This window comes from Salmo salar, chromosome ssa16, assembly GCF_905237065.1.
Source record: "Salmo salar chromosome ssa16, Ssal_v3.1, whole genome shotgun sequence".
Classification (NCBI taxonomy): Eukaryota; Metazoa; Chordata; class Actinopteri; order Salmoniformes; family Salmonidae; genus Salmo; species Salmo salar.
The window spans coordinates 63,717,328-63,827,653 of record NC_059457.1 but is presented as its reverse complement, the minus strand read 5'-3'; the positions used below and the strand labels follow the sequence as shown (position 1 = coordinate 63,827,653).

General features: G+C 43.1%; 2 protein-coding genes across 12 annotated transcripts; one reads left to right on the top strand and one right to left on the bottom strand.

Moving 5' to 3' along the window:
• Window positions 1-28,366: 28,366 nt before the first annotated feature.
• Window positions 28,367-35,087, bottom strand: LOC100196748 (quinone oxidoreductase-like protein 1). Of its 2 annotated transcripts, XM_014150142.2 has the most exons (13): window positions 34,726-35,087; window positions 34,528-34,605; window positions 34,165-34,237; window positions 33,985-34,029; window positions 33,714-33,782; window positions 33,440-33,573; window positions 33,143-33,254; window positions 32,746-32,766; window positions 32,526-32,624; window positions 32,182-32,294; window positions 30,082-30,187; window positions 29,855-29,900; window positions 28,367-29,245 (listed from the first exon to the last, which is right to left on the bottom strand). In XM_014150142.2, exons 1-13 carry the CDS (start codon window positions 34,789-34,791, stop codon window positions 29,146-29,148), a joined length of 1,062 nt encoding a protein of 353 aa, XP_014005617.1. In that variant the 5' UTR covers window positions 34,792-35,087; the 3' UTR covers window positions 28,367-29,145. The 2 variants fall into 2 exon arrangements, with proteins under 2 accessions (XP_014005617.1, XP_014005618.1); XM_014150143.2 differs by lacking the exon at window positions 32,746-32,766 and having other exon boundaries at window positions 34,726-35,086.
• Window positions 35,088-35,301: 214 nt separating this feature from the next.
• Window positions 35,302-102,908, top strand: LOC106574310 (intersectin-1). Of its 10 annotated transcripts, XM_045697564.1 has the most exons (40): window positions 35,302-35,470; window positions 57,009-57,120; window positions 61,286-61,355; window positions 62,112-62,207; window positions 62,875-62,938; window positions 63,283-63,437; window positions 64,110-64,271; window positions 64,499-64,574; window positions 67,588-67,700; window positions 67,796-67,859; window positions 68,211-68,348; window positions 68,712-68,824; window positions 69,231-69,493; window positions 69,884-70,033; window positions 70,144-70,284; window positions 75,709-75,796; window positions 76,603-76,742; window positions 81,810-81,931; window positions 82,096-82,298; window positions 82,701-82,825; window positions 83,009-83,023; window positions 84,006-84,334; window positions 84,506-84,680; window positions 85,350-85,555; window positions 86,158-86,240; window positions 86,746-86,912; window positions 87,324-87,491; window positions 87,830-88,028; window positions 88,697-88,891; window positions 92,433-92,554; window positions 92,701-92,807; window positions 93,112-93,295; window positions 93,701-93,799; window positions 95,981-96,148; window positions 96,379-96,591; window positions 97,902-98,023; window positions 98,136-98,218; window positions 99,310-99,393; window positions 99,931-100,104; window positions 100,357-102,908. In XM_045697564.1, the coding sequence occupies exons 3-40, from the start codon at window positions 61,328-61,330 to the stop codon at window positions 100,503-100,505; spliced, it is 5,283 nt and encodes a 1,760-aa protein (XP_045553520.1). In that variant the 5' UTR covers window positions 35,302-35,470; window positions 57,009-57,120; window positions 61,286-61,327; the 3' UTR covers window positions 100,506-102,908. The 10 variants fall into 10 exon arrangements, with proteins under 10 accessions (XP_045553520.1, XP_014005609.1, XP_014005613.1 ...); XM_014150134.2 differs by lacking the exon at window positions 57,009-57,120 and having other exon boundaries at window positions 82,704-82,825; XM_014150138.2 differs by lacking the exon at window positions 57,009-57,120 and having other exon boundaries at window positions 87,830-87,953.
• The last annotated feature ends 7,418 nt before the right edge of the window (window positions 102,909-110,326 follow it).

The following is a 110,326-nucleotide window of genomic DNA, read 5'->3' as shown; positions in this document are numbered from 1 at the left end:
AAATAATTACAATTTAGCATTAACACTGGAGTGATAGATGTGCAAATGATGATGTGCAAGTAGAGATATTGGGGTGCAAAAGAGCAAGAGGATAAATAACAATATATTTTTACCTTTATTTAACTAGGAAAATCAGTTAAGACCAAGTTATTATTTTCAATGACAGCCTAGGAACAGCGGGTTAACTACCTTGTTCAGGGGTAGAACGACAGATTTGTACTTTGTCTGCTTGGGGATTCAATCTTGCAACCTTGTGGTTGCTAGTCCAATGCTCTAACCGCTAGGCTACCTGCCGTCCCATGTGGGAATTAAGTAGTTGGGTGCGCTATTTACAGATTGGATGATTTTTGCAATTCGTTCCAGTCATTGACAGCAGAGAACTAGAAGGAAAGGCGGCCAAAGGAAGTGTTGGCTTTGGGGATGACCAGTGAAATATACCTGCTGGAGCATATGCTACGGGTGGATGTTGCTATGGTGACCAGTGAGCTGAGATAAGGCAGGGCTTTACTTAGCAAAGACTTATAGATGACCTGGAGCCAGTGGGTTTGCGCCGAATATGTAGTGAGGCCCAGCCAACGAGAGCATAAAGATCGCAATGGTGGGTAGTATATGGGGCCTTGGTGACAAAACAGATGGCACTGTGATAGACTACATCCAGTTTGCTGAGCAAAGTGTTGGAGGCTATTTTGTAAATTACATTGCCGAAGTCATGGATCAGTAAGATGGTCAGTTTTACGAAGGTATGTTTGGCAGCATGAGTGAAGGAGGCATTGTTGCAAAATAGGAAGCCGATTCTAGATGTAATTTTGGATTGGAGATGCTTAATGTGAGTCTGGAAGGAGAGTTTACAGTCTAACCAGACACCCAGGTATTTGTAGTTCTCAGTCAGAACCGTCCAGAGTAGTGATGCTAGTCGGGCAGGCGGGTGTGTGCGGGCAGCGATCGGTTGAAGAGCATGCACTCGGTTTTACTAGCATTTAAAAGCGGTTGGAGGCCACGGAAGGAGTGTTGTATGGCGTTGAAGCTCGTTTGGAGGTTTGTTAGCACAGTGTCCAAAGAAGGGCCAGATGTATACAGAATGTTGTCGTCTGCGTAGAGGTGGATCATAGAATCACCAGCAGCAAGAGCGACATCATTGATATATACAGAGAAAAGAGTCGGCCCGAGAATTGAACCTTGTGGCACCCCCATAGAGACTGCCAGAGGCCCTCCGATTTGACACACTGAACTCTATCTGAGAAATAGTTGGTGAACCAGGCGAGGCAGTCATTTAAGAATGCGGTGATTGACAGAGTCAAAAGCCTTGGCCAGGTCGATGAAGACGGCTGCACAGTACTGTCTTTTATCGATGGCGGTTATGATATCGTTTAGGACCTTGAGCGTGGCTGAGGTGCACCCATGACCAAATGTTCGGTGATCTGTTTGTTCACTTGGCTTTCGAAGATTTTAGAAAGGCAGGGCAGGATGGATATAGGTCTATAACAATTTGGGTCTAGAGTGTTTCCCCCTTTAAAGAGGGAGATGACCGCGGTAGCTTTCCAATCTTTGAGGATCTCAGACGATACGAAAGAGAGGTTGAACAGGCTAGTAATAGGGGTTGCAACAATTTCGGTGGATAATTTTAGAACGAGTGTCCAGATTGTCTAGCCGAGCAGATTTGTATGGATCCAGATATTGCAGCTCTTTCAGAACATCAGCTGTCTGGATTTGGGTGAAGGAGAAGCAGGGGGGGGGGGGCTTGGGCAAGTCGCTGCAGGGGGTGCTGAGCTGTTGGCCGGGGTAGGGGTAGCCAGGTGGAAAGCATGGCCAGCCGTAGAAAAACATACAATGAGACAAATCACAGTCCTATTGATTATTGTGGATTTATCAGTGGTGACAGTGTTTCCTAGCCTCAGTGCAGTGGGCAGCTGGGAGGAGGTGCTCTTATTCTCCATGGACTTTACAGTGTCCCAAACAGGATGCAAATTTCTGTTTGAAAAATCTGGCCTTAGCTTTCCTAACTGACTGAGTATATACTGGTTCCTGACTTCCCTGAAAGTTGCATATCGCGAGGGCTATTCAATGCTAATGCAGAATGCCACAGGATGTTTTTGTGCTGGTCAGTCAAGTCTGGGGTGAACCAAGGGCTATATCTGTTCTTAGTTCTACATTTTTTTGAACGGGGCATGCTTATTTAAGATGGTGAGGAAAGCACTTTTAAAGAGCAACCAGGCATCCTCTACTGACAGGTTGAGGTCAATATCCTTCCAGGATACCTGGGCCAGGTCGATTAGAAAGGCCTGCATGCTGAAGTGTTTTAGGGAGCGTTTGACAGTGATGAGGGGTGGTCGTTTGACCGTGGACCCATTACGCACGTAGGCAATGAGGCAGTGATCGCTGAGATCCTGGTTGAAGACAGCAGAGGTGTATCAAATAGGGTGCCCATGGTTACGGATTTAGGGTTGTACCTGGTAGGTTCCTTGATAATTTGTGTGAGATTGACGGCATCTAGCTTAGATTGTAGGACGGCATGTTAAGCATGTCCCAGTTTAGGTCACCTAACAGTACGAACTATGAAAGATAGATGGGGGGCAATCAATTCACATATGGTGTCCAAGGCACAGCTGGGGGCTGAAGGGAGTCTATAACAAGCGGCAACGGTGAGAGACTTGTTTCTGGAAAGTTGCATTTTTAAAAGTAGAAGCTTGAATTGTTTGGGCACAGACCTGGGTATTTGTATTTATTTTTTACCTTTATATTTAACTAGGCAAGTCAGTTAAGAGCAAATTCTTATTTACAATGACGGCCTAGGAACAGTGGGTTAACTGCTGACAAAACTGTGCAGGCTATCTCTGCAGTAGATTGCAACTCCGCCCCCTTTGGCAGTTCTATCTTGTTGGAAAATGTTATAGTTAGGGATGGAAATTTCAGGCCTTCCTAAGCCAGGATTCAGACACGGCTAGGACATCTGGGTTGGCGGAGTGTGCTAAAGCAGTGAATAAAACAAACTTAGGGAGGAGGCTTCTAATGTTAACATGCATGAGACTAAGGCTTTTACGGTTACAGAAGTCAACAAATGAGAGCGCCTGGGAAATGGGAGTGGTGCAGGGCCTGTGTTAACCTCTACATCACCAGAGGAACAGAGGAGGAGGAGGATAAGGGTACGGCTAATCTATAGCCATGAAATGCTTTGAAAGGCTGGTCATGGCTCACGTCAACACCATCGTCCCAGACACCCTGGACCGCCCCAACAGACGCAATCTCTATTGCACTCCACACTGCCCTGACCCACATGGACAAAAGGAATACCAATGTAAGAATGCTGTTCATTGACTACAGCTCAGAATTCAACACCATAGTCCCCTCCAAGCTCATCACCAAGCTCAGAACCCTGGGACTAAACATAACCCCCTACAACTGGATCCTGGACTTCCTGGCGGGTCACCCCTAGGCGGTGAGGGTAGGCAACAACAAATCCACCACGCTGACCATCAACACGGGGGGTTGGGATTGGCTTTACTGGCTGCATCACCGCTTGGTACGGCAAGGGCAAGGCACCCGACCACAAGGCGCTACAGAGGGTGGTAAGGACCGCCCAGTACACCACTGGGGCCGAGCTCCCTGCCATCCAGGACCTCTACACCAGGCGGTGTGTCAAAGGAAGGCCCAAAGAGTTGTCAAAACTCCAGCCACCCAAGCCATAGACTGTTCTCTCTGCTAATGCTTCTTAACAGCTTCTACCCCCAAGCCATAAGACTCCTGAACAGCTAATCAAATGGCTACCGGGACTATTTGCATTGTCCCCTCCACCCCCATGTTTACGTTGCTGCTACTTTGTTTATTATCCATGCATAGTCTCTTTTCCTCTACCTACATGTACATATTACCTCAATTACCTCAACTAACAAGCAGTATCAGTGCACCAAGTCTGGAACCAACAGGACCCTAAACAGCTTCTACCCCCAAGCCATGACTGCTAAACAAGACTGTTAAATAGCAGATCAAATGGCTACCTGGACTACCTGTATTGATTCTTTTTTGCACTAACTCTCTTGTACTGACTCTATGCATACACACTGGACCCTTCCCATACACTCACACATACTTACACTGACACCACAACACACACACACACATTCACACACAGACACTCACACACACACACTTTCACACTTACCACATACGCTGCTGCTATTGTCTATTATCAATTTTTTTTGCCTAGTCACGTTACCCCTACCTGTATGTACATAGCTACCTCAATTACCTCGTACCCCTGCACATCGACTCGGTAATCTTTATTGTTATTCGTTATTCACTGTGTATTAATTCCTCATGTCACTATTTCATCACTCCTTTCCGAAGGAGGGTTTTGACTAAAAACCTCAACATCAGAAGAGGAATGGGAAACTGTATGCTGTCACTAACATGCCTACATCTATGAACAAATAACAGTAAATGGTATTGACAATGTCTGAGTGATGTATTTGGTACTAGATATCTCCAATACAGAATCTGAATGAGTAGCTGGGTAAGCAAAGGGTTAAATATACCAGCAACTGACCCAAAATGGGGAGGGAGGTGGGGGCGGGGCAAGGGGACAGTATTCCATTGAGAATTGGTGGTATTGCAATGCCTGAGATTGGGTTGAACCAATTTGAGCTGTATCGTGGGGGTGCTCCTCCCTCAAGCCTGTGCTGCTTCTTCCTCTCCTCATTCCTGTAACTGAGAACTGCACAAAAACCTACAATTATAATGTGTATGTTGAGGTATCATTTTAACAAACCACTAACTGTTTTTATAACACCTGTGTGAGTGCTGGGGAAATATTGTGTCCCTCTATGAAGGAAGGGGGAGGGGTAGGCTCAATAAAGAAAATGGTAGAAGATCACTGTCACATTGAATGTTTGTTATTTTCAATAAACATGTACTGTATGTGACTCAATGTTTTGTGTAGATAAAAATATGTAATGTTGTGCTACTGTTAACTAGAACATTATGCAGTGACCTGGTAATTGTATGCACGTGAGAAAATCTAATGTGTATTCATTGCACATTAGTTTGAGGTGGGAGGAGTCTTTCACCTAGGATTACACATTAATGGTCTGTACAGAGTAGTAGGAATACCCATTGGATTCACTACTACTCCTGTGTTCATCATACCTGCTACTAATAGGACTGTGATTTGTCTCATTGTATGTTTTTTCCCTTTGGTGAGGGCTGAAAACTGATGTAACATGAGATAGCTCCATCCATGTCCAGTCAAACATATCCCTTAATCACAGTCAATGGCATCGTGTATATTGTTTTTAGGACACTGGAGACTAAATTCAATATATTTGAATGAATTATGTATAAAAAAACTAAACAAAATATTGTTCTATTTTTGTCCTACAAATGATCAAAATGGTAAGGCATGTGGTCGGAGATTAAACTGGTATGACGCAGCAGCGTAGTCAGAAATTCGTTGGTGGGTGTCCTGCAGATTTTTTTTGAGGGGAGGGAGACAACTAACTTCCTGCAATTCTACACATTTTGCCATGGGGCAAAGAAAATCATGTGCAGTTTTATAGGTAATCTCATGCTATTCCAAACATTTTGCCATGAGCCTGAGAGAGAATGATGCTGTTTTAAAGCAAATTTCCCGCAATTGTACACATTTTGCCATGGGGCAGAGAGGAAAATGTGCAGAGGAGATGGCAGAGATGGCTGCCATTTTACGGGCTCCTAACCAATTGTGCTATTGTGTGTGTTTTTTCGCGTTATTTGTAATTTATTATGTACATAATATTTCTGCCACTGTCTCTTATGACCAAAAAGAGCTTCCGGATATCAGGACAGCGATTACTCACCTCATACTGGACAAATCATTTTTCTTTAACGAGTTGGACGCGAAGGATTTACTTCAGACACCCGACAAAGCCCAAATCCCCGTCATTCGCATGAAGAAGAGACAAAGATATCGGTGACGTAGGTCGGGTGCCTTGTAAGGATCCGACGGCGAGTGGGTAATCTGCCTATACCGTCAGTCCTATTAGCCAACGTGCAATCATTGGATAATAAAATGGATGAATTCCGATCAAGACTATGCTACCAACGGGACATTAAAAACAGTAATATCTTATGTTTCACAGAGTTGTGGCTGAACGACGACATGGATAACATACAGCTGGCTGGGTTTTCGGTGCATCGGCAAGACAGAACAGCTGCCTCCGGCAAGACAAGGGGTGACAGTCTGTCTCTATTTGCAAATAACAGCTGATGCACAAAATCTAATATTAAGGAAGTCTCAAGGTTTTGCTCGCATGAAGTAGAGTATCTCATGGTAAACTGTAGACCACACTATTTACCAAGAGAGTTTTCATCTATATTAGCTGTAACTGTCTATTTACTACCACAAACCGATGCTGGCACTAAGACCACACTCAACGAGTTGGATAAGGCCATAAGCAAACAAGACAATGCTCATCCAGAGGCGGCGCTTCCAGTGGCCGGGGACTTTAATGCAGGGAAACTTAAATCTGTTTTACCTCATTTCTACACGGCATTTTACATGTGCAACCAGAGGGAAAAAACCTCTAGACCACATTAACTCCACACACAGAGACGTGTACAAAGCTCTCCATTGCCCTCCATTTGGCAAATCTGACCATAACTCTATCCTCCTGATTCTTGCTTACAAGCAAAAACTAAAGCAGGAACTACCAGGGACCCTTCTCAATATGGAAGTGGTCAGATGACGCAGATGCTAAGCTACAGGACTGTTTTGCTAGCACAGACTGGAATATGTTCCAGTATTCTTCCAATGGCATTGAGAAGTACATCATATCAGTCACTGGCTTCATCAATAAGTGCATCGTCATCCCCACAGTGGCCGTCCGTACATACCCCAACCAGAAGCAATGGATTACAGGAAACATCTGCACTGAGCTAAAGGGTAGAGCTGCCGCTTTCAAGCAGCGGGACTCTAATCCGGAATCTTAAAAGAAATCCCGCTAAGCCCTCAGATGAACCATCAAACAGGCAAAGCATCAATACAGGACTAAGATTGAATCATACTACACCGGCTCTGACGCTCGTCGGATGTGGCAGGGCTTGCAAACTATTACGGACTGCAAAGGGAAGCACAGACACAAGCTGCCCAGTGACACGAGCATACCAGATGAGCTAAATGACTTATATGCTCGCTTCGAGGCAAGCAACAGGGGGAAGCATGCATGAGAGCATCTGCTGTTCCGGACAACTGTGTGATCATGCTCTCCATAGCCGATGTGAGTAACACCTTTAAGCAGGTTAATATTCCTTAGTTCGCAGGGCCAGACGGATTACCAGGACGTGTACTCCAAGCATGAGCTGATCAACTGGCAAGTGTCTTCACTGACATTTTCAACCTGTCCCTGACTGAGTCTGTAATACTAACATGTTTCAAGCAGACCACCATAGTCCCTGTGCCCAAGAAAACCAAGGTAACCTGCCTAAATTGTGTTGTTGTATGTGTCGAACTGCTTTGCTTTATCTTGGCCAGGTCGCAGTTGCAAATGAGAACTTGTTCTCAACTAGCCTACCTGGTTAAATAAAGGTGAAATACATTTTAAAAATAAAATAAAAATGACTACCAATCCGTAGCACTCACATCTGTAGCCATGAAGTGCATTGAAAGGTTGGTCATGGCTCACATCAACACCACTATCCCAGAAACCCTAGACCCACTCCAATTCACATACCGCCCCAACAGATCCACAGATGATGCAATCTCTATTGTACTCCACACTGTCCTTTCCCACCTGGACAAAAGAAACACCTACGTGAGAATTCTATTCATTGACTACAGCTCAGCGTTCAACACCATAGTGCCCTCAAAGCTCATCACTAAGCTAAGGACCCTGGGAGTAAACACATTACATTTACATTTTAGTCATTTAGCAGACGCTCTTATCCAGAGCAACTTACAGTAGTGAATGCATACATTTTACAAAAAAAATTCTCCGTACTGGTCCCCCATGGGAATCGAACCCACAACCCTGGCGTTGCAAACACCATGCTCTACCAATTGAGCCACACGGGACCACACCTCCCTCTGCAACTGGATCCTGGATTTCCTGACGGCCACCCCCAGGTGGTAAGGTTAGGTAACAACACATCTGCCACGCTGATCCTCAGCACGGGGGCCCTCAGGGATGCATGCTCAGTCCCCTCCTGTACTCCCTGTTCACCCATGACTGTATGGCCAAGCACGAGTCCAACACCATCATTAAGTTTGCTGACGACACAACAGTGTCTGATCACCAACAACAGTGAGACAGCCTATAGGGAGGAGGTCAGAGACCTGGCAGTGTGGTGCCAGGATAACAACCTCTCCCTCAACCAGCTCAAGACAAAGGATATGATTGTGGACTACAGGAAAAGGAGGACCGAGCACGCCCCCATTCTCATCGACAGGGCTGTAGTGGAGCAAGTTGAGAGCTTTAAGTTCCTTGGTGTCCACATCACCAACGAACTATCATGGTCCAAACACACCAAAACAGTTGTGAAGAGGGCACGACAATGCCTATTCCCCCTCAGGAGACTGAAAAGATTTGGCATGGGTCCTCAGATGCCCAAAAAGTTCTACAGCTGCACCATCGAGAACATCCTGACTGGTTGCATCACCGCCTGGTATGGCAACTACACTAGCGGTTCTGGGGGGGACCGGGGGGGCCAGTGCCCCTGTGACAACAATTTTGGACCCCCTTGTCGCACCCCTAAATGTGGAGTATGAAATAATTTTGACATAACAAATTTTTGCTATCGTTCTTTTTTTACATCCGTTATTAGACAGTGGCAACGATGATGATTATGAACATGGTCTTTTGCCTGCTAATGCCTGCAATGCAGTGAAGAAAATGATATGACAACAATAACGCCTAATGTAACTGGCCCCTCTAACAGTACAACTGGCCCCAGCTTGGCCCCCCCAGTTGAAATGGTCTAGAACCGCCACTGGGCAACTGCTCAGCCTCCGACCGCAAGGCACTACAGAGGGTAGTGCGTACGACCCAGTACATCACTGGGGCCAAGCTTCCTGCCATCCAGGACCTCTACACCAGGCAGTGACAGAGGAAGGCCCTAAAAATTGCCAACGACTCCAGCCACCCTAGCCATAGACTGTACTCCCTGCTAATGCTTCTTAACAGCTTCTACCCCCAAGCCATAAACAGCTGAACAGCTAATCAAATGGCTACCGGGACTATTTGCAATGTCCCCTCCACCCCCATGTTTACGCTGCTGCCACTCTCTGTTTATTATCCATGCATAGTCTCTTTTCCTCTACCTACATGTACATATTACCTCAATTACCTTGACTAACCTGTGCCCCCATACATTAACTCTGTACCGGTACCCCCTGTATATAGCCTCACTACTGTTATTTTATTGTTGCTCTTTAATTATTTATTTGATTTATTTTAGTAAATACTTTCTTAACACATATTTTTCTTAAAACTACATTGTTGGTTAAGGGCTTGTAAGTAAGCATTTCACTGTAAGGTCACATTCGGCGCATGTGACAAATAACATTTGATTTGATTTGAATACCTTTATATCCATGGTATCTCGAAGGCACACTCTTATTATTGACCTGGGTCACATTCATTAGGCACAAAATGGTAAACGTTTTTTAAAACGGTTTGCACCGGAAAACTGCTAAAGTGTTTCTTATTGGATAAGTTCAGGTTGTCCTTAGCTGTCTCAGTACGTTTTCTTCCGTTTGTGCCCTGCTGGTACCAAAACACTCACATGTCATATAATTAGCATTGCATGTCATAAAATCCTTGACAGATAGAACTCAATGTGTATCTACTGATGGTGTTAAATTATGTTTCCTGGAAATTACGAAAGGTGTCCCGCAGGGGTTGATTCTGGGTCCTGTACTTTTTACTATTTACATGATCAATATCAACTTGTCTATAAAAAACTATAACCTGCACTTGTATGCCGATGATACTGTTGTGTATGCTATTGCCCCCACGGTTGACCAGGCTCTGGTTGTATTCATTGTACAGAACAACTTTATTGACCTGAAATTAGTATTGAATGCAGGTAAAACTAAGTATATGTTGTTCTCTAGAGCGCATAAAACTAACTATGATGATTTAAGCATACAGTGCCTTTGGAAAGTATTCAGACCCCTTGACTTTATCCCACATTTTGTTACGTTCCAGCCTTATTCTAAAATGTATGAAATAAAACATTTTCCTCAGCAATCTACACACAATACCCCATAATGACAAAGTGAAAACAGGTTTTTAGAAATGTTTGCAAATGTATTACAAATAAAAAACAGAAATACCTTATTTACATAAGTATTCAGACCCTTTGCTATGAGACTTGAAATTGAGCTCAGGTGAATCCTGTTTCCATTGATCATCCTTGAGATGCTTCTACAACTTCATTGGAGTCCACCTGTGGTAAATTCAATTGATCAGACATGATTTGGAAAGGCACACACCTGTCTATATAAGGTCCCACAGTTGACAGTGCATGTCAGAGCAAAAACCAAGCCATGAGGTTGAAGTAATTGTCCGTAGAGCTCTGAGACAGGATTGTGCTGAGGCACAGATCTGGGGAACAGTGGCCCCTGTCATGCTTAAATGGAAGAAGTTTGGAACCACCAAGACTCTTCCTAGAGCTGGCCGCCCGGCCAAACTGAGCAATCAGGGGAGAAGGGCCTTGGGTCAGGGAGGTGACCAAGAACCCGATGTTCACTCTGACAGAGCTCTAGGCCTTTATGGTAGAGCCAATCCTCAGTGAAAGGCACATGACAGCCCACTTGGAGTTTGCCAAAAGGAACCTAAAGACTCTCAGATCATGAGAAACAAGATTCTCTGGTCTGATGAAACCAAGATTGAACTCTTTGGCCTGAATGCCAAGCATCACATCTGGAGGAAACCTGGCACCATCCCTATGGTTGAAGCAGCATCATGCTGTGGGGATGTTTCTCAGCGGCAGGGACTGAGAGACTAGTCAGGAACGAGGAAAAGATGAACGGAGCAAAGTATAGAGAGATCCTTGATGAAAACCTGCTCCAGAGCGCTCAGGACCTCAGACTGGGGTGAAGGTTTACCTTCCAACAGGACAACAACCCTAAGCACACAGACAAGACAACGCAGGAGTGGCTTCGGGAAAAGTCTCTGAATGTTCGAGTGGCCCAGCCAGATCCCGGACTTGAACCCAATCGATCTCTGGAGAGACCTGAAAATAGCTGTGCAGCGACGCTACCCATCCAACCTGACAGAGCTTGAGAGGAATGAGAGAAACTCCCCCACAGGTGTGCCAAGCTTGCAGTGTCATACCCAATAAGACTTGAGGCTGTAAACGCTGCCAAAGTACTGAGTAAAGTTATGTAAATGAAATATTTCCATTATTTATTTATTTTAAACCTGAAAACCCATTTTTGCTTTGTCATTATGGCGTATTGAGTGTAAATTGATAAGCAAAAACATTCTTATATTGGTTAAAATAATTTAACAAAATGTGGAAAAAGTCAAGGGGTCTGAATATTTTCCGAATGCACTGTATCTAGTTTGGATGTCCATATTGATCGTGTCCCTGCTTACAAATATCTGGATAGATGAAAAGCTGTCTTTTATAAAGCATATTGATGAGTTAGTAAAGAAGCAGAAAAAAAAATGGGCTTCTTCTATAGAAATAGGTCATGCCTCTCGCTAAATAGTAGAAAGCAGATTATTCAGTCGACGTTCCTATCGGTCCTAGACTATGGCGACATCATCTATATGAATGCAGCTGCCACTTCATTAAAGCCGTTAGATGAAGTTGATCATAGCGCACTGCGCTTTATTACAGGCGACAATTTTAGTACTCATCACTGTTTTCTCTACCAGAAAGTTGGTTGGCCCTCTTTGATGTCATGTTGGTTGATACATTGATAATTTTCCATTTATAAAGCCCTTTTACAAAAAGTCCCACTGTACCTAACATCTTTACTAAACTTTAGACATATGAGTTACCACACCCGGTCTCAGGAATGGTTAACTCTGGAAATTCCTTTGGTCTCTACGGAGTTCAGCTTTTAGTTTTCTTGCACCTTATTTGTGGGGGAAAAAAATAATTAGATGCTCTGGTGCCTTTAGGGCAATTCAAAAGGCGGGGTGAGGACCTTATTACTGATGAACGTGTTTGTTTTTTATGACCATGTTTTTTTTTCTACTTGCATTTTGTATTTATATTGATGAGTGTATTTTCACTAATTTATGTAACTCAGGGCTCATCTGTAAAATAGACCTTGGTTTCAGTATGACTCCCTGATAAAAAATAAAGGTTAACTAAATAAAATAGCCTCCTGAGTGGCGCAGTGGTCTAAGGCACTGCAGTGCTAGCTGTGCCACTAGAGATCCTCGGTTTGAGTCCAGGCTCTGTCGCAGCTGTCCGCGACCGGGAGACCCATGGGGCGGTGCATAATTGGCTCAGTGTCGTCTGGGTTTGGGGAGGCTTTGGCCGACAGGGATGTTCTTGTCCCATCAAGCTATAGCGACTCCTGTGGTGGGCCAGGCGCAATGCACGATAGACAGGTGTACTGTGTTTCTCCGACACATTGTTGCGGCTGGCTTCCGGGTTAAGCGGGCATTGTGTCATCTTGGCTGGGATGTGTTTCGGAGGACTCTCGACCTTCGTCTCTCCCGAGTCCGTACGGGAGTTGCAGCGATGGGACCAGACTGTAACTATCAATTGGGGAGAAAGAAAATATACAAATCCTCCCTCCAGTTTAAGATCAGTATGGCTCTCAACTGGTCTCATAAATAAAAAAATCAAGCGTTGAATATTGTCTTCTACCTGTACTGGTAGTCTCATACTGTTACCCTCTCATGGGCGCAGACCAGCACCACAATAAACATTTGTGGATCTGTCCTTAAAGATGAAATCTGAACATACACACCAATGCATAGTGCATACATCTATTTGTTTTTTTATTAAGCCTCTCTCTTGGCCATGTTTCCCTTGTAAAATAGGTATTATGACTTCAATTGGACTTCCTGAATAAATAAATGTTAAATAAAAAGAATAGATAAATTAAAAAACACCACCATACAGCCCCAAATTTGATTTCATTGTAAAGAAAAAGATAACTCCCGCGCACACAATATTACCTATGCATGTTGTTTATTGTGTCAGCACAAGTATAATATCATGTGTGCGGGAGTTACATATCTGTCAGCCGGCTGCAGCAGAGACAGCCGGGGCGTCAATTGAAACCCTACGCACGCATTGGTGCTACGTTCAGAGGCGGGCGGTGACCCCGAGTGAATAAAAATCAGGTCAGATTGGCAGAAAATGCTGGTTATGTCATTCAACTGTCTCCAGAGCGATTTAATAATGTGCTGTCTGGAGACAGGGGACGGAGCGTGCACGGGCAAGGTCAGTGATGTACTTGCGAGACTGAACAGGGGACATAAGAAATGATTGCGAATGAGCTTCAATCCACCATCATTGTATCTCTATTATTTTCTCTATGGACTGGTGAGGATTATATAAATGCATATATACATATTCTTCTACCCTCACCTCAGTTTCTCTTTTTTCCTGGATACCTGTACCCCACTACATAGGGATGTCAGAATGTGACATTTTCTTGGTAGCGCAATATCTAGGCTATACTGGATCTGTGAACATGCCTACACATACTATTTCAGAAAAGCATCACCTCTGATGTGACCAGTTAGTGCCTAATCGTCACTCTCAGCTCTAAAGAACAAATTCCATCTCCACCAACAGCAGGTCCTCTCATAGAATATCTATTTCAGTCTATTTTTACGGGTTCTCTCCCCAATCAGTGCAGTTGTTTGCTATGCAGTGGTCTAACATTTCAAGGTTTCGAACTGACACTGGATGTTATGCAACGCCTGCTCTCGGGGACTCTCTAACATAAGCAGAAGAGACAGGAATAGAGCAGAAACTGGCAGGGAGGCAGAGCAGCAGCCTGTTGTCTACCCATTACAGAGCAGGCACAGCCACTGTCCAGCCACTGGCTAGCTGATCAGCCACCCAGCTGGCTTTTGCCCAACATGGCCCCCGACATGGCTGAGATGGATAGATAGGGGATGTCTGATTGCCGTTGAGTACATGGGAATAACCAAGGAAAAGGATTTTATTTGTCAAGAGACCACGGGACTGATTGAGCACAGTTAAAGCAGACAGGCAGCTATGGGATTGACAAAGTCCAATTTGACTTAGCCTGGAAACAATGGGGAAATGGTTACAACAGGCAAACACAAACATTTATATTTATTATTATTCACAAACATTTACAATGGCAGGGCAGGTAACTGCCATAAATCATAGAACATAAGCAGAAGATCAAGGGACTAATTCCAATTTCAACATACAGCTGTCCTTATTACCCCAGCCTAGTATTTTCAGATCTAGAGAGAATATGGATCACAGATTTTCTTGTCTGAAACAGCTTGGGGTTAGGTCAACATTTTACTATTAAACCATCATTCTGCCTCTAACAAAATATGTTCATGTTTATACTCGTTGAAGTTACACTTCGCAAAGGAAGAAAGAAAATATATGTTTGGAAAGTGTCAACTAAGAACAGGGATGGACTGTTTCCTCACACTGAAATTGAATTGCAAAAGGCAATGTCATAAAGACCTATTTACATAGATTTTACAAAACCTCTGCTTCACTTTTCTCCATAGATAGAATACATCTACAGTATGTATGTGCTTGACAGTGCACAAGCTGTCATTCTGCCGCTGAAGCTCAATTCCTTTGACAGCAAGGTACAAATGCATCAATTGCTTTAGGCGAGGAAGCCATCATGTGGATATTTCATGTACTGATGATTTATCAATGAGCACCTAAGCATAAGCATGACACAATTCCCCAAGTTGACAACTACTGCTATAGGCCTAGCTGCCCCCCCTTCTTTCTTTGGCATTCTATTAAAATATTCAAATGAACAGGACCGACAGACATTGATGCGGCTGGGGTGTTTTGGGAAAATGGTGGAAGCGGATGTTCTGTTTGAATCGGATGACGTGTCGAGTGGAGACGAGAGTGAGAAGAATTGGATTACAGTGGAGAATGCAGAAGGAAATAAAATAAGTAAAGTGGTAACGGAATCTAGTAAATCCAAACCTAGTTCTGATTCTTTTTTGGTTGGAATAAGGGTTTTGGATTGATGTTGTTACCTGGGAGATTCGTTTGATGTATCTATTAAAATTGTGGATCCATTGGATGAGGTGGTGTCAATGAGAATAACGAGAAGTGGGCTTATTTAGTTTCTTTGTGTTTCTATGGAACAGAAGGAGCGTGCTTTGCGCCTCAAGAAGATGTCGGATTGGAATGTGTTGTGTGTGGATCTTTGAAGCAGGGCGCCTATCAAGGGTGTTATCTCTGGGCCTCTATAAGTAAATGCAAAGGATATACACTACCGTTCAAAAGTTTGGAGTCACTTAGAAATGTCCTTGTTTTTGAAAGTTTATCATTTTAAAAGGCTAATTGATCATTAGAAAACCCTTTTGCAATTATGTTAGCACAGCTAAAAACTGTTGTTCTGATTAAAGAAGCAATAAAACTGGCCTTCTTTAGACTAGTTGAGTATCTGGGGCATCAGCATTTGTGGGTTTCGATTACAGGCTCAAAATGGCCAGAAACAAAGAACTTTCTTCTGAAACTCGTCAATCTATTCTTGTTCTGAGAAATTAAGGCTATTCCATGCAAGAAATTGCCAAGAAACTGAAAATCTCGTTCAACGCTGTGTACTACTCCCTTCCCAGAACAGCTTAAACTGGCTCTAAGCAGAATAGAAAGAGGAGTGGGAGGCCCCGGTGCACAACTGAGCAAGAGGACAGGTATATTAGAGTGTCTAGTTTAAGAAACAGATGCCTCACAAGTCCTCAACTGGCAGCTTCATTAAATAGTACCCACAAAACACCAGTCTCAACGTCAACAGTGAAGAGGCAACTCCGGGATGCTGGCCTTCTAGGCAGAGTTGCAAGTAAAAAGCCATATCTCAGATTGGCCAATAAAAAGAAAAGATTAAAATGGGCAAAAGAACACAGACACTGGACAGAGGAAGATTGGAAAAAAGTGTTATGGACAGACAAATCTAAATTTGAGGTGTTCGCATCACAAAGAAGAACATTCGTGAAAATGAAAAGATGCTGGAGGAGTGCTTGACGCCATCTGTCAAGCATGGTGGAGGCAATGTGATGGTCTGGGGGTGCTTTGGTGGTGGTAAAGTGGGAGATTTGTACAGGGTAAAAGGGATCTCGAAGAAGGAAGGCTATCACTCCCTTTTGCAACGCCATGCCATACCCTGTGGATAGCGCTTAATTGGAGCCAATTTCCTCTTACAATAGGACAATGACCCAAAGCACAGCTCCAAACTATGCAAGACCTATATAGAGAAGAAGCAGTCAGCTGGTATTCTATCTATAATGGAGTGGCCAGCACAGTCACCAGATCTCAACCCTATTGAGCTGTTGTGGGAGCAGCTTGACCGTATGGTACATAAGAAGGGTGGCAGGTAGCCTAGTGGTTAGAGCATTGGGCCAATAATCGAAAGGTTGATGAATTGAATCCCTGAGCTGACAAGGTAAAAAAAATCTGTCATTCTGCCCCTGAACAAGGCAGTTAAGCCACTGTTCCCCGGTAGGCCGTCATTGTAAATAAGAATGTGTTCTTAACTGACTTGCGTAGTTAAATAAAGGTTACGCAAGAAGTGCCCATCAAACCAATCCATCGTGTTTGAGGTGCTTTAGGAAGCATGGGGTGGAATCCCTTCAGATTACCTCAACAAATTGACAACTAGAATGCCAAAGGTCTGCAAGGCTGTAATTGCTGCAAATGGAAGATTATTTGACAAAACCAAAGTTTGAAGGACACAATTATTATTTCAATTAAAAATCATTATTTATAACCTTGTCAATGCCTTGAATATATTTCCTCTTCATTTTGCAAATAATTTCATGTATGTTTTCATGGAAAACAAGACATTTATAAGTGACCCCAAACTTTTGAACGGTAGTGTTTGTACACAGAAACTCAAATGCACGCACGCGCGCACACACACACACACACCGGTTTGTCAGTAGCTTAATCTTTTTAGTGAGCTGTGTTTGTGTGAGTCTTTGATACTTCTGTCTTGTGTAGGACTCTGACAGTAATCCGTTTAGTGGGTTAGGTTTGAGTATCTCATGATAGGCATGGCCTGCAGTGACACGTGGTGAGGTCAGTGGCTGGGTAGGCACTGGCTATTATCAAAGCACAAATTAACCTTGATGAAGGCCAAGTTCACAATACAACAGATACTGTAGCTTCAACAACCAGGGTGACATAGGCCAGGGTTTGTGAAACTCGGTCCTGGGGCCCCCCTCTGGGTGCACATGTAGTTTTTTTGTCCTAGCACTATACAGCTGATTTCAAATATTCAAAGCTTGATGATGAGTTGGTTATTTGAATCTGCTGTGTAGTGCTAGGGCAAAAACCAAATGTGCACCCAGGTGGGGGGGATGGGGGGTTGGAGCAGGACTGAGTTTGGGAAACCCTGACATGCGCTATTAACTGAAATCGAGAAACAATTTGATGTAGCCATCCACAATTTGAACCTATAGGTGGCACTAAAGACCAATATATGGACACATTTGTAATGTCAGTGACCTCCTGGTGCCAGAGCACAGCTTGTGATCAATCACAATTCATGGCATTGTCTGGAGAAATGGCCATACCACAAGAACTGAGGAGTTTTTCAGGATAAAATAAACAGAATGGAGCTCAGCACAGGCAAAATCCTAGAGGAAAAACCTGGTTCAGTCAGTCCAGAGACTGGAAAACTAATTCACATTTCAGCAAGACAATGACCTTAACACAAGACAGAATCTACACTGCTGTTGCTTACCAAGAAGACAGTGAAAGCTCCTGAGTGGCCTAGTTTCAGTTTTGACTTAACTCTGCTTGAAAATCTATGGCGGGACTTGAAAATGGCAGTCTAGCAATGATCAACAACCAAACTGTCAGAGCTTGAATAATTTTGAAAAGGTTAATGGGCAAATATTGCACATTCCAAGTGTGCAAAGCTCTTAGGAGCCGATCCCGATTTAGGAATTTATGCCTTTCCTACACACTTCTCGGTATTTGGTATTCAGACTTGCCTTATTCAGTCATGTAATGCGCTCTACAGGTGTGGCTACCTTGCGCACTCTGAATACATTTCATTCAACCACTGAAAACCCTCCCACTTTCTGGAAAACAGATTTTCCTGTTGAGTTTTCATTCATTGGGGTTTTCAGTACATTTATCTGAAGCCATCCCTTTAAATACGGTGCACTTTTAATGATAATTTGTCGACAGACTCAATAGAATACATTGCAAGAACGGGTTCAGAATATGGGAATCAATAGAGCCCCACAGTGGCGGTGTCATAATACCAATAAAACCTAGCGGTCAAACAGGGAAATGGCTCAAATAATTGTTCCACCATTCATTTTTCCCATTGGGGACGTTTTGATAACCATGTAAATCTCTCGGACAAGGTGACTTTTATCAATATATTCGGCTCTATTTACTCTCAGATTCAAAAATGCTTATTTGCATCAAAGTAGACATCATGCAAAACTACAAATCCCTGCATGTCATCTCTAGCTGACACCTTTGCTAACAGGTATTGTGTCAATTTAAAACGTACACAAGACAGTTCACAGAATTTTCCATTTAAAGAAATGTAACCAATTTATTAATTCCTACATTTAGCTAACATTAGATAGTTAATCCAGAGATTCTTATCTTTGCCTCGATTCAGCCATCTCGTCCAGATCATGGCATTTGTAGTCCTTTATGATACCCACATTAGGAGCTAATCAGCATTTCATTTTCGGGGGGGTTAAATACAGGTGAATATTTTGATAAAAGTCACCTCGAATGGAACCATTTCCCTGTTTGACCTCTAGGTTTTATGGGTATTATGACTCATACTGTGGTACTCTAACAAAGAAACCAATCTATGCATTTTCATCTGTTTCAGCACCAACTGGTAAATGTAAAAATACTCTGATCTTGTAGAATATTTAGGGACATTTTAAGGTTAGGAAAGTATGTATGAAGCATTAATAATGTAATGAATGAAACATGCTGGAAGCAGGTTTCGAACTCTCTACCTTCTTGGCCGAAGTCCAGCGCGCTATCGACAGTGCCGCTAAACCATGCTCAGGGTCATTACACCACTTCCTCCTTTCAAAGAGCGCGTCCTTGCGATAGCTTGCGACTCAACGTCCTATATGAACGCGCTCACCGGCCAAGCACGCGCACTGTCGTGGATGCAAGGTCCGATCACTTTTGACATCAATGTAATGAAACAGCAGGGAGCAGGTCTCGAGCCGTCGACGTTCTGGCCCGAAGTCCAGCACGCTATCGACTGTGCCGCAAACGCATGCTCGTACGACAGAGTTGATATCCGCGCTTATAAACCCAGGGTCGTTACGATAATAAATAAAAAATACAGTGGTTTGATTAATCCGGAAAATGTTTATATTAAAGTTAAATCCATTAAATATTGGAAGGTGGAAAAAAGTGTACAATAGGGGTTGAACAATAATCCCACAAATCTACCTTAATTCTCACTGATCATGTACGACAATAGTCCAGTCGCCTTGAACCGTGCATCAGGCTCCCGGTTTAACCTGCTACGTGAGTTCCATAATGATTCAAATAGGCTACATGCCCTAAATTATTGCACAACGTTAGATTTATATAATCCACTAATTCTAGCGACACTCAGGAACATTTACAAGGAAGTGACAGGGGAAAGAAAGGTAAACGGAATGGAATGATGCGAAAATAAATGCATCTGGGTATTACTGACGGTGGCTCCCGACAGTGGATAATATTTATTAACATGATACACATTTTAAAATAAAACGGAGAAAAGCCCGGGTATTTAATCAAAATATTCTAAAGCGCATACATCAAGTTGTCAGGTTCAGCCCTACAGAAGCCTATAGCTAATTTCATCCAAGCAAATTAGGAGGGCACACAATTAGAAATCGGAATAATGGCACAGCTATTTATATCCTATTTCACTGTGGAAAAGGGGCCGCAATACATGTCATGTTGATATGATTTTCAGTTTGCTTCCATATGGCTGGTTTCACATTCGTCTCCAGGGATCATCGGTCACAGTCTATCTGTAGACACACCTCCGCTACGCCTTCATTCATTTGAACTCCATCCCAAAACGCTTAAAATCAATGTCAGAATAGCATAGAGAAAAAAGTGCATAACCCGGGTCGGAATCTGAGCCTTACCCAAAATGACTCACAGCTGTAATTGCTGCCAAAGGTGTTTCTAACATGTACTGACTGACTTAGGTGGGAGAATACTTATCTAATGTAGATGTGTTGTTAGTGGTTAATTAATTAATGTTATTGTTTATATGTTTTATTCTTCCACTTTGACATTAGTATTTTGTGTAGATTGACAAAAAATGGCAAATCAAATCCATTTCAATCTCACTGTGTAACACAATCAAATGTGAAGAAATCCAAGGGGGTGATACTTATGAAATGCACTGTAGCCTATTAAATGTCATGTCCAAATCATCTTATACAATTTTAAACCGTAGACAATAACCCAGTTCTTGTTTGTCTACTTCCAAGGTATTCATCGACATTTCCATAACAACAATTATCAGTGGAGTCCAGTGGAGGCTGCTGAGGGGAGGACAGCTCATTATAATGGCTGGAATGGAGTGCATGGAATGTTATCAAACACACGGAAGCCACCATACCATTCCATTCATTCAGGTCCATCCATTACTTTGAGCCTTCCTCCCCTCAGAAGCCTCCACTGTTGGAGTCCGTCTGTGTGAGATTACTAGATGAGTTGACCAGAGCACCATATGAATGAATATACGTAGACCTACCATTGCCATCATCTTTGGGCGTTTCTGTCATTTTCTCCTTTTATTCAAGGCTCAAAACTACTACACTGAACAAGAAAATCCCAACATTTTTCAGATGCACAAAAAGGCTATTTCTCTCAAACCTTGTGCACAAATATGTTTACATCCCTGTTAGTGAGCATTTCTCATTTGCCAAGATAATCCATCCAACTGACAGGTGTGGCATATCAAGAAGCTGATTAAACAGCATGATCATTACACAGGTGTTCCTTGTGCCGGGGACAATAAAAGGCCACTCTAAAATGTGCAGTTTTGTCACATAACATAATGCTACAGATGTCTCAAGTTTTGAGGGAGCATGCAATTGGCATGCTGACTGCAGGAATGTCCGCCGGAGCTGTTAGAGAATTGAATTGAATTCTCTACCATAAGCAGCCTCTGTCGTTTTAGAGAATTTGGCAGTATGTCCAACTGGCCTCACAACCGCAGACCAAGTGTATGGCGTCGTGTGGGCGAGTGGTTAGCTGATGTCAGCGTTGTGAACAGAGTGCCCCATGGTGGCAGTTAGGTTATGGTATGGGCAAGCATAAGCTAGGGACATCGAACACTATTGCATTTTCTCAATGGCAATTTGAATTCACAGAGATACTGTGACGAGAACCTGAGGCCCATTGTCGTGCCATTCATCCTCTGCCATCACCTCATGTTTCAGCATGATAATGCACAGCCCCATGTCGCAAGGATCTGTACACAATTGCTGGAAGCTGAAAAGGTCCGTTCTTCCATGGCCTGCATATTCAGACATGTCACCCCATTGAGCTTGTTTGGGATGCTCTGGGTCGACGTATACGACAGCGTGTTCCAGTTCCCGCCAATACCCAGCAACTTCGCACAGCCATTGAAGAGGAGTGGGTCACAATTCCACAGGCGACAATCAACAGCCTGATCAACTCTATGCGAAGGAGATGTCGCGCTGCATGAGGCAAATGGTGGTCACACCAGATACTGATTGGTTTTCTGATCCACGCCCCTACCTATTTTTTTTAAGGTATGTGACCAACAGATTCCCAGTCATGTGAAATCCATAGATTAGGGCCTAATTAATTTATTTCAATTGATTGATTTCCTTATAAACTCAGCAAAAAAAGAAACGTCCTCTCACAGTCAACTGAATTTTATTTTCAGAAAACTTAACATGTGTAAATATTTGTATGAACATAAGATTCAACAACTGAGACATAAACTGAAAAAGTATCTCAGACATGTGACTAACAGAAATTGAATAATGTGTCCCTGAACAGCTGCATTAAGTACTGCAGTGCATCTCCTCCTCATGGACTGCACCAGATTTGACAGTTCTTGCTGTGAGATGTTACCCCATTCTTCCACCAAGGCACCTGCAAATTCCCGGACATTTCTGGGGGGAATGGCCCTAGCCGTCACCCTCCGATCCAACAGGTCCCAGACGTGCTCAATGGGATTGGAATCCAAGCTCTTCGCTGGCCATGGCAGAACACTGACATTCCTGTCTTGCAGGAAATCACGCACAGAACGAGCAGTATGGCTAGTGGCATTGTCATGCTGGAAGGTCAAGTCAGGATGAGCCTACGGGAAGGGTACCACATGAGGGAGGAGGATGTCTTCCCTGTAACGCACAGCATTGAGATTGCCTGCAATGACAACAAGCTCAGTCCGATGATGCTGTGACACACCGCCCCAGACCATGACGGACCCTTCACCCGCTTCAGAGTACAGGCCTCAGTGTAACGCTCATTCCTTCGACGATAAACGCGAATCCAACCATCACCCCTGGTGAGACAAAACCGCGATACGTCAGTGAAGAGCACTTTTTGCCAGTCCTGTCTGGTCCAGCGACGGTGGGTTTGTGCCCATAGGTGACGTTGTTGCCGGTGATGTCTGGTGAGGACCTGCCTTACAACAGGCCTACAAGCCCTCAGTCCAACCTCTCTCAGCCTATTGCGTACAGTCTGAGCACTGATGGAGGGATTGTGCGTTCCTGGTGTAACTCTGGCAGTTGTTGTTGCCATCCTGTACCTGTCCCGCAGGTGTGATGTTTGGATGTACCAATCCTGTGCAGGTGTTGTTACACGTGGTCTGCCACTCCGAAGACGGTCAGCTGTCCGTCCTGTCTCCCTGTAGCGCTGTCTTAGGCGTCTCACAGTACGGACATTGCAATTTATTGCCCTGGCCACATCTGCAATCCTCATGCCTCCTTGCAGTATGCCTAAGGCACGTTCACACAGATGAGCAGGGACCCTGGGCATCTTTCTTTTGGTGTTTTTCAGAGTCAGTAGAAAGGCCTCTTTAGTGTCCTAAGTTTTCATAACTGTGACCTTAATTGCCTACCGTCTGTAAGCTGTTAGTGTCTTAACGACCGTTCCACAGGTGCATGTTCATTAATTGTTTATGGTTCATTGAATAAGCATGGGAAACAGTATTTAAACCCTTTACAGTGCAGATCTGTGAAGTTATTTTGATTTTTACGAATTATCTTTGAAAGACAGGGTCCTGAAAAAGGGACGGTTCTTTTTTTTTGCTGAGTTTATGAACTGTAACTCGGTCAAAAAAAATAGTTTTTTATATTTTTGTTCACTATAGTTACCGGACGCTACCTTCACAGGTCAGAACTATCTGTCTGGTGACAGTTCAAATTGAAAGTATCAGAGTGAAGTATCAAAATGTACTATGTCCTCAGGTAAAGTCGAGCTTCAGCCATGTGAGCAGGTGCTATGAGATCCGTAGCATCTAAGGCTGCAAGAGATTCCATCAGGCTTTTATCTGTTATGGTCCCCATGACAACCAACGTCTCCTGTTAGAGTATGGGTTTGTTGCTCCTGGAAACCCTCAGTGTGGTGTATGTGGACCACGGTAAGGAGGGCTAGCTTAGTGGAATAAAACAGTACACTAACCTCAGTTCTTTTCAGCAACGATTACAAGTTCATGGTCTCAATCCTAATGATTTCTGCACTTCATTGACATCAATGCATGATGTATGTAAAAGTTAGAGCTCGCACCTCAATTTAGTTTGGCCTTATGTTTTCTTTAATATTTAGTATGCATTTATTACGCTGTCCCTATCCCAATTTCCAACCAATAGAGCCAATTGACTTAGTTTTTTGGGTTGTTCATGTGTTTCAGGTATCCTTCAACAGTGCATCTGTATAACAGACATAAATCAGCTGGCACAGAAGCTACTCTTCCTGAAGAAAAATGACATTTTAGCATAAGTGTTAGCAGCATCATAACTTACTGCTCTCTCGGACAGATGCCAGTATTTACACTACCATGAGTTCACTTGCGCTTTCTCTCTCTCTCTCTCTCTAAAACAGAAACTTGACCCTTAGTTTGGATGGGCCCTCCTGGAGACTGATGACCGCCCTCAGACTGCTGTCACTTAAGACAGAACAATAGTAAGAAATATTATCTTTCAGTTTTATAACACAATCAACAGCAGCTGCAAAACATTCTTGAAGGGGAAATCTGCAGTTCAAATAATAACAAAGTGGTCACGCCCCCACCACTGTTTAGGTAAACAGCTGAGGGGTGTAGCTGGAGAAATCTATCCACTCTCAAATATGATCCAAGAATTGACCATCCATGATATTAAAATCATGTTTTGAGGCTATAGTGTTTTACAATTACATTGTTTACAAACAGTGGATTAAGAAAACAAGCTCATATTTAGTTCTGATAGGTTACGACCATTGAATTAAGCCCATGAGGCATTTATAAATTCTATTATTTTAGAATCAATGGGTATACACAGCATGTGGACACCTGCTCGTCGAACATCTCATTCCAAAATCACATGCGTTAATATGGAGTTGGTCCCCCCTTTGCTGCTATAACAGCCTCCACTCTTCTGGGAAGGCTTTCCACTAGATGTTGGAACATTGCTGCGAGGACTGGCTTCCATTCAGCCACGAGCATTAGTGAGGTCGGGCACTGATGTTGGGCGATTAGGCCTGGCTCGCAGTTAGAATTATTAATCATCCCAAAGGTGTTCGATGGGGTTGAGCTCAGGACTCTGTGCAGGCCAGTCAAGTTCTTCCACACCAATCTCGACACACCATTTCTGTATGGACCTCGCTTTGTGCATGGGGGCATTGTCATGCTGAAACAGAAAAGGGCCTTCCCCAAAAACTGTTGAGACAAAGTTGGAATCACAGAATCGTTTAGAAGGTCATTGTTAATAGTTTCCTTTACTGGAACTAAGGGGCTTAGCCCGAACCATGAAAACAGCCCCAATTGGCACTATGCATTCGGGCAGGTAGCGTTCTCTTGGCATCTGCCAAATCCAGATTTGTCTGTTGGACTGCCAGATGGTGAAGCGTGATTCATCACTCCAGACCATGTTTCCACTGTCCAGAATCCAATGGTGGCGAGCTTCACAATACCAGCACTTACAGTTGACCGGGGGCAGCTCTAACAGGGCAGAAATTTGACGAACTAACTTGTTGGAAAGGTGGCATCCTATGACGGTGCCACATTGTAAGTCACTGAGCTCTTCAGTATGGGCCATTCTACTGACAATGTTTGTCTATGGTGATTGTATGGCTGTGTGCTAACTTTTATACACTTGTCAGCAACAGGTGTGGCTGAAATGGCCGAATCCACTAATTTGGACATGTAGTGTATTTAAATGTAAGTCCCAAAATGTGCGTACCAATCGCAGATCAAGATTGCTTAAAATTGGAATGATTTTGACGTGTGTGAATGTCTTTCAGCCCTTTCTGTAAGAGTGTCCTCTTGGGGGCAGTGGTGAGCCAGGACCGAGAGGAGTGGATTGTTGATGCAGCCCTTAGGCTTTGTCACTACTTGATGGTTGACAACACTAAAGCTCTGGACAAGGTACTGTAGGAAAGAGACCTGAACTTTAAATCCAAAATAGAAAAAGCCAAAAGCAAATCCATAGACGCTCAAAACATGTAATGAAAAAGTATGGGGGTGTGACTTAAGCCAAGAGATGTCAGTCTCTAATGGCAGGAAAAATGGTCCTCAGGGTGATAGGATTACCAAGAACTTGAGGTCATATATAATGGAAGGAACAGTTGGAAACTCTGTCAGCCTTAACAAAAAGGCACTATGTATAGTGCCGATCACCTGAAAGTCTGAAAGTATACAAGACTAGAGAAGGACAAAAACTCATGAAGACAGAGGTGAGATATAGGAAAGTCAGAGACAAGCAAAAAACTGAATTCAGGAGCAGAGAAGGACAAAGAAATGAATGAACACAGACAAATCGAGAGCAGGAAAGAGACAAAAGCACAAAGAGCGAAGCAGAAAAGCTAAGAAAGTCATGGAGACAAAGTACCGTAGTTGTGAGTTGCACTTGATACCCATGGCTATAATTGGGTTAATTGGGTTCAGTTATTCTCCATTGGCCACTTTAACTGATGCTTGCACCTACAGATGTAGAGTGGAGCAAGGTTATGTAGGTTTTTGCTGATGAGCCGATTCTAGGATCTGACAATGAGTTTGTTTTGAAATTGTGCGTTGAGGCTTTATCCTCCTTGTTTTCCCAGATATCACAACTAACCGAGAGGGCAGACATGTCTCTCTAGGAGCAGCTAGCTGTGGTGGAATGTCTACGACGAAAGGAGCAAGGAATTCTGGGTCTTAACCAGGAAATGTTGCAGAGTCTTCAGAAACAATTGTTGCCAAGCAGACAGAACAGCACAGAACTTAGTATGATGATCTAGAACCAGTCACTTTATCTATCACAGGCTATGCTTCTATCAGGAGACAACCATGTGTTTCATTATCAGTGCAATGGACGTGGCCCATCAAAATGACACTGTCACTAGTTATGTTTCCATTAACTTGTCCAGTGATTGAATTTTTTTGTTGTCAACATTTTGCATAGAAAATAGATGCGACAATTGCCTGCTAGGGTGTGTTTCCATTTACCTATTTTGTCAATTAAAGACAGCTGGATGTAATGACATCACATCTAAAAAACTATTTACAACAACAAAAATAATCACAAACCTAGTGTAGAATAAAAACGTAATGGTTCAAGTGTTTCCATTACCCATTTAGGCAAACTGCGCACTAATAAATTGGCAACAGCCTATATGCCCTCCCACCTTTCTGTTTGTCTCAGGTAGCCTGCATGGATAGAACGTAATAATCAGGGGGCACAATGTTTTTGCTTTTTATCCAGTTGGATAAACAGCCTACCGCTCGGAGGCATCCGCATGGTCCTAAAGCACACCTTTGCATCACATTCCAATTATAAAACGGGTGGACAAAAATGCAAATTGCGCCCCTGGCAACAATTGACTAATATTTTCCATATTCTAATAATTATCATGTGCCAACATATAGCTACAGTGCATGCCCATGGGCGCTAGATCCATCAGCTGCCTAAGCTAGTCTGTGCCATGTTGAATCTTGCACTCACACCTGTAGATCTGAAGAAATTGGAAGGTGAAACTTGCATCCAGCCAACCAGAAAAGCAAGGGGAAGCATTCTTGAAAGTCTGGACAATTCTTGTGCAATTTTTAGAGTTGGAAAATTGTTCTTTTGTAAGCAGTAAACATTTAATATTAAATGTAGAGTGGCGCTTATAGTTGACATCACATGCCCCACGTACCTTCAAAAGTATTCGGCAATGTTATTTGAAAAACAGTTAATGTCAATTTGTCGCAACAAAGAAAGTTCGATTTTTTTTTGTCCATCTTTAGAAAATGTGTCGTTTTCATTACAATTCGCAATGATTTTTTTGCGACATTGACCCAGGTTTATTCAACAAAAGCAATGGAAACATGTATTGATAGATCAACGACAACAGGGGTGCGCTAAGTTCACTTGAACGTTTGCTACATTGCGGAACAGTTTGTACTGAATTACATTTTCCCAAAGCTTTTCTGTATGTTCTTGAACACTTTGAAGTGGATTTGCCATGGTGTGGGTTGAAGCAATGAGTGACGTATTTAAAGGACAGCGGTGCATTTTGAACCCACAACCAAATCCCTCCATGTTTTTTTCCAACTGGTCGTTCAGTACAGCACGGTTTCTGTTCAGTTACATTATGTACTGAACGTAGCCCTGTTAACTCTGGTCAATCACAGTGAGGGTTACCTGAGGACAGTGTGACCGGAAGGACAAACTATTTGGAAGCGACTCGTCTCTCAACACTTCTGATATGCCCTCAGAGAGCGGTACAGGTGGACAATGGTATCTCTCCAATCCCGGAAAGCCTCCACTAACAGGACATTGCTGTTTCCCCACCTTAGATTAATCATTTAGTGAGAATTTCTCTGGTCACAAATGACACATGAAAAGCACAGTTGCAGTTTATGTAGAATTCAAGCTGGGTCATGTTCAGTAAGGCACCAAACTGAAAACTTTTTTCAAACAGAAGGTTCTACAGATGTCTGTGGCGAAATGATTTGCTACGGTGTGTCCTACTAAACATGCCACTGATGTGTTGCTCTGTTGGAGGCTGTAAAAAATGACAATGATTGAGGATTAACCACAAAGGTTTTTAATAAAAAGACAAGCCTCAATGTGCTGAATGTAATTACACTAAGCAGAGCAAACATTAGATATCCATCTAATTTGATATGTTTTGATCAACTCAGAAACTGGCACATATTTACATTGTATTGGGATGACTGGCAAGTACTTTACACCACCAATGAAGTTGTACTTTAAAGTATTCTTACATAAGTCGTTTTTTAGGGTATCTGTATTTTACAATTACTTCACTACATTCCTATAGAAAATATTGTACTTTTTATTCCATACATTTCCCCTTCCAACCAAAAAAACTCATTACATTTTGAACGCTGAGCAGGACAGGAGAAAAAAAGTGAAATTCACACACTTATCAAGAGAACACGTGGTCATCCCTACTGCCTATGCTCTGGCGGACTCACTAAACACATGTATCTTTTGTAAATAATGTCTGGGTGTTGGAGTGTCCCCCTGGCTATCCTTAGGAATTTGAAATTATTTATACTTTTACTTTTGATACTTAAGTATATTTTAGCAATTACATTTACTTTTGATAATTAAATACATTTAAAACCCAAATACTTTTAGATTTTTACTCAAGTAGAATTTTACTGGGTGACTTTTACATGAGTAACTTTCTATTAAGGTATCTATACTATTACTCAAGTATGACAATTGGGTACTTTTTCCACCACTGCTGGCCACAAATACATAGAAAATATGAGAGGCAGAATTTGGGAGCCTGTCTTTGACAAGGGGAATGCTGGACCAGTGTCTGTCCGCCTCAGAGTTGAATAACCAACCTCTTCCGGACTTGATTCTTTTGCACCATCTCCATGGAAACTGTGGCATCATACAAAGGCACCGGGTCCTCTAGCTGGGGCCTGCACAAGACAGAGGACAAAGTGAGCACTGTCCACCAGGATAAACAAACTCATAACATACCAATATCAAATGTACAGTATAACCATGCTTATTCAAACATATTTTGGAAAACTTTCTTTTCACCCCTCTTTCGTGATATCCAAATTGATAGTGACAGTCTTGTCCCATTGCTGCAACTCATACAGACTCGGGAGAGGCGAAGGTCGAGAGCCATGTGTCCTCCGAAACACGACCCTGCCAAGCCGCACTGCTTCTTGACACACTGCTCGCTTAACCTGGAAGCCAGCTGCATCAATGTGTCGGAGAAAACACCGAAGCCAGCATGCATGAGCCAAGCCCACCATAAGGAGTAGATAGAGCGCGATGGGTCAAGGACATCCCGGCCGGCCAAACCTTCCCTTAACCCGGACGACGCTGGGCCAATTGTGCGCCGCCTCGTGGGTCTCCCGGTCGCGGCCGGCTGCGACACAGCCTGGGATCGAACCCGGTCTGTAGTGACGCCTCAAGCACTGCGATGCAGTGCCTTAGACCGCTGTGCCACTCGGGAGGCCTTTGCTTATTCACACTTGCACTGCACATGCACACTCATTATTGCAGTTCTGCTGTACCTTAAGGTCCCAGTGGAAAGCTTCTCCACTATATCCTTCATGATGTCTGAAAAGGAGCATGTAAGGTTAACATATAACACAATAGCAATTATATTATCCATGCTCAACCCTTTATATCAGATTTTCATTTTAATATGTTTGCTTCATCTCAATGAATTATAGTTAGATTTTAAATTCCTGCCCCCTCCAGAGGCTGACCCAGAGGGGCTGGGTAAGCTAAAGGATACGGAGGTACCTCCCCTGGCGGGCACTGGATGCCCCCCACACCTCCTCGTTGAGGAAGGACAGGGAGGCGGCCTTCAGGAAGAGGCTGCGGCTATCTGGAGGGTCCAGCTGAGAAACAGAAGAGAGACGAGCTCAGATTAAACTCCAAACAAAAGACGTTGTGTACAAAACTTGAGCAAATCCACTTGAAGGTCAATGGGAAGACTGCGTTAATTCAGTTGAAGTTTACATACACTTAGGTTGGAGTCATTAAAAAAAATGTCTTGTTAACAAACTAAAGTTTTGGCAAGTCGGCTAAGGACATCTACTTTGTAAATGACAAGTAATTTTTCCAACAATTGTTTACAGACAGATTATTTAACTTATAATTCACTGTATCACAATTCCAGTGGGTCAGAAGTTTACATACACTAAGTTGACTGTGCCTTTAAACAGCTTGGAAAATTCCAGAAAATGATGTCATGGCTTTAGAAGCTTTTAATAGGCTAATTGACATCATTTGAGTCATTTGGAGGTGTACCTGTGGATGTTTTTCAAGGCCTACATTCAAACTCAGCGCGTCTTTGCTCGACATCATGGGAATCTCAAAAGAAACAACCAAGACCTCAGAAAAAAAATGTGTAGACCTCCACAAGTCTGGTTCATCCTTGGGAGCAATCTCCAAATGCTTGAAGGTACCACGTTCATCTGTACAAACAATAATACGCAAGTATAAACACCATTGGACCACGCAGCCGTCATACCGCTCAGGAAGGAGACGTGTCCTGTCTCCTGGAGATTAACGTACTTTGGTGCAAAAACTGCAAATCAATCCCAGAACGACAGCAAAGGACCTTGTGAAGATGCTGGAAGAAGCAGGTACGAAAGTATCTATATCCACAGTAAAACGAGCCCTATATCGACATAACCTGAAAGGCCGCTCAGCAAGGAAGAAGCCACTGCTCCAAAACTGCCATAAAAAAAGCCAGACTACGGTTTGAAACTGCACATGGGGACAAAGATTGTACTTTTTGGAGAAATGTCCTCTGGTCTAATGAAACAAAAATAGAACTGTTTGGCCATAATGACCATTATGTTTGGAGGAAAAAGGGGGAGGCTTGCAAGCCGAAGAACACCATCCCAACCGTGAAGCACGGGGGTGGCAGCATCATGTTGTGGGGGTGCTTTGCTGTAGGAGGGACTGGTGCACTTCACAAAATAGATGGCATCATGGAGGAAGAAAAATTATGTGGATATATTGAAGCAACATCAAAACATCAGTCAGGAAGTTAAAGCTTGGTCGCAAATGGGTCTTCCAAATGGACAATGACCCCAAGCATACTTCCAAAGTTGTGGCAAAATGACTTAAGGACAAGAAAGTCAAGGTATTGGAGTGGCCATCACAAAGCCCTGACATCAATCCTATAGAACATTTGTGGGCAGAACTACAAAAAACGTGTGCGAGCAAGAGGCCTACAAACCTGAGTCAGTTACACCAGCTCTGTCAGGAGGAAAGGGCCAAAATTCACTTATTGTGGGAAGCTTGTGGAAGGCTACCCGAAATATTTGACCCAAGTTAAACAATTTAAAGGCAATGCTACCAAATACTAATTGAATGCATGTAAACTTCTGACCCACTGGGAATGTGATGAAAGAAATAAAAGCTGAAATAAATAATTCTCTCTACTATTATTCTGACATTTCACAATCTTAAAATAAAGTGGTGATCCTAACTGACCTAAGACAGGAAATTTTTACTAGGATTAAATGTCAGGAATTGTGAAAAACTGAGTTTAAATGTATTTGGCTAAGGTGTGTATGTATGTAAACTTCCGACTTCAACTGTACACATTATTACAGGAAACACCATTAACCCAGATCTCTTCACTCCTCCCAACATAACATTGGCAGTGTTCATGGTCTGTTTTTTGCAGTATGTTTAACTTCTCAAAAAGCACACATTAATAAGCTTGTAACAAACAAACAATATTTCAATCACCCATTGTATGTATGAGTGTGACAAGTAGTGATGAATAAATCTTATATGACGACTAGTGGAACTGAACTGCCAAATGGCTGCTCTAATCCAACACGAATGGATGGAATACTTGACTGCAGTCTACCTGCAGGTTTTGCTCAGTTGTAACCCAGTGACCTCCGACCCCGAGCAGGGTGATGATGTCATGCTTGTAGGGCAGAAGACACCTGGCCTCTGGCTCCTCCTCATGCAATCTCACTGGAGGAACAACATCACCACAATAACTTTGAAGGACACCTCTTAAGCTTGTGTCAGGGGTATAAAAACAACAGGGCACAACACTGACTCCATTTTCCTTCTATTCCTGTTACAAACCTTTACCGTTGTGTTAAAATACAAAATCACAGAAGCACACACTCACAGCACTACAATTCATGTTTGAGAAAGCTAGCTAGCATAATGGATAACAACCACCTACTGGCTTCTTACCTCCAGAGTCAATGACAATGTCCACCCCTAGACCGCCCGTCTCTTCCAAACAGGAATCCACCAGGTCCACCTTGGCATCCCACACACCTATCACTCTGGCTAGACACAGGACAGGGAAAACCCTTATGAAGGCCACAAGCCAAACAGTGTTCCAACAATAAAGAAGCATTTTTGGTACTCCATTTCCATTGACCTCCAAGGGGACACCCACAAAACTTACCTACAAGAGACTCTCGCACCCCTAGAATGCGTGATTTGAGTCAAAGAGTGACAGGGGTAAGAGTGGTAAGAGCGGAGAATGAGACAGAGGAAACAGAGAGCATAGACTAGGATTAAATACTACGGGCCAGTTTCCCAGAGAATTTAAATCTAGCATGCTTTTCAGTCCGGGACTCTGCTTAACCTGTGTCTGAGGAACTGGTCCTGTGTGTTGCTGTCAGAACTTTACTACTGTATTTTTCATGATGAGAGTGGTTTAGGCAACTGATAATAACGCTGTCTCTTCACAGCCATTATTACCCGGCTGCATCAATTTACAATCCTCAACTTCCAACACCTTCTCTACTGTGACACCACTACTATATTTACACACACGTTGGCCCCCTCCCTGTTCTCACCGACGCTGGGCCGAAGCTGCTCCAGGAACTTCTGGTCCTCGGAGGACAGAGCTGACGCCAGTACTTTAACCCCATGGGAGTGGGCTAGCTGGATGGCCAGAACTCCAAAGGGCTGAAAGGCATAAACACAGCCAAAATAGCAGTTAGTAGTCTTGTTCTCTTAAAGAGAAATTGTGTGCTACTATTAAGATTCTTTGCTACCATCTTCTTGTGATGTCCAATTATGGATTTCTACAGTGCCATTGAATGCTCAGATGAGGGGCCACTAATCAGTGGCCACTATGGGGAAATACCTACACTGGCTCCATCCAGCACCAGCAGTGTGTTCCCGGATGCCATACGGGCTAGGGTATGGAGGGCTGTATAGGCCCGGAGTCCATCCCGAATGGCCCCTGCCACCTCCACCCATCTCAACTTCTCTGGCTTCTGAACTGGTGAACGAACACAAAAGTCACTAATTTATTGCATAAGAAACAATTACTTAATTTGTACCAAGAAATCACTTTATACCAACAAGTGCTAATAGATGCACTCTTGCGTAACATTTGGATTTTGGATGTGTGCAACATACCAAGATGATTCTCGTTGATGATGACGGTATCGCACAAACCAGACATCGCTGTATCCAAGGGCAGAATTCCTGTCATGCGCAAGAAGGGAAAAGCAAAGCCCAGATAAATACACCATGGTCATATCCAAAAATTATAAATGGGAAGGGTCTTTCAATAGATTATCGGGAACATTGCCGTTGACAATGTCAAAATCATCAAAATAAGGGGATGTTTTGAAGGTCTAGGATTTATCCTTATGTAGCGGGTTCAGATCCCACCTGTAACATTTACCTACAACTTCATCATCAGGTTGGAAAAAGGTCACCTTAGGCCCAACTGAAGACAGAACAAAAATGTTGCAAACGATTAAAGGTTTGTTCCAAAAATATAGTACATTGTGAAATGAATGTACTAAACATCAACGTGATAAACAAGGTCAATTACAATCCATGAAGTGGATATCCTGTTTACCTTGGAGGACAATCCCAACAATCTCCCTCCCTACTGGCACCAGGTCCTTTTGGAACTTTAGATCCTCATGGAGCTAACCAGAGGAGAGAGGGTAAGGAAATGTGACAAGTAGCCCATACAGCCATACATGATGTGTGGCCATGTAAGGTAGGCCTGTCCTACAGCAACCCTGACCAAAAGCAACACATACTTTGGTCCCCAAATTATTTATACTAATAAAACTGGTCTGATACTTATTTTAAGCAGCATATTGAAAGTGACAACAGTAAGTCTTGTCCATTATGACTGAGACAGTAGAGCTATTCCTAGGTCTTTATAGTCAACATTGACAATACAATGAGTATAACACACATTTACACTTACTTTTAAATCCAGTGGACTAAGGGCACATGCCTTCACTTGCACTTTGACCTGGTTGCTACCGAGGGCACTGGGTACATTCTGTGACAAGTTGAAAAGACAATCAGTGAGTTTGTCAGACAGCCAACTATGAGCATTCCTGCTAAAAGCGTTGGCATGCTAGACTAAAGCGATAGCTACATTATTATGCTGGACACTCACCGTTTCCTGGATGACAAATTTCGCCTCTGCAGCGGTTTCACCCACTTTACAGTAAAGCCCTTTCATGGTGGAAAAACTGTCAATATGCAGGTGCAATTCACGTGCAATTAGAGCAACTGACGTCAGTTGGCAATGCTTTGTTTAACTGTGCATTGAAAGTAAAAACTGTTAAGTCATGTCAATGAGTATGCAGATATCTTACAAAACAAATACATGTCATATTGGACATATGATATTAACTAACGGTCTTCGGTTTAAAGAAAATGGGCAGAAAAATAGCTAACGTCGGCTAACTACGTGCATCAACAAATATTTGTATGGTTTCCTTTAAATCCTCCATACGCCCAAAAATGTTGATACCGCGAGATTGGTTTAGGATGCCCTTTCGATTTTTGTTTTATCGCATTCACAGAATTCATTGTCAATCAATGATTATAGTCCAATGGGCCACTTCCATCAAATTTTTCCTATATGTGATTAGTACAATTTTACGTCGATCATATTATCTCGATGGCTGATTGGCTCGATATTGCAGATGCTCAGAAAACTCAACATCTCGCGGTAGTACCCCATTTTCCAATTTGCGTAGCCTTACGGCGGGCCCTTGGTGGAAGGGAATTTGCAATTACAGGGGAAATATCTCGCTAAATCGATCATTGCAGGGGAATTCATTCAATTTTATCTTATAAGTAACACACAGTTCCTTAGCATATCAATTATTTAAGAATGGAAAACGAACGATGAGGTAAGAAAAATATGTTAATCAATCAGTAAAAATGTGGAAGAATTGCTGGCTAGCCTAGCTCGCGCAAGCTGGTAACAGTGGCTGGTAGGGGGCAGACAAGACGGTCGGTAGGAAATCGCTGCACTGCACTTATCAGCCCATTTCGTGTTATTAGCTAGCTAACCAGTCATATGCCATTGTATGCATTTTAGTGGATGATATTTCCAAGGTTCATTATTTTAGCCAACCAAGTTAATTTGTGTTGAATGTGATGTTAAGTAAGCTATCTAACGTTAGTTAGCAATTATTGACATTTTTTTTATTTCACCTTTATTTAACCAGGTAGGCAAATTGAGAACAAGTTCTCATTTACAACTGCGACCTGGCCAAGCTAAAGCAAAGCAGTTCGACACATACAACAACACAGAGTTACACATGGAGTAAAACAAACAGTCAATAATACAGTAGAAAAATAAGTCTATATACAATGTGAGCAAATGAGGTGAGAAGGGAGGTAAAGGCAATAAATAGTAAATACAATATTGCAAGTAAAACACTGGAATGGTAGATTTGCAGTGGATGAATGTGCAAAGTAGAAATACTGGGGCGCAGAGGAGCAAAATAAATAAATGAATAAATACAGTAGGGGAAGAGGTAGTTGTTTTTGGCTAATTGTAGATGGACTATGTACAGGTGCAGTAATCTGTGAGCTGCTCTGACAGTTGGTGCTTAAAGCTAGAGAGGGAGATAAGTGTTTCCAGTTTCAGAGATTTTTGTAGATCGTTCCAGTCATTGGCAGCAGAGAACTGGAAGGAGAGGTGGCCAAAGGAGGAATTGGCTTTGGGGGTGACCAGTGAGATATACATGCTGGAGCGCGTGCTACGGGTGGGTGCTGCTATGGTGACCAGCGAGCTGAGATAAGGGGGGACTTTACCTAGTAGGGTCTTGTAGATGACCTGGAGCCAGTGGGTTTGGTGACGAGTATGAAGAGAGGGCCAGCCAATGAGAGAGTACAAGTCGCAGTGGTGGGTAGTATATGGGGCTTTGGTGACAAAATGGATGGCACTGTGATAGACTGCATCCAATTTATTGAGTAGGGTATTGGAGGCTATTTTGTAAATGACATCGCCGAAGTCGAGGTTCGGTAGGATGGTCAGTTTTACGAGGGTATGTTTGGCAGCATGAGTGAAGGATGCTTTGTTGCGAAATAGGAAGCCAATTCTAGATTTAACTTTGGATTGGAGATGTTTGATCTGAGTCTGGAAGGAGAGCTTACAGTCCAGCCAGACACCTAGGTATTTGTAGTTGTCCACATATTCTAAGTCAGAACCGTCCAGAGTGGTGATACTGGACGGGCGGGCAGGTGCAGGCAGCGATCGGTTGAAGAGCATGCATTTAGTTTTACTTGTATTTAAGAGCAGTTGGAGGCCACGGAAGGAGAGTTGTATGGCATTGAAACTCGTCTGGAGGGTTGTTAACACAGTGTCCAAAGAAGGGCCAGCAGTATACAGAATAGTGTCGTCTGCGTAGAGATCAGAGAATCACCAGCAGCAAGAGCGACATCATTGATGTATACAGAGAAGAGAGTCGGCCCAAGAATTGAACCCTGTGGCACCCCCATAGAGACTGCCAGAGGCCCGGACAACAGGCCCTCCGATTTGACACACTGAACTCTATCAGAGAAGTAGTTGGTGAACCAGGTGATGCAATCATTTGAGAAACCAAGGCTGTTGAGTCTGCTGATGAGGATGTGGTGATTGACGGAGTCGAAATCCTTGGCCAGGTCAATGAATACGGCTGCACAGTATTGTTTCTTATCGATGGCGGTTAAGATATCGTTTAGGACCTTGAGCGTTTAGGACCAGATTGCATAGCGGAGAAGGTACGGTGGGATTCGAAATGGTCGGTAATCTGTTTGTTAACTTGGCTTTCGAAGACCTTAGAAAGGCAAGGTAGGATAGATATAGGTCTGTAGCAGTTTGGGTCACATTAACGTTAGTTAGTGTTAAAGTTACGACAGTTCGTTTCTGGTAACAGAACAAAATAGTCAGCACATAGTAACTTCTGATTTAGCTGTACTTTAATTAATGCAAACGCGTGTGTGGTATATGTGTGGTTCGTATATATACGGTCTCGCTGTTTTACCTCGCAGGGCAAAACAGAGAAGAGAGCGACACATCCTATTGTTCTCTTTTATACTGACAGAGATAGTTCCCGCTCAATGCTGGCCTGTCAGAGGGAGGAGGAGCGTGGTTTAAACTTGCTCCTCCTAACGTCGGCGTGCAGGCTGATCCCAGCGTCGTGACGCACTTCCTGTTGCCGGTTGTAGTTCTTCTTGTCTTAAACTACGGGTAGATCACCTGTTGATGTACTTAATATTGTAGCATAGCTTCCCCGGAATATTATAAAGGTTATGCATACAAATAGCCAGTTCAACCCTAACATTAGCAACTAACGTTAGTCGGATTAATCAGACTGTAATGCACAATTAATTGCTCACGTTAAATTATCTACAGGCTGAAACGTTTGTGTGCAAAATCGGGTAAGTGTTCCTTACAAGACAGAATGTTGAATATTTCAACTTACTCTACCGGTTGTCTGTGTGGTTTGTCTTTCACTTCAGCTGCTCTTAATTTGAGACAAAATATCCACAAGAAAGTATTGTTTACCCGACTAGAGAGCAGGTAGGTAGTTACATATGTTATTATATTGTTGGGTTCGGCACCGAGGTAATAAAGGTAGTTTTATTGGATATTATCTCGTCAATAGATATTGAACCAAGCATTCAGAATATAACATTTTCATTGTTGTGGCATGCATGGCTCAATAGCTATTGATGAGAGAGAACTGAATATCTAATGTAAAACTAATTTTATCTAGGTGCCTAACTGAACCATATACCTACCTGCTGCTAAAAAGTAGGATAAACAATACTTTCCTTTGGATATTGTGTGTCAAATTTTGAGCATCTGAAGGACAAACTGCACAGAGTAAGTTTCAACGCAATTTATTTGCAACATTCTGGCTTGTAAGGAACATTTACAAGATTTTTCACACAAATGTGCCAGGCTGTATATACCCATTAATTATGTATTACAGCCTGACTAATCAGACTAGCTAGCAACCAATCATGTAAGCCAACGGCTAGCAGACTGACTAGCTTGCTAACGACGGTCCATTGACAGTTAACCTGTTAGGGCGGAACGCCTCACCAATATCCAATGGTATAGCGTGGCGCGAAATACAAATACCTCAAAAATGCTATAACTTCAATTTCTCAAACATATGACTATTTTACACCATTTTAAAGACAAGACTCTCCTTTATCTAACCACATTGTCCGATTTCAAAAAGGCTTTACAGCGAAATCAAAAGATTAGATTATGTCAGGAGAGTACCCTCCCAAAAATAATCACACAGCCATTTTCAAAGCAAGCATATATGTCACCAAAACCACAGCTAAATGCAGCACTAACCTTTGATGATCTTCATCAGATGACACTCCTATGACATTATGTCATACAATACATTTATGTTTTGTTCAATCAAGTTCATATTTATATCAAAAACCATCTTTTTACATTAGCATGTGATGTTCAGAACTAGCATACCCACCGCAAAATTCCGGTGAATTTACTAAATTACTCACGATAAACGTTGACAAAAAACATAACAATTATTTTAAGAATTATAGATACAGAACTCCTTTATGCAATCGCGGTGTCAGATTTTAAAATAGCTTTTCGGTGAAAGCACATTTTGCAATATTCTGAGTACATAGCCCGGCCATCATGGCTAGCTAATTTGACACCCACCAAGTTTGGCCCTCACCAAACTCAGATTTACTATAAGAAAAATTGGATTACCTTTGCTGTTCTTCGTCAGAATGCACTCCCAGGACTTCTACTTCAACAACAAATGTTGCTTTGGTTCGAAATAATCCATAGTTATATTGAAATAGCTCCGTTTTGTTCGTGCGTTGAGGTCACTATCCGAAGGGTGACGCGCGGGCGCATTTCGTGACAAAAAATGTCAAAATATTCCATTACCGTACTTCGAAGCATGTCAAACGCTGTTTAAAATACATTTTTATGCTAATTTTCTCGTACAATTGCGATAATATTCCAACCGGGCGACGTTGTATTCATTCAAACACTGAAAGAAAAACATGTAGTCGTCTCGTGCACGCGGACTCCAGTGTCATTGTTCTCAGCAGGACCACTCACAAAAACTCCTGCTGTTTTTCGCACAGAGATTGGAGAGCTCTCATTCCACTTTCTGGTGCCTTCTGAGAGCCAATGAAAGCCTTAGAAAATGTCACGTTTCAGCAGAGATGCTGTATTTTTGATAGAGATGCCCTAGAAGGAGAACAAATTGTCAGACAGGGCACTTCCTGTATAGAATCTTCTCAGGTTTTGGCCTGCCATATCAGTTACTCACAGACACCATTCAAACAGTTTTAGAAACTTTAGAGTGTTTTCTATCCAAATCTACTAATTATATGCATATTCTAGTTTCTGGGCAGGAGTAGTAAAAAGATTAAATCGGGTACGTTTTTTATCCGGCCGTGAAAATACTGCCCCCTATCCCAAACAGGTTAACTGGCCAGTTAGCTTGCTACCTAGGTATGCTTTAATTTTAATATTTTGCTTCGCTTCAATAGGAATGTCATGGCCATAGCTTTCTATTTGCAATAGAAAAGGCGGCTTTGGACCTAGCCATATCTAACTTGCTAGTTAGCTATTGCCAAAAGCTGGGTTGTGCCCTTGCCCTGACATCATTAGTCTTGCACAGGTTGGATTATTTTGCATCTTTTGTTTAGCTAATAAAATTAATATCCCTCAAAAAACGTGTCTACTCTAGGATATTTCTGTCTGACATCTCGCCATGCCACTAGCATGCATTTGTGTGTGTGTTTTTGTCAGAGGGAGACCTGCAGAGAAAGAGAGAGCGAGTGGTTTTTAACAGCCATGTTTGGCATTGCCTCACACACACACACCCAGTAGCCCAACCTAAACCAAGCTCCACTGTCTGACTCTAGAAGCAATGCCAGCTTGGCTGTCAAGAAAGATCATATAAATTATTAATGTGCATTGAACTTTATTGCTGTCAATGACACCCTACCCCAAGTTATCTTGATTTGAGGGGCATGAAGGAAGTGACATGCTTTGATTTTGTAATATGATTTTGGTCACAAGGCCATAGCATAGAGTGCCTTTTGCCTCCACAGTTTCACTTTCCAGTGCTATAGCCTGCTGAGTTTTGGCTGACTTGTAGGAGACCCACTGTGCTGCTCTGGCGCCAATGATCAGTGTTAGCATGCTAATTCAGTTATTTGGTTTTCTGGTTTGGCGTCTTAGCAGCAAAGGCTGGGGGAACTGCTTTGCTGGACTTGCATCTCCCTCTCAAATGGGGCTTTGGATTTTTCTCTGTTTATCAGCTTTATTCAATATCATAGAGTACGGCTGGGCGGTATACTGTATTTTACTATATACCGGTATTGATGCATGGACCATTTGGGGTTTTTACTTTACCTTCTATAACGGTATTTGAATGTTTGATTTGTTAAATGGGATATGCCTTGTGCAACATCCATTTTTGTAGTTTAAACCATTACGACGGTAGGCCGTCATTGTAAATAAGAATTTGTTCTTAACTGACTTGCCTAGTTAAATAAAATAAAAATAAAAAACTTGGGTCATCCCTCTCCGCACTCTCCATTCTGCTTTCCACACAGACCTATCCCCACCCGATGTTGTTTTCACTTTCCTTAATATAAATCCACAAGCGTTATAAAATGACACTATTAGTTTCTTTTTCTTACATCTGCAAACACCTAGTTTGTTTTTCCTTAGCATGTTTAGCTAAATCTTGTTAGCCGCTAATGCTAATCACTAGTTAGCTGGCTGGCTAGCTAGCTATTAAATGTACTGAGTCAGAGCAAACGTAGCTAGCTATACAGCCTGATACCAGTGATGGTGTAGGCCTAAATCAGCATGTTGTTTGTGCAACAGTATCTTCTAAATGAAAGAGGAATAGGAGAAGCATGAATATGTTGCCAACATAAAGAAACATTTAATGTAGCCAAAGATTATAGGGTCTCCTAGGAAACACTGACCAACACTTTGGTTCCTACCCTGTCACAATAACTCCTCCCTGACATTTTCATTTGTTGTCATATCAAACAACGCTGTATTTAAAGTGCCCACTAAAATTTATATTCCACGGGAGGACGGCTCATAATAATGTCTGGGATGGAATATAATGGCTGGAATGGCGTGGTATCAAACATGTTTGATATCATTCTATTTACTCCATTGCAGCCATTATTATGAGTTGTCTTCCCCTCAGCAGCCTCCACTGTTATATTCTAAATATAGAATAAACATTCTGTTTCCATGATTCCAAATGTTCACCCAAGTGTGTTGGATCTAAATCGCAAGTCAAAACACAATTGCAACATTTGGTGAAAAATAAGTTCTAGATTTTTTTGCCCATATTGTGCAGCCATGTGTGGAAATGCAGAAAATGATTAAAGTGCAGTACATATTTTGGTTGAATTGAATAGTATAAAACATTCAGAATGGAGAGACCCATTGAAATCACTTAGAATGTATGCTGCCACCCGAGGGGCACGTACTACTCATAAAACACATTTCTAAGCATAAAATACTGTCATACCGAGAGAGAAAAAACTGATATGATAATTTGGCCATATCGCCGAGCCCTACTATAGAGTCATGGCAAGAAAACAGAAAATTGCGCTGGCTGTTAAGAAATGCAGTCTTGTTGATGGTAGGTAGATTCACAATACACACAGTATAAGGCTTGGCTTTTGAATTGGGAATTTTCCCCTAAGGCCTGAACATGGTGTGGTTATTGCAGAGGGAATTCCAGACTTTTCATAGCGCAGGGAAAACGGCCCACCAAACCTCCTAATCGTTTCTGCGTTTTTACATTAACCTTTGACTGAGCTGATCTGCATCGGGGCTTATGTGCTGACTGATAGGCAGCGGGCTTGTGTTGTGTGTGTGTGTGTGTGTGCGCATGCATGTGAGGAGAGAGCTTTGGCTGCACAGTTGCAGATACTGCAGCGCTCCTATCTATCGCCCCTGGGTTGCTCAGCTACAAGGCAACCTTGACTTGACATTGGCTGGAGTATGGCATTTCAGGTCCTCGATAGGAAACTGTCACATTAAATCTACCCACCAGCAATCCACACAGTCAACTGCAGTGCATTCATTTTCAGCATATTTAATTATACTGCCAAAACAACATGATATAGGTTACAGCTAGATATGTTTCAAAGAAGCAGGTGTCCTGGCGTGCACCATAGAGGCTGTTGCTAGTTGAGGTCGACCGATTATGATTTTTCAACGCCGATACCTATTATTGGAGGGCCAAAAAAAGCGGATACTGATTAATCGGCCGATTTGTATTTATTTATTTGTAATAATGACTATTACAACAATACTGAATGAACACTTATTTTAACTTAATATAATACATCAATAAAATCAATTTAGCCTCAAATAAATAATGAAACGTTCAATTTGGTTTAAATAATGCAAAAACAAAGTGTTGGAGAAGAAAGTAAAAGTGCAATATGTGCCATGTAAAAAAGCTAACGTTTAAGTTCCTTGCTCAGAACATGAGAACATATGAAAGCTGGTGGTTCCTTTTAACATGAGTCTTCAATATTCCCAGGTAAGAAGTTTTAGGTTGTAGTTATTATAGGAATTATAGGACTATTTCTCTCTATACCATTTGTATTTCATATACCTTTTACTATTGGATGTTCTTATAGGGACTTTAGTATTGCCAGTGTTACAGTATAGCTTCCGTCCCTCTCCTCGCCCCTACCTGGGCTCGAACCAGGAACACATCGACAACAGCCACCCTCGAAGCATCGTTAACCATCGCTCCACAAAAGCCGCGGCCCTTGCAAAGCAAGGAGAACAACTACTTCAAGGTCTCAGAGCGAGTGACGTCACCGATTTGAAAGGCTATTAGCGAGCACCCCGCTAACTAGCTAGCCATTTCACATCGGTTACACCAGCCTAATCTCGGGAGTTGATAGGCTTGAAGTCATAAACAGCTCAATGCTTGAAGCACAGCGAAGAGCTGCTGGCAAATGCACAAAAGTGCTGCTTGAATGAATGCTTACGAGCTTGCTGCTGCCTACCATCGCTCAGTCAGACTGCTCTATTAAATATCAAATCATAGACTTAATTATAACATAACACACAGAAATACAAGCCTTTGGTCATTAATATGGTCGAATCCGGAAACTATCATTTCGAAAACAAAACGTTTATTCTTTCAGTGAAATACGGAACCGTTCCGTATTTTATCTAACGGGTGGCATCCCTAAGTCTAAATATTCCTGTTACATTGTACAACCTTCAATGTTATGTCATAATTATGTACAATTCTGGCAAATTAATTACGGTCTTTGTTAGGAATAAATGGTCTTCACACAGTTCGCAATGAGCCAGGTGGCCCAAACTGCTGCATATACCCTGACTGCTTGCACGGAACGCAAGAGAAGTGACACAATTTCCCTAGTTAAAAGAAATTCATGTTAGCAGGCAATATTAACTAAATATGCAGGTTTGAAAATATATACTTGTGTATTGATTTTAAAGAAAGGCATTGATGCTTATGGTTAGGTACACATTGGCGCAACGACAGTGCTTTTTTTTGCGAATGCGCTTGTTAAATCATCACCCGTTTGGTGAAGTAGGCTGTGATTCGATGATAAATTAACAGGCACCGCATCCATTTATATGCAACGCAGGACACGCTAGATAAACTAGTAATATCATCAACCATGTGTAGTTAACTAGTGATTATGTTAAGATTGATAGTTTTTTCTAAGATAAGTTTAATGCTAGCTAGCAACTTACCTTGGCTTCTTGCTGCCCTCGCGTAACAGGTAGTCAGCCTGCCATGCAGGCTCCTCGTGGAGTGCAATGTAAGGCAGGTGGTTAGAGCATTGGACTAGTAACCGGAAGGTTGCAAGATCGAATCCCCGAGCTGACAAGGTAAAAATCTGGCGTTGTGCCCCTGAACAAGGCAGTTAACCCACTGTTCCTAGGCCGTCATTGAAAATAAGAATGTGTTCTTAACTGACTTGCCTAGTTAAATAAAGGTGTAAAAGAAAATCGGCCACAATCGGTGCCTAAAAATACCGATTACCGATTGTTATGAAAACTTGAAATCGGCCCTAATTAATCGGTCGACCTCTAGTTGCTACCCCAGTGCCCCGTTCCCCACCTCAACCTTTTGACCCTTGACCAGTGAACCAGAGCTGCCCTTTGGTCACCAGACTGCCAATTGGTTGCTCAGCATTCACTGCAGGATCTGTGGACCCAAGATTGACAAGCCATCTGATAGTTTAATAGTTCTTAAACACCAACTCCCTTTTATCCAAGGTCATATTAGTTTGATGAGCGATAATTCTGATGTTGGTGCTGCAGTTGGGAGTAGGATTCCCTCAAATACTATCTGCATGCAGTTTGGATCTCTCTTGGAGATGAGGAAATAACTGTGTGTGTTGCACAGTTTTCACCTCTGTTGTACAGTGCATTCGTAAAGTTTTCAGACCCCTTGACTTTTGCCACATTTTGTGACGTTACAGCCTTATTCTAAAATGTATTCAATCGATCCCCCCATCTACACACTATACCCCATAATGACAAAGCAAAAACAGTTTTTTTTACATTTTTGCTAATTTATATTTTTTGGACTGAAATATCACTGTTTTAAATAAGTATTCAGACCCTTTACTCAGTACTTTGTTGAAGCACCTTTTATCAGCAATTACAGCCTCGAGTCGTCTTGGGAATGACGCTACAAGCTTGGGACCCCTGTATTTGGGGAGTTTCTCCCAAGCTCTGTCAGTGTTGGATGGGGTTCGTCGCTGCACAGCTATTTAAGGCTCTCCAGCGATATTTGATGGGGTTCAAGTCTGGGCTCTGACTGGGTCACTCAAGGACATTCAGATACTTGTCCCGAAGCCACTCCCATGTTGTGTTGGCTGTGTGCTTAGGGTTGTTGTTCTGTTGGAAGGTGAACCTTCACCCCAGTCTAGGTCCTGAGTGCTCTGGAGAAGGTTTTCATCAAGGATCTTTCTGTACTTTGCTCTGTTCATCTTTGCCTCGATCCTGACTAGTCTCCCAGTCTCTGCTGCTGAAAAACATCCTCACAGCATGATGCTGCCACCACCATTCTTCACCGTAGGGATGGTGCCAGGTCTCCTCCAGACATGACGCTTGGCATTCAGACCAAAGAGTTCAATCTTGGTTTCATCAGACCAGAGAATTTTGTTTTTCATAGTCGGAGAGTCCTTTAGGTGCCTTTTGGCAAACTCAAAGTGGGCTGTCGTACCTTTTACTGAGGAGTGACTTCCATCTGGCCGCTCTAGCATCATAAAGGCCTGATTGGTGGAGTGCTGCAGAGATGGTTGGCCTTCTCAAAGGTTCTCCCATCTCCACAGAGGAACTCCAGAGCTCTGTCAAAGTGGCCATCGGGTTCTTGGTCACCTCCCGGACCAAGGCCCTTCTCCCCCGATTGCTCAGTTTGGCCCGGCGGCCAGCTCTAGGAAGAGTGACACTTATTTTTATTCCTTTCTTCAGTCGATCCAAATCGGCCTGTGTCTGTGCGACTTGGATCACTTCATATGTCTGTGTGTTTTGATAGCTTTTTCTCCTACACTTTGTTTGTTTGGATTTCTCACAATGCTTTTTTTGCTGCTATTAGTATTCTTCTGAGCAGCTCAAGGACACCATAAAAGTCACTTGATGACTTGAACAGCTTCCCCACCTGTGCAGGGATTTTTCTGACATAGGCAGCACGCCCAAGGGTTTCTAAGTCCAAACGGAACATTTCCAAACTATGAAGTATTGATTTTGTTAAGTTTGAGCACAAGAACACAGCATTAGCCATGGCATAATTTCCTGCAATTATATGCATTATCTTTAAAACTGCAAAGTTTTCTCAGCTCCATGGCAGAATATGTAGAATCCATGGAAATTTGCTTTAAAACTGCAACATTTTCTCTCAGTTCCATGACCGAAATGTGTAGAATTGCAGGAAATGTACTTTATAAAACTGCAAAATTGTATCTCGGCTCCATGGGAAAATTCGCAGAACTGCAATAAATTTGCTTGAATGCTAAAATTGCTAAATAAATAAAGATGGGGGGCTTTTATCGTTTTCTCAAATTAATCCGTGCCGACAGCGCCAATAGTTTTTTTTGTGTAAAATAATCTTTATTTAAAAAAAAAAAATCTAATTTGACAAACACTAGATTTAATTCATATGATTACAAATCTGTTTTCACGTCAATAAATGGCTTCATTATTAGGCTACTTAACATGATTTACATAATTTAAGTGTCCATGGAAGTTTTTGTAGGTCAACTTGTTTTTTGGAGTCCAGCGTTTGAATTATTTTTAATTCCGTTTTGATTTGTTTAAAAATTATGTTTGAGGGGACAAGTTGTTTTTATAGTCATAATACATTTTATCTTCCAAATCTTATTGTTCACAATGCAGTCCACCATAGATCTTTAGTATTGTCATCCATTTGAGTATCAAAAACACAGTGAAAGACAGTCTTGCAATTTATACATACATCAAAATCAATTCTTCTCATCAGGTACCATATTTCTTAAGTTCTGTAGCAGTTTAATAAAATATGTTTTAAACTCCACTACAATTTGGCATCGCCACGTCCCCTGCCACGCCCACCACCTAAGCCTCTTTTTGATCCAGAAAAAAACACTCCTGTGCCATTGTCAGCCCCACTTGGTGCTGTTCACTTTAACTAGTAGGGTTGTGACTAGCAGTATTTTTTCCATGGAGAAAATGAAAACACAAAGTTGGCCACCTATTTGTTCCTTTAAAAACCTGTTGTATGTCAAATATTGTGGGCTATAGCTTGGAAAATAAATAAATGTGACTGAATGACAACATAATGATGTTTGCTTCCAATATTAGGGCTGTTTTTCTAAATAAGGTAAATCTGGTTTGTTTTGTTGCCATGATATTAATGAGGATTGCATTACTGGTAGGGTCTCGGCTCTAATATTTAGGCCATATCAAATCAGATTTTGTCACATGCGCCAAATACAAGTGTAGACCTTAGAGCAAAATGCTTACTTACAAGCCCCTAACCAACAATTCGGAGTAAAGAAAAAGTTTGAAAAATGTCAAACTAATGGAAAAATTTAAAACAATTAAAATAATATCAATAACAAGGCTATATTAAAGGGGTACCGGTACCCAGTTAATGTGCAGGGGTATGGGGTAATTGAGGTAATATGTACATGTAGGTAGGGGTTAAGTGAGTATGCAGCAGCAGCGAATGTATGTATGTGTGTAGTGTCAATATGTGTGTGTTTGGTGTGGAGTCAATATGCATGTGTGTGTCAGTGTAGTGTATGTGGTTAGTCCAGTGAGTATACATGGAGCCTGTGCAAGAGAGTCAGTGCAAAAACCTATAATAGATGAGAATAAAATAAGGCGGTCAATGCAAATAGTCTAGTTAGCTATTTGATTAACTGTTCAGCAGTCTTATGGCTTTGAGGTAGAAGCTGTTAACCTCTTGGGGCTAGGTGGGACGCTAGCGTGCCACCCGTGGTGCACTCCATCAACAGCAGGTGCATTTCAAGAGCGGCAAATTTGAATCCAAATAAATGTCAAAATTCAAATTTTTCAAAAATACAACTATTTTACACCATTTGAAAGATAAACATCTCCTTAATCTAACCACGTTTTACGATTTCAAAAAGGTTTTACGGCGAAAGCATAAATTTAGAGTATGTTAGGACAGTACATTTACAAGAGTTGTGTGTAATGTTTTGTCAAGTCAAAGACAGGGTCACCAAAACCATAAAACCAGCTAAAATGATGCACTAACCTTTTACAATCTCCATCAGATGACACTCCTAGGACATTATGTTAGACAATGCATGCATTTTTAGTTCTATCAAGTTCATATTTATATCCAAAAACAGCGTTTTACTATGGCATTGATGTTGAGGAAATCGTTTCCCTCCAATAACCGGCAGTCAAGTCAGCGTCACAAATTAAATAATTAAAATTAGAAAACATTGGTAAAATATTATATTGTCATTTAAAGAATTAGAGATTTACATCTCTTGAACGCAATCAACTTGCCAGATTTAAAAATAACCTTACTGGGAAATCACACTTTGCAATAATCTGAGCACTGCGCCCAGAAAAATACGCATTGCGATACAGACTAGACGTCATGTTGGGGAGATCTAAAATCGAAAATACTATGTAAATAATCCATTACCTTTGATTCTCTTCATCAGATGTCACTTCCAGGTATCACAGGTCCATAACGAATGTAGTTTTGTTCAAAAAAGCTCATCATTTATGTCCAAAAATCTCCGTCTCGTTAGCACATGATGTAAGCCAGCCGGACTTCTCGTCATGAACGAGGGGAAAAAATATATTTCCGTTCGTTCAAACATGTCAAACGTTGTATAGCATAAATCATTAGGGCCTTTTTTAACCAGAACATGAATAATATTCAAGGTGGACGAATGCATACTCTTTTATAACGTATTGGAACGAGGGTACCCAACATGAACTCGCGCGCCAGGTGTCTAATGGGACATCATCGTTCCATGGCTCTTGTTCGGTCAGATCTCCCTCCAGAAGACTCAAAACACTTTGTAAAGGCTGGTGACATCTAGTGGAAGCAATAGGAAGTGCCAAAATATTCCTAAGCCCCTGTGTTTTTCAATGGGATAGGTTTAAAGTCAATACAACACATCAGGTATCCACTTCCTGTCAGAAAATGTCTCAGGGTTTTGCCTGCCAAATGAGTTCTGTTATACTCACAGACACCATTCAAACAGTTTTAGAAACTTTAGAGTGTTTTCTATCCATATATAATAAGTATATGCATATTCTAGTTACTGGGTAGGATTAGTAACCAGATTAAATCGGGTACATTTTTTTTATCCAGACGTGCAAATGCTGCCCCCTAGACCCAACAGGTTAAGAAGCCTTTTGGTCCCAGGCATGCTGCTCCGGTACCTCTTACCGTGCAGGAGCAGATAGAATGTTCTATGACTTGGGTGGCTTGATTCTTTGACAATTTTCAGGGCCTAGCCCTAATAGGATGACAGTCCCTCTACTTAGCCACTTTTGTCCTCCAGTGTGGCACTGCTTTTAACGTCAACATTACAGGCAAGAATGTGATAACAGTAGCGGCACAGGACTTTCACACCAGAGTGTGTCTAGGCGTGGATGGTGAGGGTGAGAGGGACGTGAAGTGGGGTCTATTATTACCCCTCACACTTTCCCGTCACCCCATGCCCCACTTAAGACAGAGAACAAAAACACATCGACTTCCAGTTCCACATAGGGTTGCAAAGGGTAGGAAACTTTACGGGAAATTTCCGAATTTTTTTCTGAAAATTTTCCATGGGAAGTTAATTTTGCTTAAATTAGTTTATAAAAGTGAACCTTTTTCGTGGGATACACATAAGGCAATTCTAGGTCTTGTGGAATATTTTGGTTAAACTATCCCCAATTAAATGGAATTGCAATCCTCTGCATGCACAGTGCACTTTTCCATTACATGTACAGCTGATTCTCAAGATCTTGCATACAAATGAGATGCTATTGAGCCCACACTACTACACTGTCTGAGCCAAGGACTACATGCTTTCTGGTAAGTTTTGATTACAATACTGGGTGGGGTGAATTATTTAATGACATACATGAGTTTTTGTTAACTAGTAAATAGTAGCCTACAGCAAAGTTTGCTTTAAATCATTTCAAACTTGTGAACAATTTCTGCTAGTTAGTTTTTGCTACCATGTGGGTTTTAGCTTGCTTGAGGAGTGTTAATTCACCTGTTTCCATACATGTTTCATTTTAAAACATTTATCATACAAAGGAGTCGTGACATCTAACTGCTTAACTATTTATCTGTACATGGAATTGTATTTATTTATTTTTACTCATTTTTTTTTCTGATCTTTACAGGAAAATGCCACGGGCACTATCTGATGTGTGGAGACATTTCACTGCAGCTGATGTAGAAGGAAAAGCTGTGTACATTTGCAAATACTGTGCCAAATCATATGTGAAGAATGCAACACGATGCAGAATCATCTGGCCAAGTGCATAAAGTTCCCTCAGCGCTCTCACCAAGCAACCTCTGACAAAAGTCCCTCTACTTCTATTTGATGTGAAAATGATGACTCGGACACCTTATCGATAGCAACAGCTCATGTTCCTCCTGGAATCAGATGTTTTTTTGACTCAATGGCGGAACGTAGTCAGAGAAATGCTGATGAATGTCTTGCTCGAGCTGTGTATGCAACTGGTTCACCTCTGATGCTCACAGGCAATGTGTATTGGAAGAGATTTCTGAATGTTCTTTGCCCAGCATACACCCCTCCAACCAGACATGCTTTATCTACTCATTTGCTGGATGCAGAGTTAAACGGAGTTCAAGTGTAGGTCAAGCAAATCATAGAGAAAGCAGACTGTATTGCAATCATCTCTGATGAGAGGTCCAATGTTCGTGGGCAAGGAATAATGAACTACATCATCTCCACCTACTCAGCCAGTATTCTAAAAGAGCAGACACAAGGGACAACAGACACACCGGTCTCTACAATGCAGATGAGCTGAAGGCAGTCATCAATGACCTTGAACCACAGAAGGTATTTGCACTGGTGACAGACAATGCTGCGAACATGAAGGCTGCTTGGTCTAAAGTGGAGGAGTCCTACCCTCACATCACACCCATTGGCTGTGCTGCTCATGCATTGAATCTGCTCCTCAAGGACATCATGGCACTGAAAACAATGGATACACTCTACAAGAGAGCCAAGGAAATGGTTAGGTATGTGAAGGGTCATCAAGTTATAGCAACAATCTACCTCACCAAGCAAAGTGAGAATAATAAGAGCACCACATTGAAGCTGCCCAGCAACACCCGTTGGGCTGGTGTTGTCATGTTTGACAGTCTCCTGGAGGGAAAGGAGTCTCTCCAAGAAATTGCCATATTACAGTCTGCTGTTATGGACAGCCCCATCAAGAGGATCCTCCTGGATAATGCATTTTGGGAGAGAGTGGTAAGCAGCCTGAAACTCCTGAAACCTATAGCAGTAGCCATTGCATGGATTGAGGGAGTCAATGCCATCCTGTCTGATGTTCAGACTCTTCTAGCAGATGTAAGAGAATAAATCTGTACTGCCCTGCCCACTTCACTGTTGCTCCAAACAGAGGAAACTGCAGTTCTGACATACATCAAAAAGCGTGAAGACTTCTGCCTGAAGCCCATACGCACCGCAGCCTACATGTTGGACCCCAAGTATGCTGGCAAGAGCATCCTGTCTGGTGCAGAGATCAACAAGGCCTATGGTGTCATCACTACTGTGTCTCGCCACCTTGGCCTGGATGAGGGCAAGGTTCTTGGCAGTCTGGCGAAGTACACGTCCAAGCAAGGGCTTTGGGATGGAAATGCAATATGGCAGTGTGCCAACATATCTCATCAGCCAACTGGTAGAAGGGATTTTGTGGATCTGAGGCTCTTTCCCCCGTTGCCTCCATCATCCTCCAAATCCCACCAACATCAGCCACCTCAGAGCGCAACTGGTCCTTGTTTGGGAACACACACCAAAGCACGCGACAGGCTGACCAATACAAGGGTTGAAAAATTGTTGGCCATCCAAACAAATGTTAGGCTTTTTGAGCCTGACAACGAGCCATCCTCAACAAGGTTGGAACGTGACAGTGAAGATGAGGCCTTAGTCTGATGTTCAAGAGGTGGACATTAAGGAGGTCCAGGGAGAAAACATGGAAGCCTGAGAGAAAGACAACCAAAGCTTTAGTTTCTAGACTATCATTTTACAGATGTTGAAAATGTTGTTGGGAGATGCGATGGATCATTTAATACTCCCTTTCTTTTGTTGTTCAGTGGAATCATCCCATGTGAAGAGTCAACTCATTTAATTAAAGTTCAATTCGTAACTATTTTTTTTTCTTCTATTGGAAGGATTATCATTTGCATTTATGTGTACTTATGATAAGGTAAAAGGTTTGTTTCTGTCTCCATATGATATGGTAAATATATCCAATGCAAAAAAAATCAACATTTAAATGGTATTAATATTAATTCCCATATTCCCGAATATTCCTCAAAATGTATACGTTTTGTTCACCATGTTAATTCCCTCATCCACTTAATGAAGATGGAAGAATTAGCCCAAAGAGTAATACCCAGGATGTATTGCTTTGTCTGGTTGGTTTGTGTGTATCAGGGCAGTATTTAACCCCCCTTGAGATAACATGGTCAGCTCATACTCAGAGAAAACAGCTCTAAGCCTGACTAACTTGGTGTACTCAGGGCTTAGTGGACTCACATCTACTCTGGCGGGCCCAATGAGAGGGCCTCGACCCATGTCACCCTAAAGCACTCGCATTAGTTATTAATACATTATGCATTCATACAGTGCCTTCAGAAGGTATTAACACCCCTTGACTTTTTCCAAGTTTTGTGTTACCAGCTACCAGATTTTTGGGTCACTGGCCTACACACAATACAATGTCAGTGGAATTATGTTTATTGACATTTTTACAAAGGAATTACAAATGAAAAGCTGAAATGTCTCAAACTATTCAACCCCTTTGTTATAGTAATCCTAAATAAGTTAATGAGTAAAACGTTGCTCCACAAGTTTCATAATAAGTTGCATGGACTCACTCTGTGCAATAATAGTGTTTACTTCATTTCTGTACCCCACACACAGAATTATCTGTATGGTCCCTCAGTCCAGCAGTGAATTTCAAACACCAATTCAACCAAATCAAATTTTCTTTGTCACATGTGCCGAATACAACAGGTGTAGGTAGACCTTACAGTGAAATGCTTACTTACGAGCCTCTAACCAACAGTGCAATTTAAAAAAAATACAAAGTTAAGAATAAGAGATAAAGTAACAAGTAATAAAAGAGCAGCAGTAAGAAATAACAATATATACAGGGGGGTGCAGGTACAAAGACCAGGGAGGTTTTCCAGTGCCTCGCAAAGGGCACCTGTTGGTAGATTGGTAAAAATATGAAAATACATTATCAAAATAAATCGTTTTTATTTCTTTGGTAAAAGCTAGAGTACACTCGGTTGTGCAAAACGACTTTTTTAGCACAGCGTGCTGATGTTAGGTACTCGGCTCCACCTCGTACTTATTACTGCACCACAGCCGTGCTAAAAAGGTAGTTTTCCACAAACTCGAGTGTACAATTGCTTTTCTACAATGGGTTACCAATTAAATAAAAACGTTATTTTGATAAATGTATTCATATGCTACTATTTCATCCCTCAATTAAAATATAAGCCAAGTCCCAACACGTTGTTTCTAACCAAGCCAGTGTAACCGATGTGAAATGGCTAGTTCGTTAGCGGTGGTGCGCACTAATAGCGGTTCAATCGGTGACGTCACTCGCTCTGCGACCTAAGTAGATGTTCCCCTTGCGATGCTTCGTGGGTGTCAGTTGTTGATGTGTGCAAGGGTACCTGGTTCAAGCCCAGGTTGGGGCGAAGAGAGGGACGGAACCTACACTGTTATACCAGCTGGCCGTTCATTCTATCAGTTATGTTGCCAGACACAATCGTTAAGTATTTTTGTTCTATATCTATGGACACAACCCAGTCGTTGGTTCTAAATGTGCCGTTTCCATTCTGGCTGGCAACACTCTTATCCGTTGTTTGCTAGCTAGCCAACTACGGCTAACAGACACGTCAAACCGTGTAGCTGGAATAACTGCAAAATGACAAAGCCAATCGTAACATTGTTGAAATGATAATGGATCTACATTCATACAGTTAGTGTCCAGCTCGCAAAAAATAATCGAAATGAAAGCAAGACAGTCAGGGAGCATTGACAATTTACAAAGAAATTATGTATAGGGCCTATTTTTTTTCACACTCACTGTTCTCTAACCGTTTCCCCTTGGCCTTTATACTAGTTTGAGCTGTGGAAATGTGCAGAGGCAGCGAAACTGAGACAGTCCATGTTGTCCTATGAGCAGGCAGAATGTTGTTCTGCACGGTTGTCCTGTCCTGCCCCCTGAGCTGTGAGTGACACTGCAGTAGTGTTGCACGGTATACTGGTACCAAAACATCAGGATACTTATGATACCAACATTTCAGAATACCTTAGCACTGTTTCGTTTGGTAGAGCTGGAAAAGTTGGTAGTATCAATCTAAAGAACCCACTGGCGCCTTTCTAAAATGTTTATAAATTCAGTTAAGTTTGCACAGGTCCAGTAATATCCACTTCACTTTCCTGCTCATATCACGTGAAGGCTGTAATCAGCCAGCAGCATCCCCTACCAACCCTCACTCCCCGGCTTTTCTCTGCCTGCTCTTCAAACGCGTCTATTCCGCTGTCAGTTTATTTAATTTAGCCATGATGTCGAGCAGAGATGCAGTCCCTGATGAATCTTCTGTTAGATTTGTACATTTGTTGAATTGGAGCAGTACGCAAAACGAGCAATGTTGATACATTGTATAATTTAATTGCCTGTTATAACCAAGAACACAGACCAGTCTGAGTAGACTTTGCAAGTTCTGTCATACAGCCTCTGAGTGCCAGAGAGGGGAAATTGAGCACCTGCTTCGTGACAGGCATGCTTGCAGCTTTACAGCAAATAAAACGGCTTGTCTGTAGCCTAAACGGAAAAAAAACAAAAAAAAGACCCGTTTTACCGATGCCTTTTTTTCTTTGTGTTGTGATTCGCACGCTTTTTATATAATTTCACAAATCATGTCGCTGGCCGTTTTAAACTAATGCCTGGTCACTAATTATTGGTTTGATAACAAACGTTGTTCCGTCATGTTACTTAGCTAGCTAACAACCTGGTAACTTGAAAGTAGGTTTATGCTAATATAGGCCTAATGTAAGCCTAAACTATATAAAACATCTATTTCTTTCTGGTGCTCCTTAAATTCTGTTTGGTGCCAAACGTTTTAAAAGTTGGGAGCAGTATGTGTGTTTGTGGGAGAGTGATAATGGTGTGTGTGTGTGTTAATGAGAGGGAAGGGAGGGAGAGTGTCTGTGTTAACTAAAGAGTGAATTTTTCATGCAGTGTTTTCCCCTTACTGGCACAATGACAATGTAGATCATTATGCATGTATATTCCTTCCTCCCATTCCTCCAGCCAAATCACAGGTAGGCCTTTGCAAATATCCAACTCCATGTGATGTCCTTCAAAAATGCATTATATTCCCTGTGGCTCAGTTGGTAGAGCATGGTGTTTGCAAAGCCAGCATGGTGTGTGCAACGCCAGGGTTGTGAGTTCGATTCCCACGGGGGGCCAGTACAAAAAAAAAATGCATGAATTGAAATGAAATGTATGCATTCACTACTGTAAGTCGCTCTGGATAAGAGCGTCTGCTAAACGACTAAAATGTAAATATAGGCCTATCTTGTCTTCTGCGGAATAGGCTACGTAGCCAGTTGATTAGTGCCCACGTGTTTCCAAGAACAATTCTCCCAATCATCTGTGTGCCATCTTTGTGTATCTGTCTGTCTGCTTGCTGTCTGTCACAGGAGTTCAACATCTGACCCTGCATTGGGCCATGCCCTCCCACAGACGGCATACCTCTGCTATGACATCATGTGCGGCGTTGCACTTGTCTACTAGCCCCAGCCCTAGGCATCTAGCCTGTCTTATAAGGGGCGTTCCACCACAGCAGGAGCTTGTCTACTAGCCCCAGCCCTAGGCATCTAGCCTGTCTTATAAGGGGCGTTCCACCACAGCAGGAGCTTGTCTACTAGCCCCAGCCCTAGGCATCTAGCCTGTCTTATAAGGGGCGTTCCACCACAGCAGGAGCTTGTCTACTAGCCCCAGCACTTGTCTACTAGCCCCAGCCCTAGGCATCTAGCCTGTCTTATAAGGGGCGTTCCACCACAGCAGGAGCTTGCTAAGTGATCAGATTATGCAGATAAATCCACCTTCCAGTCCCAGACCAGTGACATCAGAGCCCCGGTCCTGGCTTACTGGAATAACAACAAGCAAACTGATAATTCCATAGAATCCTTCTCTAACCTTCCCTGTCTGTGTGGATGCATCCCAAATAGTGCCCTATTCCTAATGTAGTGCACTACCTTGACCATAGCCTTATGGGCCCTGGTCAAAAGTTGTGCACTATAAAGGGAATAGGGTGCCATTTGCGATTCCGCCTGTCCTATGCCTCTCTGAACTGTCCTTTTCAAGACCCTGGGTCACAAGGAAACATCACCACAAACGACAATCCGAGTTAGACAAGTTAGAGGGAGAAACTAGGTCAGAGGGACAAACAGCCTTGCCTACCCCCCCCCTCATTTGCTTGGTATGTGTGAGGCGTGCGTGTCTGTGAGTCAGTAAGTGTAAGGCTAGCGCAGTGTGTGATGAGGCTCTTGTGTGCCTCTCCAGGGAGATGTGATATGAATCGCTGTGGAACAGCATGGTAATCTGCTCTGCTCTGTCTCTGCTCTTTGTGTTGACTCAAGTCTTTCTGCCTGGAGGACAGAGAGGGAAGCTGGCAGCAGCGTCAGTGCACTGCTGGCCTGGCTTTGCACTTACGAAACAGAACCCTTCAAAGAGCCGGAAACAGTCACTCCTGTAATTAACGCACACGAACAAGCTTTTTTTTACCAAACAGAAACTGCCTAGTATGGGAATGTTGTAGGAAATTACTTATTTTTTTATGTACAGAGAGAAATATACAGTGTTGTGTCTCTGTGTCGTTGAAATGTTTCATGCTGCTTGGGGCTCCCACTGTGAGGGCTGTACGGGAGGGGTGGTCTGGCTCTGATTAAAATGCCTTGGGGGGTGCTGCTCCCTTCCCCCATGTCTTTGTTTTACTGATACTCCGTCCTCTCTCACCATGACGTTTACACAGCTGGGAGATAACATTGCCTCTCCTCCGTTCCCTCTCCCTTCATCTTCTCCCCTCTTTGTATGTCATTCATCCACTTTTTATAGAAACATGAAGAGGGGCCTTTCCTCCCCTCATGTGACACCCACCCCAGGATGTAGCTAGCCATTTAAGGCTAGAGTTCTGCCTAATCACAGTCAAATCAAATGTTATTTGTCAAATGCTTCGAAAACAACAGGTGTAGACTAACAGTGAAATGCATACATATGGGCCCTTCCCAACAATGCAGTGAGGGGACAAAAAAGAGAAATAATAGAAACATAAAAATAATAACTTGGTTACATAGACTGGGTACCATTACCGAGTCAATGTGCCGGGGTACGAGGTAATTGCGGTATACATGCAGATATAGGAATAAAGTGACTAGGCAACAGGATAGATAATAAACAGTAACAGCAGCGCATGTGACGAGTCAAAAGAGTTAGTGCAAAAAGGGTCAATGCAGATATTCAGGGTAGCTATTGGTTATCTATTTAGCAGTTTTATGGCTCGGGGATAGAAGCTGTTCATGGTCCTATTGGTTCCAGACTTGGAGCAAAAGGCTCCTAAAGCCTGTTGAGGACAGACGTTCCGCCAGCGGGACACCTAGCCAACAGCCAATGGGCGCGAAATACAAAACATCAAAAATCTCATAATTCAATTTTCTCAAACATACGACTATTTTACACCATTTTAAAGATACACTTCTCCTTAATGCAACCACATTGTCCGAATTCAAAAAGGCTTTACAGCGAAAGCAAAACATTAGATTATGTTAGCACACCACCTAAACAAGAAAAGCCACACAGCCATTTTCCTAGCAAGGAGAGGCGTCACAAAAACCAGAAATACAGCTAAAATTAAGCACTAACCTTTGACGATCTTCATCAGATGACACTCATAGGACATCATGTTACACAATACATGTATGCTTTGTTCGATCAAGTTCATATTTATATCCAAAAACATAATTTTACATTGGCGCGTGATGTTCAGAAAATGTTTGCCTCCCAAAACTTCCGGTGAATGTGCACATTAATTTACAGAAATACTCATCATAAACATTGACAAAATATATAACAATGATTTAAAGAATTATAGATATACTACTCCTTAATGCAACCGCTGTGTCAGATTTTAAAATAGCTTTTTGGCGAAAGCACATTGTTCAATATTCTGAGTACAGAACTCAGCCATCAATGCAAGCTATACAGCTCCCCGTCAAGTCATGGCATCAATAAAACTCTAAATTAGTGTTATAAATCTTTCCTTACCTTTGCTGATCTTCGGCGGAATGCACTCGCAGTTCTTCCACAAGAAATGTTCATTTGTTCGATAAAGTCCATCATTTATGTCCAAATACCTCTGTTTTGTTGGCGCGTCCAGAACACTATTCCAAAGGCACGATGCGGGAGCGCAATTCAATAGACGAAAAGCTCAAAAGTTCCATTACCGTTTGTAGAAACATGTTAAACTATGTTTACAATCAATCCTTAGAGTGTTTTTAAACATAAAAAGTTGATAATATTCCAACCGGACAATAGCTTATTCATTACAGAAGAAAAATAAAAATGCTAGCCATGCATGAACGCGCATGAAGTAACTACATGACCTCAGACAGTCCACTGCTTGAACCGGCTGTTATTCCCTCCAAATTCACCATAGAAGCCTCAAACAACTTTCTAAAGACTGTTGACATCCAGTGGAAGCCTTAGGAAGTGCACAATGACCCCACAGACACTGTAGTTTCAATAGGCAATGGTTTGAAAGACTACAAGTGTCAGATCTCCCACTTCCTGGTTGGATTTTTCTCAGGTTTTTGCCTGCCATATGAGTTCTGTTATACTCACAGACATCATTCAAACAGTTTTAGAAACTTCAGAGTGTTTTCTATCCAAATCTACTAATAATATGCTAATATTCGACTCTGTGTCCGAGTATTAGGCAGTTTACTCTGGGCACGCTTTTCATCCAGCCATCTTAATACTGTACCCTATACCTTATCAGTCAGTTTCTGCCATAATACTGCTGAACAATTAGTCAAATGGCCACCCAGCATATTTAAATTGACACCCCCCCCACGTTTGTTTTTACACTGCTGCTACTCGCTGTCAATTATCAATGCATAGTCATTTTACAAATTATCTCGACTAACCTGTACCCCCGCACATTGACTTGGTACCGGTACCCCCTGTATATAGCCTCGTTATTGTTATGTATTTTTATTTTATTTTGTAAATATTTTCTTAACTCTTTTCTTGAACTGTATTGTTGGTTAAGGGCTTCTAAGTAAACATTTCACGGTAAGGTCTACACCTGTTGTATTCGGGCGCATGTGACAAATAAAAGTTGATTTGGTGCATCGCTACCACTTGCTGTGCGGTAGCAGATACACCGCCTGGTATAGAGGTCTCGGATGGCAGGGAGCTCATCCCCAGTGATGTACTGGGCCATACGCACTACCCTTTGTTGTGCCTTATAGCCAGATGCCAAGCAGTTCCATACCAAGCGGTGATGCATCCTGGACACTGAGGAACTTGATGCTCTCAACCTGCTCCACTACAGCCCCGGAGATGTGAATGGGGGTGTGCTCGGCCCTCCGTTTTCTGTTGTCCGTGATCAGTTCCTTTTGTTTTGCTTACGTTGAGATTGTTGTCCTGGCACCACACTTCCAGGTCTCTTACCACCTCCCCGTAGGCTATATTTTTATTTTAGTTATGTAGCAGACACTTAGCCAGAGCAACTTACAAGAGCAATTAGGTTTAAGTGCCTTGCTCAAGGGCACATCGGCAGATTTTTCACCTAGTCGGCTCTGGGATTTCAACCAACAACCTTTCGGTTACTGGCCGAACACTCTTAACTGCTAGGCTATCTGCAGCCCTGTATCATTGTCAGTGATCTGTCCTACCACTGTGTCGTCGGCAAACTTAATGATGTTGTTGGAGTCGTGTGTGTGTGTGTGTCCAGGGTCCAGTTGATGAGGGAGGTGTTTAATCCCAGGGTCCTTAGCTTCGTGATGAGCTTGGAGGGCTTCTATGGTGTTAGATGCTGAGCTGTAGTCAATGAACAGCATTCTCACAAAGGTGTTCCTTTTGTCCAGATGGGAAATGGCAGTGTGGAATGCAATAGCAATTGCGTCACCTGTGGATGTATTGGGGTGGTATGCAAATTAGAGTTGGTCCACGGTGTCTGGGATGATGGCGTTGATGTGAGCCATGACATGCCTTTCAAATCATTTCATAGCTACAGATGTGAGTGCTAAGGGGCGATAGTCATTTAGACGGGTTACCTTAAGAGTTCTGCATGAAACATTACAGAATGGGTCAGGTAGAGGTTGTGAATGTTGACCTGTTAAAAGGGCTACAGAGAGCGTGATCACACAGTCGTCCGGAGCAGCTGGTGCATGGTTCAGTGTTGTTAACCAGATGAACCAATCCACCTGTCCATAATGGTTGCGTCTCAAATGGCACCATATTCCCTTTTATAGTGCACTACCTTTGACCAGTATCAATGCACTATAAAGGGAATAGGGTGCCTTTTGGGATGCACCCATGACAATCATTTGTCAGCCAGTGCAACACTACTGACTAACTCACTGTACTTTACAGTCAAGTGATGCATTTAGGCCTATCTACCTATTACCAAACAGGTTGTTACAAGTCTCTATTGCTAAATGTTTACCTGTCTTGTTAACAGCTTGCTGCCTGGCCTGCCCTCCCCCTGATGAAAGGAATAGAAAAAGGCATAGAACATGAAACGGCTTTGATTTCCTTTTGAGGGGAGCTTCTGTCTTTTGGGAGTTGGAGGAGAAGAGCGAGGATATAGACGCTGTAGACTGACTGTTGTGGCCCTTCCTGTCTTGTCTTTCAGGTGTTTGCAGCTTGCGGCTGCAGTTGACTGACCGACTGAACAATGGCTCAGTTTCCCACGCCCTTCGGAGGTGAGTGCCACCCAACCAGATTGACAGCCGTCTGCCTGGCACACTGTGTGTGTGTGCGTGTGTGTGTGTGTGCGCATCTGTGTGTTTGTTTGTGTCACAAGCGTGTATGTATGAGCGAAATGTATGCCCGTGCAACTGCGTGCAGGTGTTTGTGTGTGTGTCCTGATCTCCCTCTACACATGGATTAATGAGAGTTGTACTGTAACTTCGGCACAAAGGAAGGGTCACTATCAAGTTATTACTCCCAGGAGGTGGAAGCCTGCCTGCTGGACTGCGTGGGGTGCATGCCTAATGCCACCCGTTTCCCACCCGTGCATCCCTAATGCCACATTCCTCAAAATCAACTCTGAATCGCAAAGCCACTTCCACTGCATTTTATCACTGTTCCCCTTTAATCAGGGACTGATTTAGACTGAGATGGGTGCAATTAATTATCAGGTAGAACAGAAAACCAGCAGGCTCCGTACCTCGTTGGGTAAGAGTCGTATACCCCTGCCCTACATTGTGCACTATATAGAAAATTGGGGTAGCATTTGGGATGCAGCCATGGTGTATGGTGTAAACTCAGATCACCAACCACCACTTAATTTACTCTCTCTCTCTCCCCCTCCCCTGACTCACCTTAATGCTGTGTTCCATGACTATACGGAGACCTAACTGAGCCCCCCCCACACACACACACACACACACACACACACACACACACACACACTCACACAGGCCAGGCGAGAGCTTCAACTGATCTTTCTCTCTCAGGAGGTCTGGACGCCTGGGTGATCTCTCTGGACGAGCGAGCCAAACATGACCAGCAGTTTGTCAGCCTGGCCCCCTCACCAGCTGGCTACATCACAGGTCAGCGTCACTCACAGCGGGGGAGGGGAGGGGATGGACAAACGAAGGGAAAGAGCCGTGGAGGACAGTCTTTGCAGTACAGCATCATGCCAGGCAGAAGTTACTTGAAGATGGCAGAAGATCACTTCTTCATAAGGACTTTCTCTTATATTATACACACACACACACACACACACACACACACACACACACACAGTACCAGGTCAAAGGTGAAGGGGTAATGAAGCCTGGTGGACTGAGGCTAGGGCGGGCCTTGAAGTGTTTAATTCCCTACTTCCCACACAGTAGCAAGCAACTTCATTCTCCACTCTCACTATCAGAAAGGACATTTCAGTCACTCACACTCACTCATATGATCATCTGATATCATTGCCTTGGTATTTTGATTTTCAACATAACCTTGCACAACCCCCGACACACCCTTTTAGAGAAGTGTAAGTGCTTGTTTCACTCGGCTACTTCCGCAACAAGTCTTTCGCAAGCCGCAGTCATTTCATAATTCTCAATGTATGATTGTGTTCAAATTGAAATAATTTGCATTTGATTCCTCTTGAAAGAGGAACCAACTGGCCTCTTTCTCTCTGTGTGTTTGAATAGATAAATCCATAATGGTGTACAACAGACTCAACACTATTATAATATTATTTTCCCTTCTCATTGTCCGTAGGTGACCAGGCCAGGAATTTCTTCCTGCAGTCAGGCCTGCCCCCTCCCATCCTGGCACAGATATGGTGAGTGTCTCCTCTCACTCCATCTCTCCCATTCTCAACTCAATCCACCGTTAATGTCAACCACTGTTGTCTCTTTCTCTTTGCCTTTCTCTTGTTTTTGTCAATCTCCTCCCTCTGTCTTCCACTCCACTTTCACTCACTCTTTTTTTCTCTCTCTATCTCTCTCCTTTATCTCTCCCCCTCTTTCTCTCACCTCTCTCTCTCTCGCTCTTCATTCATGCTTCATTGGCATGCCATCCACACGGACATATTGGTAAAGCAGAGATTCACAGCAACAATGAGAGTAATCAGCGTACTGTAATCGTATCTTTACTTTCTTTACTTGCTCCCTCTCCCTCTCTCAGGGCCCTGGCCGATATGAACAATGATGGGAAGATGGACATGCACGAGTTCTCCATCGCCATGAAGCTGATCAAGCTCAAGCTGCAGGGTCACCCCCTGCCCCCCTCTCTGCCCCCCTCCATGAAGCAGCCGCCCCCGCCACCCACCGCACCCTTCGGTAAGGGACTAGACAGGGGCAGGGTGTGTCTCAATAGTCTAAAGGGGCTTATTTTCCTCCATCTGTAGTGATCTGTACAGCAGGATAGGTAAAAGCAGTGTTGTGGATGCAACAACAAAGAAAGTACATGTTTGCTTTAACCTGTCCACTTGTTCTTTCAGATCAGTGCAGGTGACGTACAAGAGACTTGGAGATTGTGCCACTAGACTATGAGATACGCCCATGTTACAGTCCCCATGGCCACCATTAACTAAATGGACTTTAGAGTGCTCGAAGCCAACTCTGCCATATCATCTGCCCCATCTATGTACATAGCTAAATGTTTCACTGGGGCAATTTAAAACCTTTAACTACCTGACTACCTGTTATCTCAAAGCACAACCATAATGTGCCGTTTCTGGTATTTGAACAGGCAACGCTCTGGGTCAATATACTGTTGCTCCCCCTGACAACCAAGGCATATTGCTGTGAGCTGCCTGTTTGACCAGACTAATGTTGTTAATTTTCAAGTGAATCAGTCAGAACTCAGCGCTTGTAGGCTCCTCGGCTTTGAATGAGTGGGGAAAATAATAATAAACACTGTGTTAAAATCATAGGCTTGTCAATAGAAAATGAATGATCCTCTGTTGTCTTATGTTTGTCTGACATACTTTACTTCATTCTACCCTGCAGGAATGCATGGTTTAGGGGTAATGCCAGGCCTCCCAGCAGTCCCTCCATTACCCATGCCCCCTATGCCAGGGGTGGGTATGTCCCCCCCTCTGGTGTCGTCGGTGCCCCCGTCTGTACCCCCCATGGCCAACGGCGTGCCAATGACGGGCTTCTCCCACCAAGGTATGGCCCAATCAGCATTGTTGTTAGACACGCCACTGAATATTGAAAGCAGAGTTCTAGTGAATGACAGTGAAGCCCTCTGGCAACATTTCAGAGCATCTCACTTTGTTGATTTAATCCTTAACCTCACTAACAAATTCCTTTTTTTTTTTGTGATTCCCCCCTTTTTATTTATATATATATATTTTTTTTTTATCTGTCTCTTTCTCTCTGTCTCTGTCTCTCAGCCACCACGCTCAACAAAAGCTCTTCTTTCAACCGCCCCGGTGCCAAGCTGCAGGGCCAGTCTTTTGAGACTTCTAGGTGAGTCACATGTCACCCACTTGGAAGAATGGCCCCTGCTCGCTGGGCCCAAACGCAAAGGGACAAATGTAGCTGTGTTTGTGCTTAGACTGCTGCATCCTCTAATTTTATCAAGACAATGAATCTTTAAAAAAAAAATGTTGAACACACAACAGGCTAGCTCATTAAAAAGCCATCACATCACTTAGCGATGAGATCCCTCTGTTAAAACGAGAGATGCACAGGCTACGTCCCGTGTCGTCAGTTGGAGAAGAGCAATTATTCTGTCCAGACTGCTTTGCTTTCTAACATGACTTAAAAATAACTTAATGTTCAAGTTTCAAAGTCTATTGTACATTTTTCAGAAGTTAACCCTTTACACTTGTGGGAGTTGGCCTATATCAAATCAAATCAAATTTATTTATATAGCCCTTCTTACATCAGCTGATATCACAAAGTGCTGTACAGAAACCCAGCCTAAAACCCCAAACAGCAAGCAATGCAGGTGTAGAAGCACGGTGGCTAGGAAAAACTCCCTAGAAAGGCCAAAACCTAGGAAGAAACCTAGAGAGGAACCAGGCTATGAGGGGTGGCCAGTCCTCTTCTGGCTGTGCCGGGTGGAGATTATAACAGAACATGGCCAAGATGTTCAAATGTTCATAAATGACCAGCATTGTCAAATAATAATAATCATAGTAGTTGTCGAGGGTGCAACAAGTCAGTAACACAAGAGTAAGTGTCAGTTGGCTTTTTCATAGCCGATCTTTGAGAGTATCTCTACCGCTCCTGCTGTCTCTAGAGAGTTGAAAACAGCAGGTCTGGGACAGGTAGCACGTCCGGTGAATAGGTCAGGGTTCCAGCAGGTCTGGGACAACAGGTTTGGGACAGGTAGCACGTCCGGTGAACAGGTCAGGGTTCCATAGCTGCAGGCAGAACAGTTGGAACTGGAGCAGCAGCACGACCAGGTGACCTGGGGACAGCAAGGAGTCATCAAGCCAGGTAGTCCTGAGGCATGGCCCTAGGGCTCAGGTCCTCCGAGAGAGAGAAAGAGAGGAAGAGAGCATATTTAAATTCACATAGGACACCGGAAAAGACGAGAAATACTCCAGATGTGACAGACTGACCCTAGCCCCCCGACACATAAACTACTGCAGCATAAATACTGGAGGCTGAGACAGGAGGGGTCAGGAGACACTGTGGCCCCATCCGATGAAACCCCCGGACAGGGCCAAACAGGTAGGATATAACCCCACCCACTTTGCCAAAGCACAGCCTCCACACCACTGGAGGGATATCTCCAACCACCAACATACCATCCCGGGACAAGGCCGAGTATAGCCCACAAAGATCTCCGCCACGGCACAGCCCAAGGGGGGGCGCCAACCCAGACAGGAAGACCACGTCAGTGACTCAACCCACTCAAGTGATGCACCCCTCTCAGGGACGGCATGGAAGAACACCAGTAAGCCAGTGACTCAGCCCCCGTAATAGGGGTAGAGGCAGAGAATCCCAGTGGAAAGAGGGGGAACCGGCTAGGCAGAGACAGCAAGGACGGTTCGTTGCTCCAGCCTTTCCGTTCACCTTCACACCCCTGGGCCAGACTACACTTAATCATAGGACCTACTGAAGAGATATGCCTATAGGGATAAGTTGAAATGTTTCTTACAGAAGAAATGTGAAAGTCATATACATAAGCATGGTAGCAATTGAAAGGGAACCGTTTGGAGATTATGGGTAAATTATTAGACTGAAGTTGAGGACACACACGAGACTCAGTCCAAACATTACACTGATTTTCTGTGCATTTTACATCTACTGTACTTTTAGCTGTATTTGTTGATAACGAAATCTGAAAATACTCTGGATACATTCAGTAACATAAGAATATTCTTGTTAAATGTGGGGTAGGTGCAACATAAGACAAGACATTTTGAAGGGTTTGAGTGAGAGGACTAAGTGGTGTCTCCAAGTGGCTACACACCTCTCTGAAGTGTGCACAGTTCCTAAGTTATTTCAATACACTTTTATGACTCAAAGAAGAGTCTTCAACTATAAGGTGCTTTTTGAGCTCTCCTAGCTGTGCTGTTGAGGACCTAGAGCAAGCACACTTGTTTGGAACAGCCCTGCGTCCCTACAAATAAACAATTAGTTGTTTAAGCAATCCAAAAACAAACAATTTATAAATTGCAATCTGGATCAGGAGGGCATCTCTGGAAGCTTGTTCTATTGCCGACATGACTAACTAAGTTATAAAATATGATCTTACAGTGTTAGGCTTTCACAAGGCAATTCAGAGAAACAGATTGTGTAATTTTGGTACACATAGGAGTCATGAGGGTATTCAGGTGTGTGTTCCGTTGCAATTTGTTTTCACAATAGACATTCTGTTCAGAACAACCCAGGGTATGATGCCATGTCATCTTGTAACTGTACATCAAACATTGTGATCATAAACGTTGACACTGTATATAACATGAGTTTTATGATGAAATGTGAAGTGCACATTTGGACTCACAGGTGTTTGGCTTGCTTGTATGACATCAAAGCTGTATTTCTTATCCTCGACGTCGCATCTTTCTAAATACATCAAGTCTTCTTCATTTACAGCATTTCCTTGACTCTGACAACAAAACATTTGCAAAAGTTGCCCAATTAGTGGGAGGGATGTGAGGCCACTTCTTATCCTGTGCGGCTCAAGTTCAGAATGTCTGTCAGTCAAAACCCATCCAACGCTGTGAAGCGTAGAGCCTGAGCTCTGATGTTATTTATAGCATGTTACTGTACTGCCACTGCGTTCCAATTTAGCTGCTTATCAGTGTCCAAATCTGCCATTTTCAACCCGTATACGGGTACGAGTGTAAAGGTTTAAAATTGAAATTTGTCTTTGTCTTAAAGGCATTTTCCAACTGGCTCATGCATAGACAGCACAGCAAAAACACACAACATGTAACACAACAGTACTATAAAAAAACAAAGAATAGATACATACAAAAGACGCTTTTAATAAGATAAGTCTCCCCCATCTCCATTTTAGCGCCCCTGTGCCCCCCCAGCCCCCCATTGACTGGGCTGTTCCCAGCTCGTCCCGGCTAAAGTACCGGCAGCTCTTCAACAGCCACGACAAGATGATGAGCGGCCACCTCACCGGTAAGACCTTGTCTGTCAACAATACTCATTGCGGTTTATCCAATCCACATCAGCGGTTTCTCAAAAGAGCTCATGTTTTTATCCTTGTCTTTCAGGACCCCAAGCAAGAACCATCCTGATGCAGTCCAGCTTGCCCCAGACCTCGCTGGCGTCCATATGGTAAGAGATGGGAGCGGAGCCAATTCTTAGGATACTTGGCCACTAATTCCTATATGTTCACACATTGCTGCTCTCTGTTCTCTGACTATTGCTTCTCTCCGCTGACTCTGGGTAGAAGTTACCTTTAGGCACAGATCTAGGATCAGCTTAACCATCAGATGGCAAAACTAATCATATCAGTTGGTGTTTAGGAGGGTGAAAAGCAAAATTGGTTTCGGATCAGTTGTTAGGGTGCTCCTAAACGACACTTGTTTCACCTTCCTCCACTCTGCTAGTCACAGGACAGGAAGTGCATGGCTGGCAGTAACACGTCACGTCTTTCTCTCTCCCCCTCTCTCTGTTTCTCTATAGGAACCTGTCGGACATCGACCAGGACGGCAAGCTGACGGCCGAGGAGTTCATCCTGGCCATGCACCTGATTGACATGGCCATGTCCGGCCTGCCCCTGCCCCCTATCCTGCCCCCAGACTTCATCCCCCCCACTTTTAGGTACAATCCACTGCTCCCTCTGTGTCTGTCAATGCCCCTTAGCTCTACCTCTGTCTGCAGAGTATGCATTGATACTGGCATTTACCTTAGGAAGTCTTGTCTTTATTGATCTTATTGCCCCACACCTCGCCCAGGGGTTTTTCCGTGACCTGACCAGGAAAAACTACCAGGAGTCCTGTTTTTATATCTGGGTCAAAGTTTTAGCTATCAATCAATCAGTCTATATTGATCCCATTAGGAGTTTTTCCTGGTCAAGTCACATGGTCAGGAAAAACTCCTGGTCTTGCCCATCCATGCCCCATGTGAGGTGCTGTAGGTTAGTGAGCTGCTCTGACTGACTGGTCTGATGTTGTCCATCTCCAGGAGGGTGCGTAGTGGTAGCGGGGTGTCTGTCACCAGCCTGCACTCCACTGACCAGCGGGTCCAAGAGGAGGCCGAAGAGGAGCAGGAGAGCGAGAAACAGAAGCTGGAGAAATGTAACCACTCTTAAATTCATAGACAGAGCTATGGATGCAATGACTAACCATCCGTGGGATCGAAATGATAGATCTGAAGCTATACGGTGTTTGTTAACAGTTACGTTGTTAACGAACAATGGAGAAAAACGAGCTCCTATTTTGGGTTCGGGTGCAGTTGAACTAAGCTCACAAGCATTTTAGTTATATTCTTCTAGAATCTATGGCTATGTATCATCAATTTTAAAGTCCAAAAATGTATGTACCAATCCCTTTAAACACACAGCAAAAAGCTCCTTTATAAATATAAACGTATATAGAAATGGCCCCAGTTTTCCAAGAAATGCCACTGAAAATTAGGCAACAGGGCAAAATATGTCCCCCATTTCTCTCTCTGACCCCTCTATCTCTGTCTCCCTCCCCAAAGTGACTTTCGAGGACAGGAAGCGGGAGAACTTTGAGCGGGGCAACCTGGAGCTGGAGAAGCGTCGACAGGCCCTGCTTGAGCTGCAGCGCAAGGAGCAAGAGCGTCTGGCAGCGCTGGAGCGTGAGGAGCAGGAGAGGAAGGAGCGCGAGCGGCTCGAGCAGGAGAGGCGGCGGCAGCAGGAGCTAGAGAAGCAGTTGGAGAAGCAGAGAGAGATGGAGAGGCAGCGCGAGGAGGAGAGACGCAAGGAGATCGAGAGGAGAGAGGTGAGGAGAGGAGGTGGAAAAGAGGGGTAAGGAGGATAGAGAAGGAAAAGAGGGTTAAGGAAGACAGTGAGGATATATAAAGAGAGGGAGCTGGAGAGGAGGAGGAGGGGGGAGATGTAAGGGGAAAGTGAAGAACACAGGAACCAATGCAGTGTGTGTGTATATTAACCATTCTACTACTATGTTGTATTTTTAAGATGATAAATTCACTCTCATTTCTTATTGTATTGCTTTATTGACAGAGGGGGAGACAAGTGTAGAGAAACGGGAATTGAACCCAGGTCTCCGGCAGGAACTTGAATATGTGCATAGATCTGGAAGTGTTACCACTCGACCACGGCTGGCTCTACACTATTTCTGCGTATACAGTATAACATTCCCTCTGGCTAGGCGGCGAAGCGGGAGCTGGAGCGCCAGCGTCAGTTGGAGTGGGAGAGGAACCGCCGGCAGGAGCTGCTGACCCAGAGGAACCGAGAGCAGGAGAACATTGTCCTGCTCAAAGCCCGCAAGAAGACCCTGGAGTTTGAGCTGGAGGCACTGGTAAAGACAAGGACACACAACATCATAACTGTAGTCCCAGGATGTCTTTACTTTGTTATTTTGAAGAAAAGACAAAAGGTATGATAATTAGTTTCTCCCTCCCTCCCCAGAACGACAAGAAGAGCCAGCTGGAGGGCAAGCTGCAGGACATCCGCTTCCGCCTGTCTGCCCAGCGGCATGAGATAGAGAGCACCAACAAGACCCGCGAGATCCGCATCGCTGAGATCACCCACCTCCAACAGCAGCTGCAGGTACGTACACACCCTGTGTAACACATAGTCCCCTCTATAATTATTGGGACAGCGAAGCATTGTTTCTTGGATTTGAAATCAAACAATGACTATGAGGTTAAAGTGCAGACTGTTAGCTTTAATTTGAGTGTTTTCATCCTCATCAGGCAAACCGTTTCTAAATTACAGCACCTTTTGTACACACATTTTGTACATCCCCATTTTGGGGACAAATTCACTTGTATGTACAGTTGAAGTTGGAAGTTTGCAAACACTTACGTTGGAGTCATTAAAACTCGTTTTTCAACCACTCCACAAATTTCAAGTTGGTTAGGACATCTACTTTGTGCATGACACAAGTCATTTTTCCAACAATTGTTTACAGACAGATTATTTCACTTATAATTCACTGTATCATAATTCCAGTGGGTCAGAAGTTTACATACACTTAGTTGACTGTGCCTTTAAACAGCTTGGAAAATTCCAGGAAATAATGTCATGGCTTTAGAAGCTTCTGATTTGAGTCAATTGGAAGTGTACCTGTGGATGTATTTCAAGGCCTACATTCAAACGCAGTGCGTCTTTGCTTGACATCATGGGAAAATCAAAAGAAATCAGCCAAGACCTCAGAAAAAAAATTGTAGACCTCCACAAGTCTGGTTCATCCTTGGGAGAAATTTCCAAACGCCTGAAGGTACCACGTTCATCTGTACAAACAATAGCACGCAAGTATAACCACCATTGGACCGTGCAGCCGTCATACCGCTCAGGAAGGAGACGCGTCCTGTCTCCTAGAGATGAAAGTACTTTGGTGCGAAAAGTGCAAATCAATCCCAGAACAACAGCAAAGGATCTTGGGAAGATGCTGGAGGGAACAGGTACGAAAGTATCTATAACCACAGTAAAACGAGTCCTATATCGACATAACCTGAAAGGCCGCTCAGCAAGGAAGAAGCCACTGCTCCAAAAACACCATAAAAAAGCCAGACTACGGTTTGCAACTGCACATGGAGGCAAAGATTGTACTTTTTGGAGAAATGTCCTCTGGTCTGATGAAACAAAAATAGAACTGTTTGGCCATAATGACCATCATTATGTTTGGAGGGAAAAGGGGGAGGCTTGCAATCCGAAGAACACCATCTCAACCGTGAAGCACGGGGGTGGCAGCATCATGTTGTGGGGGTGCTTTGCTGCAGGAGGAACTGGTGCACTTCACAAAATAGATGGCATCATGAGGATGGAAAATTATGTGGATATATTGAAGCAACATCAAGACATCAGTCAGGAAATTAAAGCTTGGTCGCAAATGGGTCTTCCAAATGGACAATGACCCCAAGCATACTTCCAAAGTTGTGGAAAAATGGCTTAAGGACAACAAAGTCAAGGTATTGGAGTGGCCATCAGAAAGCCCTCACCTCAAACCTATAGAAAATTTGTGGGCAGAACTGAAAAAGCGTGTGCGATCAAGGAGGCCTACAAACCTGACTCAGCTACACCAGCTCTGTCAGGAGGAATGGGCCAAAATGTATCCAACTTATTGTGGGAACCTTGTGGAAGGCTACCTGAAACGTTTGACCCAAGTTAAACAATTTAAAGGCAATGCTACCAAATACTAATTGAGTGTATGTAAACTTCTGACCCACTGGGAATGTGATGAAAGAAATAAAATATTAAATAAATCATTCTCTCTACTATTATTCTGACATTTCACTTTCTTAAAATAAAGTGGTGATCCTAACTGACCAAAGACAGGGAATTTTTACTAGGATTAAATGTCAGGAATTGTGAAAAACTGAGTTTAAATGTATTTGGCTAAGGTGTATGTAAACTTCCGACTTCAACTGTATATTAAAGTAGTCGAAATGTAAGTATTTGGTCCCATATTCATAGCACGCAATGACTACATCAAGCTTGTGACTCAACAAATTTGTTGCATGTATTTTCTGTTTGTTTTGGTTGCATTTCAGATTATTTTGTGCCCAATAGAAATGTATTGTAAATAATGTGTTGTGTAAATTTGGAGTCACTTTTATTGTATTTAAGAACAGAATATGTTTCTAAACACTTTTACATTTAATGTGGATGCTACCATGATTACAGATAATCATGAGTAATGTTAAGCAAGAAAGTTACAGACGCACAAATATCATACCCCCAAGACATGCTAACCCTCACCATTACAATAACAGGGGCGGTTAGCATTTTTGGTGGGGTATAATATTTAGGCGTTTAACTTTTTCACTCATCATTATTCACGACTCATTCAGGATTATCCGTAGTCATGGTAGCATCCATATTAATGTAAAAGTGTTTTGAAACATATTCTGTTCTTATTTGAAAATAAAGTTTTTCCAAAATGACACCGTACATTATTATAGAGCCAAAACAAGAGAAAATGCTTCACTGTCCCAATAAGTGTGCAAAGCTGTCATAAAGGCAAAGGCTTTGAAGAATCTAAAATATATTTTGATTTGTTAAACTTTTTTTGTTGTTGGTTACTACATGATTCCATGTGTGTTATTTCATAGTTTTGATGTCTTCACTATTATTCTACAATGTAGAAAATAATAAAAAATAAAGAAAAACCCTTGAATGAGTAGGTGTGTCCAAACTTTTGACTGGTACTGTATATACAGTGCCTTCGGAAAGTATTCAGGCCCCTTGACGTTTTCCACATTTTGTTACGTTACAGCCTTATTCTAAAATGGATGAAATAAAAAAAATCCTCAGAAATCTCCACACAATACCCCATAATGACGAGGCAAAAACTGATTTTTAGAAATGTTAGTAAATTTATAAAAAATCAAAAACAGAAATACTTTCTTTAAATAAGTATTCAGACCCTTTCCCATGAGACTCGAAATTGAGCTCAGGTGCATCCTGTTTCAATTGATCATCCTTGATGTTTCTACAACTTCATTGGAGTCCACCTGTGGTAAATTCAGTTGATTTGGAGAGACATGCACCTATCTATATAAGGTTCAACAGTTGACAATGAATGTCAGAGCAAAATCCAAGCCATGAGGTCCAAGGAATTGTCCATAGAGCTCCGAGACAGGATTGTGTCGAGGCACAGATCTGGGGAAGGGTAGCAAAAAAAGATCCCCAAGAACTCAGTGGCCTCCATTCTTAAATGGAATAAGTTTGGAACCATCAAGACTCGTCCTAGAGCAGGCCGCCCAGCCAAACTGAGCAATCAGGGGAGAAGGGCCTTGGTCAGGGAGGTGACCAAGAACCCAATGGTCACTCTGTATAGATGGGAGAAGCTTCCAGAAGGACAACCATCTCTGCATCACTCCACCAATCAGGCCTTTTTATGGTTGAGCAGCCAAACGGAAGCCATTCGCTTGGAGTTTGTCAAATGACACCTAAAGACTCTCAGATCGCGAGAAACAAGATTCTCTGGCCTTATGAAACGAAAATTGAACTCTTTGGCCTGAATGCCAAGCGTCACATCTGGACGAAACCTGGCACCATTCATAGGGTGAAGCATGGTGTTGGCAGCGCCATGCTGTGGGAATGTTTTTCAGCGGCTGGGACTGGGAGACTAGTAAAGTACAGAGAGATCCTTGATGAAAATCTGCTCCAGACCGCTCAGGATGTCAGACTGGGGCGAAGGTTCGCCTGACAGGACAATGACCCTAAGCACACAGCCAAGACAATGCAGGAGTGGCTTCGGGACAAGTCTTTGAATGTCCTTGAGTTCCCCAGCCAGATCCCGGAGTTGAACCCTATCGAACATCTCTAGAGAGACCTGAAAATAGCAGCGACGCTCCCCATCCAACCTGACAGATCTTGAGAGGATCTGCAGAGAAGAATGGGAGAAACTCCCCAAATACAGGTGTGCCTAGCTTGTCGTGTCATACCCAAGAAGACTCAATGCTGTAATCGCTGCCAAAGGTGCTTCAACAAAGTACTGAGTGAAGGGTCTTAATACTTATGTAAATGTTGTATTTGTATTTTTTATTTGTAATATATTGGCAAAAATTGAAACTTTTAAAATCAATTTTAGATTACGGCTGTGACGTAACATGTTGAAAAGTCAAGGGGTCTGAATACTTTCTGAAGGCTCTGTATATGTAGCCTAGGCCTACTGATGGTATGAATTTGGGATCGATCATCCCACATCTGTCCCAGAGTCTCTTTTGGAAAGGCTTTTTCTTTCTCACACAAAACAACAAGCTGACCAATAGAAAGAGGTAAACATTTCTACTATGGGGGATATTGGATTTGCCAAGGCTAGTGATTTGCTGTTCGTTTGCTCGTCTTGTTGGCTCAGGAAAAGTAAATGTGGCAGTCATTCTAAGTTCGCATTGGACTTTGTCTGTAAAAGTGATGCACGCCGTTGCATGTTCTCTTAATATGAATTACCATAATCTAAATGTGATTTCTGTACATATTGAGCACGTTAAAACGATAACAAAAAAAAATCATAAGATTCCACGTCAGTTTACAATGCAGAATAATGGTCCTGTTACGCATGTATGACCGCTAGGGCTGGGCAATGAAGTTATATCTACCACAACCCTTTACAGACAGAACGCAGCTACAGTAACATATCGATAGCGGACGATAAAAGAAATCTAAATTCTGCTTCGGCATGAAATTTTCTGCATTCCCCCCCAACGATAAATGTTGCTGATTGATGTGCCGCTGTGTTGTTTTTTTTATGGTATGGTAGCTAGATGTTTAATTTCTACTAAATGTCTTGGTAGGTCACTTTTTTAGGATAGGTGGATCAAATCATCTTGAGCTGCAGATCAACATTTCTGGTAGCCTCATTCATTTACACACAACTAAAATAACCGTTAATATCTCCGGAGAAGGTTTAGCGTCTGCATTTAAAAATCTGTAGTGTAGCCTACACGGACAGACAGACAGACATGCCGTAGCTGAGGCGCTTTCAAGGGCCCACATTCCATTATGTCTGAAAAGGGTAATCGATAAAGGCTACCGGTAGCCTACTATAATTTCATATTATGAGGCAATGGGAGAATAGGCTAGGATATTCTATATGCAACAGACCGAAGACTGAACACACACTTGCATCATTAGCAAAGAGACAGAGCAGGCAGGCCAGCACGAGGTAGAGCGAGACAGAGGGAGAGGCAGAAACCTGCTCATATGTTTTTGTCATCTGCATCTTGCAATGTCTTGCCTTGCAAATTCACCAAAGTAGCCTAAAGTTTGCCTCTTCCTCTCTGGTTTTATTTGAATTACACAACTTTCCCAGGCCTTTATAGCCTATTGGCTTTAACACACAAAATAGTACGTTTTGTGATAATTGCACTGAGATTTTAATTAAGTGGGTGGGGACCAAAAAACATTCCGTTTTTCGGTTAGGGATTTTTCTTAACGTTAAAGATCCCAAATTCGTTTTAACGTTTAAACATTCACAGTTGCAGTTTACCTAAGACTTGCCGTTGCTTTGTGTGTCGTCCCCAGGACTCTCAGCAGTGGCTCGGCAGGCTGATCCCTGACAAACAGTGTCTAAACGAACAACTCAAACAGGTTCAACAGAACAGCCTGCACAGTAAGTACTGCTTCATTACCTCAGCTCCGCACATCTTTAGGGAATAGGTTGCCATTTGGGACTCAGACTGTGTACTATATGCTTTGCTATTATAGATGACTTGTGAATTCTCTGCTAAGTCCGTACAATAATTCCCCCGTAAATGCATTGTTTCATTCCCCCATGTACTTGTCATAAATGAGTAGTTAGCTTTAGCTTGATTGCTAGTTAGTCCTAGCTATGCTATCATACTGTACATAGGTAGGCTACATTGGACTGACTTATAACTTGTACTACAGTGTTTCCCCTGCTGTAGTACAGGTGTGGAACTGCCCCCCACCTAGCGCCATATAAAATAATCTGGCCAATTAGTTTTAATTGACAATCTGTTGCCTGGGGGCCTTTGTACCCCACCTGCAAACAAAACTAAGGGAAAGACTGACTGCCATACTATACTTAAGCAATAAGGCCCGAGGAGGTGTGGTATATGGCCAATATACCACAGCTAAGTCCGTAAGTACAACGCAGCGTGGAGTGGCTGGATACAGTCATTAGCCGTGGTATATAGGCCACATACCACAAACCCCCTTGGTGCCATATTGCTATTTTAAACTGGTTACCAACGTAATTAGAACGGTCTGATATACCACAGCTTCCAGCCAGTCAGATTTCAGGGCTCGAACCACCCGGTTTATGATAACCGATACGGCGCTTGCTCTCTGGGTCATATTCACTTGGCTCCAATAGGAAATGCTTGTTTTAGTTTTCTGCTGCAAAAAAAATTTGCTACGCTGGGCACTAATAAAGACAACCCCGTCCTTGTCCAGGAGACTCCCTGTCGTCGCTGCAGAAGGCGGTGGAGATCAAGGAGTCTAGTCGGCAGCAGCTGAGAGAACAGCTAGACACCGTGGAGAGAGAGACCCGCTCCAAGCTGCTGGAGATAGACGCCTTCAACACCCAGCTCACGGTACAACTACTCCCTAACCAACTCATCTTACTAGGTTAAAGACGAGGGCCCATTTTTTTTTTTTAAGGCTAAGTTCATCGTTAGAACCTTCGTAGGAGCATCGTTAAATCTCTGAGCTGTTTCTCAAAACCGTTGTTAGTAAAGTTTCACTTGAAAACGCTCGTTATTTACCGACTGCCCCAGACCACTCATAGAACAGCACAGTGCGTCATTAGATGCTTTTTAAAATGAAAAAGATTTAACCCTTCTACGTCACTTTATACACACAATATCTCCAGTACACATGGAATCAAGATGTTGATCTGTGTCTCTGTGGCCGCAGCGAACTTCAGAGGGAAGTTGACTACAAATAGAAAGTTGTCAGCGTTTTTGCTATTGTTACAAACAAGTGAAGGATAAAAATGCTTTGAATGAACACCGAGATGACTGCATTAAAAGAAGACACAGTTATAGGCTAGGTGGGCCTATAGCCTGTAGTTCAATCATAAGCTGTTGAAATAAATTTCATGTTCAATCAACGAGTTCTATTTTGCAATGCTACTGTCTAATTTTTGTCTCAATGTATTTCATACTGTGTAACAACATGTGCGCAATGATGTACCAAATCTGTGATTAATGCGTTATTATAGGGTTGGCATTAGAATAAACCGTCTCAATATTTGCAGCCTTATAGGTGATGATATCGCTCTAGGTGCAGGTCTGTTGTCAGTATTGTGGAATAATTCTAATGCTAAAATAAGATTTGAAAGGCGAAAGCTGATCCGAGAGCAGTATCAGTACCAACGACACACTTATGAACATTCTCTACGTGGTGTTTTGGGAAAAGCATGTGACATCTTAGGCCGTTATAGGAACAATGCCTCGTTAAAACACTTGGAAGCTTAAGTTCCATCGCTATCGGGAAACCCGGCCCAGGGCTCTCCAACCCTGTTCCTGAGGAGCTACCCTCCTGAAGGTGTTCGCTCCAACCCCAGTTGTGACTAGCCTGATTCAGTTTATCAACCAGCTAATTATTAGAATCTGGTGCTCTTAGATTAGGGTTGGAGTTAAAACCTACAGGATGGTAGCTCTCCAGGAACAGGGTTAGAGTGCCCTGTCCCTATCTCCTGTTCCCAGTGGATAGACCTATCCCACAGAGCACAGACAAGTGACCAACAACAGATTACAGTTCTTCTCATAGGGGGGAATCCTAACTACCACATAAGTCAAATTTTCACCATGCATTGATTTCAATAAGAGACAAAATGAAAATCGGACTTAATAAATGGAAGTTAGGATTTGCCACATATGCTCAGTTTAACAGTTGACATTGGACAATTTATAAAACACTGACTTCCAGTACTTTCTTTCTGCCTAACGATACCTTTGCATCTCTTCGTGTTGTGTTTGTGTGTTGGGGCGCCAAGACTGTCAGAGGGCTTGATGATTTGTGTGTCTGATGATCCCACTTTTTAATTTCATTGTGATCTCAATACTTCAGTCCTTTCTCTTCAACCAAAACCTTTTTAATTGCTCCACATACCACATCCGGGCCCCAGAATTTCAGATATATACAGTACAGTGCATTCCGCTTATAGTGAATGCGGTCATAGAAATGTTATAGTGATCCAATTGCCATGTGTGAATGTGATCACTACATGCCGAGTGCACTGTAGTGGAGTAGAGTGAAATTGCCTTTAGACACTGATCTTGGGTCAGTTTTGGATTGGGGGAAGGGGAGCTGATCCTAGGTCTGTATCTAGGGGAAAACGTGGGGGTTTACACTGTTGTTCTCTCACTGTATCTGACTGTTGCTCACTCTGTCGCCCCGCCCGCCATCCACCCTGCCGTCCCCGTCTGGTCTGTATGCCTGACCTTTGCCCCGTGTCCTCTGCCCACGCCCTCGCCTCTCCATCCAGTCTCTGGCTGCGTTCTATCAGGGCCACACTGCCCGGATAGAGGGCCTCCGTCTGGAGCTACTGCTGGAGGAGCAGAGGGGGCGACAGGTAGTCCACTCACCAGCACTGCTGCCCCCCGCAGGACACTCTATCGTAGTGCACCCTTCTGGAGAATAATAGCCAATCAGAATAACTCCGTGTGCTGTTGTTGTTACTAAGCAGATTTGAAACCCAATGCTAAAGAAGGAAGCTGCTTTACTAACTGATGAAGAAAATTAGACCCATGTCACACTACAGGGCGAACCGGAACTGTACTAGACTGGCTCAATTTCACATGGTCCTTTCAAAGCAGGGTTCCAGCAGCTATGGTGGATGCGTAACCAGGCCTAGTGCAGTATGGGTCGGCTCAGCTGGGCTCAGTAGTGTGATGGGTATATTAGGCTCACCCCGTGTCTGTGTCTGTGGTAGGCTGTGCTGCTTCCGGCCAGTGTGGCCCTCTTCCCCACAACATCCTGGGGGCTCAACCTGGGGAATCAATATATGGTTAAGCTGTATGTGGGTTGCTATGGTTTGACGTCGGACACAACCACATGGGGCTGTTGGGCCACCTAACTCAAGGCGCCAGGTCAGGGCTAGGGGTTGAGTCTGATCTGGATGTGTACCTGGGTCGTGTTCATTAAGCACAACGCAATGGAAAACAAAAATGTGCTTTTCTTATTGGGCAGGTAGTCTCTCCCTTTTTCAGTCTGTTTCTTTCTGTTTGGTGCCTAATGAACACGACCTTGTTGTTGACTTCGGTGGCACTGCTGCTGTTCCATCTGACCCTTGACCTTGGGGTCCCTATGTGTCTCTTTTCAGTCCGAAGGGGGCTCGGTGGACCAGACGCTGCTGGACTGTCTGTCGGCCGTCCTGGCCTGTTTGCAGCATATAGACGTCTACCTGCAGGTGTCCCTACTGCCTCCCCCTCTTCCTCCACGCCCTTCTCCCAGCGCTCCCCCGCCCCAACCCCTTTACCACTCCTCCGCATCCTTTGAAGGGCTGGTCAAAGCAAGCCATGCTGCCCTTCCGCTTAAGCGTCTTTAGCTTTAGCCTCGGTAGCCCTGCAGCAAGTTAATAAAAGCCAGCAGCTTCCCTCCTTTATCTGTCCTCTGGGTGATGCTGGAGTATATCTCTGTCATTGCCTCCTAAACCCTCTAGACTAGGGCCCAATAAAAACACTAGCATACTATTTAGTATGCATTACCAAGACCAAAGTCAATTGGGTCACACTAGGTAGTATGCAAGTGTATACTGGGACACAGCTCCGGTCAATGTTGTTAGCCACCATGTGCATAAACCTGGTTGTTTGGCTATTTCATTTTATTAAATCGAATCAATTACAATTTTATATTTTTCAGCTCCTTGAGCACTTGAGCTTTAAGTTGTCAGGCTTTGTAGTTTTGGTTACGGTGAGAGGACAACATTTACCTCTGGTATCCCCAAAAACTTTTAAGACCGACTTTTGTTGCGTTGGTAAGCATCTGTAGAAAGCACAAAAACACTTCCCAAAAGACTCCTAAGGCTCTGTCTTATTGGAAAGAAATGAAATGCCTTTGTTTAATTACATGGCAGGAGGACAAGATTAAAAACAGCACACTCGACCGACGCTTTGCGGCTGTACAGTCCTTCTACTGGGTGAGTGACCACTAGCGTTAGTGATGTATTTACTTAATAGTGAACTGAGGTGTAAGGCCTACTATTTTGGGTGATCAAATCCATACAGACATAGGCTAATTGAAGACTTGGTACAGTAAAGAAGTATAGAACAAGGTAATGTTCAAGGTAATGAACAGGCTAATGTCATTTATCAATAGATTGAGGCAATATGAAAATTATCATCAAGTTGTTATTGTGAGACTATTTCAAGAAATCTTCACAGGTTCTCAGTCCGTCGTGCGTCTCACCATTTTAACCGAGTACTAAACGAATCGAGCTTTCTTGAACGTACCTCACTCTCTCCAGCCCCATGTGTTGATGACACGCCAACTAAACATATGGGGGTGAAGCCTTTGGTTGCATGGTGTTTCACAATGCATGGTTCATCACAATCTTAACCTATGAGCCTAGTTAACTGAGGGCTATGGTGTGTGTGTGCAGTGTGCTCTCTAACACCCGGACTACATTACCCAGCAGTCACTCTGTCCAAATGGGCCATAGTAGTGGTCAGGACCAAAAGTTCTCAAGCTCGTTTGAACTTAATGTGTGATCTGAATATATGTTGGATATCTATTCCTCGTATCAGATATGGACATGAGATTATTCCTCTGCTCAATGAAGATAGATTAGATGAAAATCCAATTTAAATTCTAAGACTGATTGATATTGATAGTAATTCCTTCAGGAAAATCAAGTCCTCAGAACTTAATTCCCTGCTCAGACTGTATATTAAGACTTTCTTAACCCTTTAGAGAAGATGGGTTTGAATTACGTCTACCGGTACCTATGATCCTTGTGAATTTCCCTTTCAACTCTTTTGACCGAACCCCATATCAGTCTGTGCTTTTGAGAATCATAGTTTGGCTCAGATTTCTCCCAGAACCATGAATGATCTCTGTGATTGGTTGGTACCACTTGGCTTTAACCAGTAGTGTTTCCATTTGGTGCTCAAACCGGAGCAGAGCGAAGTTGCCACTAGACGGTGATTTTAGGTCAGTTTTAACTGGTTAACTTTTAACCTAGGTTAAGATTAGGATTGGGGGAGATAAGCTGATCCTAGATCTGTACCTAAGGGAAACTTTACCCCGGAGCACTGAAACACTACAATCTTCCAGTTACAGTGGTGTCCGTGTTTCCATAGTAACCCAGGGCTCGTTTAACCCTCCCTCAGTGGTTCATGTGCAGCGACTCCGGGAGCTGTCCAATGAACGCACTGTGGCGGTGGCCATGTTTTGTGCAAGTGTGTCCGCCCCAAAAATCCAACCAAATCTACATTTCAGTAGTAGTAGCCCAGCATTAATTGGAGAAAAAACAGAGATGAGATTAAATGGAGGGAAGCAGTAGACTAAACACAGACTTTCCATCAGGTAATAATGGCGCTTACAGGGCACAAAATGGCAGACGCCTCACTGTGATGTGAGTGTTGTGTTGAGTCCCGGCGATCCCGCCCACAATTCCCCTCACCGGTCCTCCTCTATCCCATGCTGCCTTGCAGGAGCTCCGAGAGATCCACAGCAAGCAGCAGAGGCAGAAGCAGAAGGATCACCTGGAGGGAGAAATCAACATCCACGCCATCGCCCAGGAGAGGGCCAAGTCCGCCGAGCTCACAGACGGAAGGTGTCTGTCTGTCTGTCTGTCTGTGTGTGTGTGTGGACACCATATCTGTGAGCGAGCTGCTCCTATGTGCTCTCATTCTGCATGGGTTACGTGGATGCAGCCCCATCACTGTGATCCAGTCAGTTTACAGAGGTTACCTCTAACACCCCCTTTCCTCTCCTCAGGTTGTCTGCCACTGACGAGGGCCTGGCGTGGCAGGATGAGGGCACGGTGGAGGCCCCCACCCCGCCCCCCCAGCCTTGGATGAAGCGCGTGAGTGAGGAGGAAGGGCGCACTAAGAAGGACATGCAGGACAAACTCAACCAGCTCTTCATGCAGCAGCCTGAACCAGGGAAACTCATGAACCAGAGCCAATGGCCCACGGGCGGTACGTGTCAAAAATAAAATGTATTACAAAGAAGCCTTGAAAGAGCATGCATACAATAGAACATTTACAAAACCTCTGATTTCTGGACTGACCAGCAATATCGAACTGGGACAATTAAATCATACAACAAAAATGTGTACTGTAGGTATCTGAATAAATGATTAGAACATGCATGTAGATTCAATTCACACAATTTAATATTTTCTGTCAAGTTTGATGCAGTTTTTAAGTAGTCGCGAGTATTTCAGTGTTTCCGAATGACATCCATTCCAAACATCTTCAAATCTCAGAGGTCCTACTGTAGGAGTTCTAAGAACGTTTGGATGTGCTTGGTTCCGTGTGTGAGAGAGAAAGATGTGACCCTGTCCTGTGTTCCTCTCCCCCTTCCTCGTCTCCTCCCAGCAGACAAGATCCCGGTGACTGGGTTCAACCAGGACAAAGTCAAGGTGGTCTTCTACCGGGCGCTGTACCCCTTTGATGCCCGCAGTCACGATGAGATCACCATCACCCCCGGAGACATTGTGATGGTGAGAGGCAAGCTGTCAATCACTTCTGCCAAGCACCATTTGTGTGTGTGTGTATGTTATGGATGTTTATGTAAAGTGATTCATCTATATGAACGAAGGGGTGTGTGTGTGTGCGTGCGTGTGCGTGTGAGTATTAACTTTTGCCTCCTGACTCTCTCCCAACTTTGCTCACTCTACCTGAAGGTGAAAGGGGAGTGGGTAAGTGCAGGTCCACTGTCCAATCAGCTGCTCACGTGTGATCCCAACACCTGCTCTCATTGGTCCATCTCATGTGTCCATCTCATCTGCTGTCATCTCTTCATAAGCACTTAAAGAATTGAACTGTTGGTTGCATGTTTGTGGTTGTATATCCATTATATGGTCAGTATACTCGGAGGATACACACTTGTTCTCAAATGGCATATACATCTATACAAGCGTGCCTCTACGTTGTATACTGGATAAAGCATCTTGTAAGCTGCAGAGAGTGAGACGTTTATACAGACACATTTGATCCCATTTCACCGAGTGAGTACTCCTTCAACAAAGCAGTCCCAAAGACATCCACTGTCATTTCTATCCTCTCAGCTTATCGTCATGACCATCCGCATGCTTGGAAAGGAAGCTGTGATGTTCGACTTGTCTTTTGAATCGCGAACGTCCATTCCAAAAGTGGTCCAACCACTCTGTCGTATGTTTGAAATAAGGAATAACCACACATGGCTGGGCAACCCCAGTCCACAGGATTTATTGTAACCGCTCTTAATTAATTTTTCCCACGATTTATCAATCTAATCCTGTATTGGCTCGACAGTATCTTGGTCCAGACTATTCGCCTTGTCTGTCAGTCAGAGTTGGGATCCATTCAATTTCAACTGTCAATTCAGGAATCTCCTCATTGCTTTTCAGCAAAGCTTTTCAGTACATGTTCCTAATTTGAAATAGAATTGATCCTAACCCTGCTGTCAGCTATGAGCCTGTAGCTGGTTAAAGGAAAAGGTCCAACGGATAGTGTGATCCCTGAGGACTGGTGTTGTTCTTGGCATCGAAATATAATTACTAGAAGGTACACTCTATCGCCCACCCGGTCCACTCATCACAGCATGACTTGAATGAGAATATCCGTTCTAGTCATTTCTATAGTCTTCGGTGGCTCTGTAGTGGTATGATGGTGAGCTGACCTTTGACCTCCAACCCCCAGGTGGACGAGTCCCAGACAGGTGAGCCAGGCTGGCTGGGCGGCGAGCTGAAGGGGAAGACAGGCTGGTTCCCTGCCAACTACGCTGAGAAGATCCCAGAATCCGAGGTTCCCATGAGCCTGCGGGCCAGTGCCGCCACCACGGGCACCGCGCCCAAACTGGCCTCACGGCTCACACCCACCGCCGCCTCAAACACACCCACGCCACCTAGCCAGCCAATGGCAACCCCTCCCCCGGCGACCGCTCCCCCTGCCCCCGGTCCCTGCCCTGGCCCTGGTCCCGCCTCTTCCTCCTCCTCGGCATCAAGTAACTGGGCAGATTTCAGCACCACGTGAGTGACAGCTCCAACCCTTCCTCTCACACAGCACTCAATACAATGTAATGCAATATAATACAATGCAATACAAGTGTTTTTCAGTCATAGTCTTACATACACCAAGTTATTCATTGAAGAGAAATCTGAGTTTGAGTTGGTAAACTGTGTGTTCCTCTCTCTGCTCAGATGGCCGTCCACCAGCTCTGTGGAGAAGACTGAGACTGGGGAGGGCTGGGACGCTTGGCCCACCCAGCCGTCTCTCTCTGTGCCCAGTGCCGGGCCCGGGGGCCAGCTGCGCCAGCGCTCTGCCTTCACCCCCGCCACCCTCACTGGTTCCTCTCCATCTCCCGTCCTGGGACAGGTACAGTCATTATATATATATAGCCTTCCCTGTAGCTCAGTTGGTAGAGCATGGTGTTTGCAACGCCAGGGTTGTGGGTTCGATTCCCACGGGGGGCCAGCACAGGAAAAAAAAAAATGTATGAAATGAAATGTATGCATTCACTACTGTAAGTCGCTCTGGATAAGACCGTCTGCTAAATGACTAAAATGTAAATGTAAAAAATATATATATATATATATATATATATATATATATATACTATATATATAACGATATATATATATATATATATTTATTTTATTTTTATTTTATTTATTTATATTTATGAAGGGAGTCACAATGAGACCCAGGTCTCTTTTACAAATGAGCCCTGCAACATACAAAAATGCACATTAAATACAAAGTACACATATCAGTCAAATAATAGTAATAATAATACATTTGATTGTAACAATCTCAGTTTAGACCACACTGAGGAGCACAGGAACATGTCACCTAGGCCTAGCAGGAGAATGATATTGACTCTACCTGAAGCAGTGTGGTTGTACTGTCAGATGAATGAAGAGCAGGACTTATAAACAGCACATAGAGATTCTATAATACATCTCTTCCTTCTCTTCCTCTTTCTCACACTCTTCCTCTCCCACTCCCCATTTCTTTCTCTCTGTTTCCCCCTCCCTCTCTCAGGGGGAGAAGGTGGAGGGTTTGCAGGCCCAGGCTCTGTACCCGTGGCGGGCCAAGAAGGACAACCACCTCAATTTCAACAAGAGCGACGTGATCACAGTGCTGGAGCAGCAGGACATGTGGTGGTTCGGTGAGGTGCAGGGCCAGCGGGGCTGGTTCCCCAAGTCCTACGTCAAGCTCATCTCTGGCCCAGTACGCAAGTCCATGAGGTGAGGAGAATGAGGATGGAACTGTCCCCTCCCCATAGTCACATTTATCAATAATATATTTTTATATAACTATTATTGGAGTATTATTATTAACCCAAACAATTATTTGTAGTCGTGTTTTAATTCAACCCTTATCAACTAGGAAAGATGCTTTTTGCGAGGGTGACCTGTTGAGCAGGATAAATGCAGCAGGGCTGCTCAACAATCTTCCTCGACATCTAGCGCCCTGTAGGTTTTCAGTCCAACCCTAAACTAGCATTCCTGATTCCGCTAGTTAAGGTCTTGTTGAGCAACTAATAAGTAGAATCAGGTATATTAAATTAGGGTTGGACTACAAGATGGTAGATCTCCAGGAAGAGGGTTGGGCAGCCCTAGACTACAGACTTCAGCCAACTTTAGAGTAAATCCCAACTTGATATTGTCTAGGAGGGAGCAACATGGCTGCCATGGAATGATGTGACATCATTATGCTTTTTTATTGAAACTTCAATGACTAAGTTCTCTGTTGTGTATGGCTTTAGTCCCTCCCCATCTAGAGTGTATTGTTATATTAGCCACCGGCTTGGCTCTCTGAGTGAATGTTTGCCCTCTCTCTGGTGCAGCATTGAGTCTGGCTCCTCCGACAGCCCCCCCACCATGACGAGACCCACCCCGTCCCCTACCAAGACCATGGACCCAGGAGAAGGTGGGTGATGGCCCTAGACACACACACATACACAGCCCAGTATAGAGTTGGAATCCCTTGCGGTGAAACTGCCCCGTCCGTTTGCAATATTACAAAAACAAATGAATTACTTCAAACAATGAGCACTGTTGTTTTTTTCTCTGATGACATTGCATTTCATTGCACGTGCGATATAACAGTAGAGTATGTACTACGATAGTTTTTTTTACCATGATGCTGGATGCTCATGTCCTTTTTGATAAGCTAAACTTAACAAAAACAATAACAAATGCGCTTGGGGCAACCAGTGGCACCGTTTCACTTATCGCGGATCTCGGCTTTAAAATACTCTTTCTCTCAGACTATATTCCACACCATACATACAAAATAAAACGGAACACTCACACCAGAGTTTATCATGGAACACAGCATGTTCCTGTTACTCTACCCATTTAGATTAAATCCTGTGGAAAACAAAAAAAGTGTATGAACAGACCCTGTAGCTCAGACATGTTGTGTTTCCCAGAATACATAGCCATGTACACCTACGAGAGCAACGAGCAGGGCGACCTGACCTTCCAGCAGGGCGACGTCATCGTGGTCACCAAGAAGGAGGGCGACTGGTGGACGGGCGTGGTCTCGGGCAAGACGGGGGTATTCCCTTCCAACTACGTCAAACCCAAGGACTCTGAGGTAACTCCTAGAAAACACTCCTCGCTCACACGCTTTGTCAAATCTTTGTGTGGCGATTCATAAACTCTGCTATGCAGTCCTGTTTGTCTGATCAGCTCTCCCAGTAAAACCAAAGGGCTCTCCTTTAAAAATCAATACAAATATTAGAGTTTTCTTTTTTAGGTTTCAGACAGACAAAACAACAGTAGGACAATAAATGATTTTGCCGCATGTGTTAATACATACACATAGAAAAATATACTTTACGCGTTCCAAAGCTCTCTCCTAACATTAGCGAACGTTCACGGTGAACATAAAACAAATAAGAGTATGCTAGTTGGCCAACATTAGCTAACGTTTCACGAACTGTGTGCCTTGTTTAACACACCTCTGTGCTCCCAGTAAAACCAGAGCTCTCTGTCTTCCCTCTAGGGACTGGGACCCGCAGGGAAGACGGGAAGCCTGGGGAAGAAGCCCGAGATAGCCCAGGTCATCGCCCCATACACGGCCACGGGGGCCGAGCAGCTCACCCTGGCGCCCGGCCAGCTCATTCTCATCAGGAAGAAGAACCCAGGGGGCTGGTGGGAAGGGGAGCTGCAGGTTGGAGGACCATCTCTCTCAACACTACTCACCACAAACAAACCCCACACAACACTTACTTGAAATGTCATAGCAGATGTTTTAAATGCTAAGTTGTGTTCATATGTAGACATAGATGTGCCAATAATTGTCTTAATATATAATACTAATATACAAGGTGATATGGTCATTTATACATAGACAGTGATGTAGAAATTACAATACAGTAATGTAGATTAATTGTCATCCATTCATTTGCTTTAAACACTAGTGAAAGGGACTATGTTTCTTACTGTTAAAATTATCTTGCTCTGCCCCTGTGGCCTCTCCCATACTCACAAGTCCTCTCATTGGTCCAGGCCCGGGGAAAGAAGCGGCAGATTGGCTGGTTCCCGGCCAACTACGTGAAGCTCCTGAGCCCTAGCACCAATAAGACCACGCCCACAGAACCCACACCCCCCAAGCTGCCAATGCCCAGTGCAGGTAGGGGCCAGGAGCAGGGACCTGACGGGGGCCCTCCGGGGCCTTGGGGCCCCTCTTTGACTCAACATATGACGGGTACTAACACTGTTTGTGCAGACATTCTCTGTGTACTTTCATGTTATATTAGCATCCTTGATTATACCATTATTTCCTGTCATAATATTATTTCATGTTATAGTACCATTCTTTACAATAACATTCTTTATAATAACATTATTTTCTGTTGAAATAATAACATCCTTGTAATTACATTATTTTGTGTTATAATAACTTTCTTTACAATAACATTCTGTCATTATCAGTAACAGAGGACTGTGTTGTGAAGTAGGCCTATTAGTACCAGGAGTAAGCCCTAGCCCCTACACCCCTAGTCTCCTGTGTAGATCTGAGGGGATTGGATAGGTATAATTAATTTGGTAGTAGCTCTACCTTGTTCTCTGATAAGCTATATGTAGAATTCTCTCCATAGTAGCCTATATAATACCCGTCCAATCCTCTCAGATCCTAAACAAGACTTTTGGGGTTTGTTCGACATTGCCGACTGATTTGATCTACAAATCGCCTTGTTTGCATCATTAATGTTGAATATTTATTAGATAAATCGGTCAGTAACAATTTACCCACAATGCATCACAGATTTGATCAAACACTGCGTTTAGTCTCTTTTTTTTGTGGACGGGGCCTAAGTCTATTTATTGTATGGCCGTCTGACTAACCCTTCACTTGTATGTGTGTGTCTCCAGCAGTGTGTCAGGTGATTGGCATGTACGACTACATGGCGCAGAATGATGATGAGCTGCCCTTTGGGAAGGGCCAGATCATCAACGTGCTGAGCAGGGAGGACCCTGATTGGTGGAAAGGCGAGCTGAACGGTTCCGTGGGCCTCTTCCCCTCCAACTACGTCAAACTGACCACCGACACAGACCCCAGCCAACAATGTGAGTGGACACACTACTACTAAAGTCTCCCTCTCACAGTCACACCCAGCAGTTTGAGTATATACTGCACCCTTCTCTCTCACACACACACACACACACACTCACATACCAACATGGGTCATAAGGAGTACTGTGATTACATTCCTTCCTCTCTTCCACACACACACCGATGTGGACTCCTGCTTTGTATAGACGTGATCTTCTTGTATCCTCTCACTCTCTTCGATACCTAATTCATTTAGACTAAAACCCTCGGAAACCTCTGGAATCTAATCAAATGAGACCGTGTTTGACAAGGGTACAATCTGTAGGCAACTGATCATACTGATACCTATGGGCCCCCTCTTTGAAGACCTTTCAGATCATGTATCATCCTCGGTTGAATAGAGGTGTGCGTGTGTGTGTGTGTACAGTCCCTCCTCACTAACATCTCCCTCAATGTCCTGTAGTCGCCCCCTCCCCTCCACATCCCTCATGCATACCATGGTTAGACTCCACCTCCATCTGTTATGCTGCACGCTGTGTGTCGTCTCGTGAACTCGTCCGCCACCGACGTCCATTTAGTTCTGCACGCTCGTGTATTTGCATATTTTTCTTTCTTTTGTTGTTGTTGTCTTGTTGGTTTGTTTTTTTGGTTTGCGTTTTTTGCTTATGTGCTGTGTTCTCCTCCTCTTTCTAGGACTCATATGTTGCCCATTCCCACTCAGCCTTGAAAGTCCTCAAAGAGACCCACTATCCCCTAAACACTGCCCCCGCGGGATGATGGGAGATGCAGCCACCCCGATCATGTGACTGCCACATGATTACCACCTGGCCTTGTGGGCTAGAAGAGTCAAGCTGCAGAGAGCAGGCCGTTACCTCCTTATATTCGAACTGTTAGACGCACTCGCCAAAATTGCCAAGCAGCTTCCTTATCCTACACCGCTTATTTTTTTTTTAACAATTTACTTAAACAAATTAAACATTTATTAATAATCAAAACATTTCAATGTTTTTTTAGTTTTTTTGGAAATTGAAAAAAACAACTACTTGAAGTGGTCATATGAATGGGAGACTGGATAGTGGGTCCTTTTGTGGCTTTCTGTCAACTTTTTTTGTAGATTTAGTCATTCAGCTTTTTTTTATCACAGCACCACGGATTTGGTCGGACAGTTTTATGTTTTTTTTTTTTTTACTAATGAGTCAAATGGCTTCCATTTGACGTTAAGCTTCTCCCTCCCCTCCCTTACTAACCCCTCCCCCATCCGACCCACAGCTCCACAGAAAGACCCACTATTCATGACACACCGCATCAGACGGGCCGCCAAAACAACCGGGGCCTGGCCCGAAAGACAACCCCAAGCCCCTTCCCCGTACCCCTTCAGTTTGCAGATGTGAAGGAAACGGGATAGGTGTAACCATATTGCTTACATCTTACAGATCTGGACAAACTGGAGGGTTAGGGGAATGGGTGGCTGGTTGGTTGTCCGACTGGGCCTGGGATTGGTTCATCATGAGCAACCTGTCTAATGGACTAGTCTAGGGGTTCAAAGGTCACGTTATAGGATGGAGGGAGAGAGAATTACATTTACTATAGTGTACATCCAGACCACCTCTGCCCCAAAGCCAGCTCATACAGTGGACAGAGAAGCTGTCTGTCAAACCTATGGGTGGGACTGAACCTCTCCATTTAGCCATTCACATCTAGCTGTGTTTTTTTATGTTCATTCCAAACATTCTTTGGATGAATCTTGTTGTTTGGAGGTGCTGGGGTGTTTACTTTGTGCTGTAGCATTTTGTGAAACGAGGTTATGATCGATGCAAACCAAATATTGCACAGCCGCCACAAATGGAGAGGGGAAGGTACACACACACACACACACACACACACACACAGTATGCACAGACTTGGAATTGTGTGATCTGAATGGACACACAAAGTAAGTAAGGATGTTATATCCTCAACAAGTAAATTCTTGTCTCCTCAGAACTATGTATTAGTCACAGAGTAAATGGGGTGTTTTGTATTCATGAGTTTCCTCAGTTTGTTTACATGTTTTCTCCTAGATGTATGTCAATTGAAGTCTATGTCCCCAGTCACTATACCACGACAGTCTATTTTTTATAAATGAATGCAATTATAATGCATAGTGTTTTAAATATATATGGTTATGTAGTATTGTATTATTTTTTTCCCTTCCCTCCTGAAGTTGTTTTTACCAGTTTATGCAGTTGCCATTTGTAAAAATCTGAAGCAACATGTCCATTTAGTTTGACCTTTTACTCCGTTATTTTGTCAAGATAATCCCATTGAAAAGAACTGTGATTCAGCTGAATATGAACATACTAAATATGAAAAGAATACCCTCCTGATAATACCTTTTTAACAATGTTTACATATGAAAACTAAGAAAAACTAAGACTATGGTATTTTTTGTAGTCAATGTTACAGTGGAATTCCAAGTTCTAGGGCTATATAGCTATGGCCTTAAACTATTATTCTTCTCAAACAAAAGAAAAGGCATGGCATCATCCATTCAAAGCAATATACACGCACACAGTAGTATTGTACTGGTACCATATCAATCTTGTTTGCATTTGTCACACAACAGTATTGTCATTTTATTGTTATTCTAAAACACAAAGATGGAATTCCTGTATGCAGCCTTTTTTTTATATATATAACCGTTTGGTTCCTATTGGTTCCACTATGTGACAGTATTGGTGTTTGCTGCTTTATGATTGGTTTGTTGGACTTTCCAATGTGTCTTTTGAGACCCATCAGTTTCAAGGAGGTTTGTACTCCGTTACTGACTCGGGTTTGAGAAGCACAAAAAAATTCGAACTACTCATACAGTATATTCAATACTCTATGACTATAAACTGAATTGCTTCTGGTCTGTTATGAATCAACAACAAATCCAAAATGTAATCGTTGCATTAGGTTCCTGAAGCATTTTATCAGAAATGAATGTATAAATTGAAAAATGTATACAAACAAGTCAGCTTTAATAAAAAGTGTCATGCCGTCTTTAATATAGAAAATGACGTGTATAATGATTAAAAAGCTCAATGGCAACAGTGGACTTGTGTTTTTATTTACTGATTTAAAAACCAAAAGGTTTGTTTACTTGAGCAAGAGACTTACCACCATTTTTTTTTTCAAAGCATGTTTGCTTTATTTTTATTCCTTTTGTAGATAACTAGAAAAATGTAAATTACAAGGGTCTAAATAATTACGCTTTCAACTTGTTTTATTTTTATGTATGATGTTAGGCTGGCTTTTTAGGGGAAGACCCTTTTACCCTACACCTTCTAAATATATATTTTTTATTCATTTCCAGGGAAGTATTTTGTAGGCTATATTGTGTTAATTTCAATGACTTGTTCAGATGTCAGTCTACGTGCCTAGAACTCTCAAGACGGAAAGTCCAAAGGGCCAGCCATTGGCTTTCTGTGGAAGTTTGTTTGAGAGATGGGACATTGAGGTTGTGTTCTGATTGGCTGTTTAGTATTTGAGTGACAGAGGGGAGCTGATCGAAGCTGTTGTCCTGTTCCACAGGGTGCGCTGACCTGCACCTGCTGGACATGCTGACCCCCGTTGAGAGGAAGAGACAGGGCTACACGCACGAGCTCATCGTCACCGAAGAGAACTATGTCAATGACCTGCAGCTCGTCACCGAGGTAGCCACACTACATACATACATTCACTCCATGGTAACATTGATCACACATGCAGTCCAAGCATACACTCTCTCTGCCATATCAGCATTACATGCAAACGTTTCCGGAACGTTTGCGTCAACATTGCATCAACGCTTCCTCGCCAGGTCTTTCAGAAGCCTCTGCTGGAGTCGGAGCTGCTGACAGAGAAAGAGGTGGCCATGATCTTCGTCAACTGGAAGGAGCTCATCATGTGTAACATCAAGCTGCTCAAGTACGCCCCCTAGCCACCTCTGGTCCTGTTGTCTTAACTATAGTTTAACTGGCTGTATGGTGGATAGCAGCCGATTTAAAAAAATAATAATAATAATAAATAAATAAACGTGGGTCTTCATGACTCGTGGCTTAAAGGGGCAATCTGGGATTGGTACATCCATTTGTACACGTTTAAAGTAATGATATATTGCCATTGATTCTTGTAAACAAACACTGTAGAGCTTCAGAACATGGTTAAAACTAGAACCAGACTCAATCGTCCCATTCTCTTCTGCCCCCTTCCTCTTGTCCCCCATCACCAGGGCTCTGAGGGTTAGGAAGAAGATGTCAGGCGAGCGGATGCCGGTGAAGATGATTGGAGACATCCTGACAGCCCAGCTGCCCCACATGCAGCCCTACATCCGCTTCTGCAGCTGCCAGCTCAACGGGGCCACGCTCATCCAGCAGAAGACCGATGAGGTGCCCGAGTTCAAGGACTTTGTCAAGGTAATGGAGAAAGGCCGCAAAGAACGCGTTGCATGCGTCACCATCCCAAATGGCACCATATTCCCTATATAGTGCACAACCTTTGACCAGAGCCCTATGTTTGACTATTTTGTATTGAACTCTTATTGGCCTCTAGAGTGGCTGAATGTCTCGTGCTCATTCAGTTTGTTCATGCACCTTGTTTGGTTGGCTGTGAATAGCCTTGATCCCAGCCGTCCTTGGTTTCTTCATGTGATGTCTGACACAGCAAGACTAGACTGAGATACTAGCGTCAGTATACTTTCTTATTTGATGGGTAGCCGAGCCACAGCACTAGGTTGGGACTGATCCAATGTGATTCGTGTGTGTGTGTTATTAGGTTCTATGCTGATATCTGATAGTGATAATATTTCCTCTCCCCTACAGAGACTGGCCATGGATCCAGGTTGTAAGGGAATGCCCCTCTCCAGCTTCCTCCTCAAACCCATGCAAAGGGTGACGCGCTACCCCCTCATCATCAAAAATGTATGTTCACACACACTTCCCACCATTCGAATAAAGTGTATGTGATTGAGAAGCCTGACCACAGCCCCTAAAGCTAAGCAGGGTTGGTCCTGGTTAGTCCGTGGATGCTAGACCAGATGCTGCTGAAATGGTGTTGTAGGGCCAGTAGGAGGCACTCTTTCCTCTGGTCTAAAAATATATATACTGCTCAAAAAAATAAAGGGAACACTTAAACAACACATCCTAGATCTGAATGAAATAAATAATCTTATTAAATACTTTTTTCTTTACATAGTTGAATGTGCTGACAACAAAATCACACAAAAATAATCAATGGAAATCCAATTTATCAACCCATGGAGGTCTGGATTTGGAGTCACACTCAAAATTAAAGTGGAAAACCACACTACAGGCTGATCCAACTTTGATGTAATGTCCTTAAAACAAGTCAAAATGAGGCTCAGTAGTGTGTGTGGCCTCCACGTGCCTGTATGACCTCCCTACAACGCCTGGGCATGCTCCTGATGAGGTGGCGGATGGTCTCCTGAGGGATCTCCTCCCAGACCTGGACTAAAGCATCCGCCAACTCCTGGACAGTCTGTGGTGCAACGTGGCGTTGGTGGATTGAGCGAGACATGATGTCCCAGATGTGCTCAATTGGATTCAGGTCTGGGGAACGGGCGGGCCAGTCCATAGCATCAATGCCTTCCTCTTGCAGGAACTGCTGACACACTCCAGCCACATGAGGTCTAGCATTGTCTTGCATTAGGAGGAACCCAGGGCCAACCGCACCAGCATATGGTCTCACAAGGGGTCTGAGGATCTCATCTCGGTACCTAATGGCAGTCAGGCTACCTCTGGCGAGCACATGGAGGGCTGTGCGGCCCCCCAAAGAAATGCCACCCCACACCATGACTGACCCACCGCCAAACCGATCATGCTGGAGGATGTTGCAGGCAGCAGAACGTTCTCCACGGCATCTCCAGACTCTGTCACGTCTGTCACGTGCTCAGTGTGAACCTGCTTTCATCTGTGAAGAGCACAGCGCGCCAGTGGCGAATTTGCCAATCTTGGTGTTCTCTGGCAAATGCCAAACGTCCTGCGCGGTGTTGGGCTGTAAGCACAACCCCCACCTGTGGACGTCGGGCCCTCATACCACCCTCATGGAGTCTGTTTCTGACCGTTTGAGCAGACACATGCACATTTGTGGCCTGCTGGAGGTCATTTTGCAGGGCTCTGGCAGTGCTCCTCCTGCTCCTCCTTGCACAAAAGCGGAGGTAGCGGTCCTGCTACTGGGTTGTTGCTCTCCTACAGCCTCCTCCACGTCTCCTGATGTACTGGCCTGTCTCCTGGTAGCGCCTCCATGCTCTGGACACTACGCTGACAGACACAGCAATCCTTCTTGCCACAGCTCACATTGATGTGCCATCCTGGATGAGCTGCACTACCTGAACCACTTGTGTGGGTTGTAGACTCCGTCTCATGCTACCACTAGAGTGAAAGCACCGCCAGCATTCGAAAGTGACCAAAACATCAGCCAGGAAGCATAGAAACTGAGAAGTGGTCTGTGGTCCCCACCTGCAGAACCACTCCTTTATTGGGGGTGTCTTGCTAATTGCCTATAATTTCCGCCTGTTGTCTATTCCATTTGCACAACAGCATGTGAAATTTATTGTCAATCAGTGTTGCTTCCTAAGTGGACAGTTTGATTTCACATAAGTGTGATTGACTTGGAGTTACATTGTGTTGTTTAAGTGTTCCCTTTATTTTTTTGAGCAGTGTATATATCCCAATGCCCCAGGGCAGTGATTGTGGACATTGCCCTGTGTAGGGTGCTGTCTTATGGATAGGATGTTAAACGCCTGTCCTGACTCTCTCTGTGGTCACTAAAGATCCCATGGCATTTATCTTAATCCTGTGTTAATCCCGGTGTCCTGGCTAAATTCCAAATCTGGCCCTCATACCGCTATGGCCACGTAATCATACCCAGCTTCCAATTGGCTCATTCATACCCCCTCCTCTCCCCTGTAACTATTCCCCAGGTTGTTGCTGTAAATGAGAATGTGTTCTCACTAAACCTACCCGGTAAAATAAGGAATAAATAAAAGATTTAACTGATACATACATATACACACACACACACACACACACACACACACACACTGGAATTGACTATCTGTAACTATGTGTGATGCGGCGCAGATCCTAGAGAATACTCCAGAGGCTCACCCGGACCATAGCCATCTGAAGCAGGCTCTGGAGAAGGCTGAGGAGCTGTGTTCCCAGGTCAATGAGGGCGTCAGGGAGAAGGAGAACTCTGACCGGCTGGAGTGGATCCAGGCCCACGTCCAGTGTGAGGGGCTGTCTGAGGTAATACACACCGAGACGGACACACAACACAAATCATTGTAAAATACATTTTAAAAATCTTAACTGACTTGCCTGGTTAAATAAAGGTAAAATAAAACACAATGAAAAGCACAGGAACATGTACTTGATTCCACAAAATTACACACACAATTGACACATTTCCACACCGTGAACAGACTCACTCCCAACTCACTCACTTGGCCCTTTTTCTTTTAACGACTTTCTTTAAGCAACTCGTGTTCAACTCGGTGACCAACTGCCTGGGCCCGCGCAAGTTCCTGCACAGCGGCAAACTCTACAAGGCCAAGAGCAACAAGGAGCTGTATGGCTTCCTATTCAACGACTTCCTCCTCCTGACTCAGATCATCAAGCCCCTGGGCTTCTCGGGCTGCGACAAGGTGTTCAGTGCCAAGTCCCACCTGCAGTACCGCATGTACAAGACAGTAAGTACTCTCCTCTCACCAACCTACACATTGTACGCGTCCCAAATAGCACCCTATAGGGAAGCAATTCTCAACTTGTGGGTCGTGACCCAAATTTGGATCATGTGAGGTTTTGAGTGGGTCATGGGTGTCTGCGTAGAAAAAAATTTAACGTATAAAAAAATAAATATATATATATATATATATATATATATACTCCAGTCTGAACTTAAACAACTTAAACCAGGTAGGAAGTGTGTAGAAAGGATAAGTAATTTAAATTGTTCAGAGATTAAATGTAAAAATGTTTCTTCAATCACAGTATTTTCAATATAGAATTATTAGCAACGCTATTTTGGATGATTTTGTGGTCTCAAGCCAGTGAGTTTATTAACATTCTTCATCAAGAATATGGGCAAGATTGTATTATTGACAATGAAAGAGGTGGGAATGTTGTTCCCTTTATAGAAAAGTCTGTGGTCATACGCACATCCTTAAAAACATAGGTGCTGGGCTAATAAAGTATACTAGTATAGAACAAGAAGGCACTCACACCGTTAAAGCTCCCAATTCACCACTTTATTGACAACGTTTCGATCTGAAACGGATCTTCGTCAGGTTGTTTGAGACCAGGGTCTCAAAAGCACTGTTGGTAACACTTTATATGAATGTCATGTAATTGCTATATTTACTATCAATGAAGCGCATGACTCGAACGTCGCCTCTCCCGAGCGCCGTTGGGGAGTTGCAGCGATGAGACAAGATCGTAATTGGATATCATGAAATTGGGGAGAAAAAGGGGCTAAAATTACATAAAATGTAATAAAATAAAAAAAATTTATGTTTTCCATATTGTATTTTCTCCATTCATTTTCGCAATGGATTATTGTGTCGCGACTGAGAGAACCTGGTTCAATTTGGGTTCCAAGGCAAAATCACTTGAGAACCACTGCTATAGGGAATACAGTGCACTACCTTTGACCAGGGCCCATGGGACCACTTTGGGAGGAAGGAGAGATAATTGGGATTTGGTCTTGGACATGCCGTACAAATCCCCACGTACAGTAGTGTGGCAAGACCAGGGCTACATCCCAATTATCCCTCATTTCTGTACATTTGTTCACTTCTCTTCACTGATTTGAAAGGAAATGACCTGTATAAGAAATATTGTGGAAATTCCCTCTACCCCAAACCTGCACCAATCCCATGCTTTTAGATTTGTGGGATGTAATAAACGAGTGCACACTTCAAGAATGAGACAAGATATTATTGCGATGCACCCCAGGAGTTCTGACCTTGTTGTGACCTCTGACCTTTAACCCCCACTACAGCCCATCTTCCTGAACGAGGTGTTGGTGAAACTGCCAACAGATCCCTCGGGAGACGAGCCCATCTTCCACATCTCCCACATCGACAGGGTCTACACCATACGGGCAGAGAGCATCAACGAGAGGTACACACACAGACGTATGCATGCAGTCACACACACACACACACGCACACTCTCTCTCTTACGCATACATAGCCAAGGCTTTCTTTTGACCTTGTTGTGATGACTCATGCAGGACTGCTTGGGTGCAGAAGATCAAGGCAGCTTCGGAGCTCTTCATCGAGACAGAGAAGAAGAAGAGGGAGAAGGCCTACCTGGGTATAACATTCTGTCTCTCTGCTCCTCTGTAGGTCCACTGTCTGGGAGGGACAGCTTTGTCACCTACCCTCCCGGACCAGGGTCTTAAAAGCACTGTTGGTAACACTTTATATGAGTGTCTTTTTTAAGCATCTTTGGCTTTCAGAAAAGCCCTATGTAAGTACTTTGTATTATTATTTGAAGTTACCCCCTTATCGTTGTAACCATGTAATTATGATAGTAACATTTTTATGAAAATGTTGCTACATAGTAGTGTAGGAATTGTGGAGTTGAGCGATTTATGTGTTATACATGACGAATAGTGACTATTCCACTTTTAAGAAAAATGGCCTAATTTCACTAAGAAGCAAGGAAATGGCTAACAATGATTTGGTTTCTAATGTCTGTACAGTGTTAGTACACAGGTATAATAGCAACTTCATGTAAAGTGTTACCAAACTATCTCTCATGACAACTGAGTGTTTTCATACTGGCTTTGTCTCCTCTGACTTTTCTGTGTGTTTGTCTCTAACCATTTACGTTTAGGTCTGCCTCTGACCATTTACGTTTAGGTCTGCCTCTGACCATTTACGTTTAGGTCTGCCTCTGACCATTTACGTTTAGGTCTGCCTCTGACCATTTACGTTTAGGTCTGCCTCTGACCATTTACGTTTAGGTCTGCCTCTGACCATTTACGTTTAGGTCTGCCTCTGACCATTACATTTAGGTCTGCCTCTGACCATTTACGTTTAGGTCTGCCTCTGACCATTTACGTTTAGGTCTGCCTCTGACCATTTACGTTTAGGTCTGCCTCTGACCATTTACGTTTAGGTCTGCCTCTGACCATTTACATTTAGGTCTGCCTCTGACCATTTACGTTTAGGTCTGCCTCTGACCATTTACGTTTAGGTCTGCCTCTGACCATTTACGTTTAGGTCTGCCTCTGACCATTTACGTTTAGGTCTGCCTCTGACCATTTACGTTTAGGTCTGCCTCTGACCATTACATTTAGGTCTGCCTCTGTTTAGGTCTGCCTCTGACCACTTACATTTAGGTCTGCCTCTGTTTAGGTCTGCCTCTGACCACTTACGTTTGTGTCTGTCTCGATGCAGTTCGCTCACAGAGGGCCACGGGCATCGGCCGGCTGATGGTGAACATTGTGGAGGGCATCGAGCTGAAGCCCTGCCGCTCCCACGGTAAGTCCCTAGAGATGACCCCCTGCCACACCCAGACCTTAAGTTGATCTCAACACTGATCTCTGTGTCACTGACACGAGAGAGTGACAGCCCTTTAATACGTGTCGATTGCTGTTCAGTACACAGGAGAAGAATGATAGTGTTAACAGTACATGCAGGGGTTCAAATAGTATTTTGAGCCTGCCTGCAGTGCCAGATGGGTGGGGTTTGCCCTTTTGGGACTATTCCATTGGTTCTATTTCACCAGGCCAGCTTAATCGAGCACAAGTATGCGAACGATTTAAAATACTCTTTTGTGGAGGAATACCCATATTGGTATTCTAAACATCTGTACAACTGCCAATCTGTTATTGGGTTGTAAAATTCTGGTAACTTGACAAAGTTTGTTCCAGAAATCCCAATTTGAGGATTTAGGAATCCGGAGGGAATAAGCATGGAGGGAATCCTCCCAACTTGGAATTCTTCAACCGTGATTTCTTTCAAACCAGGGGATTTGGGGAAAGTTGTGATCAACCCTAAGTTGTGATCTCTTCTCAGGTAAGAGCAACCCGTACTGCGAGGTGACGATGGGTTCCCAGTGCCACATCACCAAGACCCTGCAGGACACTCTCAACCCCAAGTGGAACTCCAACTGTCAGTTCTTCATCAAGGACCTGGAGCAGGACGTGCTGTGCGTCACTGTGTTTGAGAGGGACCAATTCTCTCCTGACGGTGAGGCTGCGGGCGCACACACACACACACATACCAGAATAACACTCTGTTTAAAAAGGCTACTAGGAGACTATGCGCATACGCAAGCTCATACACACACAAACAGCCTTTTATTGACTAGAGGCCTTTTTGATTCAGTGTGCTGCCATGCGATATATTCTATCACAGTATAGGGTGTGACGCAACCTTATATTGAACCCTCTTTACTTGTATACTCATCATCCTTCCCTCTGTCTGTCTGACTGTGTGTAGATTTCCTAGGCAGGACAGAGATCCGTCTGGCGGACATTAAAAAGGACCAGGGCTCCAAAGGGCCCATCACCAAGAGGCTGCTGCTCCACGAGGTGCCCACAGGAGAGATTGTCGTACGACTGGACCTGCAGCTCTTCGAGGAGCCCTAGCCAATCCCAGTTCAACCCAGCCCTGCTCAGCCTAACCCAGCCTAACACCCATACTGTACACTCCCCCGTTACCCCTGCCCGAAGTCTCACCAAGCTCTAGTGACAATCCCCAACGGCCCAGCGTGTGTGCGTGCGCACGTGTGACTGTGAATGAATATTCTGCAAAGGGGTCTTAATAAGTTATGTATTTTTTTTCCTCTTTATGATTTGTATCATTATGGTGTATGTATGATATCATGATTCCACTATTATTTGGTTGAACAAAATTATGAAACATTCCACAGCTAATCTAAAATCTCAAAGGCCGTCTTATAACGCAATGAACCTTTTGAGACATGATATACTGTATGTAGAAAAATGTTTGAACAACACATATGATCATTGCTTATGCACTGTATGTCTTGGCATTAACACCCGGGGCGTGTTCATTAGTTAACAAGCGGCAGCAAGAAGACTGAAACCGGGCGATACTACCTTGTCCAATAAGAAATGTTAATTTTCATTTTCCTTTGCAAAATGTTTTAAAACACCTTCTGTTGTGTGGCCTAATGAACACCACCCAGATGACCACACTATTGTTGTGCCATCCCTGTGACAACAGACTGTAACCTCCCATATAACCTTTGACACTGTGTTCATGTTTATAAACAAACCGCTATACGGCTATTATGTCATTGCAGGTCGCACAATTTCAAAACCCCTGGTTGTATTAGCTGGAACATCTTAGCTTGTATTTCTTTAATTCAGGCGTTTCAAGTTATTTATTAGTTTATGTGTACGTCTGAGACAAAGGTACAAAAGCAGGTACAGTGCGTACGTGAATGTGAGGAGAGCGATACTTTGAGATATACCATCAAAGGTTTGGTGAGACACTGGAAAAATGTGTTAGTAAAGGAAAGAACTGTTGTTAATGTTAGTATACTACAGTATGCTGAGAATGAAAATGAAGCTAATCAGTCATCTTTATACTGTCCTTTATACGTTCCACATGTTGTGTTTTTGATTGGCAATTCAAATGAAAGACCCAAAGAAATGTTTGTGTGTATTTGACATTACAGAAGTACTGTACGAATGTACAAACTAATATATTGTCTATCAAATTGGCTTAGCCCAAAATATATCGTTGAACGGTTTGAGGGAAATTGAAGAGCAGATTTCCTGTTTTCTGAATGATATATAAATGAGTGAAGGTTTATAGTTACATTTGCAGCATAGGCCAAGATAATGAGTACCGTTGTACTACAAATCATTTGTTTTTCGATGGTTAGAAGAATCATACGGTGATGTCAGGAATGTTTTTGTACTTGTTCCGGAAAATTCTGTTATTTTCAACGCATTCATATCTTCATGTTTCGTATGTATATTTTTGTTGTTTTTAATTAAATTTTTTCGTATGCCAAAAAAGCACCATTTAATATAGAGTGCTATATTTGTGTTGGAAAGCCATTTGTAGGTGTTTTGTTTTGGAGACTGAGGTCAAGCTTTGTTGTGATAGACATATTCGGCCAATGCTGTAACTTTGTGAAGAGGTATTTCAGGTTCATTCAATTTGGGTCTCAAATTAATTGATTTCCTTTGTAAGAGAACAAGAATGATTATTTTGAGTGTTGTGTGGCACTGTGTTACATATTTATAGAAGCTCAGAAAGACAATTCCGATGAAAGGGAAATATCAGCCTCCAGGTGGTATGAGACCATTTGAATCTTTCATATTGTCTTTTATCTGTTATTTTATTCTTTATGATGACCCTCCCATTATCTTGGGTTCTGTCGTAATGAGAGGTACAAGGATATCCGAAGGCAGCAGACGACTGACTTCAGAGTCTGTTAAGTCTGACAATGTTAGCATAACACAGTGGAGGGGTAAGATCTTCATTTGTGTAATGTTAGTTTAATGTATGTTGTTACCAGCAATGTGTCCGTGTAGATAATGTACAAATACTAGTGAAATTCCACTGCCGTGTTAGTGAGAGCGGTCAAGGAAAACAGCTTTTGCAGAGCCTGTGTTCCTTATCATGTGTATGTCTAGGAGTGAGTGTGTAACAGTAACTTACTATTCTCGAGTGCTTTGGTTTGTGCTGGGGTCTCTCTTCAAGTTGGAGGACTTAGATTATGACGAGTCATTTCCTTATAGCGTGCAACCTCTCTACCCCTACTCCTTCCCGGTTACCCCACAGTAGTGCTCTTTTAATGTTCACGCTCAAACCAGTGATGCTCTCTATTCTTTTTAATGAGCAAAGTCTTAACTGATAAAGTACAGTATGTGAATATGTTGAAATATCTGAAAGGAGTATAAGTAATATATTACAACTACTGTAGAAGAATGTTGATGACAATGTATTGTTATCAATGTATGAGAAGTGTTGTCTTAAATGTTGAAAATAAAATTCGATTGGACCAATGAGTTTGTATGTTTGGTGTGTAGCCTTAATTTACAAACATTGTAAATACTTTGTAAATTGTACATTGTAAATACTTATGAAAATATTTTTATGCATTAGGAATTTACCACCATATTACTTTTCCATGATATGCGTCTCATGGATAGTGTTCACTTCAGTCAGTGCCTGAAACGTTTATACATTGAAAGTATCGTTCATGTTAAAGCCGGAGACGAATTTTCAATATTGAAACAATGTTGCAAATGTCAGTGACATTTGGTTAATAAAAGTATCCGCTAAAGAAAACCCAAATGCTAGTCTAAAATAAATGGGAGATAATGTCCAGATGGATTTCAAGTTTATAAATTGTCTGGCGAGGCTGATGAGATAGTGGATTGGCAGTGAGCTGGAATAAAGTAAATAGGAATTTCAACGTCATAGCTTTAGGCGGTGGTAACTTGTGGAACGTTAACCAATCAGCTTCCAGAATCAGCCCCATCCAAAGAAACTACTAGGCTAACAACCGTAGCAAGCTAGATATCAAGCCAAACGGATTTACACTGAAATATGGTGAAGTACTTGGTAATAAACGGAGAACATAGCAAACAATTATATTTGTTTACATTACTACGTTGAATAAGCAATCACGTCCAATTCGTAGGAAGGACGCCTCCATTGTTGTGCGCACAGAATGCCATCTTAACGGAAACCAATTAGAAACATTTTGTTCCACCCTATTCACTCAGAAGAAATGACCAAAATGTCACACATCAAGACATTCTCAGTTTCAATGTGAAATATATGCTCGTTCTACACAAAAACAATACACATTGCTATTTAAACGTCAAACTCCACCAAATCCAGCGAAGTACTGTTGCCCCAAACATTCCTTGCATAACAACATTGCACCCTGCTGAAACACCAGTCCCTTCAAATCATTACTGTCTCCAAGACAAAGCCCATGCCAATATATCCTCCAAATACCGTCTTCTTGGGCATTATCACTTAATTCAGAATCGTGCAGCAGCAACATTGCTGTTGATATTGGCTATCTACACTGAACGAAAAATATAAAAGCAAAATGTACCTTGATTTTTTAAAACTTGAATTTACTTAGTAAATATTTCTTTAACCAATTGTATTTGTCACAACACAACTGATTGGCTCAAACGTATTAAGAAGGAAAGAAATTCCACAAATTAACAAGGCACACCTGTTAATTGAAATGCATTCCAGGTGACTACTTCATGAAGCTGGTTGAGAGAATGCCAAGAGTGTGCAAAGCTGTCTTCAAGACAAATGGTGGCTACCATGAAGAATGTCAAATATAAAATATATTTTGATTTGTTTAACACTTTTTTGTTTACTACATGATTCCATATGTGTTATTTTATAGTTGATGTCTTCACTATTATTCTACAATGTAGAAAATAGTAAAATAAAGAAAAACCCTGGCATGAGTTGGTGCGTCCAAACTTTTGACTGGTACTGTATATATTTTTCCCACTCACAAAAAAAAATCCCCTTAAAACTGAAATATCATAATTGGATAAGTCTCCAGCCCCCTGAGTTAATAGCCAGTAGAAGCACCTTTGGCAGCAATTACAGCTGTGAGTCTGTTGTAGGCCTGTCCCCGACCCCAAAAAAAATCTTGGTCGACCAAAAGTCATCTGTTCTTTCTACCAATCAATTGGTAGACATTTTTAAATGTGAATTTTTCTATATATATACAAACCTTATGTGTTTTAATAAAATCAACTATATGCATTGAGCTTGTCTGATGAATTGAGCTTGTCTGATGAAATAAGACAAATGCCTCAAGAGGGCGCCAGATCTAGATAACCAGAAGAAGAAAAAAACTTAACCTGACCCAACTATTGTCCTCCCGCCCCTGCTGTCTTTCGCAGATTCTGGAGAGAGAAGTGCATTGTGCATCTGGAAGCATGGTCAATCCGATGTCTGCATTGGCCATTCAGCATTTACGGCGATATGGCCTCAGCAGAAGTCAGGGCATTCATATTTCTTGCAGGGCAGTGCAGAGCTGTTGTCAAGGAAGTGAGTTTGTGTTTGTACAGGATGTACTGCCCCCACCTACCATCAACCAATCATGTCAATGCGGAGCTATACAAATCAAATCAAATCAAATTTATTTATATAGCCCTTCTTACATCAGCTGATATCTCAAAGTGCAGTACAGAAACCCAGCCTAAAACCCCAAACAGCAAGCAATGCAGGTGTAGAAGCACGGTGGCTAGGAAAAACTCCCTAGAAAGGCCAAAACCTAGGAAGAAACCTAGAGAGGAACCAGGCTATGAGGGGTGGCCAGTCCTCTTCTGGCTGTGCCGGGTGGAGATTATAACAGCACATGGCCTAGATGTTCAAATGTTCATAAATGACCAGCATGGTCAAATAATAATAATCATAGTAGTTGTCGAGGGTGCAACAAGTCAGTAACACAAGAGTAAGTGTCAGTTGGCTTTTTCATAGCCGATTTTGAGAGTATCTCTACCGCTCCTGCTGTCTCTAGAGAGTTGAAAACAGCAGGTCTGGGACAGGTAGCACATCCGGTGAATAGGTCAGGGTTCCAGCAGGTCTGGGACAGCAGGTCTGGGACAGGTAGCACGTCCGGCGAACAGGTCAGGGTTCCATAGCTGCAGACAGAGCAGTTGGAACTGGAGCAGCAGCACGGCCAGGTGAACTGGGGACAGCAAGGAGTCATCAAGCCAGGTAGTCCTGAGGCATGGTCCTAGGGCTCCCGAGAGAGAGAAAGAAAGAAAGAGAAAGAGAGAATTAGAGAGAGCATATTTAAATTCACACAGGACACCGGAAAAGACAGGAGAAATACTCCAGATGTGACAGACTGACCCTAGCCCCCCGACACATAAACTACTGCAGCATAAATACTGGAGGCTGAGACAGGAGGGGTCAGGAGACACTGTGGCCCCATCCGATGAAACCCTCGGACAGGGCCAAACAGGTAGGATATAACCCCACCCACTTTGCCAAGGCACAGCCTCCACCCCACTGGAGGGATATCTCCAACCACCAACATACCATCCCGGGACAAGGCCGAGTATAGCCCACAAAGATCTCCGCCACGGCACAGCCCAAGGGGGGGCGCCAACCCAGACAGGAAGACCACGTCAGTGACTCAACCCACTCAAGTGACGCACCCCTCCCAGGGACGGCATGGAAGAACACCAGAAGCCAGTGACTCAGCCCCCGTAATAGGGGTAGAGGAAGAGAATCCCAGTGGAAAGAGGGGAAACCGGCCAGGCAGAGACAGCAAGGGCGGTTCGTTGCTCCAGCCTTTCCGTTCACCTTCACACCCCTGGGCCAGACTACACTTAATCATAGGACCTACTGAAGAGATGTGTCTTCAGTAAAGACTTAAAGGTTGAGACTGAGTCTGCGTCTCTCACATGGGTAGGCAGACTATTCCATAAAAATGGAGCTCTATAGGAGAAAGCCCTGCCTCCAGCTGTTTGCTTAGAAATTCTAGGAACAATTAGGAGGCCCGCGTCTTGTGACCGTAGCGTACGTGTAGGTATGTACGGCAGGACCAAATCGGAAAGATAGGTAGGAGCAAGCCCATGTAATGCTTTGTAGGTTAGCAGTAAAACCTTGAAATCAGCCCTTGCCTTAACCGGAAGCCAGTGTAGGGAGGCTAGCACTGGAGTAATATGATAACATTTTTTGGTTCTAGTCAGGATTCTAGCAGCCGTATTTAGTACTAACTGAAGTTTATTTAGGGCTTTATCCGGGTAGCCGGAAAGTAGAGCATTGCAGTAGTCCAACCTAGAAGTAACAAAGGCATGGATTAATTTTTCTGCGTCATTTTTGGACAGAAAGTTTCTGATTTTTGCGATGTTACGTAGATGGAAAAAAGCTGTCCTTGAAACAGTCTTGATATGTTCTTCAAAAGAGAGATCAGGGTCCAGAGTAACGCCGAGGTCCTTCACAGTTTTATTTGAGACGACTGTACAACCATCCAGATTAATTGTCAGATTCAACAGAAGATCTCTTTGTTTCTTGGGACCTAGAACAAGCATCTCTGTTTTGTCCGAGTTTAAGAGTAGAATGTTTGCAGCCATCCACTTCCTTATGTCTGAGACACAGGCTTCTAGCGAGGGCAATTTTGGGGCTTCACCATGTTTCATTGAAATGTACAGCTGTGTGTCATCCGCATAGCAGTGAAATTTAACATTATGTTTTCGAATGACATCCCCAAGAGGTAAAATATATAGTGAAAACAATAGTGGACCTAAAACGGAACCTTGAGGAACACCAAAATTTACAGTTGATTTGTCAGAGGACAAACCATTCACAGAGACAAACTGATATCTTTCCGACAGATAAGACCTAAACCAGGCCAGAACTTGTCCATGTAGACCAATTTGGGTTTCCAATCTCTCCAAAAGAATGTGGTGATCGATGGTATCAAAAGCAGCACTAAGATCTAGGAGCACGAGGACAGCCTAACGACCAAACAATCGACCAGTTGACTAATTGGGGTCGGCCCTAGTCTATAGGGATAGGTCTCTACCAACTTCGCACACCTAGATCATTCTTCTTTGCAAAACTGTTCAAGCTCGGTCACATTCCTTGGGGAGCGTTGATGGACAGCAATCTTCAAGTCATGCCACAAATTGGATTTAGGTCAGGGCTCTGACAGGGGCACTCACAGACGTTTACCTTTTTATTCCTTAGCCACTCCACTGTAACTTCGGCTGTGTGCTTCGAGTCATTGTCATGCTGAAAGGTGAAATCCCATCTAAGTTTCGTCTTTCTTATAGAGGGCAGCAGGTTTTCCTCAAGGACTTTTCTGTACATTGATCCATACATTTTCCCTTCTATCCTGATAAGTCCCTGACGATGAGAAAAATCCCCATAACATGATGCTGCCACCACCAAGCTTCCCAGTAAGGATTTGTGTTCTTTGGGTGATGTGCCATGTTGGGTTTGTGCCAAATGTAACACTTTGCATTTAGGCCGAAAAGTTTCATTTTTGTTTCGTCAGACCCCAAAACGTTTTGCCACATGGCTACAGTCTCCCAAGTGTTTTTTTTTCATACTTCAAATGGGATTCAAGGTGGGCTTCCTTCTTGCCACCCTACATGCCAGATTTGTGGAGATCTTGGGACATACAGAGCATTCAGAAAGTATTCAGACCCCTTTACTTTTTTTCATATTTTGTTACGTTACAGCCTTATTCTAAAATGGATTAAATCGTTTTTCCCCCCTCATCAATCTACACACAATACCCCATAATGACAAAGCAAAAACAGGATTTTAGATAAATGTGCACATTTATTTAAAAAACTATATTTGTATATTATTTAACTAGGCAAGTCAGTTAAGAACAAATTCTTATTTACAATGACGGCCTAGGAACAGTTAACTGCCTTGTTCAAGGGCAGAACGACAGATTTTTACCTTGTCAGCTCTGGGATTCAATCTAGAAACCTTTCAGTTACTGGCCCAACACTCTAACCACTAGGCTACCTGTCGTGTTCTTGTGGACCTTCAATGCTGCAGACATTTTTGGTACCTTTCCCCAGAGCTGTGCCTCGACACAATCCTGTCTCGGAGCTCTACGGACAATTCCTTCAACCTCATGGCTTTATTTTTACTCTGACATGCACTGTCAACTGTGGGACATTATATAGACAGGTGTGTGCCTTTCCAAATCATGTCCAATCAATTGAATTTACCACAGGTGGACTCCAATCAATTTGTAGAAATAGCTCAATGATGATCAATAGAAACAGGATGCACCTGAGCTCAATTCTTGCAAAGGGTCTGAAAACTTATCTAAATAAGTTAAGGTATTTGTTTTTATCTTTAATACATTTGCAAACATTTCTAAAAAAAACATTTTCACTTTATCGTTATGGGGTATTGTGAGTAGATTGATGTGGGAAAACATGTATTTAATACATTTTAGAATAAGGCTGTAACATAACAAAATGTCTAAAAAGTCAAGGGGTTTGAATACTTTCCAAGTGCACTGTAGTTGTCACATGCACACTTTGACCAGTCTTGGCCGTAAAAGCGTGTAGCTCTTTCAAAGTTGCTAATGGACTTTTGGTAGCCTCTCTGATCAGTCTCCTATTTGCTCTGTCATCCAGTTTGGCGGAATAGCCATAGATGGAAAAGTACCCAATTGTCATTAATGTAACGAACGTCGTTGTAATGATGGTCGGACCAAGATGCAGCGTGTGGTAGGTTAATCATTTTTTATTTATGATAACTGGCAACAAAACAATAAAGAGTAACCAATGAAACATACAGCTTTGTAGGGCTAAAAGCTACAACACAAAATCAAGATCCCACAAACAACAGGTGGGAAAAGGCTGCCTAAATATGATCCCCAATCAGAGACAATGATAGACAGCTGCCTCTGATTGGGAACCATACCAGGCCAACATAGAAATATAAAAAACTAGAGTACCCACCATAGTCACACCCTGACCTAACCAAAATAGAGAATAAAAAGGCTCTCTAAGGTCAGCGCGTGACAATTATTGAGTAAAAGTGAAGATACCTTAATAAAAAATTACTCAAGTAAAAGTGAAAGTCACCAAGTAAAATTCTACTTGAGTAAAAGTATAAAAGTATTTGGTTTTAAGTATACTTCAGTATCAAAAGTAAATAATTGCTAAAATATACTTAAGTATCAAAAGTAAAAGGATTTCAAATGCCTTATATTAAGAAAACCAGACAGCACCATCTTCTTGTTTTTTTTAATTTACAGATAGCCAGGGGCACACTCCAACACTTACAAATGAAGCATTTGTGTTTAGTGAGTCCGCCAGATCAGAGGCAGTAGGGATGACCAGGGATGTTCTTTTAATAAGTGCATGAATTGCACCATTTTTAACAAGTACTTTCGGGTGTCAGGGAAAATGTATGGAGTAAAAAGTAAATTATTCTCTTTAGGAATGTAGTGAAGTAAAAGTAGAAGTTGTCAAATATAAATAGCAAAGTACAGATACCCCAAATAACGACTTAAGTAGTACTTTAAAGTGGGGTAGGATGTATAGATCAATGGAATAATAAACTATTTCAAGCCATTTTAATTCCAGGCTATAAGTCAACAAAAGGTGACAATTTTGAAAGGGGGTGTAGATTTTCTACACCGTCTCTTTGATTACTCATGTCTCACCATGTTTTTATCACTTCTTTCCATCTTCCAACCCCTGATATTCCTCATATCAGAACCTCTGGGGGCTTGGTTGATGCAGGCCCTAAGTATGAGAAAGCACTGTCTGAGGAGATGGCCAAACTACAGTGGTTGTATGGTTGCGGTGACCTCACTGAGTTCCCCGAATTTTAAGTTCCCTGATGAGTCAATTGTGTGTTCATAATTATCAGTCCTTTGTTTCGTTTGGTCAAATTTGGTTGTAAGTTTAAATTACATTTAAAAAGTCAGGTCAGT

Excerpts from the sequence above, each read along its gene's own strand:
- LOC100196748 (XM_014150142.2), bottom strand. The coding sequence starts at position 34,791 with ATGAAAGGGCTTTACTGTAAAGTGGGTGAAACCGCTGCAGAGGCGAAA. Across the intron at positions 33,255-33,439 it reads TGGTGCTGGATGGAGCCAGT|CCCTTTGGAGTTCTGGCCAT; the intron begins GTAGGTATTTCC and ends TATGCCTTTCAG. Across the intron at positions 29,246-29,854 it reads CTTTCCACTGGGACCTTAAG|GCCCCAGCTAGAGGACCCGG; the intron begins GTACAGCAGAAC and ends TGTCTTGTGCAG.
- LOC106574310 (XM_014150130.2), top strand. The coding sequence starts at position 61,328 with ATGGCTCAGTTTCCCACGCCCTTCGGAG. Across the intron at positions 75,797-76,602 it reads TCAACAGAACAGCCTGCACA|GAGACTCCCTGTCGTCGCTG; the intron begins GTAAGTACTGCT and ends GTCCTTGTCCAG. Across the intron at positions 92,555-92,700 it reads ACCTGCAGCTCGTCACCGAG|GTCTTTCAGAAGCCTCTGCT; the intron begins GTAGCCACACTA and ends CTTCCTCGCCAG.